The sequence below is a fragment of the Bos javanicus genome, chromosome X, assembly GCF_032452875.1.
Source record: "Bos javanicus breed banteng chromosome X, ARS-OSU_banteng_1.0, whole genome shotgun sequence".
Taxonomy (NCBI): Eukaryota; Metazoa; Chordata; class Mammalia; order Artiodactyla; family Bovidae; genus Bos; species Bos javanicus.
In genome coordinates, this window is record NC_083897.1 from 134695832 (window position 1) to 134808927 (window position 113096).

A 113096-nucleotide genomic window follows, 5' to 3' on the forward strand; every position below is an offset into this window, starting at 1 on the left:
AGAATTTGCATCTTTTTATATTGTGTATACATAACCAAATTATTATAGTTATAGCTATTTTAACTAATTTTGTCCTTTAAACTTTATGCTAGAGTTAAGTGTTAACACACCACTGTATTACAGTATTAGAGCATTCTAAATTCTTTACCAGTGTGTTATATATTATGCTACTAATTAGCACTCATACCTTTCAGCTTGAGGAGTTCCTTTCAGCATTTCCTGTAAGACAGGTCTAGTGGTAAATGAACTCCTTCAACTTTTGTTTGTTAGAGAATATGTATCTCAATTTCATTTTTTCCTCTACTTTTTTCACCTCCATTTTTGAAGGACAGCTTTGCTAGTTATGGTATTCTTGGCTAATAGTTTTATTTTTCCTTTTAGCCCTTTGAATACATCATCCCATTTTCTCTCTAAGCTTACAAGGTTTTTGCTGAAAAATATGGTTATACCCGTATGGGGCGGGGGTTCCCTTGTATAAGAGAAAATTTTTCTCCTTGCTGTTTAAAAAATTCTCTCTTTGGCTTTGATTTAGTTTTATTATAATGTGTCTTGGAAAAGACTGTTTTGGATTGAAATTTTAGGGGTAACCTATTAGCTTTGAGAACTTGGATGTCCAAATCTTTCCCCAGTTTTGGGAAGTTCTCAGCCATTATTTCTTTAAAAAGTCTTTCTAACATTTTGCCCCTCTTTTCTCCTTCTGGAATTTCAATGATATAGACATTATTTCTCTTAATGATGTCCCATTAGTCCCATAGGCATTCTTCATTCCCTTTCTTTCTTTTTTGTTTTTCCCAGAGCAGCATTTGACTGGAGCTCTGACCATCCAGCTTTGACCTCTGTCAAGGTCAAATTTAAACCCTCTTAAACCTTCCTCAGCCTATGAAACCTTCCAGAGACAAAGATTCGATAGTCTATGTCAGTGTTGACAACTGTCAAGTGATTCTCCCTTAGGACTAAACTTGAACTCTTGCCATTATGTCCTCTCAACCCATTTCCTCCTATCATTTTCTTGGGAGTAACAGAACTGTCTGGATTATATCTCCTACACATTGACGTCAACAAATTTCAAGGCAGAAGTACAGCATCATTTTCATCTATTTTTAAAAATTGTAATTATCTTCTTCTTCAATAATCTTACTGGCGCTTTTGAACTGAACATCCCATGGAAAGAGACAGGAATTGAAATGGAAAACACACTGGCAGATTTACCCTGGTTCTCTTACTGGGTCATATAGAGCTAGTTACTGATCATGCTGAGTGTTTAGAAGTAACAGTTTCCACAAACGTAGATTGTGAACACTCTGCAAGGTAATCTATAGTAAATGCTTTAAGTGTTAATTTCTCCCCTGTCATTTTAAACTCAGGGCTAATTATTTGTACTGATATTTTATTTTTTCCTGCTTTCTCCTATTTGTTATTGCTGCTGCTAAGTTGCTGCTAAGTCGCTTCAGTCATGTCCGACTCTGTGCGACCCCATAGACGGCAGCTCACCAGGCTCCCCCATCCCTGGGATTCTCCAGGCAAGAACACTGGACTGGGCTGCCATTTCCTTCTCCAATGCATGAAAGTGAAAAGGGAAAGTGAAGTCGCTCAGTCGTGTCCGACTCTTAGCGACCCCATGGACTGCAGCCTACCAGGCTCCTCCGTCCATGGGATTTTCCAGGCAAGAGTATTGAAGTGGGGTGCTCAATTTGTTATTGAGACCAGTGCAAATGCAGACATATAAATGTCTAACAGGGTTAGTTATTGCTCAAATGTCTTAGCAGCTTTGCTATTGGGATTAGGTAATTTACTATTCTGCTTGGCCCTGATTGAGATGTAGGGAGGTGGAATCATGCATGCATGATTCTTGAGAGTACTGTGTTCATAGCATTTTAATAGGTCAGGGTCCCTTAGCCTCAGCACTTGACACTGGGGCCAAATAATTCTTATTTGTAGGGGAGCTGTCTTAGGCGCTGTACAATGTTTAGCAGCATCCCTGAGCTCTACCCACTAGATGCAGTAGCACCGTCTCCCAAGTGGTGACAACTCCAAATGTCTCTAGGCATTGTCATCCATCCCCTGGGAGACAAAATCATCCTGGTTGAGAACCACTGTTCTCTATTACAGACATAGATTTGCTTTTAGGAGAACAAAATGACTGCCGTGCCATCTGAGGTTGTTGTCTGTGAATCTATGATCTCTAATTACTCTCCATTCCTGAACATTCTCACTGTACTGAGAAAAACATAGCTTTTCACCAAAAGAGGTAGAGCACCAATGGTCTCCCTTCAGTGAAAATTGTGAAGATGAATGCAGTAAAAGGAGTGTAAGGAAGGAACTGTGTTTGTGACTTGTGCAAATTTGCTGTCATCCTGGGACCATACATGTTACGCTTCTTTATGCCTTGACTGTCCTTCTCGTCCATGCTTGCAACAGGAATTCTTTCAAAAAGCCCTTTCTAACCACAGTCTGGGCATGCGTTTGAACTGCTGAGGTTCCAACCCCAGTTCCATTGCTTCCCAGCTTTGTGATCTGGATGGCGTGCCTTCGGTTTCCTCATCTAGAAAATATGGATGGTGCTCTCACTTACCTCATGGGGCCATTGTGAGGATTAAATGCAGGGGCACATGCAAAGTAGTACATTCTGCCTGGCACATAATAAGCACTCATCAGAATTTGCATATTATTGTTTTTATTGTTAGCATTATTGTAGTATTAGTTTCTAACATTTAGAGTCTCATCTGCTTTTTCAAGCATTTCTGGCTGAGTCCTTGGGTTCATTCTGACTTCATATTTCTCTGAAATCATGAAAAGTTTTATATTCTTACAAATCAGAGTTTATTCCATCATCTTTTATCTGTGTCTTCTGAGTAAAATTTCCCAGAAACACAGGATGTAATGAGCCAGAGTTTATGTGTTCTACATGATTTGCATTCTCTCACCCATCTCGTTTATTGGATAAGTAGTTAACACTGTTGTTAACGCTGTTGTGGGGATCTATATCCCTGGAAAAAATTAGGTAGTCATTTGGGAAAATACCTTTTCTTTCCTATTAGGACTTTCTCCTCCTCTTGCCCACTCTTATTGCTTATATCATATATAGTCACTGGGTAGAGACATCAGGATGATATTGATACTAAGATGGAAACTCCCTCCAGACCAAAGCACAATTCAGGAAGATCTCACAAGCTCTGTCTTCTTTCCTGATATTCATAAGAACCCACACTCATGGTTAGAGTGAAATCTCTACAGAAAATGTCCCAGAAATAGCGTGACCTAGATTAAGTATGTGAAAGGCATGCCCTCCTACTCTCTTAAGACATAGCTGTGTTGAGCTGGAGGTCTACCATTTTCCAGCATGAATCAGATGTAAACCTTGATTAGTCTAAGCCAGTTACGCTAGTCCTCTGAGAAAGCTTTCCTTAGTCTTAAAAAAGTCATTAAAAAAACAGAGATTCACAAGAAGAAACTGTTCTTCTTTTTCCATATTGTCATTTCTGGATGTGACACTTGAAATGAGTGTAGCCATCTTGTGACCCCAAGGGGAGCTTTAATCGGAATGGAGGCCAACATGCCGAGGGTGCACAGTGGAAAGATGGAAGAAACCTGGGTCTTTGATGATATCAATAAGGCACTAAATTAACTAACTCTGGATTTAACACATCATAGTCTTTCATTTGCATGAAAGTTAATATGTTTTCCTTGTTGTTTAAAGCCAGTTGAGTAAGAGTGTCTTCTTACTTGCAATCCAAGAGCATCATAACTGAATAGATAATTTGGAAAGACCTTTGTGAAGTTATTGAGAGGTCGTGTGGGTTAGCTTTTGCTACACAAAAAGCCACCCTAAAACTCCATGGCTTGAAACAGTAGCCGTTTGTTTAGTTCGTGATTCTATGGGCTGATATTTTTTTCTGGGCTCACCTGAGAAGTTCTGGTTTTAGTTGCTCTCATTCATTCATGCATCTGCAGTCAGTTGCCAGGGAGGCTGGGGGCTGGCTGGTCTAGGATGGCCTCAGCTTGGTTGTCTTATCTGCTCCATTGGGCCCTCGCTCTGCAGGACTTTCGGTCAGGCTGTTCACTTGGTAAGCTACTCAGCCTTCAGAAAGAGAGAGAGAGAAAGAATGGAGTGGCCCACTTTCACTTCTACCACATTCTATTGGCCAAAGCAGGGAAGAAGAAGAAGGGAAGAAGGGAAATAGACTATATATCTTGTTGGGAGAAATTGCACAGCCACATTATAAAGGGTGTTGAAGAAGTTTTGCAGACCACTGCAAATATCTTGCAGTGAATATTTACAAAGCCCTCTCCCTGATTAGTTGAGCATCATGGTAAATAAATGGGTTAAAATGTGGGCACCTCTACTTGTTAAACAGACTTGGGCTCTTTAGTTAACCTCTTTAAATCTTCATTCACAATCCTATTAGGTGGAAATCATCATGATTCCTTACCCATAGGGTAACAGTGAGGATTCAGGAAGATACTTCTAAAGTGCTTAACACAGTCCCTGGCATATGAATATTAATCATGATTTGTAATCTGCAAAGACAGGCCTGTGTGCTAGCTAGTTAATGCCCTAGCATTCTCTCTCCCTCTCGCTCATTTTCCTCATTCTCTTCTCCTCTCTTAGTTAAATAAAACTCTGAGTAATTTCTTATCTGTTCTGCCACTACCTTTGCCCTATGGCTGTTCTAGTCGGCAGCTGGATCACAGCATCTCCATATCTGTCAGAGGCTCGTGCCCCCTGTGAAGCTCTTTAGGACACTGGCTTGCCAATGCCTAATGCTCACTGATGGGTGCACTGGGGCCTGGCCTAAGGCCTTACCTTGTCTTGGGCCTTGTTACTTCTGGGTTTTGATTACCAGCAGCTTCCTCTTTAGGAGAGTGCGAGGTTGAAATCCCAATTGAGTAATACATGGAGATTTTGGCCCTCCCCTACCACTTCTCCAAGTTTTCCAAGGAGTGTGTTACTTGTAGGCATAGATCTAGACTACGAAAAATGTCTCTCAAGTGCCCCATGCTCCCGGGCACCCTGGATCATCCAGAAACATTGTATGGAAGAATTGGAGCTGTCCCCAAATTTCAGGTTCATGTTGAATTTGTATGGAACTTGGGCATAAAGACTTCTTGACCAAATAAATTCAGAGAGGATTCTGAATCAGCTTTGAAAGAAGATCAAGCATCCCAGCAAGCTATAACTGACTCCTGCTCCCCAGCTAATTTTAGGGAAGTTCCAGTTTTACAAAGCTGCTGCTGCTGCTAAGTCGCTTCAGTCGTGTCCGACTCTGTGCGACCCCATAGACGTCAGCCCACCATGCTTCCCTGTCCCTGGGATTCTCCAGGCAAGAACACTGGAGTGGGTTGCCATTTCCTTCTCCAATAGTTTTACAATAGGAGGGGCAAAAAAGCTTGTGACAATACCAATCAGAAAATCCAGGGGAAAGACTGAACAGAGAAAGATACTCTACGAGAGTTCCTCCAAGTGTATTCTCAAATTTTCAATATTCACAATTGCTTGGTGATTTTATCCTTGCACAGATCACTGAGGCTTTGCCTAACCTCATATAAAGCAATGTCAAAATGTCAGGAATATCTGAGATCCAAAATTAACATCTTATAACATAATGGTGTGATCCAAGTTCCAAGGTCCTAAGGCCTTGATTCTTTTCTGGGTGGAATCCAAATGAATATTATTAATATCTACCACATTCTGACTCTCCTAGAAAAAATGCAAGGCTGTCCTGGGATTTATGTTATATAGTTTCTGGTTTCTAGGCATATTTCATCTGACATATTTCTCCAGCCAAAGAAGATTCCTAATGAAACATAACAGGCCGGCAAACCTTGGGAGGGTCTTTAATGACAAAGAATGAGATAGTTGTCTCTTACCCAGCTGAGCTTCCAGCCTTTATGTATTTGTGGTGACATTTCATCAAAAGCCAAGATATTTTTATTTAAAAAACGGTAGATTCTGAAGTCTCAGAAAAGTTCTTATAATTTCAAGTGCTTGTATCCATGTGGGCAAGAGATGGAAGCTTTTACCATTCAACTTTTGACTTCCAGACTGATCCTCCTTGAACCTCAGATGTTAGGCCCTTGAGGATTTATAATGTGATTTATCTACTCCACATCCCTCTGATCTGGCCAAGGTAACTAGCCCTGGCCAAGCCACACTGATGACCCAGACCAGATACATCCCTTAGAAGAGGAGGTAGGAAGGGTACAATGTGTCTCCAAGATAAACCTACTAGACTTCAAAAAGACGACTACTGTTGGACATTTCTAGCTGGATCAGAAAATATGGCTCTTATACTCAATCAACAGACTACAGTAGAGGTCAGTAGGGATGAAAGCTTATCCTAAGATATTTAGTTGGTGATGGGCAGGGAAGCCTGGCATGCTGGAGTCCATGGGGTCACAAAGAGTCGGACACGACCGAGCGACTGAACTGAACTGAAGAAATATTAACCAAAGTGTATTATTATTTTTTTTTTTTACTTTACAATATTGTATTGGTTTTGCCATGCATCCGCCACGGGTGTACACGTATTGCCCATCCTGAACCCCCCTCCCACCGCCCTCCCCATACCATCCCTCTGGGTCATCCCAGTGCACTAGCCCCAAGCTTCCTGTATCCTGCATCAAAAGGTCTTCAGTCACCCTCAGATTCCAGCTGACAGGTAGGAGCTAGCTGCAAATGGAGTCTTCTATGCTTTGAATGCCCATCAGTGTTTCAGCGTTGACCTGGACTGGGTTTAAGCTACTTGGCTTCAACTATGTATCATGTCAGCTGCCTTCTCTGCACCTGCATCTTGCTTCAACTCAACCATCCTGTGCTCCTGAGATGAGTCTACTCGTCTATAAGCCAGTTGAGAAATGTGATGCTCTGGTCAAGTTCCTAAAACTCCCTTCTATCACTTCCCTGTGCAGTCCACAGATGGCTCCCCTAGGGAGGGTTATTTGAAATAACTTTTTTCCTTCTTATTCCATCCTATTTTCCTCCTGAGGTCTGGACTAAGTCATACTTGCCAGCACACCAGAATCCTGAATAAGTAAGACCCTTTCCTCTTTGTCTTAACTGAAAAGACCTATTTGACTAACCATCTCTAGATAACAACTCTCAAATTTTCTATCTTCATCCCCGACTTCACTGCCAACCTGCAGGTTTGCATATCTAGTTGCCTCTTCAGCACCCTCACTTGGATTTCTCATGACCTCAACTAAACTCCTAGTCTTCCCTCCAAACCATTTTACCTGCAACCATCCCATTTAAATTGATGTCAGTCTCATCCTTCTAGTTGTTCAGTCCAAAAACCCTGGGATAATCTTTGACTCTCTTGATCTTTCACAGCCTACAGCTAATTCCCCAGAGAATCCTGCTGGTTTTGTTTTCAAATTGTATTCAAAATCTAGCCACCTGTTCTCCATAATGCAGCCAGAGTGATTCTTTCATATATAAATGACATGGTATCACTCCTCTGTTCAAACTCTACCATAGATTCCCATTTCATTTAGGATAAAGGTTCAAGTTTTGCTTCTAAGGCCCTAGATATAAGTTTATACTAGTGGCTCTAGTGTTACCTGCTATTTTGTACAGTTTGGGTGTGGGAATAAATTTGGGTTACATGACAAGCACTGTACTATCATAAATTCAGACAAATAATCAGTATAACCTTCCTGGAATCCACAGTTTGACTTTTACAACTTGAACTCTGTCTGTTGAAAACATTTGTCAATTGGTTAATGAAGATTATCTTTGCTCTATCTGTAAGAAAAAGGGACAGCTATGCAACTAGAAATGTAAACAGGAAAGAGCTTTAGCTTTTCCTTTGGGTTAAAGAGTCAACTTATTTATTTTAAGTAAAGTACTTATAAATTCACTTTGTGTGATAAATATGTGGTTTAAACCAATTGGACTAAAGGCAAATCATTCTTGATCATGTACAGTTTTAAATTCACTCTGTTTTATATTCCTGATATCCTTTCTTATTTCTTAGAAGCATTACTCTATCAATTTTAAGATAAGAAATTATGCAAAACATCCTTTTTTCTCTGACCAAAGTTATCTTCTCAACTTGGAGAATTAGAGGAAGTTTATGCTATAGCTATTTAGAGACCTCACCGTTTATTACTCAGTTGGAAGTGGATAGAAAGCTGAGCAGTAAGGGAAATAGGGATCTCAAAGTCTATGCACTTTGCTCGAGCAGGATGAAGACCCACCCTCAGGTCCAAGCCTATGAAGAGGGAGCGTTCTAATTGAACTCCATGGTTGTCTGGTTCTTGCTTAGTTCTCAGCATACAGCACATCAAACACAGGGAGGGAATTTGCAATGGGCAGGGCCACTCAAAGTGCAATCTTCAAGAAGTGGCACCGAATTCAGAGCCTGCAGAGACAGCAAAGTTAATAGCAATAAAGCTGTTTGGAGCCATTTAATGTGCAGCCCCAAAGATGTTGTCATGTTGGAGCCTAGTCAGTGAATGCTGTCCAAGATGATGACACTGAGTCACCTGGAAAGAAAAAAGGGCACATAAAGTAATGTTCAGGCAGCACTCTGATTAGGATGGAATATATTGTAGGAAAATACCTACTTTAAATGGTTAAAAATGCACAACTAGTAAGAATCAGAGTAGTACCTTTTCATTTTGCCTACATGTGCACACTTATTCTCAGAATAAGTTTTCCTTCAGAACTCTTACGGTTGAATCTCCCATCTCCCTCACTTCTCAATGTCCCCTAATTATTACATAGCTTTGCACACTTTGAGTGACTTTTATTCCTAGGCATTTTTCTCTGTGTTCTCATGTATTCATTGATAGAACACGTATAATGTCCCTGTGAGATGGCTATACTATTATTATCAGCTTTGAAATAAGGAAATTAAGTATGAGGGAAATATTAAGTATTATCTGCCCAAAGTCATACAGCTAATTAGTGGCAGAGTCAATCCGTTAAGCTACCCAAGTCTTCTTCTAAATGAGTCCTGTGACAGAGGAGAGCAGTCTTTGCTGGGTCTCCTTTCTCACATATGCACCATGCTTCAGATGACGTTATTTTAGTCCTACTTATTGCAGAATCTCATGGACAGAGGAGCCTGGTGGGTTACCCTTCCCATAGGGTCACAAAAAATCAGGCCCAGCTGAGCAGTTAACAGGTTTCTTGCTTTCACTCTCTTCTTTATTTTCCTCTGGATGCTCTCCTCTCTCTCTCTAAAATTGTAGGCCTCAGAAATTAGCACAGTGCTCTGAATTGTTTTGTATCGAATACTTCTAGTAACAAAGACTAAGTCCAAGATGGGTTTACCTTCTGGTGGCAGCCATGTTGGACTGATAGCTCATGTTAAGCTTTTATTCAGCCTAGCTTGACAAGGCATCTATAGTAGCTCCCTGCCTGACCTCCTTGCTTCTGCCGTACTCCCTCAGTGTCTGTTCTCTAACTAGCAGTGAGAGTGATCCTGTTTAAACAGCTGCCAGATCACTTCTCTGCTGGAGGCCCTCCAATGTCTTCCCACATTTCTCAAGAGTAGAAGCCAAAGTCCTACAATTGTCTTTAAGGCCCTCCTTACAGCTTCCTATCCATCTTCACCTCCTGCCACATCCCCGTGCACTTTGGGCTCCAGCCACAAAGGCCTCTGATGTTCTTGAGACCTTTGCACTCGCAGTTCCCTCTGCCTACAACAGACTCCACTCAGATATCCATGTGGCTTTCATCTCTTTCTTCAGGTCTTTGCTCAGATGTCATCCTCTCATCCCCACCCCATCATTTACCACCCTCCTTTCCTGCTTATTATAAAGCCATGGCATTTACCACCAGCTATTTGTTTCTTCCTGCTACCTCACCTCATATATTATCCACAGAACTTTTCTTGTCTTATTCATTAGTGTGTATCCAGTATTTAGAATAGTGCCTTGCATATAGCACGTAACCAATAAATAATTGTTAAATCAAGATTCTTTTTTAAAAATTGAAGTGTAGTTAATTTACAATGTTGTGTTAGTTTCTAGTGTACAGCACAGTGATTCAGTTTTATACACACACACACACACACACACACACACACACACCTGGGCTTCCCTGGTGGCTCAGATGGTGAAGAATCCACCTGCAATGTGGGAGACCTGGGCTCAATCCCTGAATTGGGAAGATCCCCTGGAGGAGGGCATGGCTACCCACTCCAGCATTATTTCCTGGAGAATCCCCGTGGACAGAGCAGCCTAGTGGGCTGCAATCCATGGGGTAGAAAAGAGTCAGACACAAGTGAGCAACTAAGCACAGTGTGCGCACACACACGCGCGCACACACACACACATATTCTTCTTCAGATTCTTTTTCATTATAGGTTATTTTAAGATATTGAATATACATCCCTATACTATACAATACATCCTTGTTGCTTATCCATTTTATATATGTGACTCAAGACTTTTGTTGTCTTCAACATGAACTGTTGTTGATCAGAGGACTGCTTAATTCTGTGCTATGTGGTTCTTTTGAGGACATTTAGATCTAGTTGTAGAACTTCACATTTTGTTAAATCTCTTATTGAAATGAAAGATACAAAGGTAATAAGTCGGGCAGCGTCTGATTTGTTCCTAGTGAATCCCTAGATATATATTTGAGATTAAAGATATATATTTTCCAAGTACAAACCACAGTCTAAAAAATGATATTTTATAGTTTTGTCAGGTGTCACAACCAAACTCTCCCTCTCTCCTTTTGAAAAGAAGAGTAAGTTTCCTCAATCTCCAGTCTACTTTTTTTCTAGTGCTTCATTCTTTAACAAAGAATCTGTTCGTCTGGCAAGTTGTTTTCCTGGGTCCCATCCTCTGGGTCTTCAGTGGATTCTTTCCATTTTCAGAATGGGCTGAGAGAACACTTCTGCAGAGCTAAAAGAACATGAGTATCTTCTCAGTAGGGAGTCAACAAAAATTTCAATAATTAGTCACTGCTTATAGTTGGCCATTGCAAGCTAGTTTTCCTACAGAATTATTGTGACAAAATTCTCCCATTTCCCTCACTCCTCAAAATTTCTTGGCTGCCAGAATTTTCCTGCTTCAGTGTTATCTTAGACTCCTTGTTCATCTATTTTTAGCTTTCTGATTTCATATCCTGCTTTCTCTACTTCAACTCGATTGCATTCACCTGACTTTCTGCCTCAATGTGTTGAAGTTGGACTACTCACATTTTTTTTTTTTTTCTGAATCTAAGAGCTTCATTCAGGAAGCAACCTGAGTAGACTTGTATTTCAGCTTTTATTAAAGTGACATCCCGCCCCTTTGTTCAGAGCCTCACACACTGCCCCCTTTTCTCTTGACCGGTTTTTCTCTTAATGCTGTGAGAAGCGAGTGGATCTCAGCTTCCTTGAATGTGGGAGGAGTTTGACTGAAACTGCACTGATCCCTGTCAGCTCACTTTGTTTTAACCTTCTTGATCATAATTGCTTAAATGTGTCAATTACTTTATGTCTTAGAAAGATGATGTCTTTTGATTCATATCAAGGGTAGTAAGAATCCACCTCTCGGGACTTGCCTGTTGGTCCAGTGGCTAAGAGTCTGGGCTTCCAATGCAGAGGGCGCAGGTTTGATCCCAGGTCGGGGAACTAAGATCCCACATGTCGTGCAGTGTGGCCAATAAATAAATAAAAAGAAAAAAAGAATCCACCTCTTTTTGATGTGACCGAACCAGATCCGTCACATCCTTGAAGGCCCACGTCCCTGTGCTGCTCCCAATCCGTCCCGACATCATTGCTCTTAGACCACTGACAGCACTAAAGGCCTATACCATACACTCAGACGGCATGCTTTCATATCCTGGCTCTGCCACTCCCTGTGTGAGTGAGGTTTGGACATTTATTTAAGTTCTCTGAGCCTCAATTTCATAATCTGTATAATGGCAATAAAAATGTTTGCCTCTAGGTTTGCTTCAACGAGATATTATAATGCAAAGCACTTTAAACAATTATTATTTTTTGCTCTTCAACAATAATATGTACAATGTTAGAATAAGGGGAAGTAGTGGAAAGTTTGATTTAAAGGCCTAGTTACTGCCATTTCACCTGGACCTGGAAGACTTGTTTTTCTGGGTGAAGAAATGTTTTCCCTGTGTGAAAGTTTCATAATCACAGCCAAGCAGGCCAACGAGCCCTGCCACTTAAAGCGGCTCGTCTCTTTTATCTGTAACACTTATATCTATAGCCTGGGAATGAGGATACTGGTCCAACTCCTGATATTCTACAGGATAACCACTGAAATCTCTCTGAATTCGATGCCATGATCCATGGCAATGGATGACTAGGACTGACATGGACACTCTGAATTTCATTCCATGCGGTGGCATTCTGATTTCCCTGTGAGCCTGACTGAGTTTTAAACAGGTAAGTGAAAGGGATGGAGGCACAGTGACCATCTGGGAGAGAAAAGAGGACCCTTTTAAAGTTTTTCCAAGTTAAATCAGGAGAGTCAACTTGTGGAGTGAAGGGTAGTTTTATAATTCAAAAAAATGGCCCTGGAAGTGAAAATTTACCAGAAAAAAATGAATTCTATAAAGACAAGGGCAAAGTTGTTTACTTGGGAAAGTATTATCCAAGTGGAGAGTTTTTGTGAATATGAGTTTAAAATAAAAAGGAAGGAAAGATAAGTGATTATTAATGGACTTGTCTGTAAAACATCTAAGTCCCCAAACATTAGCCCCAAGATTCCTAATACAAGAGCTCATTGGTCACTGTAAAATCCTAATATCTTCAGTGTATCTTTAACAGATTTTAAGGAACATATTAACCAAATGTACAAGTTTTGATTTGGCCATAAAAATGCAAGAAGAGCTGTGATTCTCTAGGATTAATGAATAACATTTGTTTATTTGATTTGCTCTAAGAAATCATTCTAAAATCTGTTTACATATCTGGCCTCTCCAGGATGAATTTTATGTTGGTTCAGCAGATTGTTTACAGTTTTTTCTTCTTCTTCCTTTTTTTTTTCATCTTCCCTGCTCAGTGCCCAACCCAAGGTCAAAGGCTGATAGAGAGTAAATCTCATGAGGAGGTTTTACTCTAGGGAAGTTGTTCAGTGGATGGGATCTTGGCGTACAGAGAAAGATGACAGGCTCTTTCTGGCTCCTTCTCAGCCTTGTTGCTGTAACTGCTGCTCAATCCACCACTGAAGAACAGGCCAAGACATTTTTGGAGAAGTTTAACCATGAAGCCGAAGACCTGTCTTATCAAAGTTCACTTGCTTCTTGGAATTATAACACCAATATTACCGATGAGAATGTCCAAAAGATGGTGAGTCCTCATGGCTACAGAGGGGTATTGGTTGCTTCTTAAAAATCAGCTTACTGCCCAGGAAACTGAAAAGGGAAATCAAACAAATGCTCTGAGCTATGAGATTGGATGTTTGCCTCAGTATTTCTGATTCTGGAGTCCCAGATGACTGAAAAATTGACCTTTGAGTTTACTTGAAAAAATGTTACAAAATAATTCACTGGTCTCAGTCCAGATTCTTGGTGAATATGCTTTAGAAATTTGCCACCATAATTCTTATCATAGTCAGGCTTTCAAAGCATGTCACAGAAATGCCATAAGTTATTCAGTTAATAATTTCCTCAAGCCTACAATGTCAACAGGAATATCTAAAGACTCTCTACAAATCATCTATTAACTGAAAAAATATGCAGCTGGAGGCTTAGTGAAAGAGCTCGCTAGTAATTAAGATTACCAGGGGTCGGGTGAGGCTGGACTTGGGAATTCCTTAATTGTCACGGAGTTCTGAGGGACTTTCAGAGCATACAGGATCCACAGAGCCCTCCAAGAAAACCCATAATCAAACCAGTTCTGACAAATCTCAGAATGCTCTGGGAAAGCAAGATGTACTCTTTGACAAGTGCAAGGATTTAGGAAGTTTCTTCCCTCACATATCTCAAAGCAGTGCTGGAAATGGAGTGACATTATTTAAGCAAAGTTTTTGTGACACTTGTCCAGCAATGCATTCTTTCAAAAATGTAGTTCAAATCTTATTTTTTCAAATAGTGGATTACAGGTTTAAGTTAAATCACTGCCACTCACTGGACAGATTCTATATTCTGGACAGATTCAGTCTGAGATCTGCTGCTTCATGTGAATTCCCCAGGAGATTCCCCCCCACCCCCAGTTTTTCTAAAGAGATTTGGACAGCCCAGTGTTGTCATAGGAGACCATTTTTTTCCTTGTCTCGTATTTTGGTCTTACCTTTCTTCACTCTTCATGGTTGCTTTTTTCTCACGTTTTATTTGGTCTTGATGAGCACTGTGCATTTGTTTTCATTCTCAAATAGTCCGTAGGTGGTGTTGAAGGGAGACCAGCATTGTGCCTAAGAGCTCTGGAGTCAAGCTGCCGAGGTCCAAATCCTGGCTCCACCGCTTTCTACCTGGGTGAACTTGAGCTACTTAATGAACCTTTCTGTGCCTTAGTTTTTCTGCCTGTGAAAAGCCACGTAATACCATATTTGCTTCATAGGGTTGCTGTGACAACAGCTAATACACAAAGCCACCAGAATTGTGCTCAATGCTTGTGAGCCTGGGAGAACAATACAGTACCATTGGTGTGAATGTGAGAGGGTATTCTAATTGCTGAAAAAATGTGTAACAGTTCTGTTCAGTGTCCAGATACTGAGAAGGCATTTTACAGAAGGAGATGCAGTGATGCTTGTTGAAATCATCTCTGGATCATTAAGTGCTATCACTTTTGAATTGCACTGGTTGATTAGAGGAAAGGCAGAAATGAAAGGGCATAAGTCCACGAAGGGTAGTCAAAGTGCAGACAGTATGGGCCCTTTAAAGAAAAGTGAAAATATGCAAACACAAGAAGCAAGCAGGGGGCCCAGTATCTCCTTCCTCCAGCAGTGGTGAAGGGTGAGTTAGCGCATTAGTGCATCTGTGTGGATTTACCTGGGGAGGAGGCAATAGACAGGGAGGACAGTGGCTCATCTGTTCTCTTATCACATTTATTGAGATCCCCTAATGAAATGGGAACTGCAGCTGGTGCTACACGAGGTACCAAGATGAATAGGAAGCTGAGATAATGGTCCACTGCTGATGGCCATGCTTATAGAAAGAATTGGAGAAATGGAGAATGTTTTCCAAGGAAAGAGCCACTGGAGTGATTTACGGGGATGAGAGAGAGTTAGAAGGGAAAACAGAATTAGCTCTACAAAGCCTAACTCAAAAAGAAAAAAAAAACATGAGTCTGAGATGGAAGAAGAAAGACTAGAATGTTCCCAGTTGTATTGGCCAACTCTCTTCAGATTAGAAAGGTGGTGCCTTTGAAAGCTCAAAAGAGATAAATTTACAATAAATAGGAGGAGGTGCTGTTTCTATTACAGGTAGTGAAACTGGTAAGACTTGTAAATCTAGACCATTCTTTAATCTGAAAAAGTGAGACATTGAAAACTATAAATAGGTTTTGGAAATATTTAAGCGAATGTAAGGATTGTAGATGCACTGTGGGTGAGACATGCATTTATGAACCCAGTTCTTTACCTTCCTCAGTATCAAGGCCCAAGGCTATGTCACTTTACAGTGCCATCTCACTGAAGGTGACGTGACTGTGTCCTTTGCCATGTGACTTACATCTGCTGTTAGCAGATGTCTTACAAGTAGAGGCATGGAAGGACTTGAACGATGGGACTTTTCCTTTGCACCTTTGCCTTTACCATGAGGACATGCCTGGATTGACCAGGTAAAGAGTGAGAGATGTGTGGAATAGTTGTCCTAGCAGAAACTAATCCCCCAGAGTTTTAAGAAGATCCAGTTAAGATTAGCAGAGTTGCCTGGCAACACTCAGTGATTCTAGGCACACAAACAATGAACACTTATGCCGTTGAGATTTTGGGTTGTCTGTTATGTAGTACTATTGTAGCAGTCTTCTTCCCTTCGCTCAGTCGTGTCTGACTCTTTGTGACCCCATGGACAGTAGCCTACCAGGCTCTGCCGTCCATGGGATTTTCCAGGCAAGAATACTGGAGTGGGCTGCCATTTCCTTCTCCAGGGGATCTTCCCAACCCAGGGATCGAACCTGGGTCTCCTGCAATGCAGACAGACGCTTTACCATCTGAGCCACCAGGGAAGCCCCATTGTAGCGATAGATAACTAATATAAGAAGAGAAATTTGGGCTGTATGACATGTGTATGTTCATATCCTATCATGATTGAGGGAAACCTGTCATTTCATAATTATTCCTTGGTATAACGTTCAGAGTCAGAATATTGGGCTTATCAGCCAATCGACCTAGTGTGGCAATTCTTAGATAAAGTCATGAGAATAGTTTAAAATAATAGAGGGCACTAGAATTTGATCAGTATAGTGTCCCCAAAGCTCGCTGTTTAGGAGAGGTCCATCAGATAGATATAAGAAAAAAAACTTTGTTCAAAACAGATTTCCACATAGTTCAGAAATTCAATGAAAAAAAATTACCAGACACTTGCTTTAGAGCAAATACAATTCTCATGTTTGAGATCAAACATTCACCAATTAAACTGTAATTCTCTTCTCAGTAAAATGACATTACTTTTTTGTATTTATTGTTGGTTTGATTTTTGAAAGAGACCTTTGTTAGTCAAAGGATTTTTGTTTCTTTTTTTGCAAAGTCAGAAGCTCTTTGGCAACATGGGAGGTCCCTGGACAATTTTTTTCCCCTGGAAGAGAGTGAAAGGATCCTGCCACTGGCAGGGGCATCCTGGTTCTCTGTTCCAGTATTTGGCAGTAGCTACTACAGCTGCCCCCAATTCCTGTGGGCACAACTGTGAAGGGAGCATTGAAGACTGCCCTGTTGGAGCCCCAGAGGTCTCAGAACACTTCATAAATATTTCTTGTTGAGTTATCAGAAGCTGTGAAGAGACAGCAGAAGGCCCACACTTACCCTTTGGGTGGGCAGGGCCCCTAGAGCCCTTGGGCACACCTGCTTCCTGGACCTTTTCCTCTGTCTTTAGGGCGGGGTCACAGTGAACCCAGAGCAGGGTCATTTTAAACTGCTATTCTGTACCCAAGGAGAGAACGCAGACTTCAACCCTGTCTGCAATGAGTCTGTCCCACACTCCCCAAGATATGTAAGCACCTACACATAGGTACAGGGGTGGGGAAAGGTCAGTGTCATGCAGATACGATGGAATTCAGGAAATCTGATGCTATCGTGATTCTGCTAAGCTGGCTGTGATGCCTTGGGCAAGTCACTTACTTTTTATCTCATAAATGTAAGATAGTAGATGGGCCCAGTCAAGATTTTTCGGTGGATAACAGTGGTGAGTGGACAAGTTCCACCTGTGGAGGATTAACAGGAGTCAAGTGCATTGGAGGTATTGTTCATGCTAGTTTTCCTTTGTCATGAAAACTTTATAATGTCCCAGTTGAGTGATGTAATTTGGTAAAATTGAACTTGAGCAATTCAAAATGACATGTTTCATGCCATCCAGATTTGACACACTCACTGATCTGAGCACTCTGACAGAACACCAGGCGGCCACCAGCTACACCCAGGGAGGGCAGCCTAGTGGTCAGGAACTACTGCTGCTTCTCAGTGTGTGCCAGGTAACTGGGCAAAAGACAAAACATTTAATTTTGGCTAAATCCTCTGGTTTGGAGCAGTTCCATGGAGGTTTAAGATCTAGTTATAGGATCTAGGGAATAAAATGAGTTTTCTTTTTCTTTACTTTTACTATTGAGGGCTTTTATAACAACAGCTTTATTGAGATAAAATTGCGTGCTAAGTCGCTTCAGTCATGTCCAACTCTTTGTGACTCCATGGACTGTAGCCTGTCAGGCTCCTCTGTCCGTAGGATTTCCCAGGCAAGAATACTGGAGTGGGTTGCCATTCCCTTCTCCAGGGGATCTTCCTGACCCAGGGATTGAACCTGTGTCTCTTACATCTCCTGCATGGGCATTGGCAGGCAGGTTCTTTACCACTATCACCACCTGGGTTATGTACCATAAAATTCACCAATTTAAAGTATACAATTCAATGTTTTTTAGTATATTTACAGAATTATGCAAATATCATCACTATCTCATCTTAGAACATTTTCATCACTGCAAAAAGAAAGCAATCTCTTCTTCCCCTAACCCCCCAGCTCTCAGCAACCACTAATCTACTTTCTGTCTATAGATTTGCCTATTCTGGACATTTCATATAAATGGAATTATACACTAGATGGTCTTTTGTGATTGGCTTCTTTCACTTTGCATGCCATAGCATGTATCATTATTTTGTCCCATTTTACTGCCAAATAGTATTCCATTTGGAGAAGGCAATGGCACCCCACTCCAGTACTCTTGCCTGGAGAATCCCATGGACGGAGGAGCCTGGTAGGCTGCAGTCCATGGGGTCGCTAGAGTTGGACACGACTGAGCGACTTCACTTTCACTTTTCACTTTCATGCATTGGAGAAGGAAATGGCAACCCACTCCAGTGTTCTTGCCTGGAGAATCCCAGGGACGGGGGAGCCTGGTGGGCTGACGTCTATGGGGTCGCACAGAGTCGGACACGACTGAAGCGACTTGGCAGCAGCAGCCGCAGTGTTCCATTATATGGATTTTACTTTACTTGTTATTGTAAAAATTTTCAAGAAGAAAGACTAATATACCCATCACCCAGCTTCAGCAATTATCAACACTTCAGCCAATCTTGTTTTATTTTTCTACCCAACGCCATGTTTATTGGATTATTTTGAAGGAACAACTATATGTTTTATGTAATAAATGTTTCACCTTGTAGCTCTCAATGTAAGAATTTTTAAATAACCTTAATAGCAGTTTCATGTCAAAGACTTAACAATAATTCCTCAGTATAATCAACTATCTAGGCAATATACAAATGTACCCTAATATCTCATTTTAAAAATTCAGCTGGTTTGTCTTAATCAGGATCTAGCAAAGTCCTCTCTTGATCATTTTGGCAGATGTACTTTAAGTCTCTTTCAGTCTATAGAGCCCTTCCTCATTTTTTTTTTTTTTTTTGTAATTTATTTGCAGAAAAATTGAGTTGTTGCTCCTAGAGAAACTCCCACATTCTGGATTGGCTGACTGTGTTCCCATAATGTTGCTTAACATGCTCTTTTGACCCTTGTATTTGCTACAAATGTATAGATCTGGTACAGAGGTCAGCACACTTTTTTCTGTAAAAGGCCAAGTAGTAAATATTTCAGGCTTTTTGCCCTATTCAACCCTGCCATTGTAGACCAGTCAACTCTGCCACTGTAACACAAAAGCAGGTATAGACAGTACATAAATAGGTGTGAATATGCAAACTTTATTTATAAAAACAGATGGTAGGCAGAGTCCTACTCTAGAGACTTGATCAAAATCAGGTTTCCCCTGTGAGGTTTTTTAATAGGTATGGAAATTGAATCTATACTACTAGCAGGGTGCAGGAATATTGAGCCAAAAAATTAGCCAAAAATTAATTCAGGTTCCTAGAGCTCTGGAAAAAAGAAGCAAATTAAAAAATCTGTAGGGACCCTTTTTAGATCCAAAGCTCAAGGCATTTCTACTTTATGCAATAGATACAAATAAATTTAAGATAGACCAAAAATTAAATAGGAAAAGCAAGTCAAGCTTTTATAAGAAAATATAGGTGACTTTTGGTTAGGAATGGTTTATTAAGTGAGTCTTGGTTGGGAATGGTTTATTAAATGAGTTTTACTTGAGAATGGTTTATTAAATAAAAGACAAAAATATCAATCTATAAAGGAAAAGGCTGAGCAAATAAATTTCATTAGAATTAAAAACAAACTTTTGTGCACCAAAAGACATCATAACTGCACACACACACAAGACAAGAAGCAGAGACCGCCCGCGGTGTCCATGGATACAGGTTGAGATGGCCGCCCTCCAGCCCTAGACACTGGGGCGGCAGGATGGCGAGGATGTCGGCTTCGTTAGTCCGGGCCACTGTCCGGGCTGTGAGCAAGAGGAAGCTGCAGCTCACCCGGGCCACCCTCACCCTGACACTTTCAGCAGTAAACAAGATAAAACAACTTCTTAAAGATAAGCCTGAACATGTTGGTGTGAAAGTTGGTGTCCGAACCAGGGGTTGTAATGGCCTTTCCTACACTTTAGAATTTACAAAGACAAAAGGAGACTCTGATGAAGAAGTTATTCAAGATGGAGTCAGAGTGTTCATGGAGAAGAAAGCACAGCTAACAACTGTTAGGAACAGAAATGGACTATGTTGACAAATGATCCAGTGAGTTTGTGTTCAATAACCCAAACATCAAAGGAACATGTGGCTGTGGAGAAAGCTTTAACATTTGACTCCTCAGGACTGCTCTGGCTGTAGGCCACCAGAGACCTGTGGAAGCTCTGGGGCTTATTGACGAAACCATGTGACTGTCACATACATGCTTAAGGTGTGTAATGTATGGCTGCCTTCCAAGGAAAATAAAGTGATGCATTTGAAAATGAAAAAAAAAAAACACAAGAAACAGAGCTTGAGAAAACATTTTGATACATATAATTAACAAAAGATTGACAGCCAAGATATATAAAGAAATTTTACTAAATGATAAAGACAAAAATTCACTAGAAAAATGGGGGAAAGATATGAGCAACAAATGCATAGAAGAAGAAATTCAAATAAATATATATATATATATATATACCTCATATATATGTTTAACCTGACTAATAATCAGGATAACATTATTTTAATAGTGAAATACCAAATTGACATAAAATCGTATTTGCCAAAATATGATATCTGTAGAAGTTGAAACTTGCTTTTTAACCCATCAGTTCCACTTCCAAAAATTCCACCTGGAGAGCCTCACCTGTGTACTCAAGAAACTTTATATATTTGCAGATTTAAATTAAATATTAGCAATTTTATATGATTTAACCTAATACAAGGATGTATATGGTAAAAAAAAAAAGTATTACTTAAAGACAGGAAACGTTCATAGATGAGAAATTATTAAATAAATTTGAATTTGGTCATATACTTAAATATTATACAGCAGTTAAGATCAATAAGGAATATATACTTGAAAAACTAGAAAAAATAAGTAATGCTAAGTGAAAAAAGCAGAGAGATTTTCTTTTTTTCTCAACTTTATTGAGATATAATTGACATATAACATTGTGTAAGTTTAAGGTGTACAAACTGTTGATTTGATACACTGATATATTGCAAAATATATGGTAGCAGTAGTAGCAGTCTTAACTAACACCTGCATTACATCACATGATTACCATTTGAGAACATTTAAGATGTATTCTCTTAGCAACTTTTGAGTATATAATATGATATTATTGACTCTAACCACTAAATAAATATGCCTGAAGCAACTATTATAAAGTGTTAACATTTTAAATACCTGAGTACAGGTTTTTGTGACATTTGCTATGTTATTTATACTATATTATATTTTTATTATGAAATATATCAAATATATATCTGGTGGGCCACTTTCTGGCAGGACCCAATTTCAGGAGTGAGTTTCTTTTTCCCTATAAATTAAAAAAAATTGAAATGTTTGAAAGACACATTGCTTCCTCCCATCTGGAAAAAGAAAAAATAAAATTTTGATTCTCAAGACAAAGCAATAGAATTCATATTCTTATAATTTAGATTCCTTACTTTGTTGAATAGAATAAGTGTTTTTAAAAATATGCACATATCTGGGCCTATTTGACAGAGAAGGCAATGGCACCACACTCCAGTACTCTTGCCTGGAAAATCCCATGGACAGAGGAGCTGGTAGGCTCCAGTCCATGGGGTCGCTAAGAGTCGGGCATGACTGAGCGACTTTACTTTCACTTTTCACTTTCATGCATTGGAGAAGGAAATGGCAACCCACTCCAGTGTTCTTGCCTGGAGAATCCCAGGGACGGGGAGCCTGGTGGGCTGCCATCTATGGGGTCGCACAGAGTCGGACACGACTGAAGCGACTTAGCAGCAGCAGCAGCAGGGCCTATTTGAAAAGTAATCAAGGCAGTTTTCATCTTTAAATCTGATGTGGTTTGGAGAGCTATGTCTGGATACTGGGTCAACACATGGGGCCTGAGAGTGGAGGGTTCCCTGGGAACTTGTTGGGTGCCAAGTCACTGCCTAGATGTTAAGATTCCTTTGAGTTTTTCATCTTCTATCTTCAGGAGACTCTCATACCTACAGGGAAAGAAGTGGTTTAGAGACTGCTGAAAGAATAGCCTAGCAGTTGATAGTGAGGCATAGAAAAAAAGAAGACGAAATTTTAATTTTTTGCATTTCAAATAACTTATCACAAAAGGATTTTAATTGTTTAAATAAAATTATCATAATTTGGGAAGAGACCACAAGACCTATGACTTAAAACAAAGCTCATATGAAAACATCTAAAAGCATAATGAGATCATATTTAACTTGCATATCATTAGGGCCAAAAAGAACAGGATATCTTATGGAACGGAAGGAAATGGCAACCTGCTTCAGTATTCTTGCCTGGAGAATCCCACGGACAGAGTAGCCTAGTGGGCTACAGTCCATGTGGTAGCAAAGAGTTGAACACAACTAAGCAACTAACAGACACACAAAGTGTAATTTAGGATTTTATATTTTCAGTCCTTGAAATGACAAAGGATCTCTCAATAGGATGAGAATATGGTATCCACTACAGTTATACATAGCGGGTCAGAGAGGGTTTTAACTTCCTGTGATTATACTGAGTTATGTGTGTCTTGACCCCAAGCCCCCATCAATGGCTGCAGAAACGTTTGCTGTGTTAATTGCTTCTCTTCTGCCTTTGCACAGAGGCAGTATGGGATGCTGTTTATTTGACCTGTAATAGTTCTTTTTGAGGAGAAGGCAATGGTACCCCACTCCAGTACTCTTGCCTGGAAAATCCCATGGACAGAGGAGCCTGGTAGGCTGCAGTCCATGGGGTTGCACAGAGTCGGACACGACTGAGCGACTTCACTTTCACTTTTCACTTTCCTGCATTGGAGAAGGAAATGGCAACCCACTCTACTATTCTTGCCTGGAGAATCCCAGGGACAGAGGAGCCTGGTGGGCTGCCATCTATGGGGTCGCACAGAGTTGGACACGACTGAAGCGACTTAGCAGCAGCAGCAGCAGCAGTTCTTTTTGAACCCTGTAGCAATGTAAGTAACTGTATATGCTTCAATTCATTCATCATTCAAGTGCAAAAATTACATATAGCTGTCAAGCAGTATCTAAGTGACTTGGTTGGTATGTATGAACTGACTTTGATTCTCTGTGTAACTGCTTAGCTGTCAGTTTTATTTAGGCATAGGAACCTTATAGTATGAATATGGAATAAATTGTAAATAAGATTAAAAAGAACAGCTTGAGATGGAACAGTGTATCCTCAGGGGCCAAAATTCAAGACAACATAATGTTTTTGTGATACAAAGTATAACACTTCTAGTATGATAATGATAAATAAAACAGATATCTTCAAAGTTCCCACATACATTATCATTTTTAAAAATATTTTAAGACTGAGGCCTTTTGGGGATTCTGGGTTGTCTCCAAGGGAGATTGAAAATAAAAGAATGCTCTTAATTTGGGATCAAATTTTACCAGAAATTTTGCTGTAAATCATCCTAGATTAGATGAAAAAGGGAAGGGGCTGAGAGGTGGGTGGTGGATTATGTAAATGAATCTGTGCTGTAGACCAAACTCCTTTTTCCATAGCTCATTCCTTCTCATTCAGACATGGTACAAAGAAGACTAGAATATGTTGAATCCAATCTACAGCCAGTGGTTAAGAGCATTTAGCTTTAGAGGCAAACATATCTGTGTTGATTCCCTGATTCTTCCAGTTAATAGCTGTGTGACCTAGTCAAAATTACTTACCTGCTCTGTACTTCATTTGCCTCGTTTGTTAATTGGAGACAGTCACAACCACCTCACAAGATTGTGCAGACTCATTGAACAGTAGTTCGTAAGGGGTTGTGTGTGCTCAGTAAAGAGAAATCATTTTCCATTTCACTGTGACTCTTCTACTCATCTCTTGTATGATCCATTGCTGCACCTTTCATGAACCACTCTCATCATGTCACACACCTGCTTGAAACCCTTAAGTGACTCCCTAGTATTCACAGGATAAAAGTACAATTTCTTGATCTAGAAAATGCAGTCATGCCTGGAGTCCTGCTTTGGAATCTCTACTATTTATCTATTGTGTAAAAGATTACCACAAAAGATTATCTATTGAGTAAAAGATTACCAGATCAAAACAACACACATTTATTATCTCCTGGCATAGTTTAGCTGGATCTGCTTCTGAGTCTTGCAAGATTACAGTCAGGTCCTGGCTAGAGCTGTGGTCTCATCTGCGACTTGACTGGAGATGAATCCACTTCCAAGCTAATGTTAGTGGTAGCATTGAGCTCCTCGTATGTTCCTTAGGATGTCAGTCGGAGGCCATCTTGAACTCCTCACCATGTGGCCCTAGCCATGGGACAGCTTACAACATAGCATCTTGCTGCATCAGTATTAGCAAGGGAGATTCTTCTAACAGGATAAAAATGATAGCCTTGGAAATTCCCTGGCTGTCCAGTGGTTAGGGCTCTGTGCTTCCACTGCAGGAGGGAACGAGTTTGATCTCTGGTTAGGGAACTAAGATCCCACAAGCTGTGTGGCTAAAAACAAACAAACAAAACAATCTTATCTAACATAAACATGTATATCCTTCACTTCTGCTGTATTCTCCTTTTGGAAATGAGTCATAGGTCCTGCTCACACTCAAGGGAGACACAGGAGGGTGTGCCACCAGGAAGTAGGGGTCCTGGGAACCATCTTAGAGTCTGCCCGCCTCAGGATCCAGGATTCAGACGCTGGCAATTAGTTGACAGCTCTACCGTTTATTTTTCTTAGCCCCTTTCTTCACATACGAAAAATGGAAATAGAGTAATCTTCTATCTCTTGGGATTGTTAAGAAAATCAAATGAGGTAAATTATTTTGCAAAGTACTCTACAGTGATCTATTTTCTGCCTACTTTAAGATCTATCTTAAGTTCTGCCTCCTCCAGGAGTCCTTGCCAAATCTGGTCCCTATAACAGGAACTGCTTGGCCCCACTCGTAGTTTATATGGAATCATAGGCTTTTATGTTTCAGTAATGAAACATTCATGATGTGTATCTTATCTCCTTGATAAAACAATAAGCAGCTTAAGGACAAGGACTTTTTTTCTGTAAGTGATAAAGTAGCTACCATTTTTTAGTGCTTAGGATGTATCAGGGACTCTGAGAGGCATTTTATTATTTGCTAAATTTTCTTGTCCTTTCAACAACCCTTTGAGGTAAGTTCTGCTATTACTCTCATTTTATGGATAAGGTAACATGACTCAGGCTAAGTAATTTGCTCAAGGTCACACAGCTAGTTAGAGGTGTCTGATTCGAGGAATGGAGTTCTTACGTGCCTCATTTGCTACCTCTTTTTTATAGTCTAGAAAAGTACAGTGTAGAAAGTGGTTGCTCGTTTTAGCCTTTGATAAATGGAAGTGAGCTTGTACACTGAGAGAAGACTGCTGCTGCTGCTGCTAAGTCGCGTCAGTCGTGTCCGACTCTGCGACCCCATAGACGGCAGCCCGCCAGGCTTCCCCGTCCCTGGGATCCTCCAGGCAAGAACACTGGAGTGGGTTGCCATTTCCTTCTCCAGTGCATGAAAGTGAAAAGTGAAAGTAAAGTCGCTCAGTCATGCCTGACTCTAGCGACCCCATGGACTGCAGCCTACCAGGCTCCTCCGTCCATGGGATTTTCTAGGCAAAAGTACTGGAGTGGGGTGCCGTTGCCTTCTCCGAGAGAAGACTGCATTGGATACATATGGAGAAGTCAAGATGGGGGGCAAGTGAACCCTGGTATCACTACCTGCTTCTTGGTTTCTCTGGTGAGTGGGTAATCACATTGGCTACCAAATGGTCATGTTCAGGGCAGTCTTGAACTGGAGATCAAAATTCAAGATTAGAATCTCTGGTAAATCACCATACTATGAAGCTTCCTGCAAACTGGTTCTTTCTCATGGTTCTCATCACCATGAGAAGCTGTATTCTCAGGAGGTCCGCTCCAAGCTCTGCTGGGCTTTCCCTTTAGAGTGTTTATCATTGAATCCTTGAGTGACTCACCCACGTCACAATGCTAAGGCCATACATCCCAGGACCCCACAATATAAATCATCTGTGAGAATTCACTTCCAGTTCTGTGGACAGGACCCTTGGGAAAACGAAGCAAAAGGCCAGGAAGAGAGAGTGACCAAGAGTGGCTTGATCACGCTTAACCTAAACCTTGACCTTCAGCAAAGTAGAGAATTAAATAACTCAGGAAATATTAGATGTTCCACCAGATGTTCTTTGGCCTGTATCTTCTGTCTATTTGAATAGTCCCATTCTAACTTCAACTTCATTTTTTGTTGTCATTTCAGAATGAAGCCAGAGCCAAATGGTCTGCCTTTTATGAAGAACAGTCCCGGGTGGCCAAAACTTACTCACTCGAAGAAATTCAGAATCTCACACTCAAGCGTCAATTGAAGGCCCTTCAGCATAGCGGGACCTCAGCGCTCTCGGCAGAGAAGAGCAAACGAGTATGTGACGTGCTAGCACTGATCCCAAGAATGGAAATACTGGGGAAATCTTAAACATTAGTATCACTCAGGGCTGCTTACTTTATCTGCAAACCTAGCAATGCTCACAATAGAAAGAGCACTGTGCCTTGGTGGGGTGGTCACGTAATTTATCCTCCAAATTGGGATCCTTTGAGAGTGAAGGGGGACGCTGGTATGTTAGGACACATTGTTAAACTAGGATTGTCAGGGCTCTGTGGTCCATAGATACAGTGACAGAGATCGCCTTCCTGAGGACCAGGCACTTAGCCCATGTCTGTGCTTCTCAACTGCAAGTGATTTTGCCTACCAGGGCCATTTGACAATGTCTGGAGTTAGTTTTGGTTGTCACAACAGTTGAAGGGTGTTATTGGCCTCTAGTGAGGAGGGATGTTGCTAAACACTCTGCAAAGCGCTAGGAAGTCTCCAGTGACAGTTGTCTGGTCTAAAACATCAGCAGTCCTAAGCTCGAGAAGCCCGATCTGTCATCTCATCCTCCCCCACCCCTTTCATTCTTGACTGTCTTCTGCAACTTCTTTAAAATGTTGCTAAACCACTGCAGCTCAGACCACTTTAGGGATAGGCGAGTCACTTCTTTCTAAAACATCATTTCCATATGTGGGTCCCTCTAAATAATGGCAAGATTCTTCCTCCATTAAGCATAAAGCGATTTACCTCCACTTTCTACCATCTTCTGGGGCCAAATGGCTGTCTCCTATAATAGTCTTCAAATAAAGGAAGGCAGGTTTGTTTTGTTTTGTTTTGTTTTTTTAACTATTTAAGGCTTTTTTCTCTAGCCTAAAACATCCTTCCATCTGTTGATTTTTCTTATACGATGGTTTCAAGTTCCCTAACCAGTCCTGGTTGCTGGCTTCATTTTGTCAGTATCCTTGGACTGAATGCAGCCCTCCAAATGGGTTCATCTCTGCGTGAAAGTGAGCAGAGGTATGACATCCTGCTCTTCCAAGACATAGCTCTCAGGTGCCCCCTCTTTGAAGCCATTCCTGAATTTCCAAGTTACTAATTCAACCATTCCCCCCATACTGCCACATCACTTTTTGGTGACAGTTGTAGCATCTGTCACTCTGTTATGTAATCATTGATTTCATGACTCGCTGTGGCATGTTTGTGGGGCTCTTAAAGACCAGTGACTTGTTCATGTCATAATTATCAGAGTGTAGGACGTAGTAGATGTTCAGTAACTGTGCACTCATTGAAGCCTAAAAGGAACAATAAACACACTACTCTTTGCATGTGTAGGTGAGAAACATTCTTGGCATTTGGGCAGATCTGTTTTTTTTTTTCCGGTCACTCCACATGTATTTATCATATGCTTATAAAGGCAGTCTGTGCTAGTTGATGATGGGAAAATTTAGCTGAGATATTCCAACCCTACATAAAAGAAGATACTTGGCCAAGAAGATGTGAACTTCTGTATTTTGAGGCATAAAAAAATTGCATGATTGAAAAGACATCTCTACATTAGCATTCTCTTTTGTATATCTTCCATTTTTAACATTGTTTATTATCTTTAATTTGTAGTTGAACACGATTCTAAATAAAATGAGCACCATCTACAGTACTGGGAAAGTTTTGGACCCAAATACACAGGAGTGCTTAGCACTTGAACCAGGTGGGCTATTCATTTTGAGCAGTGATTATAAAATTTACTTTTTTTTATTCCAAGCTTTAAAAATGAGATTAACATCAGATGATGATGTTGTGCCTTTCAGATGGACAATCCAAAGAGGGAAAAATTCCAAATGTGTGTGTTTTAGCACACGGATGTTCTTTTAAGTTTTAACAAAACTTCACTATAAATCCTGTCACACTCAAGTAGTTTAATTAAGTTAGTAATTCAGTGATCTCAGTGGTTTATTTTCTCTGCAGAATTATTTTGAAGCTCAGATAAGGGTGAGGACACAAAATGGATTAAAGATCTAAACGTAAGACCAGAAACTATAAAACTCCTAGAGGAAAACATAGGCAAAACACTCTCCACATAAATCACAGCAGGATCCTCTATGACCCATCTCCCAGAGTAGTGGAAATAAAAGCAAAAATAAACAAATGGGACCTCATTAAACTTAAAAGCTTTTGCACAACAATGGAAACTATAAGCAAGGTGAAAAGACAGCCTTCAGAATGGGAGAAAATAATAGTAAACGAAGCAACTGACAAAGGATTAATCTCAAAATTATACAAGCAACTCCTGCAGCTGAATTCCAGAAAAATAAATGACCCAATCAAAAAATGGGCCAGAGAACTAAGCAGACATTTCTCCAAAGACATACAGATAGCTAACAAATACATGAAAAGATGCTCAACATCACTCATTATCAGAGAAATGCAAATCAAAACCACAGTGAGATACCATTTTACGCCAGTCAGAATGGCTACAATCCAAAAGTCTACAAACAATAAATGCTGAAGAGGGTGTGGAGAAAAGGGAACCCTCTTACACTGTTGGTGGGAATGCAAACTAGTACAGTCACTATGGAGAACAGTGTGGAGATTCCTTAAAAAACTGGAAATAGAACTGCCTTATGATCCAGCAATCCCACTGCTGGGCATACACACTGAGAAAACCAGAATTGAGAGACACGTGTACCCCAATGTTCATCATAGCACTGTTTACAATAGCCAGGACATGGAAGCAACCTAGATGTCCATCAGCAGATGAATGGATAAGAAAGCTGTGGTACATATACACAATGGAGTGTTACTCAGCCATTAAAAAGAGTACATTTGATCAATTCTAATGAGGTGGGTGAAACTGGAGCCTATTATACAGAGTGAAGTAAGCCAGAAAGGAAAACACCAATACAGTATACTAATGCATGTATATGGAATTTAGAAAGATGGTAACGATAACTCCGTATGCGAGACAGCAAAAGAGACACAAATGTATAGGACAGTCTTTTGGACTCTGTGAGAGAGGGCAAGGGTGGGATGATTTGGGAGAATGGCATTGAAACATGTATATTATCACATGTGAAATGAATCACCAGTCCAGGTTTGATGCATGATACAGGATGCTCAGGGCTGGTGCACTGGGATGACCCAGAGGGATGGGATGGGGAGGGAGATGGGAGGGGGTTCAGGATGGGGAACACATGTACACTCATGGTGGATTCATGTCAATGTATGGCAAAACCACTACAATATTGTAAAGTAGTTAGCCTCCAATTAAAATAAATAAATTAAAAAAAAATAAGGGTGCAGACATGAATGAATCATGAGATTTCATTGAACAACTTTATGACCTTGATATTTGCCAGCCTTTCAATTCTTTACAAATGAAAATTTCTAAAAATTCTAAAAAAAAATTTTTTTTCCCTTTGGGTGCTTTGTGATAATAGGTTTAGATGACATAATGGAAAACAGCAGAGACTACAATCGGAGGCTCTGGGCTTGGGAAGGCTGGAGGGCTGAAGTTGGCAAGCAACTAAGGCCATTGTATGAAGAGTATGTGGTCCTAGAAAATGAGATGGCAAGAGCCAACAGTAAGTTTGCTGGGCTGTGGCGGTTCTGAAGCTCCCTATAGGGCTGTGGGGCTATTTCTCATGAATTACCAAGCCTGCCCTTTGATATAAGGGGTATCCCTAAATTAATCACCTGCTGAACAATTCAGGTTACATGTCTCCAAGAGGAGACCACTAGGGAATAAGGAAAGGTGAATTGACATTCTACAGTTTAAAGGGCTTGAGAGCAAGACTAAGTTACCAGGCCTCAAACAAATCAGTAGTCTGGGAAGGGCTCAGGCTCCTGAGGGTTCCTAAGGTAGTCTGCGGATGGACAGAGTCTATTTACCAGAAAGGATGAGAAACAGAGATACCGTCTCTCCTTTAAACTCCCATGTGGCCACAGTTCATTCTCGAAGGTCATTTGTGTGATTATCTCAGAGTGGTGTCCCAGAAAGAAACAAATCAGAGTACTTTAGGCTGGGAACTGTGGTCATCAAAATCTTAACATGCGGAGGAATTTCCATATCTCTCAAGTTATCCTCCTGCCTGAAAGATGAGCTCAAGCGTGGCGTTGTGAGGAAATTTCTGTTTTGGTCGTTTACTGCCTCCTGGGGTTGAGGAAGGGAAAGCAGTTTTCATCTGTCTTTCTGTGTTCCACTGCCGCTTAAACTCATGTTCTCAGGCCAGAGGCGCACTCGAGACTGGAACCCATCGTCACATCCTTCCATCCAAATATTTACTTCTCTCCTCATCTTCCTGATCATTCATCGCCAATGAGCATGTAAACATTAAAACGACTAAAATACATTTACAAAGTTTATTAGCGGTTATCCTGACCCAAGCTCGTGTTTCTTGGCAACAAGACACTGCATGAAGCACAGAGATGGGCTGTGTATGTTAGAATTTGCCAACAATCACAGGTCCACTGTGGCCGTGTCTATGATGGGTTGGGTTACAGTTGAAAATATAAGGCCCTAAACAAAATGAGAATTTAAAGACCCAATCACATGTTTTAAAGCTAAAGATGCTAACTGACCTATGGAGAGAGTAGAGACCTGGGGTTAGGAGACTAGGAGTCCGCCTCTCACCCTCACCAGTTGTGTGACCTTGGACGAATCCTTTGATCAGCCAAGAGCCAGCTGTTACCCAGCACCACGGGGACTGTAATACTGACCATCTTGTAGAGTTTTTGTGCTCATTAGATGAGATAATGAATTAAATTTCAGACACATTAGCTAGTGTTATTCATTTGTATCCCTTTGAGTTGAAGGCCAATAAAAATGTGACAGGTTTTTGGATTTTTTTAAACCTCCCAGGAAGGCTACTCTATGTATACTGTGCTTTATCTCTTTCTTTCCAGATGTTCTCATTTTCTTCTTTTTAAAACAGATTATGAGGACTACGGGGACTATTGGAGAGGGGATTATGAGGTGACTGGGGCAGGGGACTATGACTACAGCCGTGACCAGTTGATGAAAGATGTGGAACGCACCTTTGCAGAGGTAACGAGACACAGAAGTTCACATATTGTATGATTTCATTTATATTAAATGTGCATAATCGGCCAAACTATAGAGAAAGAGATCAGTGATCACCTGGGGCTGGAGGTGGGAATGGAGTTGACTGCAGGCGGGTACAAGAAAACTTTTGGGAGTATTGGAAATGTTCTAAAACTGGGCAGTAGTGATGGTTGTCCAATAGTATACTTTTATTAAAACTCACAAAACTGTATACTTTAAAATGGGTAAATTGTATGATATATAAATGATACTTCAATTTAAAAATGAAAGAAGTAGGTAGCATCTTAAAATGAATATATATATTTTTCGCATTTGCCTTCCAACTGGGGCTTCCAAAGTGGTGCTAATGGTAAAGAACCCGCCTGCCAATGCAGGAGACATAAGAGATACGGGTTTGATCTCTGAGTCGGGAAGATCCCCCAGAGGAGAGCATGGCAACCCACTCCAGTATTCTTGCCTAGAGAATCCCATGGACAGAGGAGCCTGGTGGGCTACAGTCCATGGGGTCGCAGAGTCAGACACGATTGAAGGAACTTAGCACGCACACCCTCCATGCGGTATTTGTATCCCTCCAGACGTGTTCACCGCTTTATGCAGTGGAACTAGTCAGCATCTATATCTGGTAAGAAGGAATGCTTTCAAACTCTTCAGAATATTTCAGAGGAGAAGAAATTAGAATTTAGGGTAATTCTACTGTCTAAAGAAGCCTCTATTTTTAGTGTTGGGGATTGGAAATTGGAATAGGCTATTCTTGGTCTTAAACTGTCTTCCTGGGCTTTTCAGATTAAACCATTATATGAACAACTTCACGCTTATGTGAGGGCAAAGTTGATGCATACCTACCCTTCCTATATCAGCCCTACTGGATGCCTCCCTGCGCATTTGCTTGGTAAGAAGCTCGGGGAATTCTTTGTCTACTTTGCTCTTTGCTGTTTCCACCAATAAGGTAGTTATTTTGGGGTGAGGCCCAACTTTTGAAAAATTCTGTGAATGAAGTTAGTAACATTCTAGAAATCATATTTTGAAAGCACTGTCTTCACCAGAAAAGTCATTTTAAATTGTCCTCTATTGCATTACTTTATGCACAGAGAGTTGTTTTGTTTGGCCTCAATCCATAGATAAAGGGGTTATTTAAGATCACCAGAGAATGAGAGTGAAAATGGGGAAAATAAGTTTTTGTTTTGTTTTTAAGATCCTCAGGTTTATTTTTATTTTTTAATTTTTGGGCTGTTCTGGGTCTTCCTTGCTGTGGACGGGCTTTCTCTAGTTGCTGCATGCAGGCTTTCTCTAGCTGTGCTGCACAGGCTTCTCTTGTTACACAGCGTGGGCTCCAGGCACATGGGCTTCGGTAACTAAAGCTCATGAGCTCTAGAGCGTGGGCTCAGTAGTTGGGGCACACAGGCTTGCTTGCCCTCTGGCATGTGGAATCTTCCTGGACCAGGCATCAAATCTGTGTCCCCTCCATTGGAAGGTGGATTTTTAACCACTGGACCACCAGGGGGGTCTGAAACTAAATTGTATGATTCAACTTGATTGGCTGACCCTTGAGGTGAGATTTTAGCATCATGTTGTCAGAGGAAAGAAGCTTAGTTGGTTGGGAGTGGTCAGGGGTGAGAGAAAAGCTATCTAGAATTAAGGTATAGCCTGAGTGAAAGCTCTGTAAATTGATTGTTCAACTGCAACAATATCTTTTGCTGCAAAGTACTTGGTTTGGAATCATATGGGTAGTCAATGAAATCCTCCTCATGAAGAAAGCTGCCTAGCTTAAGAGGAGAAACAGTCTTCAGAGAACTCTGGATCCTGCTGTAGAGCTTTAGTAGACCAGGCAAGACCTGGAGCCCTTTACTGAACTCCCTTATTCCTCGCCAGAGAGTGGTCACCCTCCCTCCCCTCTCCCTCACCCTCAAAGCCTTGGCCAAAGAAATATCTGTGTTGGCAAAGTTTACATCCTGCATACACAGCAAGCCTACTACAGCAAGCTAAGTTGCTAGTAGCTGATTCTTTACAGGCAAGCTTCTTTCTTAGCAGGAGGAAATCTGGACAAAGGAGCAGTGGAGACTTTTTCCTCTAAAGCAATATATAAATACTCTCTACAGTGTCTTTGGCAGGCATTCTTTGGCAATTCATTTTCTGCTTAAACCTGTCCGGCGTGAGGTGGCTCTTGCTTCCTTCCAAAATAGACTCATCTATCACTACACTGTACCAGTTATAAGAAAGTCCTACGTTATGTGGAGGTGAACCAACACCCCTCTCATGCCTTCCATTCATTCTGCCTAATTCTGTGCTCTGAGGTTACCCAGACTATGTCCACTCTTCTTGCACAAGATGGCCTTCTAGAGAGTTGTAAACAACCATTGTCAAGGTACAGCACGGTTCCTGACACAAGAGTATGTACGCAGTATATTTTACTATTATTCTTGTCATCGTGTATACACTATTTTCTTCTCGTATGTTAAATATCCTACATAGACTTTCAGCCATTCTTTAAAAATCTCACTTTTCTACTTGTTCTCATTTGGACAAGCAAATAAATAAAATCAAACTTTATTGATGTCCCTCTTCAAATACCATGCTTAGAACTGAGCAGTTACTCCAGCTGAGGCTTGCCCGGCATAGAATAAAGATGGTGCTGTGACTTCCTTTGTTCTAGACACTGTAATTCTATTCTTTTACCTTAAGGTGATATTTGCATTTTGGAAGCCACGTCATACTATTGTTGGATCCCTTTTGGTCTTTTACATGTGCGCTGTGTTTCAACCTGATGTCATATATCACATATTTCCATAATAGCTATTTCTTTACAGTTGAAGCATAGGACTTTGCATCTATCTCTATTGAATTTTATCTTTTAAAACATGAATTTGTTGGCATATTCTTCAGGTAGTTATTTTGCTCCATTCCTTTGGTGCCAGAATTCTGGTCCTGCTGTTACATTGATTTTTTTTTTTTTTTTCCAGATCCATTTTCTCTTTTAGGGTTTCTGGCCTTGGAATCCAGTTTAACATTTGTTTGAGATCTTTGAAAAGTCACCCAGTTAAGTAGATTACTATAGTATAGTAATAAAAGTGGAACTTAGTTACTAGTTATTAGCAGAGTGTCCTGAATGATCATCCTATATGCGCTCAGTTTTCTTTTCCATTATAGTTTATTACAGGATCTTGAATATAATTTCCCATGCTATTCAGTAGGACCTTGTTGTTTATTCATTCTGTATATAAAAGCTTGCATCTGTTAACCCCAAACTCCTAATCCATCCTTCCCCCACTCCCTCTTCCCCTTAGCAACAGCAAATCTGTCTATATACTCTCTGTTAAATTCAATATCATAGATTACTAGCAGTTTAATTTGTAGTATTTTGTCCCATGGATGAGGGACTATATAAACCTATTTCTAACCTATAGTAGCTATGATGTCCTGTATATTTAATACATTGTGCCTTTGAATTGTGATTTGAAATGAAAGAAACAGGGATGATTCCCTAACAAGCTTTGCCTCACCACATCACCTCTTGCCATTTTAACCTTTCAGAGGAGACAGTAAAAGAAGGGAATGTTGAAAATATAAAATAAGAGAAGAGGAAAAGAGGTAGTGAAAGGAAGCGCAGAAACTATTGAGTTGGCAAAAAAGTTCATTCAAGTTTTTCTGTAACATCACTTTTTGGCCAACCCAATAAATTAAATCTAGAATACTCTATGGCCTGTTTACCAGTCCAACCTCATGTGCTATGTAAAATCATGTCTATACTTCTACTATATTTATCACATATTAACAAACCTTTTTTTTAATAGGTGATATGTGGGGGAGATTTTGGACAAATCTGTACTCTTTGACAGTCCCCTTTGAACACAAACCAAGCATAGATGTTACTGAAAAAATGGAGAACCAGGTAGGAAGAAGACACCTTGAAAACTAAATCCTCAACCTCATTCCTTTTTATGCTACCCTTCTCTTCTTATGTTATAAGTCATGTAAATGAGAAAAATTTCAAGCTATTTTAAATTTATTTCTTATGTAGGTGTTCTTTCATAGAAAAGTGGTTTACAATGACAGTGACATCTAGTACCTAGAATAAGAATGGCATTGATCTTGCTGAGAGTAACTAAAAGTGGAGATGACCTGGTTTTCCATTAAGCAATAAGATGTGGAACTGTGAACTTAACAATTCTTTCTAAAGTTAGTCATTACTATGTAGTCAGTAACCTCTATGAATAGGGGAAAAAAAGGATATCTTTAGATTTTTGCATATTAAAAATCATTATTGTTAAAGATACCATAAGAGTCTGCAATGGTTTGCAAATAAACTTTTTGTTACCATCTTGGAATAATTGTTTTAATTCTCTGTGTTCCCTTCTATTGATGAAAGCATATTATAGTTGTAATTGTGTGTTTTTCTTTATTGAGCTAATACTCTACAATTCTGGGTAGAATCTATAATCATACATCTATTAGCTGTGTAAAATTTTTCCAAATCATTGCACTGTGATTTACATTAGTATTTATGCATTGCTTGTGAACAGTTTTAAATCTGTAAGCAACTACGCAATGAACACCTTCACTTGCATAACATATTCCTGAGGTAAGTCCACAGCAGAATGAAAACATGAAGCTTCAAGAGCCCCCAAACTCCTGCAGCTGTTCTAGCCCCATTTTGCAATTGAGTAGCAGCAGGGGCTCATTTTTATGTACCTCCGTAGCCTGTCTACGGTGTTTTCACACCCACCATCTCTCCTAATGTTATGTTTACAACAAATCTATGGGACTATCAGAGCAGGTCGGAGAAGGCAATGGCAAGCCGCTCCAGTACTCTTGCCTAGAAAATCCCATGGATGGAGGAGCCTGGTGGGCTGCAGTCCATGGGGTCCCTACGAGTTGGTCGCAATTGAGCGACTTCACTTTCACTTTTCACTTTCACACAATGGAGAGGAAATGGCAACCCACTCCAGTGTTCTTGCCTGGAGAATCCCAGAGATGGGGAGCCTGGTGGGCTGCTGTCTATGGGGTCGCATAGAGTCGGACACGACTGAAGCGCCTTAGCAGAAGCAGCAGCATCAGGGCAGGTATTGTGATAGTTCCATGTCGTAGGTGAGGAAACTGAGGCTTGGGTAAATGATTCACCCAAAGTCACAAAGACAGTCAGTCAGTGGCAATTAAGGTTGGAACACAGAATTTGCAGTCGGTTTTTTACCCATTCATTCTTCATTCAACAGATATTAACTGTGCTTGTCAGTCTGCACTCTTGATATACATTCATTTTCCTTAAGAACACCATAGTCACCAATAGCAACATTGTCTGACGTTAAGCCTTTGAAGGTAAAAAAACAATCCATAGTGTCTCTTATATCCAATTACATATTTTCAAGGCAGACATGGGAGAAGAAATTAACTTGACTGGTTTTTAAAATCAGAGGAAGTTTTCTGTGTCACTAAAAAGTGATTCGTTAACTATCTGCCAACTGTACAAATTTAGTTTGACTGATGTATGGGCCTTATCTCCAGAGAAGTCTTGGTCAGCTCCAGGGACACTGGTTCCCAGAAAGATTTGCTGAATGACAGACACCTTCTGCTGTCCTTCTGCAGTTCCAGAATATTCTGAAAGTTTACTCTTGCCTGGAAAATCCCATGGACGGAGGAGCCTGGTAGGCAGCAGTCCATGAGGTCGCTAGGAGTCGGACACGACTGAGCGACTTCACTTTCACTTTCACTTTTCACTTTCATGCATTGGAGAAGGCAATGGCACCCCACTCTAGTATTCTTGCCTGGAGAATCCCAGGGACAGGGGAGCCTGGTGAGCTGCCGTCTATGGAGTCGCACAGAGTTGGACACGACTGAAGCGACTTAGCAGCAGCAGCAGGTTCCTATACAGACTATGAAGCCAAGGCCCAGCTACCCATTGGCTGCTGGGTCTCTTGTGGGCCTTTTTGACTTCGAAAGCATGTGACTTCATGTTTGCTTTATTGTTTGTGTCTTCCTCGGACACAGACACTAATAATCCCCAGCCTAATACTGGGGCCTTGTTCACTGAACGAACTCAATCAAGGGTTGTTGTCTTGAGATGAACAGTTTTTAGCAAAGAGAAGGTCATTAGTACTTGTCTTTATACCTGGAGCATAAAGAATAAAGGCAAAAAAATTCATACATAATCACAGTCTACTCCTGACATTTTAATGCACTTCTTCATTAAAATTATACTATATATGTGTTTTACATATTTTATCTTCTCACTATTATTTTTAAAAATCAATAAAAATTCTTTATAAATCCAATTTATTTAGGTTTTCTATTCCACAAAGGCATCATTATTTAGCCATTCTGGAGGCTGTTTCTACTTTTCCCTCTCTTAAAAATCATTTTGTAACACATACAATTTGTCAAATATATTTTAATTGAAAAATAGTAATAAAAATCATTTAAAATGTAATTCTTTGACCTAATTTCGGAAAATTTCCTAGGTTAGTTCCCTAGAGACTGGATTACTGAGACAAAGAGTATAAACACTGTGAAAGCTGTCTGTACATGTTGCCAAATTGCCTTTCAGAAAGGCTATGCCTTTGTACATACCCAACAAAAGGAATGCTGTGATTTTAATGCTACAATTAAATGCTGTTCTTTTTTTTTCCCCAGTCCTGGGATGCAGAAAGGATATTCAAGGAGGCTGAGAAGTTCTTTGTGTCTATCAGCCTTCCTTACATGACTCAAGGATTCTGGGACAACTCCATGCTGACTGAGCCAGGCGATGGCCGGAAGGTGGTCTGCCACCCCACAGCGTGGGACTTGGGGAAGGGTGACTTCAGGTAGTGAGGCTGACGTTCACACTGCCAGTACTTGAACAGGAGACAATGGAGGGATGAGGATGAGTTTGGATTCCTTGTCTGCTTCTCTGAGCGCTGAAGAGAGGAGTGAATTTTCCTTGAATAGAGGCTGGGAGTCCATGAGACCATATCTGGGTTTCCGAGGAAAAGGGGGTTGTCCTCAGGCCCTCAGCTGCATCTTTAGACAGTTTAGCTCATCTGAAATAATATGCATTCATTAGAGTTTCATGGTCACAAGTATCGTGGTGCCCCCATTAGGAAGGGCTTGGTGCAAAGATGTATGGAAGATGAAATATATGAAGCAGACATTAATCCCCCCTCCCCGTTTCTTTCTTCTGAGTGAACTAGGACAGGTGGGTAGAAAATCTGCTATGTATCATAGGAGAAACACAGAGAGTACTTAAATCGTTTCTTTAGGCTTTGCAGGTCTCTGTTGCAGCTACTCGTCTCTGCCCTTATGGCATGAAAGCAGCCAGAGACAATACAGAAACAAGTGGTTGGGGCTGTCACAGTAAAGTCTAATTTATCACAACAAGTGGCCAGCTGCAGGCCAGAGCTTACTGACTCCAGTACTAGGGTAAGGCTGAAACATGAGGAAGTGTGTATAAGCTTCCAGCACAGGATCTTACACACAGTAGACATTAAGTAAGTACCTGTTCTTATAATTGTGTCAAAGAGAATAGAGGAAAACCAAAATTAGAAAAAGAGGTCATATTGGGTGTATAGAGGAGATTGAGTTTGTTCCTGAGCAGTAGGAGTCCTTAAAGGGTATTTATTGGGGGATGGTGTGCTCAGAGTGGTGGGAAAATGACAACACCTACTGAAATATGACCCCTCCACTCACCTACCTGAAACTGCTCTTGCCAAGTTGAAAAGGACTAGTATCTAATCACCAAATGCAGTCTTTGGGCCACAGCAGCATGAGACAGTGTTGGTTGGTTGTCTTTGACGTGTTTTTTTCACTAGTGTCTGCATTGTCCTCCCTTCCAGACTTCTTTGACTTCTCTCTCTGTCCCCTTTTCCTCTCTCCACCCTGTACATCCTGGGACCTCCTGGGGCTTTGTCCTTGGCCCTCCTTCCTTGCCATCCTACACTAGCTTCATGGGCCATCACATCCACTCCCCTACTTACATGCTAATGATTCCCAAATGTCAATTTCTAGTTCCCACCCGCCCCCCCCCCCCACTTTTTTTTTGTTTTTACTGCTTCTCTGTCCTAGCTGTCCCAAACTGCTGTCTGTGTTCCCATTCTTTTCTCAAGCCATCCTCATTGAGCACTTCTAGGAAGGTCAGTCTCTTGACCCTTCCTGCCATCTACCTGGCAAACTGCTGTGCTTTAATCAAGGTCAAGATTGCTCATTACATCTTGAGTCATGCCATTCCTGGTGCTTCTAGGAGACTAGGCCTGCATTTACTCATCATTATGGCCAAGGCCGTGTCTGCTGATCACTTGTAGAGCACTTGCCTCAGAGTTGTTGTAGTAGAAGATTCTGTCTTCCTTTCTATTAGTCTGTGAGTAGGAGGACAGGATTCAGCCCTGCCCATCACTTTATATTGAGCACCTAGAACAGTTTCTAGAACATATGAGGTAGGTCCTCAAGATTCATTGGTCAATAAATCTTGGAAATGTGATGCATGCTATAGAAATCCCATATAACTATTATGATGAATAAATGAAATTCAGTGAGGTTCACGTTAATCTTGCCCATTTTTGTTCAGGATCAAGATGTGCACGAAGGTCACAATGGATGATTTCCTGACAGCCCATCATGAGATGGGCCACATCCAGTATGACATGGCGTATGCCGCACAGCCCTACCTGCTCAGGAATGGCGCTAATGAAGGTTTCCATGAGGCTGTCGGGGAAATCATGTCACTGTCCGCAGCCACACCTCACTATTTGAAAGCGCTTGGTCTTCTGGCACCTGATTTTCATGAAGACAATGGTATGAACATTTTTCTCATGGCTTCTTTTGGGTATTCTTTATTCTGACATGGGCAAAGGTATTTCTTGTCATGCATAAGATATATTTAATTTTTGCCATATAAAATATAATGTATTTATGGGTAACTGGGAATTGCTTCTGGTTAAAGAAAAAACAGTATATAACATAACATGCCAACTTTTGTTTTTGTGTCTCTGAGAAGAGATAACTAAGTAAATGATCTTGGGACTCTAAGAATCATCTAGCAGAAAACTTTTATTTTATTTTACTTGTTGTTTAGTTACTCAGTCATATCTGACTCTTTGCGACACCATGGACTGTAGCCCACCAGGGTCCTCTGTCCATGGAATTTTCTAGGCAAGAATACTGGAGTGGGTTGCTGTTTTCTTCTCCAGAAGATCTTCCCCACCCAAGGACTGAACCTGTGTCTTCTGTATTGGCAGGGGGATTTTTTATCTCTCAGCCACCAGGAAAACCCAGAAGATTTTTAAAAAGACGTTAAAACAGACCCACAGAACTGAAATGGCTTATCCAAGGTCACCTAGCTAATTAGTGTCAGAGTTCAGATTGAATTCCCCCAGTTCTAGGTAAAAACCTCAATGATGGAGCTGGGAAAGATTCTAAAAATCACTTTGCAGAGGAAGCAAGCTAAAGGCATGAGAGGGAAAATAAGTAGCCCAAGGTCCAAAAGCAGCATGGCAGAACCAGAACCAAAGACCCAATCCACAACTTCCCCCAATATTATGGGAATATTATGGGAGTTCTTAAGGAGCAGGTGGTAGAATACGAAGATTGGAAGAGACTGAAACAGTTTTTTTCATCTAGCTGAAACATGAATTTGCCCCGTAACATCCCCTCAGATCCAGGGCATCCTTCAGCACCTTTGTTTGAGGCAGCCTTTTTCTCTTTGGATGGCCTGGACTTGATGGAACCCAACAAATATTCACAAGATCCAGATTTTTTTTCTGTGAGGATTCTTTCTTGTAAAAGGACACTTAGCACCAAATATGTTCTTCTTTCCCATGTTTTTTTCTCCCCTCATAACACCAGCTCTGCTGACTGGTGCATTTAGTCAATGAGGTCAAGGTCATAAGCTCCATCTTTGTGTGGACAGTTCACTTTGCCTTGACTTCTGACTCCAGACCTTGATGATCTCACAAGTACTTGGGAGTAGGTCACTGTAAAGCCATCATCATGTCTGAGAAAATGTAAGCACAGACCCAGTGGGTAATAGACAAGTAGCAGTATCCTTCTAGAAGTGAGCAACAAAGGAAAGGGGTTTCACAGTAACCACACCTGTTGCCTGATTTTAAATTATCATTCTCAAGTCAATTCACAGAAAAGGGTTTTATCATTTTTTAATATTCCTTTACAGCAGGCAAAGATGATTGAATCACTGGTTTGAAAAACTCCTGCTTCTTTCCTTGGCTCTGCTCCTGATCTGTGAATTATATTTGACAAAATAAAGTCCTTCATTCCTTCTTTTCCTCTTTCTTTCTCCCTCTCTTCCTTTCTTCTTCCAAAAGTGTAAATCATTTTTAAAGACACTAGAAAGATACAGTGATAATAGCCCCCCGGCTACATTCCAGTAAGCTGCATTTATACAACAGATATGAGCTCCACGGCCCGTTTACACCACTGCTGCTGCTGCTGCTGCTAAGTCGCTTCAGTCGTGTCCTACTCTGTGCGACCCCATGGACAGCAGCCCACCAGGCTCCTCTGTCCACGGGATCCTCTAGGCAAGGATACCGGAGTGGGTTGCCATTTCCTTTTCCATTTACACCACTAATAAAGGATAAATGAAATAATATAATTTGTTAAAGCATTATAAACTCTGGTAAGGAAGATATTTGTAAGGCCTGAGGAAGCCTTAACAAATAGCTGTGAAAAGAAGAGAAGCGAAAAGCAAAGGAGAAAAGGAAAGGTATGCCTATTTGAATGCAGAATTCCAAAGAATAGCAAGGAGAGATAAGAAAGCCTTCCTCAGTGATCAGTGCAAAGAAATAGAGGAAAACAACAGAATGGGAAAGACTAGAGATCTCTTCAAGAAAACTAGAGATATCAAGGGAACATTTCATGCAAAGATGGGCTCAATAAAGGACAGAAATGGTATGGAAGGAGAAGATATTAAGAAGAAGTGGCAAGAATACACAGAAGAACAATACAAAAAAGATCTTCACAACCCAGATAATCACGATGGTGTGATCACGCACCTAGAGCCAGACATCCTGGAATGTGAAGTCAAGTGGGCATTAGAAAGCATCACTACGAACAAAGTTAGTGGAGGTGATGGAATTCCAGGTGAGCTATTTCAAATCCTAAAAGATGATGCTTGTGAAAGTGCTGCACTCAATATGCCAGCACATTTGGAAAACTCAGCAGTGGCCACAGGACTGGAAAAGGTCAGTTTTCATTCCAATCCCAAAGATAGGCAATGCCAAAGAATGCTCAAACTACCGCACAATTGCACTCAATTCTCACACGTTAGTAAAGTAATGCTCAAAATTCTCCAAGCCAGGCTTCAGCAATAGGTGAACCATGAAGTTCCAGATGTTCAAGCTGGATTTAGAAAAGGCAGAGGAACCAGAGATCAAATTGCCAACATCCACTGGATCATCGAAAAAGCAAGAGAATTCCAGAAAAACATCTATTTCTGCTTTATTGACTATGCCAAAGCCTTTGACTGTGTGGATCACAATAAACTGTGGAAAATTCTGAAAGAGATGGGAATACCAGACCACCTGATCTGCCTCTTGAGAAACCTATATGCAGGTCAGGAAGCAACAGTTAGAACTGGACATGGAACAACAGCTTGGTTCCAAATAGGAAAAGGAGTACGTCAAGGCTGTATATTGTCACCCTGCTTATTTAACTTATATGCAAAGTACATCATGAGAAATGCTGGGCTGGAGGAAGCATAAGCTGGAATCAAGATTGCCGGGAGAAATATCAATAACCTCAGATATGCAGATGACACCACCCTTATGGCAGAAAGTGAAGAAGAACTAAAGAGCCTCTTGATGAGAGTGAAAGAGGAGAGTGAAAAAGTTAGCTTAAAGCTCAGCATTCAGAAAACGAAGATCATGGCATCTGGTCCCATCACTTCATGGGAAATAGATGAGGAAACAGTGGAAACAGTGACTGACTTTATTTTTTTGGACTCCAAAATCACTGCAGATGGTGATTGCAGCCATGAAATTAAAAGATGCTTACTCCTTGGAAGGAAAGTTATGACCAACCTAGACAGCATATTAAAAAGCAGAGACATTACTTTGCCAACAAAGGTCCGTCTAGTCAAGGCTATGATGTTTCCAGTAGTCATGTATGGATGTGAGAGTTGGACTGTGAAGAAATTGAGCACCGAAGAATTGATGCTTTTGAACTGTGGTGTTGAAGAAGACTGTTGAGAGTCCCTTGGACTGCAAGGAGATCCAACCAGTCCATCCTAAAGGAGATCAGTCCTGAGTATTCATTGGAAGGACTGATGTTGAAGCTGAAACTCCAGTACTTTGGCTACCTGATGTGAAGAGCTGACTCATTTGAAAAACCCTGATTCTGGGAAAGATTGAAGGCGGGAGGAGAAGGGGATGACAGAGGATGAGATGGTTGGATGGCATCACCGACTCAATGGACATGGATTTGGGTGAACTCTGGAAATTGGTGATGGACAGGGAGGCCTGGAGTGCTGCGGTCCATGGTGTCCCAGAGTTGGACACAACTGAGCAACTCAACTGAACTGAACTGAAGGTATCAGTAAATTTAAAGTTCATGGTACTTCTGATTATCTACTGGATAATTAGAGGAAGGAGGCTGTTTTTTCTTTGTATCTTTTTCCTCCCTGGTTTACTGGCTTTTGGCCACATCTATTTAATATCCATTTATTTAGCAAAGACTCACACAGGGCCTCATGTAGCAGACACCAGTTTAGATATAGTCTTGAATGAGACATTGACAGTCACTGCCTTCATGGAGCTTACAAGAAAAAATAGTATGACTAGGAAAGCAGGCGAAATAGCCCTACTTAGCTCTGACAAGAGGTAGTTAAGGAAGGCAACTGAAACTAATGCAAAAAAGAGGGTTACTTGTGGATTTATTTAACCTGTTCTATCCAAGGCTTCACCCTACTTCAAATCCCTCAGCTGAGAAAATGAATAAATACATATTATTATGTCCACTGTCAATATTTCTCATGTGATCATGCTTATAGTAAGTATATCTTGAGGAATAATATCTTGAGATTAGGAAATCATTGAACACGAAATGTCTACTGTCCTCCTCATCTTAATATTTATCCTTTCCCATTTTCCTTTCAGAAACAGAAATAAACTTCCTGCTCAAACAAGCACTTACAATTGTTGGAACTCTACCATTTACTTACATGTTAGAAAAGTGGAGGTGGATGGTCTTTAAGGGTGAAATTCCCAAACAGCAGTGGATGGAAAAGTGGTGGGAGATGAAGTAAGTCAGTGAATGTGCACGCAATCACTAAAATGTTTTCTCATGAATTTGCTGTTTATTTAAAAGCATCTAATTGGCCTATATAGACACACACACACTCACATAACTACTTGCTTTTTATTAAGTCTCCATTTGGGTGCCTTCTCAGATAACATTTCCTTGGCTTTGCCCACTCACTCAAAAGCAGGGTCAAGTGATGAAATTTCTCATGCTCTATCTTCTTGCATGTTGAGGCACCCGTTAAACTCTGATATTATTTAGGAAGTAATCAATGTGTTCATTTCCATTTTTTATTTTGTCCATTCTTTGAAACAAAAATTAATAACCCCATATTTTAGGTAAAGCACCAGGGATCCAAGACTGATCGTTTGCACCAGCGTCATTAAAGCGTCTGCCTGCAATGTGGGAGACCAGGGTTCGATCCCTGGGTAGGGAAGATTCCCCTGGAGAAGGAAATGGCACCCCACTCCAGTATTCTTGCCTGGAGAATCCCATGGACGGAGGAGCCTGGTGGGCTACAGTCCACGGGGTTGCAACGATTCAGACACGACTGAGCGACTTCACTTTCACTTTCACTTTTCTTTCAGCAGGGATCCAAGACTGATCGTTTGCACCAGGGATCTGAGGCTGATCGTTTTTGATGTTCTCTTTGACTTCCAAGAGCTTTTAGTTTATGGAGGGATGTGGAAAATGAAACCACTGCAGTGTGTTGAATTGTGATGGAGGGTGTGGGGATCCATGAGCATCCAAGGGGGGATCCAAAGCCCTGGCCAGTGAGTCAGATGAGGAGAGGCATCCAAGCTGAGGTTTGAGAACAGTGTGGGAGTTAACCAGGTGTACATAGAAGGGAAGGGAGAGAATTCCAAGCCAGTGAAGGCCTGTCACATTTGGGCCACAGATGGTGATGCCTTTCTGTAGTTTTAGTGCTGCGGCATTCATCACTATATCCCAAGTGCTTTGCACAGGGCCTGGCTCAGACACGGATGAAATAATGATGAAAGTACTACTGAGGAAGATGGAAGGAAGAAAAGAGATCTCCCCACCATGTTAGTCAGACTTCTGTTAATGATTTTTCTTTATTTTTCCTTTTTGGAGTGAAGATCTACAATTATAACATTTAACCCCATGTCCATAAGTTGAAGTCAGTGCCACTGCTAAGATTCTTTCTGTTGACATAAATCCTCCTTGGGAGGAAGGAGACAGCATCTCTAATAACTGTCTCTAGCATTTAAGTATTACCAAAATTATGTCTATCACGATCCCACAATCAGAAAGGACAAATGTATTCAAACAATGCCAAATACATGGTTTCTGTACCTTTTTATCCTGATTAAATTTTTGACCCCTTTTAGTTTATTTCCAAAGGTACATAGAATCAGGCCATTAAAATGGTTCATTGTACTCTATTCATGTAATAAGTCCACATGAAATCTTTTTTTAGCGTTGGGCATTGTGGCTGGCCCTGGAACTATAAAGATGACCAGAACACAGCCCTGCCCGCTAGGTGCTCAAGTCTCCAGGGCAAGAAGGAGCTGTATGTGAATAATTATAAAACAGAGAGAGAAATGGCAAAGGAGGCAGAGCTAGAGAAGGCCTAGGGAGCTGGAGGGCTTGCTGTGGTGGCAGGTGCTTGGGGTCAGGGGCAGGACTCACAGATGAGGGGGCATTTGAGCTGACCTTGAAGAATCAGATCAATCAGAAGAATCAGTGATGTTTCAATTTTAGAAAATTCTGCCTACCAGGAGCCCATAAAATATGGTGCAGGAGAGGAATTTTTAGGACTTTCACTGTATGGTTTTGGTCACATAATACACTTTATGAATTGGTGTTTTGATGATACAGCTATTTTTCAATGTTATATACTGGCTGAAGTAACAAAAAACAGAGATGATTACATGATGGGCTTTATTCTGTAATTCTTTACACTGTTTCAATTTCACCTGACCACAGATTCCAATAGAAATGCCATTGACTGATGGCACTGCACAATGGCACCATCTATACCTTCTCTCAATGCGTGACCCACAGCTAATATACCTTCTTTTTCCTCCAAAGGCGAGAGATAGTCGGAGTGGTGGAGCCTCTGCCCCATGATGAGACATACTGTGATCCTGCGTGTCTGTTCCATGTGGCTGAAGATTACTCATTCATCCGGTAAGTGACAGTTTTCTTCTGTTTAACTTCTAGAATTTGTAGACAGAGTGACAACTTTAATTTCTCTATCTCCATTCACCTCCCCCTTAGAACCTCAGTTTCAATTCTATGTAACTGAACATGATGTATTGAGTTCAACAAAAGTTATATGAGCTCCTTTTCTCCACCAACAGGGAATTTATCGTCTCCTTGGGAGCAATAGAAATGTTTCTGTTTGTCTCCTTGTTACTGGCAGAGTTCAGGGTGATTGTAATAGAGCATTTTTAACTTGAAGTCCCCAAATCTATGTTCTTCACCTATTAGCTCCAGATCTTGAATTTGTTGAGTCTCAAAGTTTCTTTATTTGTAAAGTAGAAATAATATTGATGATTTGCCAGAAGGATTGATTGGCATCAGTTATGTGAAAAGGCTGTAAATCAGTAAAACAATACAAATGTGAGCTCACATTTAACAAGATAATGCGGCCTTTTTATCAGCTGACACATAAATGCAAGTATGATGAGTCTATAGGGTTTGTGTTTGGGTCTTTCTTGAGTGAAAAGAGGTTTAACTGACATTTCTTTGCTTGCTGGGGCCTCGAAATTTAAATATATGTCCCAATCTATGACTTTACCACAGAAACTACACACGGGACAACTCTTTTTTTTTCTTTGTCTCTTGTACAGGTATTACACAAGGACCATTTATCAATTCCAGTTTCATGAAGCCCTTTGTAAAACAGCTAAACATGAAGGTGCCCTGTTCAAATGTGATATCTCAAATTCCACGGAAGCTGGGCAGAGGCTGCTGTAAGAGATGCTTCAAAAATACTGAACCTCTCATCCTATTTAATGTTACTCATTTCCATGCCTAGGTTTGAATTTGATTTCTTTGTTCCAAAAAAAGAAAATTTGGGGACTCAAAACGTCTTCATCCATGAATTCAATGTTTGTTCTGTGATCACACAGGAACCTGGATCCTGTGATGGCTAGACAGGCCACCTCCTCTCCCCATGTCGTAACTAGAGAGCTCTCTAGAGAAGAGAGATTAAAAGATGAATACATCTTTTACCATGCCTTCTTGTCTTATTTGCCAGGAGCAAACTTAGTCAAACCAAAGAGGAGTAACCATAGATTGAACATGTAAACAGATGTACATCTGGAATCCTTCCAAAGGCCCTGAACCCACCTCACCCCGCTTTTTTTTTTTATGTAGCCAAATGCTGCGCCTTGGAAAATCAGAACCCTGGACCTTAGCATTGGAAAATATTGTGGGCATAAAGACTATGGATGTAAAACCCCTGCTCAACTACTTTGAGCCCTTGTTTACCTGGCTGAAAGAGCAGAACAGGAATTCATTCGTGGGATGGAGCACGGAATGGACTCCATGTGAGTAGATGGCGTTGACACATTTCGAATGGCCCTTTTTCTGCTTCCCTAGTCCTCTCTGGCCCTACTCTCATGGGACTTACACAGTTGAGTGTGTTCGCCCTCTACCTACCCCCTATACTGTGGTGGCAGATGCCATTTTCTCTGGGAGGAAACACATTTGTTGAGCACCTACTGTGTACCCGACCCAGTGAAAACTCCCCCCCTCTTGTTTTCAATCTGCTTTACTAGCCCCATATTTAAAATAAGAGTCTAACAGTTTCCAACCCACTGTATGTGAACCCTGCTCTTCAAAGGCAAATACGTTTAACAATTTTAATGCAATCCCCTCTTCTTTCTGGCAGCTACATCCATATTTCTAAACAGTTTGTTTATATTGTCATTTCCCCATTGCTCAGTTTTAGACATGCACTTCTGCCTACTCTTCTGCCTCCATTTCCCATTCTCCCAATGAAATTTAACAGAATTTTTAGTAAAGAAATTACCAATATTTGCATCATTATACCTGCAGAACCGAGTAATATACTATTTTATATCTTTTTTAATGTAGCTTTTTGTTTGTCCTGAAGTTTCTATTGCCTCACTTTTTTGCATGCCTAATTTGCTGTCTATGCTATATTCTTCTCCAACTATTCCAACGTATCTATTCTTTTCAGTCTCATTTTTTCCTAAAGAACTCCCTCTCAGAGTCCTCCGGTCTCAATCTGGACCGCAGTTTTCATCCTGAGTCATGCCTTTGCTGCTGTCCTGGGTTGAATCCACCCCTTCCTGACGCCATGTCTTCTTTCATGAATTACCTCCCATTTTGCTGCAGCACAGCCTCCAAGTGACTTTCTAAGCAAGAGCTCATGGGGTAGGAGCATCAACTGTTCCCCTAAGTGGCTATAACCAGACCTAGACTTTCATTTTCCCTGTTTTCAGTCCAGTATCTTCTTCCTAGCCTCTGCTGTACCTGAATCCCAGGCCTCTCCTGGATTCTCTGGGGGGTCTCTACTGCTCATGTGTACACATTACACCATGGCTTTCTGACCCTTGAGAAAGCATTTACCACTCCTCCATACCTTCTCATTTTCCAAAGGAGTGTTTATACCTTTAAAAAATTCCTTTACTATCACTTTAGTGGGATCTTGGGAAAGGAAGGAAATAAACACACATGGTTAATCTGCTGTCTTTAACAACAGTCTGTTATTTCTCTTTAATCAGATTCTGACCAAAGCATCAAAGTGAGGATAAGCCTAAAATCAGCTCTTGGAGAAAATGCTGTGAGTATTCTAGATAGCGCATCTATGACTTTTCAGTGCATTCCCTTATTTAGGGCACAACAAGCCCATTTCAGTGCAGTTGAAAAGATGAAAGGGCACGTGGTTCTCTTAAAAAGCCCTAGATTCTGGCCTCTGGCATTTGAGTTGGTTTTTTCAGTAATACATTTCTTGTTGAATTAGCTATGCCTCTGTTTTCCTTGTGACTCTGAAGGTATTATGAAGATCAGTGAGAAAACATATAAAGTATCAAATACCTACCCTCCCAATTCACTCTAATCACAATTACTTGTATTTTTAAAAAATATATTTATTTGGCTGTGCCGGGTCTTAGTTGTGGCGTGTGGGATCTTGAGCTGCAGCGTGCAAACTCTTAGTTGTAGCATGTGGGATCCAGTTCCTTGACCAGAAATTGAACCCAGGCCCTCTGCTTTGGGAGCCTGGAGTCTTAGCCACTGGGTCACCAGGGAAGTCCCCATTACTTGTATTTGAGGAAGAGGACATGTTTATATTTTTAGAGACTGCTTTTAGAAGTATTGTAGGCAGTTTGGCTTTGTTTTGTCTTAGTCGATCATCTAGGTACTAGAAGCTTGTTTTAATCTTAGACCCCAGCCTTGGACCTGCTTTATCAGAATCTGCGCTTTAACAACCCCCCAGGTGGTTTGTAGACACAATAAAGACTGCTGCTGCTGCTGCTGCTGCTAAGTCGCTTCAGTTGTGTCCGACTCTGTGTGACCCCATAGACGACAGCCCATCAGACTCCAACGTCCCTGGGATTCTCCAGGCAAGAACACTGGAGTGGGTTGCTATTTCCTTCTCCAATGCATGAAAGTGAAAAGTGAAAATGAAGTTGCTCAGTCGTGTCCGACTCTTCTCGACCCCATGGACTGCAGCCTACCAGGCTCCTCCATCCATGGGATTTTCCAGGCAAGAGTACTGGAGTGGGTTGCCATTGCCTTCTCCGAACAATAAAGACTGGGAAGCAACAATTCAGACCACTGTTTCTCAAGCTTGACTGCACACTGGAGTCATTCAAGATGTTTTTAAAAATATTAATGCTTCAGCCCCATTCCCAGAGATTCTGACTTACTGCTCTGAGGTGTGGCATCAAAACCCACTCCAGTATTCTTCCCTGGAGAATTCCATGGACAGAGGAGCCTGGCAGGCTACAATCCATAGGGTCACAAAGAGTTGGACATCACCGAAGCGACTTAGCACGCATGCATCTGGCATCAAGTCATCAAAGTTCCCCAGGTGATTTTGATTACAGCACAGCTTGAGAACCACTGAGGCAGAGATGCATTTCTGGAAAACAAAAAGTTTTACAGAAAATCAGATTACTTACACCTTCATGTGAATTACTTTAATCAGCTATTGCTTTCTCCTAAACACCTGTCTCAGGTTATCCAGTTTGAAGCAATTCGTTTCAGGGAAAAAAGAGAGGAGAGGGTTGCCTCAGGCAGATGGAGATCAAAGGCATGCATGGAAGTGTGGCACCCAGGAGGCTTTGCAGGATTAGAGAGCAACCTGGCATTATTGGATAAAACAGTCCAAGGTGCTACAGAAAATTGTTCTTTTCACTGGATAGAGTCAAAGATGGCATTTCTACCCCCATACGTTTCTTGGGAAGTTAACTATTGCCCAAGGCTCCACAGTAGTTGTAGTGTAATTTTCATATATAAGCAAAACATCTAAATATAAATAACATGTCATTGTTGTTGTTTAGTCACTAAGTGATGTCCAACTATTTTCGACCCCATGGACTGTAGCCTCCAGGCTCCTGTGTCCATGGATTCTCCAGGCAAGAATACTGGGGTGGGTTGCCATTCTGTTCTCCAGGGGATCTTCCCAACCCAGGAATCACACCTGGTTTCCTGCATTGGCAGGCGGATTTATTACCACTGAGCACCCAAGGAAGCCCATAGTAGGAGTAAAAAATGAAGATTTCAGAAACAAGTATAAAATGGCGGTGTATCACTTCTCAAACTCTGAAAGTTCAAGTTCCTATTTCTTAGCAATCATTGTCTCTGGGGTTATTTCTCCTTCTGTCCTATTTTTATTAACTCTTCCTTGGACTGATAAAATTTAATTTTAATTTAAAGTATCCAGTAGATCAGGATTCTTTTCAATTATCTTCTTTTTTCTTGACATGTTTTTTCCCCTGTTCTCTTTCCATGCAGTGAGGGATTAGTAAATAGTCTTCAAAGGGTTAGATGGTGTAATATTCTGAGGCCCATTCACAGAGCAACAGGCTGCTTTGATGACAGTGGAATTATACTTTTAGCCAGAATAACTGTCCAGTTCAAGCTACTTCATAGCAAAGTCCACCTGGATTTTTGATACTATATTGAGAACTTAGCCTTTACTTTTTAAATATAGAAATAATAACCAGAATATTAGTGGCCATGTTCAGTTCAGTCGCTCAGTCGTGTCCGACTCTTTGTGACCCCATGGACTGCAGCACGCCAGGCTTCCCTGTCCATCCCCAATGCCTGGAGCTTGCTCAAACTCATGTCCATTGACTTGGTGATGCCATCCAACCATCTGTTGTTCCCTTCTCCTCCTGCCCTCAATCTTTCCCAGCATCAGGGGTCTTTTCCAATGAGTCAGTTCTTCGCATCAGGTGGCCAAAGTATTGGAGTTTCAGCATCAGTCCTTCCAATGAATATTCAGGACTGATTTCCTTTAGGATGGACTGGTTGGATCTCCTTGCAGTCCAAGGGACTCTCAAGAGTCTTCTCCAACACCACAGCCATATTAATAATATTATTACTATTAAAGCAACTTTCCCAATAAATGAGTGGTATCAAGCTGGATTCAATGTAGCAATCCTTTGAATTTTTTTTTTATATACAGCTAAAATTTTCTTTTGAAAATGTAACATTTTCAAATTGAAGTATAGTTGATTTAAAATGTGTTTGTTTCAGAGGCCCAGAATCCGTTCAGTTATACACATACATATATATATATTTTCAGATTATTTTCCCTTATAGGTTATTACAAAATATTAAGTATAGTTCTCTGTGCTATACAGTATGTCCTTGTTGATTATTTTATATATGGTAGTGTCTGTCTGTTAATCCTAAATTCCTAATGTTTTCCTCCCCCCTTTCCCATTGGGTAATCTTAATTAGGTTTGTTTTCTATGTCTGTGGGTCTATTTGTTTTATAAATAAGTTTCTTTGTATCGTTTTTTTAGATTCCACATATAAGCAATATCTTAACAATATTTGTCTTTGTCTGGCTTGCTTCATTTAGTACGATAATCTCCTGTAATTGTTTTTCCTAAAAGAGGGAAGAGAGGCAAGCTTTGTGCTATTCATGATCTCTACTGCCATCTACTGGAGGAAAGGGTGAATTTTTTTTTCTCTTTGAACAGGTTTTTCCTGGACTACACAAATTTTACACAAGCCATTGGTTTAGCACTGGAAAACAAGAATTACCTTGTCTACAAAAAGCTATTTTTTCCTTTGAACTTAAAGTTTATTTTTCTTTTACACTTACACATGTCTGAGAACTTGCTATAAAAATAGTAAAAGGTCAGCATACTTGTCTACAGTATATGGATGTTTTAACCAAAACCAATGGCACACATAACTCCCATCTATAAACCTGCCCTAGAGTGCTTATTTCAGCTTACTTTAAGTTAAATTCAAGGGACCAGTGAGCCCTGTGGTTCTTAAAGCATTGGTGCTGGACCAGCAGCATTGCCACCATGTGGGAGCTTGTTGCTGCTGCTGCTAAGTCGCTTCAGTCGTGTCCGACTCTGTGTGACCCCATAGACCGCAGCCCACCAGGCTCCCCCGTCCCTGGGATTCTCCAGGCAAGAACACTGGAGTGGGTTGCCATTTCCTTCTCCAGTGCATGAAAGTGAAAAGTGAAAGTGAAGTCGCTCAGTCGTGCCCGACTCTTAGCGACCCCATGGACTGCAGCCCACCAGGCCCCTCCGTCCATGGGATTTTCCAGGCAAGAGTACTGGAGTGGGGTGCCATTGCCTTCTCCGTGGGAGCTTGTTAGAGACGCAGAATTCCAGGTCTTCTCTGAGGCTTTCCAGAATTCAGTGATTTGACAAGCCCTCCAGGTGATGCCAGTGCACACTCAAGTTGGGGGTCACTGACCTTATGCAGAGCTAGAATCTTTGGCATATTAGACAATTTAAAATTAACACATGGCGGGAAGTCCCTGGTGGTCCAGTGGTTAGAACTCTGAGCTCTCTCTGCTAAGGGTGTGTATTCAATCCCTGGACTGGGAACTAAGATCTCACAAGATGCGTGGCATGGCCAAAAAAAAAAAAAGCTTGTGGAATATCAGGTTTTAATGTCCCCATGATCTCTACTGAGCAGTGTTTTTGTTGTGAATTTTCAGTATGAATGGAATGACAACGAAATGTACTTGTTCCAGTCGTCTGTGGCATATGCCATGAGAAAGTATTTTTCAGCAGCCAGAAATGAGACCGTTCTTTTTGGGTGAGTTGATGTGCTGTGCTCTCAATCAGTACTTCCCTTACTCTTGGATCAGAAAGTTTTATGCTTCAACTTTTATTCACGTGAAATTGAGAAAAACCTCCTAACAACTATTAAACCTCATTGCTCTCCTGGAATTAGGGCCACCTTTTTTAAGGGATGCTTGTGACTTATTTGACTTGTAGATGGAAGAGCTTTGTTATTATTAAATGGCCCTCTCCTCACCTCTTCCCCCCCACCTTCTCTCCTCTCCCTTTCTTTTCCCCAAATGCTCTCATGCACCCTCAGCACTGAAAACAAAAGGCAGAAATCTCTGCTCTCATTGAGCTTGTATTCTAATGTATCTATTTTGTGTGTGTGTGTATGTGTGTTATAGACAGTCAACAAAATATATAAATGAAATATAGTAGAATTTGATGGTGATAAGTCCTAGGGAGAACAGTGCAATAGGAAATGGGCAAGGGAGTGCTTGCTGGTTGTGTGTGTGTGGGCAGGGGGGGGGGTTACATTTTAACTAAAATGGTCAGGGAAGACCTTGGTAGTATTTGAACAAATAGCTGAAACAGGAGAGGGAGTCAGAGGTGCAGACCATGGGGAAAAATGTTGCAGCTTGAAAAATAGCAAGTAGAAAGATCCCGAGGAACAAGCATCCTTCACCTGTTGAAGGAACAGCAAAGAGGCCACTGTGGCTGGAGCAGAGTGAGCTAATAGAAGACAAGTAGGAGATGCGGTCAGGGGCAGACTGGGGCATGGGGGTGGAAAGGCGAGAAGAAAGTGTGTGTGCACCGCCAAAGCCATTCTAAGGCCATTGGCTTTCCTTCTGCATGAGAAACGCTCTGAACCACATGATCTGCCTTGGGTTTTTTTGTTTTGCTTTTTTTTTTAAACTTTACAAATTGTATTAGTTTTGCCAAATATCAAAATGAATCCGCCACAGGTATACATGTGTTCCCCATCCTGAACCCTCCTCCCTCCTCCCTCCCCATACCATCCCTCTGGGTCGTCCCAGTGCACTAGCCCCAAGCATCCAGTATCGTGCATCGAACCTGGACTGGCAACTCGTTTCTTACATGATATTTTACATGTTTCAATGCCATTCTCCCAAATCTCCCCACCCTCTCCCTCTCCCACAGAGTCCATAAGACTGTTCTATACATCAGTGTCTCTTTTGCTGTCTCGTACACAGGGTTATTGTTACCATCTTTCTAAATTCCATATATATGTGTTAGTATACTGTATTGGTGTTTTTCTTTCTGGCTTACTTCACTCTGTATAATAGGCTCCAGTTTCATCCACCTCATTAGAACTGATTCAAATGTATTCTTTTTAATGGCTGAGTAATACTCCATTGTGTATATGTACCATAGCTTTCTTATCCATTCATCTGCTGATGAGCATCTAGGTTGCTTCCATGTCCTAGCTATTATAAACAGTGCTGTGATGAACATTGGGATACAGGTGTCTCTTTCCCTTCTGGTTTCCTCAGTGTGTATGCCCAGCAGTGGGATTGCTGGGTCATAAGGCAGTTCTATTTCCAGTTTTTTAAGGAATCTCCACACTGTTCTCCATAGTGGCTGTACTAGTTTGCATTCCCACCAACAGTGTAAGAGGGTTCCCTTTTCTCCACACCCTCTCCAGCATTTATTGCTTGTAGACTTTTGGATCGCAGCCATTCTGACTGGTGTGAAATGGTACCTCATAGTGGTTTTTAGTAAACATTCGTTGTTTTCATTTTGGCTGCGCTGGGTCTTCACTGCTGCACATGGGCTTTCTCTAGCCGTGGCAGGTAAGGGGCTACCCTTCGTTGTGCACAGGCTTCTTATTGTGGAGGCTTCTTCTTGCAGAGCACAGTCTAGGCACGAGGCATGTGGGCTTAGTAGTTGGGGCTGGCTGGCTCTAGGGCACAGGCTCAATAGTCGTGGGTCACAGGCTTAATTGCTCTGTGGCATGTGAAATCTTCCTGGACCAGGGATCGAACCCCTGTCCCCTGCATTGGCAGACAGATTCTTATCCACTGTACCACCAGGGAAGTCCCTGCCTTGCATTTTATTAGGATCAGTCTCATCAGCTGTGAGAGCATAGTCTTGTCACATCCTACTGTAAACCCCACTCCTCACCCTCACCTGTGGGGGCAACATGCCGAGTTTTGCCAGGAGGGGCCCGGTTGGAAGATATCAGGGCACCGCCTCTGTCCATGGAAGGGAGCCATCGCTGCCCACCATGTTATCACAATCCTGGGTCACCAGTGATTCCTCGCTGATTCTTCCGCTGCTTTGTTTGAAGTATTTCTATCACTAAAAAAAACTGTGGTTCTTATATGGTAGCAGAAGCAATCATGCCAAGACTTGCTCTCACACCTTAGGGAATTGAGTTCACGTGCTTTGGGCAGTGTTAGGTTATTGGGACAGTGACATCCTTCCATGACGGGTCCTGCTCCAGGGCTCTCCACTCTACCCTGTGATTGTCCCCCCCATCTCCAGCAGCAGAAGTCTGCATTCTCTTCACAGTGTCCTCTGTGCCACCAGGGAAAATGTTTCTTTTGTTTCTCCACAGAGAAGACAACGTGTGGGTGAGTGACAAGAAACCAAGGATCTCCTTCAAGTTCTTTGTCACATCACCTAACAACGTGTCTGACATCATTCCGAGAACTGAAGTTGAAAACGCTATCAGGTGATACTTGACTTTCAAATGCAGGATAGAAGGGTGAGGGGCCCCAGTGCAACAACAACAGTAATGAAATGATTTGTGTGTTCCTAAAGGTGCCAGGCACTGTTCTGAGTCATTTGCGTGTTTTTCCTCATCTGAAAAACTTGGGTTTTAATTCCAAAAGGATCGCATAGCAAGGGGATTGCCTTCATTGGGTTTCTCCAGATGCAGGTCCTTAGACAAGGATTTGAAAGTAAGTAGTTTATTTGGGAAGTAACCTCAGGAAGAATGGATTGAGGAGTGTGGACAGGAGACAGAATGGAAGGAAGGTAACCTGACATGTTATGAGCAAGTTACCACCGTGGGCAGCTAGAACTCCATTCTGCTGGGAATTCTGGGAGATGGTGTGGAATATGCACCTGAATTGTCCCATCAGAGCTGGGGTATTTATTCACCACTTCCCATCAGTCACTGGTTGAGAACTGCATACTGCTGCTGCTGCTAAGTCGCTTCAGTCATGTCTGACTCTGTGCGACCCCATAGACGGCAGCCCACCAGGCTCCACCATCCCTGGGATTCTCCAGGCAAGAACACTGGAGTGGGTTGCCATTTCCTCCTCCAATGCATGAAAGTGAAAAGTGAAAGTGAAGTCGCTCAGTCGTGTCCGACTCTTAGCGACCCCATGGACTGCAGCCTACCAGGCTCCTGCGTCCATGGGATTTTCCAGGCAAGAGTACCGGAGTGGGGTGCCATCACGACAGGGGACAGTAATTCCCCAGCCTTACTGGCCTGCGGATAGGGCTGAATCTTGCAGCCTGAGAATGCTCTCAGGCAAAGGCAGCAGGTCCCGGCTGAAGGAAGTCTAACCAGCACGCCCAGAAAATGGTAAATGCAGAGGGTACCTGGGCAGGTGTCGCCATCATTGCTGTAGGGACTTTGATGCAGAATTCATTTAACCAAAGTCTGAAACAAGGCAGGCAGGGACAGGATTCCTTAGATACTAAATAAGTAAGTGTTAGTCGCTCGGTCGTGTCCGACTCTTTGCAACCCCGTGGCTTGTAGCCCACCAGGCTGGATAGATGTTGATGTTTCCCCTTGTCATTAAAAAAAGAAGAGAAGAAAAAAAAGGCTTAATATACCATTGCTATGGGAAATGCTACTAGGTGGCGCTCTTGAGCTGCTTGTCGTCTTTAGAAGCAGAACCAAAACTTGCTGGGCAGAGTTGGCCTAGAAAATCTGGCTTAGTGGGGTTTACAACCCAAGCACACCCGGACTCACTGGCTGCCTCCACAAGACTTGTCTTGAGGGAAGGTGCTAGCTGAGATCATCACGAAGGAGCCCAGCACTCCTGCAAGCTCCGGGGAGTCCTCAAACTTTGTATTTCCAGAGTGACGAGACTCTTTCAGATGGAGGTTGCTGCTTGGATCTCTCTTTCTGGCTGGACTCTGACTTCCTGACCTGCACTGTATTCAATGGCAGGAGAATGGGATGCCAGACACTTTGGTTTTCAACCTGGAACACTGAACATTTCACTGTTTTTTGTTTTAAAAGTAACCTTCATCCTTTTTCCCTCTATGAAATTCGGCCATATCCCAACACAGTGCTGGAGAATTTGGCAAAGGCTCCTCCCCCGTGTTCCTCCCCAGAGCTGCCATTTATTAGGATGTCAACACCTTTTATTTGGAAAATACAGCTGTTGAGACTTGTATATAGGGCCTGATTCATCTGTAGAAGAGGTGGATCCAATTGTCCTTTTCCATTATTTGATATAAAGTCATTGTAGACATACCTCAACAGAAGGGAAATTCTTACCAAATATGCAACTTCGCCTTTACAACACAGTAGTCACAAATGAACAAATGCCAGCCATCTGCACATTTCCACACTTGCAACCTCATTTTCCAGTGAAGCTGTTTCCAAACCTAATCTAGATCACAGGGTATGAAAGAGGTATGATTGTTAAAACTCAAATCTGTCAGTGAACCTGGTTATTGACTTTGATTTTATTGCTTCTTTGGGTAAGCCTTATCAAATCTTTTTGGAGACAGTGATATAGGCAGTAAATAACTGCACTGTTTTCTTTTGCCTGAGTATTTTGCTTTTGGGAATAGGTTGTCCCGGGACCGTATCAATGATGTCTTCCAGCTAGATGACAACAGCCTGGAGTTTCTGGGGATTCAGCCGACGCTGGGACCCCCTTACGAGCCACCTGTCACCATATGGCTGATTATCTTTGGGGTCGTGATGGGAGTGGTAGTGATTGGTATTGTTGTGCTCATCTTCACTGGGATCAGAGATCGAAGGAAGTAAGTGACCTTTCTTGGACTTATTTATCCTAAAACAGAACAGTTTCAGGAAAACTAACTGGAAAATTTGCAGTAAGTGGTAGGTTGTACAAGCCAATTACATATGTGGACAGTTCCACAGCTAAATATTCTTGTGCACCCCCTAGAAGTTTACCAGATTTCATCAGCACTTCGCCACCCTAGCAGGCCCCACCATACAGATCTCCAGCCTGGAGTTTACTACCGATATGCCCCAGTAAACTCCATCCTGGCCACAGCGTCATTTCCCTACTGCTAAAAGGCACTCCAAGCTCTGCAGTGGTGAGTGGGCTTGGGGGGGATTATCCTTACTGAGGAGTCCTCCTTGGTCTAGAAGTGATCCTAGAGAATGCATTAGTGATGGATTTGAACTGTGAAATGGTTCAAGAATGAGCTCTGAGATTTGCTCCAAACTGCTACGCTTGAATCCTCTGCATCCCTCCTCCCCTGGCTCGGATGCCTTACTATACCCTCAGTTCATGGGTCAGGCACCCTCTAAATTGTTCTCGAGTTGAAGATCCCAGTTCACTGTGGATTTAAATCACAGAGGCCTGATGTATAGTTGTGCCCTGCCACTAGATTTGTTTTCTGATCTTGAGACAGCGTTTACTTTTGTTGAGCTTGTGTAATTGAGGTTAATCATATTTTATAACACCTAACAAAACTCTTTGCACACATTAGGTTGTTTAAATGTGTTCTTTAATTTTGATATGCACTAGTCTGTTTTGCTTAATTTTCTTCACTATATTGTTTCCACAAATAACTTCATTTTTAAAATTAGGCATTGACAAAAATATATTCATATAGTAAAAATGTTTTAAATACAAAAGGACACATAGAGTTTCCCTGTCACTTGTTTTGCTTCCAAGTTCCCTTCCTAAAGTTGACAAAAATGGTCAGTTAAAAAAAATTTTTATTAGTTGTATAGTTGATGGACAATGTTGTGTTAGTTTCAGGTATACAGCAAAGTCATTCAGTTATACATGTACACACATCTATTCTTTTTCAGACTCTTCCCGTGGAGATTATTAGAGAATACAGAGTTCCCTGTGCTATACAGTGGGCCCTTATTGGTTATCTATTTTATATACAGTAGTGTGTATCTGTTAATCCCCAAGTCCTTATTTATCCCTCCCCTCCCTTTCCCCTTTGGTAACCATAAGTCTGTGACTCTGTTTCTGAAAAATGATCAGTTTTTTGGAGACCCAGTGTATCAGAATCTGCATTTTAGTAAGGCCCTTAGGTGACTCATATGCAGACTACAGTTTGAGAAGTGCTCTTCTACATAGTACAGGTTTGCATGTAGACGCTATTCCAAAGTTCATTCATCAGAGAAATTCTTTTTGGGCTCCTCCTTCATGCTATACACTGCATTAATAGAAGCTACACAGAAAAATAAGACTGTTTATGTATTTCTTACATTAATGTATTCAGCAACTGTATAATATATAACTATGTAATTATGTTCATGTATATATAAGACAGAGATTCAGAGAGGCCAAGAAACCTCAAGTTTGCACAGCTAGTCAGTGACACATGAAGATATGCACTTGGTTTCTAAAGCTGGTGTCATAGTACAAAGCGGGCCCATCCTGACCTTCATACTTTGGAAATCGGTAATTTAGTAGGGAAGTTTTTTATAATGAAGTGATTGGCTAAATGACCACTGAGTTCCTAAAAATAATAATAATGGTTAATATTTATTGGGGATTATATGCCGGATACTGTGAGTACTCTGCCAGCATTATTTCACTGAGTTTACATATTTGCCATCATTTTCTGAATAGTTAGACTGAGGCACAGAGGCCCCCACTCTCAGACTTCAGAGCTTATACCCTAACCAGTCTCCTACTCTGCCAACCATCGTGCCAACTGATCATCAGGCTAAAGAAGTGAATTCAATGCACTCTGGGTGCCCACAGTCCATTAAAAGGGGACTGGTATGCAAATGAGTACAGGTGGTAAGATGCTGAGATGGAAAAGATACCTGGGCCATTGGAGTCCAAGGGAGGCCATGTCACTCTAAGATCATGATATTAAGGTGAGTTCACTTTATTTAACAGGAAAAATCAAGCAAGCAGTGAAGAAAATCCTTATGGCTCTGTGGACTTGAATAAAGGAGAAAATAATTCAGGATTCCAAAATGCTGATGATGTTCAGACTTCGCTTTAGAAAAATCTTTTTTATTTCCTCTTGAGATGAATTGATTGCATGTAAATATTAATTTCACAGTACGGAACATAGGCAATGATAAGAATGTCATTAAATGTCAAAGCTCTGGCTCTGTTCAGGAAAAGCTGTCCAAAGAATGCATGCCTGAGAAGAAGGCATCTTCCCTTGCATCACGTTTAGTACTTGTTTCTGCCTTAGGACTTGACTTCTGTTTCCTTAAAGAGATGTTTCTGTTTGAGAATAGAGACAGTATGTCTTTGGCCTCACAGGCTGTTCAGGGGTAATGGAAATGGAAATTTCCATTGTGTTGCTAGAGATGGATAAAAAGGATACAGGGCAGGAGCAAGTGTGTGGAATCTGGACGGATGGCTCTTAAGGACGTGCCTGTGAATGGATGGAGCTGCGAGGTGGAGCCTGGCATGCACTGTTCACTTGGGTTTAATTCAAGTGTAAAGGAGGACATGCTCTCTTCACGTTAACTTAATCTAGGTACTCCAGTGATTCTCCCCAGTCATGATTGGACCAGAACATGCCTTCTTCAGAGTGACAGGGCTACAGAAGAGAGAAGAATCCAGACAGCCATTGGAGGACGTTGCCTTTTTACTTTCAAGCTGCTTGGCCACCGTCTTTCTGACAATATCACACTAGCCCCAGGGGCCTCCATGAACCCCCTCCCAAGCTGCCATGATAGGAACTTGCTCCCGTTGCTCTCTAACTATGAAGTGCACGGGGACCCCAACTGAATGTCACTTCTGAAGTGGGCTCCCAATTTCTTGACTCTTCTGTATTTGCCCATAATGTTTGAGTAGTGCTGAGCACAAAGCTCACAAAGACAATAAATACTTGATTCACAAACTCCTGTGGTCTCGTGTGTACTTCTGTGCTCGGCCTTCTGTGGATTATCTCTGCTTTTCACTTCCAGGGACAAAGCTGCCTGGGTCTCCCGACCTCCCACATGTCTTGAAGTGCATCCCAATATGTTCAGTTACTTTATTGTATAAAGTGATTATGTTCAATAAAATCTGTTGAAAAGAGTTGTATTAAGAGCGTCTACACTCAGGTTAGGAGCCAAACCTGGTAATGCTTTTACAAATCTCAGAGCCCCTAGCCCAGTTCTGAGCACAGAATCCAATACAGACCTGAAAACGTATAAAATGGATTATGTAGATTAAAATATCCAAACTCTACCTATCGGTTCACTTTATGTGGTGACCAGCATACTGTAGAGTAACTTAGTCAAGTAAGAAGAACTAGCAGCTTGTGCTCAAAAGACTGGAACTTCATGCTCGCTTTTAGGAAAGGGCTTTTAAAGGCAGCATTAGAGCTGAGGGTTGTAGGGTGCCTGATCAGCTTGAGGACATTCTTCTGATCAGCTGATGGTGAGGTAGCTTGGGTGGTATTTCAAGAGTCAGCATCATCAACCTTCTGGTTGTAACCGGTTTGGGGTCCATGTGCTGGTGGTCAGGATGCAGTTAAGTTCTTCCACCTGGTAGGGATTTTGCTGCTGCTGCTGCTAAGTCACTTCAGTCGTGTCCGACTCTGTGCGACCCCATAGACAGCAGGCCACCAGGCTCCCCCGTCCCTGGGATTCTCCAGGCAAGAACACTGGAGTGGGTTGCCATTTCCTTCTCCAATGCATGAAAGTGAAAAGTGAAAGTGAAGTATCTCAGTCGTGCCAACTCCTAGCGACCCCATGGACTACAGCCTACCAGGCTCCTCCGTCCATGGGATTTTCCAGGCAAGAGTACTGGAGTGGGTTGCCATTGCCTTCTCCGGTAGGGATTTTAGTATCTGCCAAACAGCTCAAGCACATGGCTCAGGATATTATCTGTAACCCTTGAGGAGGAACTAAAGTTCCTTTACTTTGCTTTATAGCTAAACTATGATCATTTTGTCTTGATTGACTGTTTTTCTTTGTTTCTGCATTTTCTCTTTTCTCTTATGAAATTTGCTCTATAGAATGCAGGGAAGGTCTAGGAAGCTAAAGATTTTCTACAAACAAGAGGCAGGGTGATGGGAAAAGAGGGGTCATCCCCGGGAAGGTCCCATAGAGTCCTGCTCAGTTTCATCTTTAGATCAAGTATATAAAAATAAGGAGAAGAAAGAAAAACACCCTTTGGCGGGGGGCGGGGGGGACCAGGAAGACCTAGTTTGGGCATGAGAAATCTTTCTCACAGGGGCATTAAGTCTGTGGTGCAAGTCTCTGGTGGATGGAATCAGAGCCGCAAAGACTGGTACCCACTCCTGACGATGGGCCTGTTGAGAGGGAGGGGCTGTGTTATTTGTTCCTTTTCTCTCGGGGAGAAAGGAACCTGGCACACAGTACCTGCTAAATAAATGCTCACTGAACACATAAATGCCCTAGTGGCTGTTTCAAAAGTTCCATGAGATTTGTGTGCTTCTGTAAAGAAAAAAAAAAAAAAAAGAACAAATAACCAAGAACAATCATTCACAATAGCTTAGGGGGAGTGAGATGAGGAAGGGTGTGATTAAGCTTAAGGGAGATTGTTCTATCTAGAAAACAGTAGCGTCTTTTCACTGTAATGCAGCCCTTCACATAACCTTTCTCTCTCCCTTCTTGACATTACAGACATGACAATGACGGACTCCAAAATGATGAAAACCTAAGGGTTCAGCAGCAGGCCGTGAAGGTGGACATTCCCAGGAACAGTCTGAAAGCTCCAGTACCTTTTAGTAATAGTCATGAGAAGCTAAAATAGGACTCGTGTACTTCTGTGTCAAGATAGAAGACGGAAAGAGAAAGTTCAGTTACCAAACTAGCCACAAGTCCCGGGGCTCCAGACGCGAGGATTTTAAATGGTTACAGTAGGGCTCTCTTATCCCCAGTTTCACTTTTGGTGGTTTCAGTTACCCGCGGGCAACCACTATATGAAAATATTTAGTAGAAAACTTCAGAAATAAACAATTCATGAGTTTTAAAGTGATGAACTCTCGTGACGTCAACTCTGCTCCCCCAGGCCGCGAACCGTCCCTTTGTCTGCTGTGTTCCGCCCGTTAGTCACTTAGCGGCCATAGTTATCAGGTCTGCTGTCACAGCCTCAGTGCTGTGTTCAAGGGACTCTTGTTTTACTTACTCCTGGCCCCAAAGTGCCAGAGGAGTGATGCTGGTGATTCGGAAATGCTAGAGAGAAGCCCTAAAGTTTTAGTTTCCTTTAAGCGAAAGGGTGAAAGTTCTCAATATGGAAAGAAAAAAATGAATGCTGAGGTGGCTGAGATCTACGGTAACAATGAATCTTTTATCGGTGAAATTGTGAAGAAAGAAGAAATTCATACTAGTTTTGCCGTCTCACATCAAACTGCAAAAGTTACAGCCGCAGTGCATTAAGTGCTTAGTTAAGATGCAAAAGGCATTCAATTTGTACAGTTAGATATTTTGACAGAGAGACTACATTCACATAACTTTTATTACAGTGTAATTATTCAGTTTTATTATTAGTTATTGCTTTTAACCTCTTACTGTGCCTAACTTATAAATTAAACTTGATCATAGGTATGTATGTATAGGAAAAACATATTATATATGGGGTTTGGTACTATCCTTGGTTTCAGGTATCCACTAGGGGTCTTGGAATGTATCCCCTGCAAGTAAGGGCAGAGTACTATAGAAAGCAACAATCTGATACAAGACCATGGTTATAATTGAGTTGAAATTGATAATAGTTTGAGCAAAAGGAAAAAGGCATCCAGTTTTACCTTAGCATCTTTAAAAGTTGTCTCTGTGACACATAGTTAACATATTATTGAATAACGTTGTTTAACTTCAGTTGTATATTTGTGTAGATGATGACATAAATCCGTTGTTCTGATTTGGATATCAGATGAGAACTGTATCATTCGAATTGAATTATGGAACACCTAATGGTGCCCACCACATAATGAGGTCTCCTAGGGCAGTTCGGAATGACTGCACAGAAATATCTGGGAGGTTATTAAAAGTACAAATTCTCAGGCTGCATTCAGACCTGCTGTACCAGAATCTCTGGGGTAGTTCCTAATGAACCTGTGTTTTCATAAACTCTCCATTTGATTCTCATGCATGCTAAAGACTGAAACCATTGAGACATGAAGGCAGGTGTCACCATTTCTATACTTGTTAATAGCATATTTAATTATCATGATAGTGGTGATAGTAAGAAAAACAACAAATATCCAAAAAGTAATTTTTCATTTCTGCTCAATCTTTACACATAATATACATCCTCTCTATTTTGCTATCAGAAAATGTGCTTCTGCTATAGGCTGGAAGGTATAATACTAAGAGAAGCATAAACAAAATTACTAACTTGACCTAAATATCAAGGAAATCTTTTGTTTCCTACCTTGTTTTTTTCTAGATAATAGAACAGACAAAACAGCACACAGACTACCGATAAGAAAAACTAGCTAAATTACAACATCTGTGCTATGCTACTTTCCTTAAAAAGAATGAAAATGTTGGTCAAAATTTATACTCATTCTCATCAGATCTTCTCACGTATTCTTCAAGGCTTGTCTTTTTCCCGAAGTGGTTCAATGGATGATAGGAGCTGCTGAAATGTGGGACGCTTTTCTGGAAGCTAGATAAAAGAAAAACCCAATGGTTTAGTTTATGAAGGTTCCCATTTAAAATAAACTATGTAAAATATTTATACCTCAGTCCTAAAACTAGCAATTCTTAAAATGTGGAAATGCTATAGATATTTCTTCTAAAGAGAAAACAAATAGAGCCCTAAGAATTGAGAAAGAAAAATAAGAGTATCTTTATTTGAGTAAGATACGACTGCATACCTTGAAAACCCAAGAGAATTAATAATAGAACAAACCCAAATAACAAAGGAATTCATCAGGAGAGCAGTATATAAAATTAACTGACAAAATCAATAGTCTTTTTGTATATATACAATGACCAATTAGAAGATATACTGGAAGAGAAAACTCAATTTACAATAGCAACAAACCCCAATAAAATACTAAAAAAAAGTACCCCCCAAATGAGGAAAACTTTAAAATGCTGCTGAAAAAACACAAATGTAGAATTGAGCACGTAGAAAATAACACTGGTTGTCTTTGAATAGGACACATCAATAACATAGAGATGATGGATCTCCCAAGTTAAAATACAAACTCCTCCAAATATGAACAAGCTTGTTTTAAGCTGAACAAATTGATTATCTAGTTTGTGGATTTTAAATATGCAAAATAGCTAAGAAAACTATTCAGAAAGAGTCAGACACAACTTAGCAACTAAACCGCCACCAAGAGAAAAGGAAGTAGGTCTGACTTACAGGTGTCTGTTTCTGAGTGGGAAAATAAAATTATGACTACAAAAAGTGATAAAGAGTTTTGTGGAAAGTGGACACCGGGAAAAGAGTTTTGTGCATGGTCAAGATTGACTAAGTTTAAAATAAAATCTGACCAAATGAATTTAAAAGTAAGCTGGGCTTCTCAGGTGGTGCAGTGGTAAAGAATCCTCCTGCCAATACAGGAGACGCAGAAGACACAGTTCGATCCCTGAGTGGGGAGGATTCCCTGGAGAAGGAAGTGGTCACCCACTCCAGTATTCTTGTCTGGAAAATTTCATGGACAGAAAGGAGCCTGGCGGGCTACAGTCCATGGGTTCACAAAGAGTCAGACATGACAGAGTAACTAAAAGATCATAGCCACAACTAAGACTCGACACAGCCATAAAGAAATATGAACAAAATTGTTGGCACCTACAGTGCTGGTTTCAGATCACAAACACCTGAGAGCAGGGGCCCAGGGCCATCGTCACCGGCTCTGTAGCAAGTGTGCGCATGCTCAGTCGCTTCAGTCCTGTCAGACTCTTTTGTGACTCCACGGACTTGTAGCCCGCCAGGCTCCTCTGTCCATGGGATTCTCCAGGCAAGAATATTGGAGTGGGTTGCCATTTCCTTCTCCAGGGGATCTTCCAAATTTAAGGACTGAACTACATCTCCTGTGTCTCCTGTATTGCAACCAACTCTTCACCACTGAGCCACTTGGAAAGCCCCTGGAGCAAGTGCCTCCGCTCAGAAGCGCTCCTTCCGGTGGTGGTGACGCAACAACCAGCCAGATGCACCTGCGCCCCTGCCCGCTGCCCTCCCCTCGTGGGGCACTCGCCTCGTGCCAGCAGCTGTACATGATGTGGTAGACGGTGTCCGACGCCAGCTGGGGCCGGTAGAGCCGGTGGCCCTGGGAGACCTTCACGACCACCTGCGAGTTGTCGTACAAGTCGTAGGGCTGCTTCCCTAGGCTGAACACTTCCCACATCAGGATCCCTGCCCCGCGACGAGGGCGGCCAGCCGACAGAGGAAAGAGAGCCCACGTCAGAATGTACAGTTTGTTACGTGAGCTTCACGCGCCCGGCAGGAAGGCTCTGGGTCAGAGCCTGGGTCCCTGGGGGATGAGTCCCAGCAAGAAGGGCAGGTTAGGGAGGACAGACTGGGCTAGCCCTTCTGGAGCCCCAGCTCTCTTATTCCTGCTCCCCGAGGCCCCGACGCCCATTCTTGCTGGGAAACGGGGAGGCGGCCTGGGTCGCTGCAGGGGGAGGTCCCTGGGGCCAGGGCCCCTGGGCTGCTTCAGAGAGGCGGCGGCCCCGTCGAAGCCACAGTGACAGCCCCAGCTTCAAGCCTTAGAGCGAGGCGTGGAAGTCCCCGCCCTTTCTCTCTGCCTTGGCAATAATTTCCTGGCACTCACACATTACCTTTGGGTGGAAATTTAAGATAAAGTCGTGGACAACTTTCCGGCTTTTCTATTGCCTCAGTCCTCTAGAACAGTGGTTCTCCACCTTCTTGGCACCAGGGACCCATTTCGTGGAAGATAATTTTTCCCCGAGACCGGAGAGGGGGCAGGATGGTTTGGGGATGTTTCAAACGCATTACATTTATCATGCACTTTATTTCTAAGATAATGCTGCCACTGATCTGACAGGAGGCACCGGGTCTCTGCCCTAGAGGTTGGGGACCTTTGTTCTAGAATACTTTGTGGGTCAGGTGTCCTTTTCAGAATCTGCTTAAAACCATTGGCTTCCCCTCAAAACAGTGAATGCACAGAATTTTCTGACTCATTTTCTGGAAGTTCACAGAGTGTTTTCTTGAAGTATCCAGAATATGGCAGACTCCAGATTAAGGAACTGAGCTCTGGTCATGGTGGGCAAGAGGGTGGCGTCTCGGGCCAGTCAGACATGGCTTTTGAGGCACAGGTTTGCCACTTACAAGGTGGGCAGGCTTCTTAGCCCTTCCCAGTTCTGCTTCCCCATCTGTAATATGTGGATATTTGCATGCCACAAAGTTGTCATGAGGATTGAATAGGATGAAACACTCGGAGCACTTAAAGGACGCTGGGGACATTTTAAGTTCTCTAAATGGTGGCCATTGTGCTGTCATACTAGCCACGCAAGAGAATTCCAGCAGGGAACCAACCTCAAAACCTTGGAAAACCAGACATATGTAAGAAGGGAGAAAATTGTTCTAGAACCATAACTGAAGTACTAACTTCAAAACTTTGACTTTTAGGGCTACAGATTTTATGTAAAATATTTATAGTCAGGCATTATTACAATTTGTGGGGACTGTGTGTGTGTGTGTGTGTTTTAAACGTTCTAAAAGAACCATCCAAAAATTTGTTGACTCCTTCACAACTCCTTGGAAGTGGGTCCACTTATCTCATGAATAATATCGTTGCTTAAAATGTCTGTGGGGCTCCTCTTTGAGAATTGCTTTCAGAGGTTCTGGTTTATTTTGAGTATCCTTACTAGGGTCAGATTATTTAAGAAAGAATTTAGTTTTTGGAAACAGCCAGAAAATATTTGCAGCCAAATTCTGGCACATAAAAGATAAGCAATTGACCTGGGTAATACAATTTTTGGTCAAAAAGCAGTTGTGACTATTACGAACTCTGATTTTTTTTTTTCTAAGAAATTCTTGTTAACTTGAAAACAAAGTATTTTCAGAGTGTTATGGGTATGCAAATTAACCTTATTAATTGCCCTTTACACTCCGGAAATATCTTTGTACTGTATTCAGTCAGGGCTCTGGGGCCACCTTTAAGGGGCAGAGTAGTGGCTTGGCTGCCTGGGGTCTAAACTCTTTCTTGGTCTACTGGAGACATTCTGATTTCATCTATTTGTACACTGGGACTTTGACTAAGATATATTTTAAATAACACAATTTTCTGATAGTTGGAGTAGGGCGGGCCTAGAGTCTTATTTTTTTAAAATATCTTTTATAAGGCATATGAATTGATACAAAGAGATTGAAACTAATTTTGACAAGTTCATCAGCACAAAGTGACATTAAGTATTCACTAAAATGCTCTTTGTAGTTTTTCCTTTTTCTGTATATTTCTTGGAATTTTTTTACAGTGAACAATACCAGTTTTATAAAAGGAAGAATTATTTTAAAAAATTATCACATAGAAAAATAAATGGCTAACTAAATTTTCCTTTGTTCAGACAGTCTCAGTTGTCATGTAGAAAGTCAAATTATACTTATGGACTAAGACAGGCATGAAATAGTTCTCAGTTGTATTTAATACATTCCATAACCTTATGATAATTTGTAATACTTATCCTGGGCCCATCTGACAGTGATTTTAAACAAGCCTGACATTCCTACTGATGTGGAAAAATACCAGAATATCTACAGAAGCACAATTTAAGAATTATTTCTGTTTTCTAATTGCTGCTGCTGTTTATTCGCTAAGTTGTGTCCAGCTCTTTGCGACCCCATGGACCGTAGCCCGCTAGGCTCCTCTGTCCAAGGGATTTCCCAGGAAAGAATATTGGATTGGGTTGCCATTTCCTCCTCCAGGGGCTCTTCCTGATCTAGGGATCAAACCTGTGTCTCCTGTTTGGCAGGCAGATTCTTTACCACTGAGCCACCAGGGAAGCAATTTTGTAATTATGTTTACTTAATTTCAATGCAGATCTTTTAATAAAATGGGGAAGGCCACACAGTAAGTTTGCTAGGTTTGAGGGTCATGCAGTCTCTGTGGCAGTTACTGCTGCAAGCACAAAATCAACCACAGACAATACATAAACCATATGTGCAGAGGACACGGCAGCACTCCAATAAAACTTCCCTTATAGAAACAGGCCACTGGAATTGGTTCTGTGTCATGGTTTGCTGACCCCTGATCTAAATGATGAATTTTAACAAAGACACTAGCTGAAATTGGGATGGGCCAAAGAAAGTGCTAACTCATGTTTGGTGTTTACACCAGGCATGCCCCCCGAAATTGGTCAACTCAGAATAATGGTTATCATGCCACTTTCATGCAGAAAGTTGATGACTTCATTTTAAGCCCTCCGACGTTTTATACCTCATGCAAACTGGGTTTTAATTTTCAGTGACTCCTTTTTGAAAACGTAAAATCTTCAATGCAAAAAAGCTTTTAGCCCTTTGGATTTTTATGAGGAGGTGTTAGCAACACGCCAATTATACAGTAAGTGGCAGACATCCTAACACCGACCCAAGAAAGGGTCACCATCATCGTCTTCAATCCCTTGCTTATCTCTGGGTATACAGATCATTTTGTAAGTGCTCAGAGGATTTGCTGAAAATGGATGTTGCTGCTATGTGGTTTCCTGTTGTGGAAGCCAGCTTGTGAAATGGGTCTCATGTGGCCACATTCTTACCGAACGCCCATACGTCTGACTTGCTGCTGTATTTGAAGTAGTGAAACACCTCTGGGGCTGACCACTTGACTGGAAACTTTGTTCCTACGGAACTGACATATTGGTCATCAAGAACATACCTGCAGGGGAAAACATCAACACAGCCCTTACACCGCTTGGCTGTATCAAGTGGGAAGCCCTCTGCTGGCCGACGCAGGGCTTGCAGCCATCCAGTCTCCGCCGAGGGCCTTGATTTTCTGGATCTTTCAGTTTTTGAGCTTAGCTACAGGCTGCTTATGACTTGTAAGCATTTTTTAAAAATGATATCTAGTTTTGAAAATACCAAAATATGAATGCCACGTATTTGGTAAATATAAAATATTAAAAAAACACATAAAAGTGAAATCACTCTGAATCCCACCCCAAGGATAGTCAGTCATTCTACCACTTAAGATACATTTTTGCTTGTACTTTCCAATCTTTTTTCTATATATAATTTGAACAAAATTGGGTTTCTGTTGTACTGAGGTTTGCTTTCATTTTTCCTTTAATGACATATCAAGAACATTTCCCCCATGGTTACATTTTCTTCTGCAGCATCATGTTTAATGGCTGAATAGTCTTCCCTCTTATGAATTAATGTTATTTGTTTAACTGTGTAAGTTGCTTCTAACCTGCTGTTGTAAGCAATGATGGACAACAATATCTTATGAAGATATCAAGATGATAAAAATATATGTTCAAGGATATGCAGTACACTTTTGTTTATAATATTTAGGGGTTCTGGAAGAGGAGCAGCTTTTCATAATGAATTTTGAAGAAAACTTAAAAAAAAAATACAGATCTCCCTATGGTGTTTTTAGGGACATGTTTGCTAAATATAGGGCTGGATTTGGTCAACTCTTCAGAATTTGAAACTATATTATCCCTCCTCAGAATTACATGTGGTTATGTTGAATTGGCACAACTTTATAGCTGTATTTTGTCTCAATGGCAGGGACATCTGCTTGCCCTCTAGACTCAACTGTGGGCATTTTGAGGGCAGAGATTAACTCATTTATATCAGTATCTCCCACAGGGCCTAGGCATTAGGCACTCAATAAATGTTTGTTGAATGGAAAGGCTACCAGATATGTCTTCATTTCCTGTATAAAACCATGAAAATTGGCTCTAAGGCTTAAATAAATAGTAAGAGGATTCAGAATTCAGGAAATGGAAGATTCTTCTTAAACTGCTATCACAATCAAACTAATTTTTCAAATCCTAAAGTGTTGCTAGAATGCCAAGAGAATGAGTCTACGGCCTTACCTGATGCTACAGAAAATTTAATAAATGACAAGAAAATTTTTCCTAGTGTTAATGCTGTGCCTATTTGAGCATATAGTATTAAGAAAAAACCAGAACGGGCTAAAGGAGCCATCATACACACACAGAAACACACACACGCATTCTCTCTCTCTCCCTACCCCACCCCAATCAAGGCTTTTTTAAACTTTTCTTGTTTTTTCCTGGCTGTAACAGGTTATATACGAATATTTAGGATCTTTTGTGGATTTATTTGCATTTAGAAAATATTTATCAAAGTTTTGAAAGAATTAAGAGAGCTTTGGGATAATTTCTGAAGAACAATCCTATTTTTATCAGTGAAGAAATGAGTGTTCAGAGGTAGTGTGAGTGAGGAGATCCAGGTTTCTAAGCCCCCAATTCAGAGCATGTTTTGTACCCCCGTTTAGATGTGAATGGAAATCCCTCTTTCACGCGTTGCCCTTTTGGAACTGGCTTACCTCGTCATCCCAAAGTCAGAAACCTTCACAGAGAGATCACTGTCTACCAAGCAGTTCCGAGCAGCCTTTAGAGGGAAAACAAAATTACCAATAGTGAAAATGACCAAGGATCCCCTGACATCAAAATCACACATTTTCCTTCTCTTTGGGACATTTGTCAGCAAAATCTAAGATATCACAACCCCAAATGCTGTATTTAAAAGAAAATATCTAGAGTATAGATGTTGTCTTTTTTCCTTTGCAATTTTCAATCTTTCAAAATGAAAATGTGCTCACAGAAGTATCTTCCGTCAAGCATCCATCCTTGTCAAACGGTATGAGAGGTATTAGACATGAAACACAGAACCTGAGCTCATCAACGAGAAGGGAAAAATCACGTCTAGGGGTTCCCTCTCCATTGCTAGGACCCTGTGTGTTAACAGGCGCTTTGAAGGTGTAAATGCAGCACTGAGAATCCGGAATGCACTGGCCTAGCATGCGTGGCATGTTTGCTGTTTAGCACCAGAAAATCTCTAAAGATCAATCAATACCAGTACAAATCAAGAAGAATACTCTCCACATCCACCCTGACTCAAAGATGTACGCATTTCATTTCTTGTGTTTTCAGTTATCGTATTAAATGATTGCTTTAGCACTAAATCCTTCCTGGAGTAAAGGTAAGCTTGGGTTAAATGATTCTGGGAACCACTAAATTGACCAAAGTCTTTCCTTTGCATCTGTTTTCCATTATACCACGACCTAACTACATAGACCTGGATGGCTTCTTTAGAAATTCCTTCTATACTTAAGTGTTTTATTTTGAGTTGTGATTTTTATCACAGAAGTGTCATGTGCTTAAGCAAATGAGCAAAATATTGGTTGGTCAAAAAGTTCATTTGGGGTTTTTTGTAACATCTTATGGGAAAACCCAAATGAACTTTTTGGCCAATGCAATGTAAGTGAAGATGCTCTCTTTGCCATCCCTCCCAATGGCCCCATTGCTGAAGATGGGAGCTGGAGATGGCTTTCTTTCCTTACCAAGTCCCGATGTATGAATTGGTGGCTCTCCAAGAAGGCCATGCCTTCACAAACATCATAGCACATTTCTAAGAGCTGGGAGGGTTCAAGTCTTTTTCCATGACTCTTCAGGTAACTCAGTAAGCAGCCATTGGTTATATATTCAGTCACTATGTATATAGGGTATCTCTTTGAACACACTCCGTAGAATTTCACCAGCTTGGGATGGTTGAGTTTCCTGGAAACAACAGATATGCAAAGTTCAATACTGAATTTCCAAACTCCATTTTCCAAATGTCCTGAAAAAGAATCACTGTCAGATTTTTGTTTGTTTTAATTTCTGCCCTTATACTGGAACAGAAGAGAGGGGAAAGTTTAGGATCTGATTCTGGGAGCATTAGCCTTTGGAGGCAGAAAAAAGCTGCCTCCTATTGGACACTGACAACCTCAGCATCCATTAAGCTGCTTTGGGTGCTTATTCAACTTTCCTGCAGAGAATCAGGGAAGCAGTGGTCTGTCTAATACCTCAGAAATCCTGCTTAGTCATGTAGCATCTTGAGAACTTCTATGACTGATTTGGAGGAAGCTATATCCTAAGAGCCGGAGAAGGCAATGGCACCCCACTCCAGTACTCTTGCCTGGAAAATCCCATGGACGGAGGAGCCTGGTGGGCTGCAGTCCATGGGGTCGCTAAGAGTCAGACATGACTGAGTGACTTCACTTTCACTTTTCACTTTCACGCACTGGAGAAGGAAGTGGCAACCCACTCCAGTGTTCTTGCCTGGAGAATCCCAGGGACGGGGGAGCCTGGTGGGCTGCCGTCTCTGGGGTCGCACAGAGTCGGACACGACTAAAGCGACTTAGCAGCAGCAGCAGCAGCATATCCTAAAAGCAGTCACTTCTATTTTAAAGCATCTAACTGATGTCTAAACATCTCATTAGTAAAATGAAAACAGTTGTCATATTAGAGAAGTGAGATTAGTTGTGATTTTCTTTTCTTTTAAAAAAGCTTCATTTTGAGTTAGGATGTCATTTTTTGTTAATAGATTAGAAAATAGTAACTACATGACATGGGCTTCCCAGGTGACTCAGTGGTAAAGAGATCTGCCTGCCAAGCAGGAAACATGGGTTCCATCCCTGGGTCAGGAAGATCCCCTGGAGGAGGGCATGGTAACCCACTCCAGTTTTCTTGCCTGGAGAAGTCCATGGACAGAGGAGCCTGGCGGGCTATAGTCCACGGGGTCACAAAAGAGTCGGACATGACTTAGCAACCAAACAACCACCACAACCACATGACATAGCACTTCTAGTAGGTCCCCACAGCTATTAGGATGTTCATCAATTACTCCTTATGTAATTGACCTACTTTTATCGATTAACAGGATGATTCTTTTTTCTTTTCCATTATGGTTTATTACAGGATATAGAATATAGTTCCCTGTGCTATACAGTAGGACCTTGTTGTTTATCCATTCTGTATATAATAATTTGCATTTGCATTTTGCACCCCAAACTCCCACTCCATCCCTCCTACTTCCCCTCCCCCCTGGCAGCCACAAGTCTGTTCTGTATGTCTGTGAGTCTGTTTCTTTTTCACAGATAAGTTCATTTGAGTCCCATTTTAGATTCCGCATATAAGTGTTATCATATGATATTTGTCTTTTTGTGTCTTCACTTAATATGCGAATATCTAGGTCTATCCATATTGCTGCAAATGACATTTTTCATTTTTTATGGCTAATATTCCATTATATATTCTATGATATGTGGACTCTTGGTTCAGGCCTTACAGATGTTAGGGACAGTCCTGTTAGCATGAATGTCCTCTCATGATGAGGGCTAAACAACAATTCCTCAGAAGAAACTTACGTCATGGTCTGGGCCTCCTGGAAGAATTCATCTTCTGACATGGAGCCCTCCTTGATCATCTTAACAGCAACATCATACTTCCCCTTCCACTTGCCCAGATGGACCACTCCAAACTGGCCACTTCCCAGCTCCTTCAACAGGGTAATCTCTTCACGTTTCAGTTCCCAGATTCCTAATAAAGCAAGACAGGCACTCTTCAGGATAAGAATAGAAGAGTTTGAGGCTAACAGCTTCTCAAGTGACTTCCTCTCCAGTGAGACTTTAATATTGACAACATGAAGAACAGCAAGACTTTTTTAAAAAGTTGCTCACTTAAAAAGAAAACTGTTAGTTATGTGATCTTATGACCTGTTAAACCACATGACAATGCCACCAGAACAGTATTGTTCCTGAAGTAGCTTCAATTAGTGACAAGAAAGATTAGAGTTAAAAAACCTTTAGCAACCATTTCACACCAGTCAGAATGGCTGCGATCCAAAAGTCTACAAATAATAAATGCTGGAGAGGGTGTGGAGAAAAGGGAACCCTCTTACACTGTTGGTGGGAATGCAAACTAGTACAGCCACTATGGAGAACAGTGTGGAGATTCCTTAAAAAACTGGAAATAGAACTGCCTTATGATCCAGCAATCCCACTGCTGGGCATACACACTGAGGAAACCAGAAGGGAAAGAGACACGTGTACCCCAATGTTCATCGCAGCACTGTTTATAATAGCCAGGACATGGAAGCAACCTAGATGTCCATCAGCAGATGAATGGATAAGAAAGCAGTGGTACATATACACAATGGAGTATTACTCAGCCATTAAAAAGAATACATTTGAATCAGTTCTAATGAGGTGGATGAAACTGGAGCCTATTATACAGAGTGAAGTAAGCCAGAAGGAAAAACACCAATACAGTATACTAACGCATATATATGGAATTTAGAAAGATGGTAACGATAACCCTGTATACGAGACAGCAAAAGAGACACTAATGTATAGAACAGGCTTATGGACTCTGTGGGAGAGGGAGAGGGTGGGAAGATTTGGGAGAATAGCATTGAAACATGTGAAATGTCATGTATGAAACGAGATGCCAGTCCAGGTTCAATGCAAAAAAACAAAAACAAACAAAAAAAAAACCTTTAGCAACCAGAGGTATGTTGGAAAGACTTGATGTGTTTAGTGCTCTTAGCTTGGTGAAATAACATTTTCTTATAAAACAAATTAAACTCTGATCCGGGAGGGTGTCATTATTGTAAATTTACTGGGGGAAAAAAAGGAAGACAGGAAGCAGATCCCTGTTCAGATAGGGCCAGGGAGGGCCTCAGCTGTAATATATTCATTAATTTTCTTGAACAAACTAAAATCTTTTCTATCCTACCAACCTAATTTTGTAATCTCCCGAGCATACCAAAAAGATGGATCCACTGCCTGTCCTTTCTCATTCTGGAGTCTGTGCCTGATCATGGGGCTAGTTTGCAACCTTGTGTACTTATGATAATGACACTCTCCCAGATCAGAGTTTAATTTGCTTTATAAGAAAATGTAATGTTATTTTACCAAACTAAGGGTACTAAGCACACTAAGGATTCTTTACCGCTGAGCCACCAGATGTATAATATATAAAAATGTATGTATATATACATATAAATATATGTATATTTTTAAACCACAAAAGATAGGAGTTTAGGAGCACAAGGGCATGTCCATACCGCTTCCCAAGGACACAGAGATGGGAACCTTATTGGCCTTGGTCGACACAGGGTGGCGGAGTCGTGTGATCATGCCTGCAATGAAATCAGCAACATTATCATCACATGATCACATTGTATCACATCACATTACATTACATTGGTTCACATCTCTGCTTCTGCTGTGTCTAGAGGAGCTGAAAAAGCACAGAGTTCAGGATGTTCTCATGCAGAAAGAATCTATTTTGACCATATTCGTCCTGTAAAATTAATTTGCTGGACTTGACTAATTAGTTCTATTAAAGCAAAAATTAAAAGTGTAAAACTACTTTATGTGATTTTTAAAAATCTCATCAAAATTAGTTTCTTGATGGAATCTATTTAAAATTTTTCCCCATTTTTTCTAACTTTTCTCCTTTTTTTATTATTGTGTTATTAGCTAGCCATCTGGAGAAGGCAATGGCACCCCACTCCAGTACTCTTGCCTGGAAAATCCCAAGGACGGAGGAGCCTGGTAGGCTGCAGTCCATGGGGTCGCTAAGAGTTGGACACGACTGAGCGACTTCACTTTCACTTTTCACTTTCATGCATTGGAAGAGGAAATGGCAACCCACTCCATAATTCTTACCTGGAGAATCCCAGGGACGGGGGAGCCTGGTGGGCTGCCGTCTATGGGGTCGCTAAGAGTTGGACACAACTGCAGCGACTTAGCAGCAGCAGCAGCAGCACAGTGGATTTACAATACTATATTAGTTTTGGGTGTACAACCTAGTGATTCAGTATTTTTATAGATTATACTCCATTTAAAGGTATTAGAAAATAATGGCTATATTTCCCTGTGCTGTATAATATATCCTTATAACTTGTTAATTTTATACATAGTAGTTTGTATCGCTTAATCCCCTACCCCTGTCTTGCCCCTTCCCTGTCTCTCCCCCAGTAACCGCTAGTTTGTCCTCTGTATCTGTGAGTATGGTTAGTTATATTCTTACTTTTGTTTTATGTTTTAGATTCCACATATGTGATAACAAAGTATTTGTCTTTGTATGACATTTCACTGAACATAAACCTTCTAGTCCACTGACTTGTTGCAAATGATAGAATTTCATTCTCTTTTATGACTGAGTAATATTCCATTGTATATATGTACCACATCTTCTTTATCTGTTCATCTGGTGATGGGTACTTAAGTTGCTTCCATATCTTGGCTATTATAAATAATGTGTCTATGAACATGGGGTTCATATATCTTTTCAAGTGAATGTTTTTATTTTCTTTGGATATATACCCAGGAATGGAATTCCTGGATCATATGGCAATTTCTGTATATATATTTCAGCAGTCAATCAGGCAAAATTAAAAAGAGTGATAGTACCCAGAGTCAGTGAGAATGAAGTGTTGCTCTTGGTGGGAGTGTACATTTCTGAAAAGCATTTGACAGTGCCTCAATTTTAAATGTTCTTAACCATTATCTCAAATTCTTTTAGGGAGTTTGGCTACAGAAACACCCATACAGGTGCACAAAGCTATATTTACTGAAACAGCCAGTATTATGGGAAAATATTGTATATACTCCAACTGCTTATCAGTGTAGGATTAGGTGAAAAATGATGGAGTCATTCTACACTAGAATTCTCTTTTAACAGAACAGACTCAACTGTATGCATGTGCGTGGAAAGACCTCTAAGATGCTGAGGAAAGAAAGTAAGCTGAAAAGTAGTATGTGTAGAATGATCTCATCTCTGTAAACATATAATGTGTATACATACACACATATATAATATATATACATATATAATGAGTGTTAGTATCAGCGTAGAAAAAAATTTCAGAATAGACACTGACTTGTTCATGGAGGTTATGTCTCCAATGATGCACATTTCTATCTTATTTGAATTTTGCAATCATCTTCTATAGGCAGAAAAAAACCCTGCAAATATTTTAAAAGGGAATCTCTACTTCTAAGTCATTGAACTCACTCAGCTTCATTTTTTTCTGGCATTGTAGAGTGTATAATGTTATATTCCAGGAAATGTAGGGTAAAAACTACACAGCAGGGCTTCCCTGGTGGCTCAGTGGTAAAGAATCCGCCTGTCAATGCTGGAGAAACGAGTTCGATCCCTGATCCAGGAGGATCCCACATGTCGCAGAGCAAGTAAGCCTGTGCCCCACAATTACTGAGCCTGTGCTCTAGAGCCCAGGAGCCACAACTGCTGAAGCCCTCACACCCTAGAGCCCATGCTCCACAACAAGAGAAGTCACTGCGGTGACTGCCCACGCACTGCAACTAGGGAAAGCCAGTGCAGCAACAAAGACCCAGCAGAGCCCAAAGTAAATGAATAAATAAAATTGCGTGTGTATATACACATACACATACACACAAAACCCCGCACAGCAAGCATAGGGCTTGTGAGCATTTTCCCCCTACTTTCATGGTTCCTTATATAATTGAGAGTATTGGGGGAGGGGGAGGGATAAATTAGGAGTTTGAGTTTAGCAGATACACACTACTACATGTAAAACAAACAAGGTCCTACTGTAATGCACAGAGAATTATATTTAGTATCTTATAATAACCCAAAATGGGAAGAATCTGAAAAAGAATATATATATATATAACTGAATCACTTTGCTGTACACCTGAAACACTGTAAATCAACTATTCTTCAGTTTTAAAAAAGAATTTGGAGGGTCAGTAATGTCCAAGAAAATTTATATTTATCAGCATAAGAGAAAAACTGAACCAAGTTACCTGCTGAATTGTGTTGATGATAGTGAATAAGCTTTGGAATGGAATCAAAACAGTAGTTTTCTGCCAGGTACAATTTGTTCTCAGCATTTGTATGCACATGGTAATGTTTGACAGTTCCTTTTTTATCACTAGTAAGGAAGAAAGAATGTTAGAATGTTTTAAATCAACAACTGAAGCTTGATTAAAGAATGATTAAATCATTGTCTTAGGTACATTTGCAAATTTTGGAGAGGAAAGTCAGAGACGGTTTCTCAGTCTCGACATCCAGTGTTTTTTCTGGAGGTATACATGACAAGCCATAATTATGTAAGAGAGCTCCTCTCTGAACTCAGTGGATCCTTTGTGCTCATACAGAATTCACTTATCATAAAATTCCCCCTTTCTGTACGGTTCTTCCCTTAGTAAGTATAAAGCAGCCATCTTCCTTTGATGATTGAGAGCCCTGCAGTTTTTAGGATCATTATTCTGAAATATCAGTTCTCTTTTAGGATAATAATGGAGATTAAAATGTGGGAAAAAATGGTCACTAGGCTGTGGGTGGAGGCTCTTTTGGGAGTGGAGTGTACAGGATGGAGTGGGTGGGAACAGCCTTTAATTCCTCTTGTGAACTTGTACCTTTTCCACATAAAACATTCTTTTTCTTTTGCTCTACTTGTAGAAAATAGTGGTGAATTGATGCATGTTGATTTAGGCTAACCAGCAATGATGTGCCTGTCTTAGATTTTAGAGTATGGCATGGCAGTCCAGGCTTCCCTGTGGCTCAGACAGTAAAAAATCCACCTGCAATGAAGGAGATGCAGGAGACAAGGGTTCAGTCCCTGAGATGGGAACATCCCCTGGAGAAAGGAATGGCTACCACTCCAGTATTCTGGAGAATCCCATGAACAAAGGAGTCTGGTAGGCTATAGTCCATGGAGTTGCAAACAGTCGGACATGACTGAGTGACTAAGTGCATGTGTGCGCGCACGTGCACACACACACACACACACACACACACACACCAGTCTAGAACTGGGTTTTGAGTAGAGTTCTGTTGCTGGCTAGTTACCTCATCCAGTTATTTCAAAGTTCAGTTGAGATTATGACCATATCAGTTTGCACTATACTTGGCACATAAAAAACTATTAATATATTCTTATTGCTATAATACCACCCTTACTAGAATTGTAATTATAAAAAGAGAAAGGATGCTTTCTTGTTGCAAATGGCTCATTGGCTCTTGGTCTTAGAATCAAATTCAGCCCACTGATGGTGTTTCATAAAAGAAGCCTTCTGTAGTCATTCACTGGGATTCTTTTCATTTGATTCCTCATCTGTTTGCTGATTTTTTTCTCCCTAGCCACCTTCAAAAATGAATCTGGTGTCAAGAAGCTTAACTAAGAGGACTTTTGACATCAGATTTGGCTGAAACTGGAGGGCCTGAGGGCCGCAGAGATTTTGATATTCAGTGATCCAGGCCTTCTCTGCCTCCTTACTGGGTTGGCTTGAGTCACCACCCACATTTGCAACCTTGTGCATGAGGTGCACCGGGAATGTGGCTTCTAGCAGTGAAAGATGCCATGCGGATGTTTATGGTACATGCTGTTATCTCAAATTGGAAGTAGGCACTCTGTGAAAACATTCCTGAAATAAAATAACTTTTACATTAATTATTTTAAAAATACATATATGCAGCATGAGACAGGGCATATCGAGAAGCCACCAAGGCCCTTCAGTCATTCAAGGTCATTCAATCCAACCATTAAGAAAGGGTCGCAAATGTAGACTTTTTTTTTCAAATGGTCCTAATCAAGATCTGACCAGATTTCAGCAAAGACACAGGGATATGGTTGAGAGAACATGAACATGAACTCAGCTATTGAAGGTTTGGGTTCAAGTGGGTCATTTATTAGTTTTGAGGGTGGGTCTTTGTAAGCTCTGTTTGAACCACAATCCTCTCATGTAAAATGGTGCAAGTAAAAACAGCTTTCCTGTTTGCTTCACAGGATGTTTAGAAGGAACAAAAAGGCTAACAACCAATGGGAAAGTGGCTTATAAAACTCTGGAGGGGAATCCTGATGTTGTTGATGACAGCTTGCTTGAGATGACTGTGGGGGCCTTATATACACCTAAGTGTTGGGATAGAAGTAGTGAGGCAGCTCATATTACTTTTTCCAAACAACAACAATAATAGTAAACACATTACTATGTGCCAGGCACTGTTCTGCTCCAATATGTGAATTAATCCATTTCATCCATAGAACATAATAATTATTATGTCCACTTTTCAGATGAGGAAGTTGAGGCACAGAAATTAAGTAACTTGCTTAATGTCCTAATGTTTTGGAATGGCAGAGTCAGGATTTGGACTCAGAGGTGCAGCTTCACACCAGAACTCTTAACCCCACCAACAGGACAGCATCCTAGAAAGGAGCCATCGGTGAAAACACTGCTACACTGAATCAACCTCCTGCTCCCACTGGAAAGACTTACTAAAAACCAGACGTTGGGGTAGGTTTCTCAGTTCGGCTGGTGGCTAGAACCAAGAGTGGAGAGGTGCCATTGCTATTTTTCTCTCTTTCTAGGCTCAGGATGAATCAAGGGGGAATAATGCAGGATTCCTTTAACAAGAGTTTCCTGAGGCGGTCCGTATACTGGGCAATACTCTGCTGCCTGCAATGGGTAGGAGCGAATCACCTAGAAAACAGCCTCTTGAAAGTAGTGGGGGTGGGGGAAGGCAACTACAAATAGTCACATTCAACAGAAATACTTTGATTCCAAATTCCAGAGTTGAAAGATGGGGTCTTATCGCAAAATGTGACCCAATGACCAGGATATTCAAAGAACATACACAAGAAGATAAAGAAATCCACATCGTACTTACTTCATAGCCTTACTAAACAAGGACACTGTGTACATTCCCGCCTGGCTGGAGTTTCTAACCATAAATGCTCCTTCTTTCCCCTAAATAGAAAGGTGAATATGGAAGGGACAGAAAACATTTTCATTATTCTTGAAAATGACTTGTGCTGGTAGGTGGTAGGAAAATAGATCTTTTAGATCCACTTTAAATGTCATTGACAGCACAGATTGCCCACTAGTTGGCATGGAAAGAACTCCCAGTTTAGCTTCCCTCTTTCTCTCATCCATTGTCTTTATAGGTTTACCCTGTGAAGGGGACGACAGAGGATGAGATGGCTGCATGGCATCACTGAGTCGATGGACGTGAGTCTGAGTGGACTCCGGGAGTTGGTGATGGACAGGGAAGCCTGGCATGCTGCCATTCATGGGGTCACAAAGAGTCGGACAAGACTGAGCAACTGAACTGAACTGAACTATGTGCCTCAGCTCTTCCTCTCCAGTTAATTTTTAACCTGTGATAGTTTTCCCTGTTTGGTGTTTGTGCAAGCCTAACATTTTAATCTTTCAGAAATAAAATTTAAAGCCAGCTATCCAGATGGTAAAGAATCTGCTGGCAATGCAGGAGACCTGAGTTTGATCCCTGGGTTGGAAAGGTCCCCTGGAGAAGGAAATGGCAACCCACTCCAGTATTCTTGCCTGGAGAATTCCATGGATAGACCATGGGGTCGCAAAGAGTCAGACATGACTGAGTGACTAACACTTCTATCACCATATCATGCCCCTGGAACACCAAAGATACAGAACAAATCATTTGTTAAATTTATGCTCAACTTGCTTTGCTTAATGTTCTGATTCTAAGCAAGTTTAGATTGAGACAAAGTGGATTTTAAAACTGTGAATGTGAAAAAATACTGAGTTCGATAGTGGTCACCACCTTCTCGTTATTACCCCTCAAAGAAATAATTGGTATGCTGTATTACGTTGAACTATAGCAAAGTATTATTTTTGTAGGTCAAAAGAGTTTGCCATTGGTAAGTCCATTACCAACTAGTAACAAAATCTGATAGATTTACTCCCCATTACATCTGCTGTACTCTGGTTTAGGTGCTAATGGTTTTTGTGACAGAATTGAAGTATGAGGTGCAGATGGCCCCCAGTAAGTCTTCTCTTTGTATATTCCTGCTCTGGGCAGTCCCCTCCCACATTGACTCTGGGCTGAGCCATGTGATTTGCTTTGGCCAGTGGGACATTAGCAAACATGACAAAAGCTGAGACTCCGTATTTACTTGCCCTGAACTGTGAGGCTTGGCCTCTTCAACCACTGCCTTGAGATCACCATGCTGTGAGGAAGCCCAAGTTAGCCACATGGAGATGGAACATGGCACCCACCCTGGTTGACTACCCCAGCTAACCCCACTGTTAGTCAGTCCACCAGCTAAAGGCAGCCACGTGAGTGAATCTAAGCAAAACCTGCGGAAAAACTGCTGGCCCAGCTGCCTCCAGAATGGTGAGGAATCATAGATCTTGCTTCAACCACTAAATTTTTGAATGGTTTATTATAGAGCAAAGGGAATAGAGGAAGGCTAGATGTGAAGGACCTGGTAACCCATAAGCTGAACAATTAGCACTATGATGTCTGGACTGTATAATTAACGATAGGGTTTCTGTGAGCAGTGCGGTACCCTCTGAGCCCAACAACAGAAAGACATTCTTAGAGGCTATTTTAAAGATGAAACTACTTACCTTTTGTCTCAGTAACTGCTCAGATTGTGACCTGGAGATGTTACCTGCAAACCAGCTGCAATAGAAAAGAATTCCATTTTGAGAATGAATAGTTTTTAATTGCATAACTTGTCACTTAACTTTCTCATCTGTAAAATGATGCATTGGCTTAGATCAGGGGTTTCCAAACTTGGCTGCTGAAGAGAATCACTTGAAGAGCTATTTAAAAAACTCAGATTCCTGAGTCTCCACCACCCAGTTGTGATTCTGGGGGTGGGGCCTACATATCTTTCCTGATTGTTTCCCCAAGGCACACCTCTCACCCCACTTTGGAATCTAGAAATGATGGAGACAGAGACTGTCTGTATGGTCACAGCTGGGCTTTCTGAATCAAAGGAAGCCTTCCAGTTCATCTAAATACTAAAGACTAAAATCCATGATGAGAGGTTCACTCCCATTGGTTTAAATCTTTGTCAATTGTTAAAGTACAATTATCTTTGGATAATTTTTGTGCTGGTCTTTCTCAGTCATTTTTATCTTAGTTTGAATGATTCCAGCAGGTGCCTTCTGGAGGGTAAAAGTAGGGGAAGTGGAGGCAGTGACATGTACTTTGAAAAAGCTCTCACTACACTTGTAGCCAATGAAACAATAACAGAACTCATACAAAAACAAAGCTAGTAATATGTGTTCTCCTAGTGTCCAACTGACTTAGTCACTGTCAGGTAGCAGGTTGTCTGAGAGATGCAGTGTGCCTTGTTATTCCCACTTCTCCTTAATGCCAGCCTCTAAGTCCCTGATGGCTCAGATGCTAAAGAATCTGCCTGAAATGCGGGAGACCTGGGTTCAGTCCCCAGGTCAAGACGATCCCCTGGAGAAGGGAATGGCAACCCACTCCAGTATTCTTGCCTGGGAAATTCCATGGACAGAGGAGCCTGGCGGTCTACAGTCCATGGGCTCACAAAGAGTCAGACAGGACTGAGCAACTACACTACAACTAAATCCAGGAGATGATTATTTGTGCCTAATTGTTGTCCAATGATAGAATCTTAGATTTTGGAAAGGACCTTAACAGCTACTTAAGACCACTCTGTCTCTGTGTAATTGAGGGAGCACACATTCTTACTTGCCCAGAGGAGTCCAATTTATGTCTGTATGGTCCTGTGTCTTTGTCCTATGTCCAGGTGTAACACTGAACAGTACATTCTTCCTCTTCTTAAAGTATCCTAGTTTGGATGTTCAATGATAAGGTCACCCTTGAAATAGGAACCTCCCAACATAAAAATGCTCTGATATTCAAGGCTCAGTTGTGCTACTATGTGAAATTACTGCATCATAACTAACTTCAAAATTGGACTTAAAGCTAATAAGAGCCTTCAAAAATCATCCTGATGAGGGCCTCCAGGAAAGAAATAATCAGCAGAAATGTCATAGGCTGTATCTATGAAGACAAAGCAAAATGAAGGGAAGGGGGTCAGCTATGTAATAAATCCCAAGAATTTGTGCAGCCAGTTTAGATCATCTAGATTGGGGGGAAGTATATTGATGAGGATGAAAGAGGAGAGTGAAAAAGCTGGCTTAAAACTCAACATTCAAAACACTAAGATCATGGCATCTGGTTCCATCACTTCATGACAAATAGAAGGAGAAAAAGTGGAAGCAGTGACCAATTTTATTTTCTTGGGCTCCAAAATCACTGCTGACAGTAAATGCAGCCATTAAATTAAAAGATGCTTGGTCCTTGGAAGAAAAGCTATGACAAACCTAGACAGTGTATTAAAAGGCAGAGGTATCACTTTTCCTACAAAGGTCTGTCTAGTCAAAGCTGTGGTTTTTCCAGTAGTCATGTACAGATGTGAGAATCGGACCCTAAAGAAGGCTGAGCGCCAAAGAATTGATGCTTTCGAATTGTGTGCTGGAGAAGACTCTTGAGAGTCCCTTGGATGGCAGGGAGATCAAAACCAGTTGATCCTAAAGGAAATTAACCCTGAATATTCATTGGAAGGACTGACGCTGAAGCTGAAGCTCCAGTACTTTGGCCACCTGATATGAAGAGCCAACTCACTGGAAAAGACCCTGATGCCGGGAAAAATTTGAAGGCAAAAGCAAAAGGGGATGGCAGAGGATAAGGTGGTTGGAAGGCACCACTGACTCAATGGAGATGAGTTTGAGCAAACTCCAGGAGATAGTGAAGTACAGGGGAGCCTGGCATGCTGCAGTCCATGGGGTCGCAAAGAATAGGACACGGCTTAGCAACTGAACAATTTCATTAGTAACAGCCCAGTTTATTGCCACCCATCCTCCAGTTTCATGGCCCAGAACCTCACAGGAGTTTCTCCATGTAAATACAGCCTTTTCAGAAGAATAGAATAGAAATATCTATGTCTAGTTTTAGAGGAACACAGAGGACTTTCAAAACTCACTCATAATCATCAAGGTTTTCCTCTTCTTCAGATGAACTTGATTCAGGGGAGCCCCTTAAGAAGAGAGGAAACGTAGTTAATACACACACACACACACACACACACACACACACACAATACCAAGAAATAATCCAAGTGCCTCACAGTGCCATGTCAAATCCCACCCTGCTTTTATCCACATAAATAAAATCTGCACTGTTAGATTTCCCTTTTTTGCACTTGGGAAGGGGTCAGCAAAGTGAAGAGAAGGTTGCTCACAAGTTGAGCTCATGCTCAGCCTCATAAGACATTGGCTCCTTGATACAGGAGGATCCCAGGAATGTAGATTTCTTTGACTCTGTCAGAAGAGCAGACTCATGAAATAGATGAAATGCTTCAGGGGCAGCTGTGATATGAAGTTAGAGAAAGTCTTGGGTAGTGTATAGAGGTATTCTCAAAGAAGAGTTCCTCAACACCACGTTGTTTTCCCTCTGGCTCACATAGGTATGTTCGTGTTCATGCTGACACCTGTGTATATCATGTATGATGGGTAGGAAATATCAGTGTAACCTCGGAAGTTATCCATTCAGACCACTGTCAGCGTTCAAAGAAGCAAACTCCATGTATTTGTTTGTTTTATAGTCACCTTAAAATTAAAGGCTAGTTGCAAAATTTTTACACCTGTGGTTAGTTTTCCTGCAGATGAAAGAAATCCTGGCTGCAACAGAATATCTGAAGTTGATTTACCATGACATCTTTGAGGTGTTGTGATTTACAACATTTCTTTCCCTTTGATTACTGCATGCCAAATCTTCACTGCTACAAAAAAGAGAGATACAGTTCATAAATTTATATTTATTTGTAAATGTTAAATGACAAAAGTAATTGTTTGGATATGTTTTAGCTTTATTTAATATTGTGACCCATATATGTCACTTGGTTTGGAAATTGAAGCTGATGAGTCATTTTCACATTTTCATCCTTGCAGTGAGCCCACTAAAAAGCAGTCATTTGATAGGATGCCTAAACAAAAGAGAGTTTTTAATAATGGCTCATAATAACCCCAAACAATAGAAAACTTGGGTTAATAAATCATCCTGACTGGGTTTGCTCTGATTTTCTTGTATGTGTGCAAGCATTCTGTCATTAATATATTTTAATATGTCATTTTCCTCTTTGCTGTTATGCTTGCAAAGGAAAGTCCTGAAAATACTGAACCTTTTAACTCCATGTGTACACACACAGATCTGCAGGGTTCTCTTCATCCTCTCCACCCATCATTTTATCTCTTTTACTTGGTGTGTGAAGCAGCCCATGAGGCAGTGCCGACTTCTCCAAGTCCAAAGGCTGTTTTAGTTGGAAGGTAGGACCTATTTCCTGTTTGCCTTCACAACCCAGGCTCTTTTTCAAAATCACACTTCAGAGTGACAAGCTTCCTTAACAAGGAAGTGCTCCTCTGGCTGCAGTTCAAGGAAAGCCTGGAAAGCCCCAGCTTCCCAAAGAGCCTTGCTCACTAGCAAAGCTTTTTCCCTTCAGCTCTTCATAAGAAAGCTCTTATTTAAAAATACCAAGCATTTTATTTAGCCTTTTTGTGGTTTTTAAGAACATGTGGAGAGTGTCCATCAGTTGTGCATCACTTAGGTTTATCCACATGATGGAATACAATACAGACATTCACAATAATCAGGTAGCTTACACAACAGTGGGAATGTAATGAACACTACTGAACTCTACACTGCAAAATGACAAAGGTGGTAAATTTTGTGCTGTTTTACCACAACTAAAACATTAAAAAATTAAAAGTGTAGTATATCCTCATGTCTTCAAATAGGAAAAATGTCCCAGATGTGAAGTGAAAAGTGTAAGTGGCAAAGAAGACTATAGGTGAAGGTGTACATCCTGAGAAGACAGCCACAGCCTCGTTTGAATACTTGTCATTGGCCAGTGATGCCAAAGCACGTTGCAAAAACCTACCCACTCTAAGCTCTCTCAGATAAAGGATATATTTTAAAGATTTGGTGTTCTGGAATGTGGGGTTATTTGGAGGAAGAAGGAAAGAAAAGAAAGGGAATAAAGTGCTCAAGTATTGTACACATCATTAGATTCAATCATCTAAATGGCAAGTCTGTGGTGCTGAGTCCCAGTGGGGCCACCACTACTCTGGGCTTCTGGCTCAGGCACAGGATTTTCTGAGAGGGCAGCCCTGTCTCATGCATGGCCTGTGCAGGCTGTGCTGAGGCTCAGCTCTGAGGCAGTGCGGTAATACCTACTTGACGCGCTGTGCAGCTGGACTGAAAGCTGGGACTTACCTTCTCAGTTTTCTTACTTGCCACCAGTCAGGGAAGTCTTCTTTTGAAATATACTTCATGTTGATGTTTGACTGGGAGCCATAGTTTTTCTTGGAATCACTGTCATACTGGGCTAGAGTGGTACTTGAAGATGGTTCATCTACTTTGAGAATAGGAACTGCTCTAGGAATCTTTAGCTTTGGAGGACAAGAGATTCAAGTACATCACAGTGAGGCACAGATTCATGAGCTGGGAACTGACAATCAAAGTATATCAGCTCTTAAATTTAAAAAAAAAATAGGAAAGAAAGGGGCAGTAACTAGTAGTCACAAGACATGGAGCAGCTGGAACTCTCATACTTTCTTGGTTGGAGTATGAAGTGCATGACCACACTGGAAAGTTGTTTGCACATATCCTAGGACCCATATATGCCCAATAGTGAAACCAAAAGACATATAAAAGAATGTTCCATAGCAGAAGTATTTCAATTAGGTAAAAACTGGAAATGACCTAAATGCCCAATAATAACCTTATTGTGGCTGTAGTCGGTTAAATCATGCCCTTTCCCCAAAGATGTTTATGTCCCAGTCCCTGCAACCTGTGAGTATGTCACCTTACATAGTAAACATACTTTGCAGATATGACTTAAGTTAAGGATCTTGAAATGGGGTGATTATCCTGTATTACTGGGATGAGCCAGATATAATCACAAGGGCACAAGGGCACAAGTGAGATGCAAGAAGGTCAGAGATTAAGGAACAGGTATAAAGATGGAAACAAAGATCAGAGAGGAAAGCAGATGCTACCAATCTGGCCCTAAAGATGGAAAAAGGGGCCAGGAGCCAGGGAATGTAGGCAGCCCCCAGAAACTAGAAAAAGTAAGTAAATAGATTTTCTTAAAGCCTCCTAAAGGAATACAGCTTTGTAGACCCGATTCTAGACTTCTGACTTTAGAATTATGAAAAAAACTTTGTGTTGCTTTAAGCCACTAAATTTGTGGTAATTTGTTACAGCAGCAATAAGAAACTCATACAGCATTATATTCACACAATGGAATTCTGTACAGCAATTGAGGATAAACTGCAACCACATACTAAACTATGAGTGAATCTCATGAGAAAATAGGCAATAAACAACTATATACTTTATAATTCCATCTGTGTAAAGATCAAAACTAGGCAAATAATCTGTGCTATTATATGTCAGCCTAGTGATTACTTTTGGTGGAATGTAGTGACCCAAAGGGAAGATAAGGGTGGTCTTGGGGTTCTGAGATGTTCTCAACCCATCTGAGTGTGAGTTATTACAGATATGTTTGGTTTGTGAAAATTCATGAAGTTGTCCACTTAGGACTTGTATACTTGTCTAAGTGCATGTTATACTTCATTAAAAATTCATATAGATATATAATCTGAATTTAATTTTTTTCACATATTTTACTTTTTTCCAGGGATTGGCATCCTAGATATTTTAGCTATGCTATTTATGAGCTGTGAGGTGCTTCTTTCCAAAGATAAATGCAGTAGAAATTTCCCGAAACAGAAATCTAAACAGAATGACTAGAGAGCAGATTTTAATTTTCCTCATCTCAGTAAAACAAGTCCTTTACTGAATGATCTGGTGAAAACAAGCAGAGGAAAACAGGCTTTTCACAGTATCTTCTATGATCCCTGATCACTTAGGGCAGCTTATAATCAAAACAGACTTGGGAACCCTTGGCCAATGATTTGCCCAACTGATCATTTTCAGCACATTTCACAAAGAATTCCTCACCAGAGACTAGACGCCTCGTTTGGGCTCCTAAATTTTCCTCTGCTCTTAGATTTGTTTAAAATAAACTTTAATGGAGCACAATTTATATACCACATGCCACCCTTTGTGGTATTCACCCTTTGTAAGTATAGGATTCAGTGACTTTTAGTAAATTTATCAAGTTGAGCAATCATCACCACCATCCAGTTTTACCATTTTCCATTACTCCTATAAGATCTCTTGGGCCGATTTCTAGTCAATCCCCACTCCCATACTGACCCTAGGTAACCACCAGTTGACCTTTGCTTGTTGTGGACATTGCTTTTAGGTGTTTTACAGAGCCATAATTTTCAAGCTTCAGAACTGAAGCATGTATCCAAACCAAAAAACAATGTCACTGATAACAACATAAAATCCCCAAACCTTAATAATTCTATCAGTTTCCTAGGACTGCCATAACACATTTCTACACATTTAGTGGTTTAAAACAACAGAAATTTATCCTCTTACAGTTCTGGAGACCAAAAGTCCAAAAGCAAGTTTTCATGAAGGGCTGAGGGGGAAGATCTTTGCTTGCCTCTTCCAGCTTCTGTTGGGTCTAAGCATTCTTGGCGTCTGGCATCATAAGTCCAATCTCTGCTTAGGTCTTTAAGTGGCTACCTTCTCTGTGTATCTCTCTGTGTTCCCTCCTCTTCTTATAAGGACATCAATAATTGAATTTATGATCTATCCTAATCCAGGATCTCATAATTATATCTCAAAGACCCTCTTTCCAAATAAGGTCACATTCTGAGGTTTTGGGTGGACATGAATTTAGGGAGACAAAATTCAACCTGTGACAATAATGGATTTAGTTTTGTCTTTCATGTTGGTTTACAAAAATTATACGTTGTTTTGTTTTGGCTGTGCTCCACAGTATGTAGTTCAGGGATGTAACCCATTCCCCCTGGAATAGAAATGTAGAGTTTTAACCACTGGACCACTAGGGATGTCTCTAAAAATTATATGGTTTTTACTTTAGATAGAAAGAGAGAAGTAAGTATGCATGAATGTGTGTGAAAATAAGTACCCAAGCCACCACAGAGCTGATGGGTGGATGGAGATGCTCTCTTCATTTCAGGTGAGCTTCCAAAAAACTACTGGGAACCCATGTTATATGTCTCAAGGCATTTGAGGAGGCTGACACCTACCTGGGAAGCCTAAAAGCAGGAAGTTACAGCTTTGAACCCAAGAAAGCAGAGCAGAAGGATAGCCTGTACTGTGAACTTGAACCACATACAATTTTACTAAGCAGAGAGATCAAGGCTCTGTTTTCCTGTAGGCCAACTCCACCCTTGAGAGAGGGTTAGCTGGAAGCCATCTTGAAAGGAACTCAGCTCAAAATGAGTGAATGGACCCAGTAAAAAGTTGGAGGGGTAGAAACCGAAGAGCTAAGGTCAAGACATTTGCTCTGTCATAAAACTAGACCCCAGGGGGAGACCCGTGAAAGTCTCCCATATGATAAAGAGTCAGTGTTAGAAAACTGTCTCACCAGAAGCCACCACTACCAAATCATGATGGGGCCAGCCACATATGACTCTCTTTTTCATTAGACCTTCTCTTCCTGAGCCTCGATCCTGAAAGGGTCAGAAATCTTAGCCTCTCCATGACCTCTTCCCCAAAGCAGGCTGCCCTCTGATGCAGACTTGAGCTAAGGGAAGGGGGTAAGTTTTAACTTGAAATGGTGTTTGGAGTCATATGATTATAATATTGGCTGGATCACTTTAGAGGCTATTCTCATGACTACTAGTAATTGGGAAAATTCATTTCATCTGAGGTGACTGGAAAACTATGAAATGTCCAGATTCCATCCAGGAACAGAGAAGAAAGCACACTAAGTGGCTTTGAAAAGATAATGGAGGGAAAGAATTATATTCTGCTTGTGTCCTGTGTTGTCCCATTCCTTTCCCAGGGCACTTACATGAGGCAGACTTAGCCATGCTGGTGGTAGAGGAGGAATGCCAGCCAATAATAGCTGCCTGTTATATGTCATACCATCTTAAGGACTTCTCTGTCATACACCATTTTTTGCATTTACAGGTTAGAAATAGGCTTGGTTATCAAATGAAAAAATATAACATGATAAAATGGTTCTATGTTTGAATTTATTATTTGCTACTGCCATAGCTATTGGCGATAGCACACATCTTCTCTCTCTTGCTGGGCATTCTGAATGAAGCCCATGTATTCTAGTCTTGAATTTGGCAACTCTCGGTTTATTTAATATACCCTGACTGTGAAAAAAAATTGAAATGTTGACGTACCACTCTGTCTGGGAAGATGGGAACCCCGTGTTTTTCTTCTTTGGGGGCAGTGTGCAGATCAGCATCTGAAGAGTAAAACCAAGTAATATCAGAAGAAAATTTAAATAAAACAAAATAAAACACCCAATGTTATGAATCAAAAGAGTGAACTAGTTAGTGTGAGCAATATTCCAGATTACACGGACTTAGACACAACATCTGGAGTGATTATGTTGCTCTCCTGTATGATATCCAACTCAAATACCACTTCACCATTGATTATCAGTATCTTCCCAAGCAGATAAGAAATTCAAGTTGCTCTAAATTCTATAAGCTGTTAATTTATACCACATTGCCACCTGGTATTTGAATAATAGATATCTAATCTCGTTGGGTAGTGTCAGTGACCCTAGGATTCAGAATCTGTGTCTGATTCTTCTTTGATTGGCTCCTACACAATGCATATAAATAGCTGATTTACAAGTGAACACATCTATCCTGAACTTTTCCCTCTCCCTGTTCTTAGTATAATTGTTGGTTTTTCTTTCTACTCACACATGTAGATAGATATCCAGGCTGTGAGTGTGAAACCAGTATATGCCTTTTAAGTGGGGTTGCCGTACGGTTTATTGACCCAGCTGGGACATTTCTGACAGTGATAGGTAGGCTTTTAATAATTATGCCAGGTCCCCAGCTGAAGAATGAGACTGTCTCAAACAAACTGGGGTGTATGGTCAACTTACTTTAGGCCATGTACTTTGGAAAGATGCCCAACTGTTTCCTTCCTCGTAGATGTGCCTGTGGGCTGCCCTGTAGCTCACAGAGGAGGAGGTTGAGGGAGTAAATTACACTTAGGCAGATAGACAATATCACAACTGCCTGTGAGCCTAACACCTCTACTAAATTCTGTAGTTTTCTTCAGAAGCTGGCAGAGAGCCTGTGGCACCCAGGACACATGGCAGGTGCCATGCAGACAGAGGCCAGGAAGATGATCCCAGGGCAGTGCTCTCTCTGGCCTGTTTTCTTGCTCTTTCTCGGGAAGTTAGGGTGAGGTCAGAGCTGGAATCTGGCCTGCTGAGTAATAATGCCGACCACAGACAGAAACACTGGGGTTAATGATTAATGTTACAAGGAAACCTTACTCTCTGGCCTTCACACTGGAGGGAAGATCCATGCACAGTGCATTCTGTAAAGTTCATTGAATCATTATCATTCATGAGTATAAAAAGCAATATGATCTAATTAAGATCAGTAAATATTCATTGTGTAGTTTCATTGAGATGGGAAACGCAATGACTATTTAGTCACTGATTTTGCTGTAAAATTACAAGTAGTAACATTAACATGATTCTCAGTGAATTTGAATAATATTTCATGTCCCTGTTTGTTCTACAGTTCTTGAAGTTGTTATCATGCAGCTGATCTCACGTAATTCTTTAGTTATAATCCAAGCATATTTTGTCCAGGCTGGTAAAACTGTTACCAAAACAAGTTCTCCTTTTTATTTATCAACAGCTTAATGTTGTTAAACAATGATAAATTTCTAAAATATATGATTGTTTCATGTAAGTATCCTGGTGATAGAATGGGACTCCACAGGGCACGAGCAGAAAACAGTGTAATTCTTTCCCTCCATTAGGCCTTCAAAGTCACTCAGTGGGCTTCCTGTCCCTGGATAAAGTCTCAGATAGATTTCCCTAGAAATATAACTCTGGATAGAATCTGCACATAAAGCAAACCCTATACTACCTTCTCTGTTGTTATGAGGAAATCAACAAACATATACAGAATGGCAAATCATTTTAAATTTATCTTTGAAAACTTGGCCATCCATCATTTTGGTATCTATGGCAATACTTATATTTTATCCTTTGACATATTTTTAAAAAGAATGTTGGTGTTTTTAGTTTATGATGTTAGTTTATGAACCATGGTGATGTATGTTCACCACATTCTCCTCTTTTGGAGTTTATCTTAAACCAGGAAGAATTTTGGAAGGAAATAAACAGCTCCTTTCTTGATTTATGATTTCCCTTTAAAAACATTTCTCGTGACATGAATGAATGGCAGATGTTTGTGTTGTTATTATTTTATGGAACATGACTCAGTTGACTCTGGAATTATGTTTCATTTGTCAGATAGCATGTTCAAGGCTGGGTATGCACAATGCTGACCAATCTGGCACATTATGTTTTCCCGAACTGGTGAGCTGTTCTGGCATTTGCCAGTTCTGCCTAAAGGGCATTGTACCCAGGGTCCAGCCCAACAGAGGAGTCACATTACATGCTTCCCAGAGAGTACATCCTGGGGCCGCTTTGCAACTCTGCTGGCAGCACAGGAACTTCCCGTCCACGAAGAACCCACTGTGGTACTTGATCAGCAGGTGGGGGTTGCCCCTTATCTCTGGGGAGCAGGCAGGAAGAAAACACAGCATGAGCAAATGTTGACCCAAGAGAAGAAGCACATTCAGTAAGTGCTGTCATCGTAAAACAATGAAAACCTCATTTTGCCAGTAACCAGCCTAAGAGCAAATGGTTCCTAAAGGATGTAATTCTTTCACTCAGAAGTTGAAAAGCCAAAGAGAAAAGTCTAACCATGTTTATAGAGAACACACAATAACTTACATCAGTCTTAAAAAAAATACCTACTAGAAAATACATATACACATCAGCTTGGTGTTAGGATTTTAGAGTAGGACTAGATCTTAACAAGAAGAAAAGAAATTTCCAATAAACATATACTCCCCCTTCTACTTTTTATTTTGAAACATTTCAAGTGTACAGAAAAGTTGCTAGAATAGTGAAGGAAATGTCTATATACACTTCATACTGATGCTGCTGCTAAGTCACTTCAGTCGTGTCCGACTCTGTGCTACCCCATCAACGGCAGCCCACTAGGCTTCCCCGTCTCTGGGATTCTCCAGGCAAGAACACTGGAGTGGGTCGCCATTCCTTCCCCAGTGCATGAAAGTGAAAAGTGAAAGTGAAGTCGCTCAGTCATGTCCGACTCTTCTCGACCCCATGAACCGCAGCCTACCAGGCTCCTCCGTCCGTGGGATTTTCTAGGCAAAAGTACTGGAGTGGGGTGCCATTGCCTTCTCCGACACTTCATACAGATTCACCTATTTTTAACTGTTTGTCACATTTGTTTCTTCTTAGTCTATTTTTTTACATACATATTATTAAAATTTTATCATTATTTTGCTTAACCATTTGAGAGTAAGTTGCAGATATCATGACCTAAATAATGTCGCCCATTAATACTTTAGCATGTAACTTCTGTTAACAAGTACATTCCCTTATATAACCATAATACAATGATCGATTCAAGAAATTTAACATTGATACCATACTAGTACTTAATATACATTTTGTATTTAAAAATTTTCCAGTTTTTCCAATAATACCCTTTGTAATCATTCATTTTTTTCTGATCAAGGATCCAATCTAGAATCATACATGGCATTTAGTTATCTAGTTTTTCTTGATCTAGAACAGTTCCTTGTCCCTTCTTTGTCTTTTGTGACTTTTGACCTGTTTCCACAAAGGATTAGATGGGAATATAATACTAAGGAATATGGGATTACTTTTCTAGGAGTATGTGTGTATTTTTAAAAAATGTGGGAATAGGGCAATGTTGAATGCAAAGAAATGAAGTTCCAATATTTGAGTATAATACTGTGTCTGCAACAAATTCACCTCTCAAAATGCAGCAGAGAAACCTACAAGGTCTTAGTAGAGAACAGTTCAAGAAGAATCTCCAGGTAGGGAGGGCTGGTCTAGGTGTGACTTAAACTCCTTCCTTCTTGATTTCATATTCATCTTGAGGATTCCGTATTTTGATACCAGGAGAACAATGTTCCTTCTTTACAACCCTGACTCCAGGAAGTGTCTGGGAATAATAATATCTACTTTGCTGGGTCATTGGGAGGAGATGAGCCAATGTATGTAAAGCATCCAGCATAATGTGTGGCTCAGAGGAGGTGCTCAGTGAACAGTGGGCTTTAATGATATCATTTCTTTAGTGTAATTCAACTCAACTTAGCTAAAAAATTTGGCATTAAAAAGCTTTACCAAATATTAATGGGAATTAAAGGGAAATTATTACAGAAGTCACAAAAAGCAAAAGAAGTTAGGATTACAGAACACTAGTTCTTGACCTTAGTCCCTAATGGTCATTGCAATTCCTTGGGTACATTACATGCCTTTCTGCTCTGTAAGGTCCTGGTCTCTGTGTACCAGGGTTGTTATTACTTCCTATTACATGAATTTAGCTTTGGGAGTAACTAATTGTTTTCCAATCAAGTCCAGAAGTCCACACTGCAATACTCCTACCATCTAATAATGACACTAAGAGAAACTCATATATTAATATGTGTATAGGACTTCACATTTACATATTTTCCCTCACTTGCACCATTTCATTTAACCTACTCAGCAAACTGGAGGGGAGCTGCTGTTGCTACCATGGCTCTTACAGAGTCAGGTAAGCTGAGGCACAGAGAGGTGGTGTCGCCTGATCGAGTTCATTATCTAGCACATTTGAGACTCAGACCCAAGCTCGATCTACTATATTACAATGCTCACATGCCCACTTCCCTGCCAAACTCCCTTCAGTTTTAATTTTTGAGAAGAAAGGAACACTTTATTCACATCTGGTCAGCTGAAGTCAAAGCCATGGTAGCCGACACTCTTGAATCAGCCCAAACCCAATGTAGGTTACCATCTGGGAAATTTCGTGTCTCTGATGTCCACCTCAGTTTATAATACCTGAGCCAAATAATAGACACAAAAACGTTGGGACACGGGTAGGGGGGTGGTGTCATTCTAGATCAGGGAAACTTCATAGGAGAAAGGATTTGAGTGAGGGAACCGTTTTGTTTTCCTGTAGCAGATTGGTTGGCCACACTGACAGCTGATCTCACCCACCTTCTCTCTTGCTATAATCCATCACGGAGGCTGGAAAAGCCAGATGCTGTCTTCCAGCCTCCTTCTCACACAGAGATGGCCATGAGACACAGTTTTGGCCAATGAGACACAAGCAAGAGTTTGCAGAGAAAGGTTTCTGGGAAAGCTCAGAGCCTTTCTGGAAGTCCCTAAGGGTAGCAAAGCAGAACTCTAGAAGGAGCCAGTGTTCCTGCTGACTCCATTGAGCTGCTGCACCAGCCCTGGGCTTGTTTACTTCTGGATTTGGAAGAGGAACAAACATGTATTTGAGCAGCTGTGTGGTGTCTTTTTACCTGTGTCCCAAAGCATCACTAACTGGTACAAAGGGCTTACTGTGCACAGGGCAGCCCTAGTGATAGGGGCTCTCTCTCAGTTTAGAGGCTATGAGAGTCACTTCTCTCTCTTCTCCTTTTATGTTCCATTTGCCTTCACATGAGCTGCCCAGGCAGAGAAGGCAACAGCACCCCACTCCAGTACTCTTGCCTGGAAAATCCCATGGGCGGAGGAGCCTGGTAGGCTCCATGGGGTTAGGAGCCTACCAGGTAGGCTCCTAGTAGGCTCTTGGTAGGCTCCTGGCAGTCCATGGGGTCATGAAGAGTCAGACACGACTGAGCGACTTCACTTTCCCTTTTCACTTTCCTGCATTGGAGAAGGAAATGGCAACCCACTCCAATGTTATTGCCTGGAGAATCCCAGGGATGGGGGAGCCTGGTGGGCTGCCGTCTATGGGGTCGCACGGAGTCGGACACGACTGAAGCGATTTAGCGGCAGCAGCAGCAGAGTAGATGGATGTCTAAGTGTTGTAATTTGAGGTGTAGTAAAAAAGAACCTGAATCTAAAACTTAAATAAAATTATCCCCATCTGGGAGCTTAATATCTTAAATTCTACCAGTAGAGCCATTCGTTTGAGTTACGTATTGTTCTTACGCCTTTACCCACCTTTAAAATAAAAATATCGTACGGAGAAACATCATAGTGCCAAGTTACTATTAATTTTCTCTCTTCTGCCAAAGGATGTTACCAGGGCAGCCTAAGAATCACTAAATAAATGTTTCATCAAATTCCCAGTTTTGCCTGGCATTTATACTGTACTCTTAAAAAGTTGGATTTGGGTAATTGAGTTATACGTTCTTTGTAATTAGGTATTTGATGTCGGCCATGTCTGTTTAACTTCACTTATCTAGAAAACAGAGAATAATATTACTCCTTGCCATAGAGTTGTCAAGAGGATTACCTAAGAGAGTGTTTTACAGCTATTCGACCTAGTAGCTGGCAAACGATAAATACTTTGTAAGTGTTAAGACATAAATTTCTATAAACGTCGAAAGTACAGTAGCTACGGGAGCTGCCAGAGCCCCATGAGGACCTAGACTTTGCTCTGATAAAGGCAAGCACAGTGGGTGGAGAGCAGGTGGCCTGATTTCCTCCCAGCTGCTGGATGGCACAACGCACAACACCAGCTCTGTGCTACCAGGCAGGAAAGGGAATCAGATCCCCAGGCTTCCTCTAGGTAACAAAAGAGAATGCAAAACGAGGGTGAGTGCAGCACGTTCTCTGAGGCTGGTAGGAAAATCAACAGATTCTGTCTTGGTGGTAGGCCCTTTTATTGCCACAACTTTCTCCACCAAGTCTCAAAGAACTCAGTCAGCAACTCCCTTTAATGACTTTTTAAAAAGTACCTTTTTGTAATGCTTTCAGCCACTGACTTCGGCTCTCTTCATTTGATGCATACACATAGAGAAGCCCATCTTTATAGACAATCTGGAAAGGAAAATATTTGGTGTGTTTCGATGTAACTGTGTTATAGTTCACTCTGGTGCAACTACAAAATTTTTGTTATTCAAAAGAAACATTGAGTTTTATTACATGATATACATTAGCTCTGAATTAGATTTTTAAAATTTAGTTATTTTTATCCTCTACCCTTCAATATATTTTATCCCAGATATGTTTATACTTCAGAAAACCACAGCAACGATGCATCTAGCAGCAAATATGGAGGTCTCAGCAGGAATCCCCGAGCCATGGAGAATTATAAAAGTATAAGACCTTAGACATTACAGATGTCTTAGGAGTGTTCTGGTCCATCCACCAACCCAGTGCATGACTCTCTTTGTAGCCTACTGCAAAGTGTTTATCTGCTCTATTCTGGAAAATATCTTCAGGGATGGGATGTCCTTTCCTTTTATTATACCATCCTGGTCAATATCCTTTCATTCTGATCGTTATATAGCTCATGCTTATGCTGGGTTAAAATGTGACTCCCTACGGTCATGTCCCACGTTGGGAGTCCCCAGGATAAACAGTTTTCTATTTTTTAAGACATTTGGTGAGATGTGTGAACATTCTAATGTCTTCCCCAGATCCTTCTCTAGTTTATTCAGCTTTTGTGGGTAAACAATGCATTGCATTTATGCTCTTTTCTAGACAGTTTAACATTTTTATTGCCTTTCAACTCTACAAAAATATGAGATTATGCCCACTGTAAATGAGGAAACAAACTCAGAGGTTGAGAATATTTGTGGAGCATCAAAGCCAGTGTACTTTTGAGTATTCCATGCCATGCTGATATTCATTTCAAAGCTTCTGCCATGAGCACATACTCCCTTGGTTTCTCCCAACTGAGTAATGTTCTTTTTTTTTTTTTTAAGTTGTAAGTATGGGTTGTTCACTGACTGGATTATTTTATTTTATTTCATTTTTGGCCACTGTTCCCTCATACTAGTACAGGGTAATCTGACCATTGGAAGGACAGTCCGTCTGTCTTTAGAGCAGATAGATAAATACTCCTAATATAATAAAAGTAGGGAAGCTGTTAGATCAGGCCATTTCCACCTGTACTGTAGGCACAGTCTTCACAGCAAGCCAGTGTTTGAAATACTTGAGGGTAAAATTCTAACTCCTTAGCATGCCGTGCAATGCCATTCATGATATGGCCCAGCCCACCTTTCCAGACTCTTCTGTCACTCTTTCACTGGGCTGCTTAATTCTAAGCACCATCTGGGTCTCTCTAAATATGCCATACTGTTCCACCTACCAGTGCCTTGACATCTGCTATTTCTTTGGCTTTGCTGCCCTCCTGTTTTTGCCGAGCTAAACCCCATTGTTTTTCCCAACCCAAGTGTCACCTCCAACAGGAAGTCTCCCTGACTTCTTAGAGTGAGGAGTGCAGCTTCTGCTTTCTGGGACACCATGGGTACGCTGACGTTTTCATCTTAACGCTCTGTAAATGCCTTGGGGACAGGGATGGCATTTTATTCCTGACATTGTGCCTAGTACCTTGCAGTGTAATGGAAATGCTCTGCAATTTTGGATAAAAGAGATCATCAGACCCCAAGGCAAGTCAGACCACTGAGGCTTACACACTTAGTAAACTGCACAACTCCCATCTGGGGATGTTACAAATTCAGAGAGAGAGGTTGAGAATGCTGTCTATGGTTACATAAATATAAGCACATGCCATCATCTTAATGAACCATTTTGCAATGTCTTTATTTATCCCCCCAATACTGAGTTCGTAGTAGAAAATACTAAAAGAACAGCTATCCATCCAATGGATGTTACCTTTCCCCTTACCTGAAATGGGTACTGTCTCTCCACAGGGGTCTGCTCCTCAAGATTAACTTTCTCCACACATCTGATTTTCTTAATCTCAATCGATCCTTTTCTGCTGCCTCTTTTCTGAATTAAAAGGAAAATATAAGATGCCTCATGTGATATACAGTGGTGCACAAAGAAATGCATAAAGTTAAGGTTATGCTTAGGAGAGAGAGATTGTGAGATGACATGAGCATGTGAAAATCATTCCAATTATTCCATAATAGTAAAAATTCAATGACAACATAATATATTTTTCGAGTATGGACATAAACTTAATTAAATTCCCCCAAAGCAAGTCTTCAAGCAGCACTTAATTATTTGATAATCTTGAAACACATTTCAAATCTCCTACCATATGGTTAATCTACTCAGTAACATCAAGGTTTAACTCCACAACGCATTTTCATTTTTCAATTTTATGACAGTATTTCAGTATTTCTACCATGATAGATTTCTCAGCTGCATATAAATACTCTTATTTCCACCCAGGAGACGCCAATAGCAAACTGTCTTCCACCTTCAGTGATGACAACCAACCAAAAATGGTCCCAGCCATTGCTGAGTGTCCTTTAGGGGGCAAAATCACCCTCAGTTGAGAATCAGTCTTCTAAAGTCACACTTTTCCTTAGTAAAGTTAACCAATGTTTGAAAAATCCTTTATCTTGAATTATGGGCTTCACTGGTGGCTCAGATGGTAAAGAATCTGCCTGCAATGCAGGAGATCTGGGTTCAATCCCTGGGTGGGAAAGATCCCCTGGTTGTTCAGTCACTAAGTCATGTCCAACTCTTTGCGACCCCATGGACTCCAGCATACCAGGCTACACACTCCAGTACTCTTGACTGGAAAATTCCATGGACGAAGGAGGCTGGCGGGCTACAGTCCATGGGGTCACAAAGAGTCAGACACTGAGTGACTAACACTGGTATCTTGAATTAATTATAACTTGGTTAAGAAAAGACAATGGGATAAGAGAGTACAAGTTGGTTTTTACTGTGTAAGCTGAGAATTCTATTTCCTTATATTAAGCACTAAGGCAATGGCACCCACTCCAGTACTCTTGCCTGGAAAATTCCATGGATGGAGGAGCCTGGTGGGGCAGTCCATGGGGTCGCTAAGAGTCAGACATGACTGAGCGACTTCACTTTCATTTTTCACTTTCCTGCATTGGAGAAGGAAATGGCAACCCACTCCACTATTCTTGCCTGGAGAATCCCAGGGACAGTGGAGCCTGGTGGGCTGCCGTCTATGGAGTCGCACAGAGTCGGACACGACTGAAGCGACTTAGCAGCAGCAGTAGCAGCAGTGGAGACTTAAAAATAAGTAGTATAAAAACAATGGAACAAATAAGAGTCTTACCATTTTGTCATATTCATAGTAGGAGAGGTTTGTTTTGGTTAAAACAAAAAGCCGCTCCTTGTAATTATTGGGTGACATTTTCTTCTTTTGCTGTGACCTTTTGAGAAGAAGTTCTTCTAGAATGGATTTTGTGTCCATATCGTCGTCCTAAATAAAAGAAAGTGATTAAAATGCGTGTTAGCAGCATCTGGCTAGGTTCTCTTTTAGCTTTCATCATTTTTATTCAACTATTTCTCGTTAAGGGATAGTATTGTTGTTCAGTCGCTAAGTCATGTCCGACTCTTTGTGACCCCATGGACTCCAGCACACCAAGCTTCCCTGTCCTTTCATTATCTTCCAGAGTTTGCTCAGATTCGTGTCCTCTGAGTCGGTGATGCTATCTGTCTCAACCTCTGCTGCCCTCTTAATTTTAAAAAAAGTAGAACTACAGAGGAAAATGGAACAAAGCATGCTCTTAAATGCATACATACCTGCACTTTTTCCCTACTGCCTTGGCTATGACTTATATAAATATGTTGATTTTTTAATATCATTTTTATGTGTGCTCATCCCCCACTTTGGATCATACATTCACCATCTTCACACTACCCTCCAGACCACCACATCAAAATTCTCCTTTTTTCCTTAAGTATTCTATGGACATTTGTTGAATTGAATTGAATATCATCCAACTTTTAAAAATTTCAACTCCTGACAGTTCACCACGTTTGAGGTAACTGATCAACTGAAATTTCCCTCCACTAATGGGGTCAATTATTGGACCAAATTATCCAAACTACTGTGAGACTCTGATATTGTTGCTAAATGACACCACAACCCCTGAACATGATCAATCTTTAGCATAAAGGACATGGGTATAATTTTCACTATTTCTAAGTGTTAAACTTTTTCAAAAGTTAATCAAGAGAGATGTAAAAGAACTGAAAGAGTCGGTGCTTCATAAACTAAAATACTCTCGCTTTTTCTTCCAGAATTGCATAAAACATTAAAAGTTAAGCTATTTCTGGAAAATGAATGCATTTTCTGATTTCTTCTGTTGCTTCAACCCTCTGTCTGATACCAGGTCTGGTAATGAAAAGGAATGCTAAGTAGTCAGTCACAAGAGAACAACTTCCTTATGTTCTTCTTTGCTTTGTGAAATCACATGGTTCTTAGCCGTCAGACGCCCAATCATTACTATCTTTTTTGTTTACTGATAATCTGAAGGTAATTAACTTTACTCACCTTAATTTTGATAGAGCCGAAGAAGTGTGCTTCTATGTCTTTAACTCTCAAGCTCTAGGCAAAAAGTCACTGCTCTGAGGCACCCCACTCATATTCCTTCTGGCTATGCCAGGATCATGCATTAAAAAGAAGGTATTTGCATCCAATTCATCACTTGATCAGGAAGCAGCCACACAGACATTGCTCTGTCTGGATGGAGGCAGATGCCAAGTGAACCCATCCAATCACTAACGGGCACGGCCCTGGAGTATGATAGGCCCGCTGGGGTAGGGAAGTTGAAGAAAGGGAGACTGAGAAACTCAGCTTGACATAGAATAAACTATCTCAGGCCCAGACAACTTCCCTCCTGACATAGGCCACGCCACTCTAAAAATGGGAATCAAGCAATTCAGCTTTTATCGTTTATCATACATGGATCAGGCGATTATTTATGAATCCCTCTAACGTTCTCCAAGGGTATTGCTTTTCTCTTAGGCAGAAGTAGTAATCTTATCCATTAAATATAGTAAAGTCTTTGTAACTCTTTACTTTGAATATTGTTTTATCTGGAAGAAAAGTATAATTCCTTTGAGTGCTATTCTCCATGGTCACTGGTTTGTTTGCCTTGGACTCAAAAATGAGGCAGAGATTGGGGTGCAGTAAACCCAGCCGGATCTGGGAAGGCAGAGATCACATCTTTCTTTCACCTTTGCCTCCATGATAAAGTCTATACACACGCCTGTTCAGATAAGATTATTTTCTACACCAATAGCCTATGGCTGGAAGAGAATTCACTTGAAGACTTACTGAAACTATGAAGGGTCTACTTTTTGTTAAAGTCTGCTTTGGAGGAGCCATATCATACTGGTCAGAGGTGTAGGGAACTTTTGCCTTTTAAATTTCTCCATGAAAAAAATTAACAAAGCTGAAAGAGAACACTGTGAAAACTCCTGTCAAAGATCTTTTATATCCACACCTGAAACATTCTTCCTCAAAGCAGAGTGGTAGTTAAATAGATGTGGTGGTTAGTTGAATATAAAGTTAATGTTGCAACATTTATTTCAGATGCTGAATCAATGTGTAAAATTTAGAGCACTGTTTTAGGGAATTCCCTAGTGGTGTAGTAGTTAACATTCCATGTTCTCACTGCTGGGGACCAGAGTTCGATTCCTGATGAGGGAAATAACATCCCACAAACTCAAAAAAAAAAAAAGCACTGTTTTAAAAATGCAAATTCCAATGCCCAAGGTAGTGCACAGTCCTTCCTGGTACTACGTGTGATACACATGCTTTTCTGTTTATAGAATTTGCACATTCATCACATGAAAGATTCTTTCTTGGGGAATTTTATCTAAAGAATTAATATGATGAACCACAGAAACCACTGACAAATGAAATTCACAAAGTCTCTTCCGTATATTGAAGGGAAGAAGGACATTGACTAGAAAGGAAGGTACCAAGTCCTCCAGAACATTTTCTAATACAACTCCAAGAATTTATACACATTGTTGCATCTGATGGAATATAATTTGTCAAATTTTAACAAAAATGTTTATTCCAAATCCTAAGCCTTGTGAATTTTTTGGCTTTCATTTTTAAAATCATATGGATATGCATTTATTCAGCAAAACCAAGAAGCACAGACAAGCAAAAGGAAACTTAACATTTTGGTGAATATACCTCTAGATTTCTTTTCAAATTACATAGGCAGTTGTTTCTTTTCACAAAAATGAGTTCACATGCTGTACATATGTGTCTGTAATCCATGCTTCTCATGTCATAAACACCCGGAGCCACCTGCTTTTGATGTCCTTCAAAGTTCCACTCCCTTAAGATGGACTCCGAGCATCTTAACAAACTTAAAGAACCCTGTTTGGATGACTCACACCTTTTTTTTTTTTTTTTTAACCTCCTGATCACTTTCTTCTGAGACAAAACCTGATTCCTGATCAAGTTTGAACAAGCCTTTCTCCTGTTTTCTTCTGTCCCTTCCTTGTACTTCCCTCTTTTCTGAGATTAGCATAGATTCTAAATTGGAGGCATATCTATGGTGAGGACTAATTTTTAGAAATAGAACGTCTCCCATCTTGTATTAGCACAATACAATAAGTCAACAGGGCTCTGGGACCACTGTTGACTCAGCTACCTCTCCAGCGACTAGCAAACTCAGGTCTGCCTACCCACATTTAAGGAAAATTCATTTGGGAAGGTTTAAAAAGAAACTAAAATTCTGAAATTGATGGGAATACCAGACCACCTGACCTGCCTCTTGAGAAATTTGTATGCAGGTCAGGAAGCAACAGTTAGAACTGGACATGGAACAACAGACTGGTTCCAAATAGGAAAAGGAGTATGTCAAGGCTGTATATTGTCACCCTGCTTATTTAACTTATATGCAGAGTACATCATGAGAAATGCTGGACTGGAAGAAGCACAAGCTGAAATCAAGATTGCCGGGAGAAATATCAATAACCTCAGATATGCAGATGACGCCACCTTTATGGCAGAAAGTGAAGAGGAACTAAAAAGCCTCTTGATGAAAGTGAAAAAGTTGGCTTAAAACTCAACATTCAGAAAACTAAGATCATGGCATCTGGTCCCATCATTTCATGGGAAATAGATGGGGAAACAGTGGAAACAGTGTCAGACTTTATTTTTGGGGGCTCCAAAATCACTACAGATGGTGACTGCAGCCATGAAATTAAAAGACGCTTACTCCTTGGAAGAAAAGTTATGACCAACCTAGATAGCATATTGAAAAGCAGGCATTACTTTGCCAACAAAGGTCCGTCTAGTCAAGGCTATGGTTTTTCCTGTGGTCATGTATGGATGTGAGAATTGGACTGTGAAGAAAGCTGAGCGCTGAAGAATTGATGCTTTTGAACTGTGGTGTTGGAGAAGACTCTTTTGAGTCCCTCGGACTGCAAGGAGATCTAGCCAGTCCATTTTGAAGGAGATCGACCCTGGGATTTCTTTGGAAGGAATGATGCTAAAGCTGAAACTTCAGTACTTTGGCCACCTCATGCGAAGAGTTGACTCATTGGAAAAGACTCCAATGCTGGGAGGGATTGGGGGCAGGAGGAAAAGGGGACGACAGAGGATGAGATGGCTGCATGGCATCACTGACTCGATGGACGTGAGTCTCAGTGAACTCCGGGAGTTGGTGATGGACAGGGAGGCCTGGCGTGCTGCGATTCATGGGGTCGCAAAGAGTCGGACACGACTGAGTGACTGAACTGAACTGAAAAAGAAACTAAACAGAATAAAATTCGATCCTAAAGCTAGAAACCAGAGATCTATTTCCATAGAGAAGCTGGTGGGATTTGGCGGGATACTCGTATATCAGTACCTACATAGAATAGATGCATCAATTTGCTTACCAAATAGTTCAGGCTGCCTATTTCCATAAACACATGAAACTAGGAAGATTAAAGTGCAGGGGAGGCAGAAAAGAAAAGCTAGAAGAAATCAGTATTTTCTGTAAGGAAGTCAGCAACCATGTGTAACCTTTAATGCATAAAAGGTGCATGCTGAATTAACCAGATATATATATATATATATATATATATAAATATATAAATATATATAATACACACATGCATATTGTTTTCAGATTCTTTTCCCTTAAAGGTTATTACACAGTACTGAGTAGAGTTCTCTGTGCTATACAGTAGGTCCTTGTTGGTTCTCTATTTCATATATATTAGTGTGATCTGTTAATCCCAAACCCCTAATGTATCCCTCCCCTCCCCTTTCCCCCTTTGGTAGCCAGAAGTTTGTTTTCTGTGTATATGCACAGCCCATATTCTTGAGCATAACACTGATGGTAGAGAAGAACATGCCAGCTGTGTAATCATCCTAATCAGAGAACGCTCTAACCTAAATGTAGGGAGGTAGCTACAGGGTATCAAAGGTGGTAGAAACCCTGGAAGTCATTTTTCAGAAGCAACACTGAGCCCCAACAGCTTAGGTGACTCAGCCAGAATCGCAGCAGTGTGACCTGAGAGACACAGCCCAGGGAGCCAGATCACTGGTGTCATGTCTGGGACACTGCCCACCCCTTCATGGCAATAAATACACTAAAACATCTGTATGTTCAGCTAAACATATGATAGCCTCGCTTAAGCTTCAGTATGGTAGGACTCGGCATCAATTTAGTCTTGCCAGACCCACACAAAGGACCTTTTATTGGAAATATCAGAAAGATGTGACCCTTTAAGTAATCTTTCAGCAGGAACCTCCAAAGCACTGTTAAACAGCAAAACTCTAGCCCACGTTTTGAAAATAGGTAAGAACATACAACCACAGAAGTTGGAATAAATTCTAAGAGGTGCAGAAGCGGAGCAGGAAGCAGGAAAGGAAGGGAGAAAGGTATGTCCAGTTAAAAGGGGCCGTCAGATAGTTCCTGAAACCAATGTGTATATTTCCTGACTGGCTCAGGATGGAGCCTTTAAAGCTTTAGTTTTTAGAATTGAGAGGTGAGGGTAGCAGTTCCTTACCCCTTTATTTGATTTAGTTATCCTCTTTTACTTTGCATGTCATTTACCTAAGGATTTTGATAGGTGTCAGGATATTAAAATAATACCTAGCATGGGAAAGCAGTGGAGGAGGGAGGGCGGGAAGGAAAGGGAAGACGCTCCAAGTGCAGACTGGGACCCAAAATGGCTAGACCTGTGACAAACTTGATCTCCCACTATTTGCCCAAGGCCAGGCCTGCTTATCTTCCTGCTAAATAACTGAAAAAAAAAATATGATGGTAAGTTAAACGGGAACAGAAAGCTTAACTCAGAATCATGTAAAGTGATTGAAAAATATAACTCTTAAGACCCTGGCCTGAGACGAATACTGGCTCCACAGAAACTACGTATCTTAACCACTGTGCCACCTGGGAAACACCCCACAGAAGCTGCCAGGTCCCCATTTATGTGACATTTTGCAGGCAAGAGAAAGTTACAACTGATCTTGGCATGACGAGGACAGAAATCCTTTAATAGTGACACTTGAATCCAGCATTTTGAAACACCATACTTTGGTTGCTCCAAAACGAATTTTTGAAAACTACACAGTTTGTGAAGCTATTTTTAGACAAAGAAGATGAGAATGCCAGTGTCTTTCCTGTTGGAGCTAATATTTGCTTTAGGTGTGAAATTCGTCTTCAGTGCCTCATAGAGCTTTGCTAAACCCTTCCTTCTTCTCAGCAACCTCTTTCCTTCTGCTCCCTCCCCTCTGCCCAGGACACCTTTCTGGGCACCTTCCTTAGGAAAAAAGCAAAAAGTGCTAAATCCACATCCTAATACCTCATGCTGAATTTATTTAACATGTTACACTGCTAAGGATACAGGTTGATGTGGACAAAAGCACCAGGCTTTGGTGGGTTCAAATCCTTGCCCTCTCTCTATGCAATGTGGCACGTTACTTAACCCTGCTAAACCTCAGCTTCCCTATCTGTAAAAGGAGTAAAACAATAACCACCTCAAAGGATTGTTAGGAGTCGAGAGAAAATGGCAGTATGATGCCTAGCACCCTAGTAGCTGTTCCAGAAACCTGTACCCCTTCCTCCCATCACTCCATAGGTGAAGTTTTTCAAAAGATCATAGTGAAGTTTAAAAACTGGAGACAGTGAGATGACCTTCAACATACGTTTCAAGCCTCGCCCCTCTTCCCCCAGGGCCCCTGCCTCTGTCCCCCCGGGGATAAGAGGTATTGGGAAGAAGATTCCCCATGCCTTCTCTAGTCAACAAGCACCTGCTCTGTGGGTCTGTTACAAGCTTTCAGTCCTGGGACTGGTTACCTTAAAATCAGATTGACTGTGTATTTGTGCCACCAGATTTCTAACAGATCAATATTTGGATGTTAATTCAAAGTGTGGTCCATGGACAGGTAGCATCAACATACTCTGGGAGCTTGTTTTAAATTCACACTCTTAGATCTCACCCCAGCCCCAGTACATCAGAATCTGCATTTTAGCAAGATCCCCAGAGGACTTATGTGCACAAGAGAGTTTGAAAACCACTGACCTAGACTACATTATAGTTGTACAACCTCTTCAATCCAATGAAACCATCACGGTCCATGAGAATTTTCAAAATTCTATGAATTTGGCTGCAATTGTGTGGTTCACCTCCCTCCCATCTTCTACCTCCATCTAAAATACCCCAGACGCCTGACTTAGGGGGACTTCAGGAAGCTAAGAACAAATATTCTTAGCTAAAATAACATCAAAAAACCCAGATAAATAAAAGAAGGCTTGACTAACATTTCTTTATCTTTTCAGGAGTAGTTATGAAGCCAGTATGAACAGTCATGGAAGGACCTATAAAGGAAAAGAATCTGAAAAACTACATATATATATGTGTGTGTATATATATATATATATCTGAATCATTTTACTGTACACCTGAAACTAATACAACATTGTAAATTAACTATAGTTCAATTAAAAAAATAAATAACTAAAGGAAGAAACAAACTCCTGGAAAGGCAAAGGCTAAAGAATGGTATGGAGAAAATCAGCAGAGGAAACGACACAAAGCCAGATCAAGCCAATGGTGATGTGCACACAACCTGACAGTTTCCATGAACGAGATGCTGAGCTAGGAGGGAATTTCCAGTGAATTTCCTGTAGCAGGCCCCTGAACGACATGGTCCTACCAAAGAGCCCCATCAGCGTCACATTCATAATTTTGCCGTACTTTTCTTAAAGCGCTCCCCCCGCCACCCCATCTGTGAACTTCAGGGTCTACAACACCCAGATGCAAACCTATTTTGTAGCCACTTGCCGCTTACACGCACCATTTTGGCTGGTCCTGCTGCTCAAGGCCACGGCTGTGAGGTTGCTCTGCTCTTGCAGGAACACAGCCCCAGCTGTCCTCCTTCCAGCAGCAGCAAATTGTCTCACATTTTCCCGGCTGCCAAGTCAGAAATGGCCACATTACTCAGTGCCCCCCAAACGTTTATTGTCCTGCAAGGCCTTACACAATCCCACAGGAAACCACGCTCAACGCTTGGCCAACACTTGTTGACCTGATTGAGTGCAACAAAAACGGAGACAAAAGCATATTTCATACAGGTTCCAACTTTGATAACTACAGCTCCTGCTTTTCCCAGGCAGCTCTCGGGTACATGTGATAACCTGTCTTTGTTTGGAGAGCTCTGTGCTGGAAAGGAGGAGAAAATATCTCGGCCAAAGCCTGCTTGTGACGCTGACTCCTCTCACACGAGTCAGGAAACCATGAGGTAACGCCAAAGTGTGCAGAGAATAAGCAATGAAAACTAAGTTCAAGAATGGACCCAGGGAGGCTAGAGAGGGTATGAGAGAGCCAGATAGTCAAATGACCAAAAAGAAGCCCATTTCCACAGCTTAAGAAATCCAGAAATGGAATAGAGATGGGTTTGGCTAATGTACCATGCACCAAGAGTGCAATGAAAGAATGTGATTATCATTTGACTGATTTATGATTATCACTGTAATGATTTATGACATTGAAACATTTAAACTTCATTTTTTTTAAAATTTTATTGTAGTATTATTGATTTACAATGTTGTGTTAGTTTCAGGTGTACAGGAGAGAGGAAGGAGGAGACAGGAGACAGGAGAATATTGCCTGAATATGGCAATAAAGAGAATTTAAAAGAAAAATGGATTATAATAATAATATTGGCAGTGTGCAAATGCCTAGGCATGGCAGAACTAGAAGACATAATGAAGTCAGATGTTTTCACCTATCCAAAGTAGGTTGTCTCCTCTCCTCAGTTATACATACATATATATATTCTTTTTCCAATTCTTTTCTATTATGGTTTATTACAGGATATTGAGTAGAGTTCTCTGTGCTATTCAGTGGGTCCTTGTTGTTTATCAATTTTATATATAGTAGTGTGTATCTGTTAATCACAAACTCCTAATTTATCCCTCCCCTGCCTCCCTTTTGGGAACCATAAGGTTGTTTTCTACGTTTGTGAGTCACAACATCATGGCTTTACTCATCTTAATATCTTCTCCTGTGCACACTGACTGTATGTAATCAGTAATCAGATCAGATCAGATCAGTTACTCAGTCGTGTCTGACTCTTTGCCACCCCATGAATCGCAGCACACCAGGCCTCCCTGTCCATCACCAACTCCCGGAGTTCACGGAGACTCACGTCCATCAAGTCAGTGATGCCATCCAGCCATCTCATCCTCTGTCGTCCCCTTCTCCTCTTGCCTCCAATCCCTCCCAGCATTGGAGTCTTTTCCAATGAGTCAACTCTTCGAATGAGGTGGCCAAAGTACTGGAGTTTCAGCTTTAGCATCATTCCTTCCAAAGAAATCCCAGGGCTGACCTCCTTCAGAATGGACTGGTTGGATCTCCTTGCAGTCCAAGGGACTCTCAAGAGTCTTCTCCAACACCACAGTTCAAAAGCATCAATTCTTCAGCGGTCAGCCTTCTTCACAGTCCAACTCTCACATCCATACATGACCACATGAAAAACCATAGCCTTGACTAGACGAACCTTTGTTGGCAAAGTAATGCCTGCTTTTCAATATGCTATCTAGGTTGGTCATAACTTTTCTTCCAAGGAGTAAGCGTCTTTTAATTTCATGGCTGCAGTCACCATCTGTAGTGATTTTGGAGCCCAAAAAATAAGGTCTGACACTGTTTCCACTGTTTCCCCATCTATTTCCCATGAAATGATGGGACCGGATGCCATGATCTTCGTTTTCTGAATGTTGAGCTTTAAGCCAACTTTTTCACTCTCCTCTTTCACTTTCATCAAGAGTCTTTTTAGTTCCTCTTCACTTTCTGCCATAAGGGTGGTGTCATCTGCATATCTGAGGTTGTTGCTATTTCTCCCGGCAATCTTGATTCCAGCTTGTGCTTCTTCCAGTCCAGCGTTTCTCATGATG

General features: G+C 41.1%; 2 protein-coding genes, 1 long non-coding RNA gene and 1 pseudogene across 6 annotated transcripts; 2 read left to right on the forward strand and 2 right to left on the reverse strand.

The window, feature by feature from the left end:
- The first annotated feature begins 12120 nt into the window (after positions 1-12120).
- Positions 12121-64061, forward strand: ACE2 (angiotensin converting enzyme 2). Of its 2 annotated transcripts, none has more exons than XM_061408099.1 (19): positions 12121-12350; positions 12970-13256; positions 26360-26518; positions 28079-28169; positions 29899-30042; positions 31393-31505; positions 32307-32412; positions 35312-35409; positions 38145-38314; positions 40051-40277; positions 44591-44735; positions 46791-46889; positions 47555-47677; positions 48084-48256; positions 49460-49518; positions 53881-53981; positions 56532-56648; positions 58736-58930; positions 63711-64061. In XM_061408099.1, exons 2-19 carry the CDS (start codon positions 13071-13073, stop codon positions 63838-63840), a joined length of 2436 nt encoding a protein of 811 aa, XP_061264083.1. In that variant the 5' UTR covers positions 12121-12350; positions 12970-13070; the 3' UTR covers positions 63841-64061. The 2 variants fall into 2 exon arrangements, with proteins under 2 accessions (XP_061264083.1, XP_061264084.1); XM_061408100.1 differs by lacking the exon at positions 63711-64061 and adding an exon at positions 61012-61976 and having other exon boundaries at positions 12124-12350.
- On the reverse strand, positions 12812-14380 carry LOC133242097 (uncharacterized). The gene is made up of 2 exons (XR_009734768.1): positions 14199-14380; positions 12812-13321 (listed from the first exon to the last, which is right to left on the reverse strand). It is a non-coding gene; the product is annotated as an uncharacterized LOC133242097 (long non-coding RNA).
- LOC133242918 (iron-sulfur cluster assembly 1 homolog, mitochondrial-like) lies at positions 19787-20345 on the forward strand (annotated as a pseudogene).
- Positions 64062-64351: 290 nt separating the features above from the next.
- Positions 64352-111158, reverse strand: BMX (BMX non-receptor tyrosine kinase). Of its 3 annotated transcripts, none has more exons than XM_061408102.1 (19): positions 110999-111158; positions 103004-103150; positions 101623-101727; positions 99726-99807; positions 95384-95503; positions 93122-93186; positions 89088-89263; positions 87526-87594; positions 86800-86853; positions 84401-84455; positions 82680-82759; positions 79817-79944; positions 77086-77160; positions 75386-75557; positions 73538-73754; positions 72521-72585; positions 70758-70876; positions 67241-67398; positions 64352-65697 (listed from the first exon to the last, which is right to left on the reverse strand). In XM_061408102.1, the coding sequence occupies exons 1-19, from the start codon at positions 110999-111001 to the stop codon at positions 65623-65625; spliced, it is 1965 nt and encodes a 654-aa protein (XP_061264086.1). In that variant the 5' UTR covers positions 111002-111158; the 3' UTR covers positions 64352-65622. The 3 variants fall into 3 exon arrangements, with proteins under 3 accessions (XP_061264086.1, XP_061264085.1, XP_061264087.1); XM_061408101.1 differs by having other exon boundaries at positions 87526-87597; XM_061408103.1 differs by lacking the exon at positions 110999-111158 and adding an exon at positions 104228-104750 and having other exon boundaries at positions 87526-87597.
- Between the last annotated feature and the right edge of the window lie 1938 nt (positions 111159-113096).

Excerpts from the sequence above, each read along its gene's own strand:
- BMX (XM_061408101.1), bottom strand. Across the intron at positions 93,187-95,383 it reads ATGTACTCTCTGGGAAGCAT|ATGCTGATCTGCACACTGCC; the intron begins GTAATGTGACTC and ends TTTACTCTTCAG. Across the intron at positions 87,598-89,087 it reads CAAGTAAGAAAACTGAGAAG|CAGTGAAGATTTGGCATGCA; the intron begins GTAAGTCCCAGC and ends TCTTTTTTGTAG.
- ACE2 (XM_061408099.1), top strand. The coding sequence starts at position 13,071 with ATGACAGGCTCTTTCTGGCTCCTTCTCAGCCTTGTTGCTGTAACTGCT. Across the intron at positions 30,043-31,392 it reads TGAGATGGCAAGAGCCAACA|ATTATGAGGACTACGGGGAC; the intron begins GTAAGTTTGCTG and ends TTTTTAAAACAG. Across the intron at positions 31,506-32,306 it reads TGGAACGCACCTTTGCAGAG|ATTAAACCATTATATGAACA; the intron begins GTAACGAGACAC and ends TGGGCTTTTCAG.